At 40.8% G+C, this 109624-nt stretch overlaps 8 protein-coding genes across 14 annotated transcripts; 1 reads left to right on the forward strand and 7 right to left on the reverse strand.

Annotated features, from left to right (window-relative positions):
- Positions 1 to 5344: 5344 nt before the first annotated feature.
- Positions 5345 to 12154, reverse strand: myorg (myogenesis regulating glycosidase). 2 transcript variants are annotated; one of them, XM_086291798.1, is made up of 3 exons: positions 12058 to 12154; positions 9698 to 10075; positions 5345 to 9515 (listed from the first exon to the last, which is right to left on the reverse strand). In XM_086291798.1, exons 2-3 carry the CDS (start codon positions 9958 to 9960, stop codon positions 7724 to 7726), a joined length of 2055 nt encoding a protein of 684 aa, XP_086147924.1. In that variant the 5' UTR covers positions 9961 to 10075; positions 12058 to 12154; the 3' UTR covers positions 5345 to 7723. The 2 variants fall into 2 exon arrangements, with proteins under 2 accessions (XP_086147924.1, XP_086147925.1); XM_086291799.1 differs by having other exon boundaries at positions 9698 to 10099; positions 12058 to 12108.
- Positions 10128 to 15018, reverse strand: LOC147330191 (uncharacterized). Of its 3 annotated transcripts, none has more exons than XM_086291803.1 (5): positions 14047 to 15018; positions 13328 to 13635; positions 13203 to 13253; positions 12983 to 13093; positions 10128 to 12873 (listed from the first exon to the last, which is right to left on the reverse strand). In XM_086291803.1, exons 1-5 carry the CDS (start codon positions 14164 to 14166, stop codon positions 12783 to 12785), a joined length of 681 nt encoding a protein of 226 aa, XP_086147929.1. In that variant the 5' UTR covers positions 14167 to 15018; the 3' UTR covers positions 10128 to 12782. The 3 variants fall into 3 exon arrangements, with proteins under 3 accessions (XP_086147929.1, XP_086147927.1, XP_086147928.1); XM_086291801.1 differs by having other exon boundaries at positions 10130 to 12876; XM_086291802.1 differs by having other exon boundaries at positions 10131 to 12876; positions 13203 to 13250.
- A 156-nt stretch (positions 15019 to 15174) lies between these two features.
- LOC147330192 (BOS complex subunit ncln) lies at positions 15175 to 22594 on the reverse strand. 2 transcript variants are annotated; one of them, XR_015129075.1, is made up of 17 exons: positions 22455 to 22594; positions 20834 to 20996; positions 20016 to 20206; positions 19708 to 19852; positions 19476 to 19573; positions 19264 to 19341; positions 19052 to 19155; positions 18523 to 18611; positions 18270 to 18409; positions 17995 to 18173; positions 16696 to 16783; positions 16538 to 16576; positions 16044 to 16216; positions 15890 to 15943; positions 15716 to 15794; positions 15330 to 15530; positions 15175 to 15228 (listed from the first exon to the last, which is right to left on the reverse strand). XR_015129075.1 is itself a non-coding variant. In XM_086291800.1 (16 exons), exons 2-16 carry the CDS (start codon positions 20967 to 20969, stop codon positions 15474 to 15476), a joined length of 1650 nt encoding a protein of 549 aa, XP_086147926.1. In that variant the 5' UTR covers positions 20970 to 20996; positions 22455 to 22594; the 3' UTR covers positions 15175 to 15473. The 2 variants fall into 2 exon arrangements, 1 of the variants encoding a protein (XP_086147926.1); XM_086291800.1 differs by having other exon boundaries at positions 15175 to 15530.
- Positions 22595 to 22871: 277 nt separating this feature from the next.
- Positions 22872 to 34148, reverse strand: fam219aa (family with sequence similarity 219 member Aa). Of its 3 annotated transcripts, none has more exons than XM_086291805.1 (6): positions 33836 to 34148; positions 29627 to 29723; positions 28959 to 29052; positions 28193 to 28273; positions 26535 to 26610; positions 22872 to 26097 (listed from the first exon to the last, which is right to left on the reverse strand). In XM_086291805.1, exons 1-6 carry the CDS (start codon positions 33893 to 33895, stop codon positions 25939 to 25941), a joined length of 567 nt encoding a protein of 188 aa, XP_086147931.1. In that variant the 5' UTR covers positions 33896 to 34148; the 3' UTR covers positions 22872 to 25938. The 3 variants fall into 3 exon arrangements, with proteins under 3 accessions (XP_086147931.1, XP_086147933.1, XP_086147932.1); XM_086291807.1 differs by having other exon boundaries at positions 22872 to 26094; positions 26556 to 26610; positions 33836 to 34147; XM_086291806.1 differs by having other exon boundaries at positions 26556 to 26610; positions 33836 to 34143.
- Positions 34149 to 34454: 306 nt separating this feature from the next.
- On the forward strand, positions 34455 to 50919 carry dnai1.2 (dynein, axonemal, intermediate chain 1, paralog 2). The gene is made up of 20 exons (XM_086291804.1): positions 34455 to 34681; positions 34824 to 34883; positions 35007 to 35105; positions 35286 to 35366; positions 35642 to 35768; positions 36580 to 36635; positions 36744 to 36899; positions 37051 to 37110; positions 37231 to 37356; positions 37758 to 37842; positions 37967 to 38084; positions 38192 to 38235; positions 38400 to 38647; positions 38859 to 38948; positions 39109 to 39196; positions 39329 to 39408; positions 42428 to 42576; positions 44361 to 44460; positions 47502 to 47687; positions 50668 to 50919. The coding sequence occupies exons 1-20, from the start codon at positions 34643 to 34645 to the stop codon at positions 50767 to 50769; spliced, it is 2094 nt and encodes a 697-aa protein (XP_086147930.1). The 5' UTR covers positions 34455 to 34642; the 3' UTR covers positions 50770 to 50919.
- A 12643-nt stretch (positions 50920 to 63562) lies between these two features.
- LOC147330195 (transmembrane protein 233) lies at positions 63563 to 68430 on the reverse strand. The gene is made up of 3 exons (XM_086291808.1): positions 68026 to 68430; positions 67275 to 67409; positions 63563 to 64809 (listed from the first exon to the last, which is right to left on the reverse strand). Exons 1-3 carry the CDS (start codon positions 68203 to 68205, stop codon positions 64798 to 64800), a joined length of 327 nt encoding a protein of 108 aa, XP_086147934.1. The 5' UTR covers positions 68206 to 68430; the 3' UTR covers positions 63563 to 64797.
- Positions 68431 to 69867: 1437 nt separating this feature from the next.
- On the reverse strand, positions 69868 to 93778 carry LOC147330196 (RNA-binding protein Musashi homolog 1-like). The gene is made up of 14 exons (XM_086291810.1): positions 93597 to 93778; positions 93018 to 93058; positions 92151 to 92232; positions 91928 to 92012; positions 84269 to 84310; positions 83715 to 83807; positions 76913 to 76961; positions 76322 to 76404; positions 76041 to 76158; positions 74766 to 74846; positions 74106 to 74162; positions 72879 to 72941; positions 72502 to 72656; positions 69868 to 72369 (listed from the first exon to the last, which is right to left on the reverse strand). Exons 1-14 carry the CDS (start codon positions 93659 to 93661, stop codon positions 72328 to 72330), a joined length of 1056 nt encoding a protein of 351 aa, XP_086147936.1. The 5' UTR covers positions 93662 to 93778; the 3' UTR covers positions 69868 to 72327.
- An 8241-nt stretch (positions 93779 to 102019) lies between these two features.
- Positions 102020 to 108427, reverse strand: LOC147330197 (protein unc-119 homolog B-like). The gene is made up of 6 exons (XM_086291811.1): positions 108013 to 108427; positions 107078 to 107191; positions 106536 to 106635; positions 106143 to 106315; positions 103537 to 103666; positions 102020 to 102825 (listed from the first exon to the last, which is right to left on the reverse strand). Exons 1-5 carry the CDS (start codon positions 108245 to 108247, stop codon positions 103554 to 103556), a joined length of 735 nt encoding a protein of 244 aa, XP_086147937.1. The 5' UTR covers positions 108248 to 108427; the 3' UTR covers positions 102020 to 102825; positions 103537 to 103553.
- Between the last annotated feature and the right edge of the window lie 1197 nt (positions 108428 to 109624).

Here is a 109624-nt window from a genome sequence, read left to right on the forward strand (position 1 = left end):
GCCGCTAAAACTTCCACTGTTTGAACAGAAACTAAAACAGAAAAAGAAAATCAAAAGGTGCACATAGCAATAGCATAGCGCACTGTATATACCCTATTTCAGTGACAGAGAAAGATAAAATGAGAGAGAGGGAGATAGTCCTCTCCACACCATTAGGGATGCTGAATACTGAAGTCCTTCTTCAATTCTAATTTTCTAAGCTTTGAAGGAGCCGGTGGTTGGATGTGGGCTGCCTCTCAGAGCATGTCTTCGGTTCCACTGAGCACACAGTAGCTTAGGGATCAGCCTGTGTCTCTGACAGGAATGTGTGCCACTGAGTGTTGGCCTGTCCGCTGAACAGAGCTGCGAGCCTCAGATCAGTGGCATTGGCTGGCCTACGGGTTGTTCTTTATGGCTGTGTCGCTGAGTGGCTGGCTCTCTGCTGTGCACACGGCAGCCCTCCAGATGGATGCTGGGACAGCGGAGGCCACAGGGCTGAAAATCCCATCAAGCAGCAGTTCCAGCCCCTTGCACTGAGAAGATGAAGCGCACCGGCACACCAGGGGACACAGGCCAAACCCTTCTGCACCTCCATCACCCTCTCCCTCTCTCTCTCCCCCCCAACCCCAATCCCTTCATGTACCTCTTTCCTTCCTCCCTTCATCCCTCTGTTCCCCTTTTTTCTTCCTTTTACAGGAGAAGACTGCATGCCCAACCAGCCAGAATATGGAGTGTGGCCCTTGGGGTCTATGGCCCTTGCTTGTTAAATAAAGGAGCTGACTGGCTGATTGATAGACCCTCAGCAGTGCCTGCACCTCACATGTTTCCCAGTTCGCTGCCTCATATATGAATCCTTTGCTGGTCAGGCCTGCGTTAGCATTTGTTAAATGCACTATTTGATGGATGGCACCAATTTTCCTCCAAAACCTAGATGAGCCACCTAAGCACCTTTCCCACTCCCCTGGTTTCTTCTCAGGTGAAGCCCATGAGCGTGAGGGGACATAAGTGTGCTAAAACAGTATCAATCAAACAAACTTGTGCAAGGCTGCAGCGGCGACTCAGTGTTTCTTCAATAACGCATGTTCTGCCATGCTAGACAATTCATTCCACCTCTCACCCCCACCGAGGCACAGAGGAGGTGCCCTGTCGGCTGTCTTCACCTAACTCCTTAATTAGACAATTCTGTCACTATTTTCTTACAGATATTACACAATAATTTATTACAGTATACTAAAACATAGGAATATTCCATTAAGAGCTTAATGTATTTTTCAGAACACTGCTAAAATGCTATTTATCAGTACTGTGAAGCTAAAGGTGTTGTCAGTTGTTTGTTTTATATGATCAATGGTTATTCGTCTATCAGCTATTGATTCAGTGCGTAACACAAATCCCAAAGAAAGCAGAAAAAAAGGAAGTGCCATGAAGTATATTAACTTATTAAAGTTATTCAATACATAATTGGTCTTGCACACTGTGCTCTACTATCACATCAACCCTCAAGCTGACAAATCTTGCTATCAGCACTGACTATGTCCCTGTAATGCCAGAGGCATGCTCTGAAATCGACAAAGGCTGCAGAGGAGTGTCAGCCTGATGCAGTGCATCGAACAGACAGGTGAAAAAGATAAACAGATGCGAGACCAGTCTCTGGGGTGTTGGGTTCATTTGTTACCTAGCGAGGACAGACATATTCCTGTCAGACAAGCCGTGGCAACACCAGATGCGAGGTCATTCTAGTTACAGAGAGAAAATCTTGGGTTAAGGACAAAGATTCTCACTTCACACAAGAGATGGCCATGAGGTTTTATTTCCCCTGTGGTCATCTACGATAAATGCTCATTCCACATTTAGCTCCAAGGAGCCAGAACGCTTTTTTAATAAAAGTGAGGCTTATTTGTCACTGTCACCTCCACAGTTCGGTTACTATGGGTGATCTGACAATAATTCAGACAAAGTACGTTCACTTAAAATTATTTTTGTGAATGAGTGACCTTATTTAGAAATGTATAAAACATACGATTCATTAATTACTTTTTTTTTGTAGTGGTTAATTAACAGTAAGTCGAATAATAATATTTCAACAATATATGCAAACATTTCTGGGGGAAAAGACAATTTTCCAACTTAATTGTATTTCATGTAATGTCCTTTTTGCCAGATTTTCTCAACAACTGGATGTAATAAGCCAAGGAATGTCTAACATTTTATAAGTATTAGGTTTTTCTGTGAGAGAGATGTTTTTGATTTAATATACAGAGCGCAATCTATAATGAATAGTATGCGCTTTGCTGCGTAGGACAGAGAGCAGACACACTGAAGTCTTATAGAGGATATGGGAAGGTACTTGAGACACACTGGCTCCTAACCAGAACAACTGGCGTCTCTCCTCTGCAGATGGACACACAGGTGGGCTCACAGGTGGAGAAGGAAGAGGGGGAGGGCTCTGCCAGTTTTGTGTCCTTCTCGTTGTATGTGTGCGCGCACGTCTGCTCATGTGTGCAAACGCTTGTGTGTGTGTGTGTGTGTGTGTGTGTGTGTGTGTGTGTGTGTGTGTGTGTGTGTGTGTGTGTGTGTGTATAGGTGCAACATCTGGACCATGGTCCACTGACATGTCAGCAAAACGTATCATCAGTGAAGCTACACTGCACCCTTCTGGACAACCGCAGCAGCACATGGCCTAAACAGTCTTCACGTCTAGGTTCGTTTTTACTGTCGGAAGAAACTTGATTAAAAGCTCTTAAGAGAGCTTGTTTTATTTAAATCTTTTTCCTTTTGTTTTTAACACATTAAAATACAGTGAACAACAACATTTAAGTATCTTTAAAAATATATAAACACACAGCTTTTGGAAACCTTAAAAGGTATGTTTCCATACACTGAACTAAGTCTTAAGATAATTCATTAAACTGGTATTTCTTCTGCATACAAGCATCTCCACTTCTAATCCTTTTCCAACCTTTCTCCCAGAAATCTCTCAGATGGTCCTAAAGCTCCTAAAGATCTTACATAAATTATTGTTCAGTCTATGAAAAGATAGGCACAGCCAAACAATATGATTGTAGAAAGAACACTGACAAATAATATTGATCCGGGGAGCGCACAGACAGCTAATCAATGAATGTATGTCCTCCCTGCACAGGCTGCAAGTCCAGATCAATTTTGAAGACAGATGAGACATTGGCAAATAAAGCGAAGTAGTTCTGAAGCATATCCCGCTGTTGTGAAATGGAATAAATTCCCAAAACATATGAAAGATCGACTCTAGCTATGAGGAATGGAGATGCCAGACTGTTTGAACTCAGAAAGAGCAGTCGTGTTTTATGCCGTAATTGTAATAAATATTGTGGCTTCTATCTCACAGTGTAGTAAGTTTATCTTTCTTATTCTTGGTGTCTAGTCATACACTTTTATATCACTTGCTCTCTGGCCTCACATCATGAACCACCTGATGATTTATTGATCTGAACACAGCCTCCAAATAACCCGCAGAATGGTTTCATCACCTTGTCATTATTGCCCCATGATGAGCAGGTTTCAAAAAGTTGGAAAAGTCCCTCAAGGGTGTCTCTTTCAATATTGAACTGATCAGCACATTAGTTTTCATGTATTGCAGACTTAAAAGAGGTTATAGGTTGTTACTGGCTTGCTGATTGCATGGTCAGCTTACTGACCTAAATTTCACATTATTTTTCTTCCATGCTTGTATCCTTAAGATTTTATTTATTGTGTGTGTAAAAAGTCAGACGGGCATTGTTGGGGGATTAAAAACAACTGTCAGGTATATCTAACAATTTAATATTGATTTTTTTTTTTTCATGCAAAAGGTCTTCAAGCACAAAATATGACAAGCCTGGATTCTTTAAAGCATTAATGTGCAAGTTTGCACCACCTTTCTTCAACACAGCCTGAACTCTTTCAGCTAAACTTTCTGGTAAGCAGTCTTCAGAAATAGTTCTCCATACTTCTCGAAGGACATTCAAAGCTCTTCTTTGGATGTCGGCTGCCTTTTGTTCTGTTTTATGTCAAAATTATTCCACACTGCGTCAAAATGTTGATGTTTGGGCTCTAGGGAGGACAATTTATCTATCCAGGTATGCTTTTACTGTACTGTCAGTGTGTTTGGGATCATTGTCAAGTTTTTAGCTGCTGCCAATTAGATACCTTCCAGATGGTGTTGCATGGTGGATCAAAATCTGGCAGTGCTTTTCTGCATCAGTTTTGCCAAGATCCTGAGACCACTGGATGAACTGCAGTCCAAAACCATGACAGAGCAGTTGTTCTGTTGTTGCTCTGCAGACACTAACTGCTGTACATCTTCTGACCTACTCCATACATTCTGACAATTTGAACTGAAAATTTCATATTGTGATCCATCAGACTCGCTGCCCCTGGTTTTCATCCCAGTTTTTGTGTAATTTACCATGCCTCGGCCTTTTCTCTGTGTTCCACTTGCTTAAGGATGGGTTCTTGACAACCCCCTTTAAACTGAGACCATTTCTGATGAGCCTTCAGAAAAAAGTAGATGGATCAATTGAAAGGCCAGATGCATCTCATGTCGTGTGTAAGGTCTGGATTCTTTTCCTATTTCTTAAGAACATGATTTTTAGACACTCTGCTGTAATTTTTTAGGCCAGTTGCTTCTTTTTTTCTTGTTGCAAAAAATGTATTTTATGCCTGTCAGCCTGTGTTATCTTTGGCATTTTTCATACATTCAACAAATTCTGTTTTTCTGCAACAAGCTGTAGCAACAAAGTGCCTAAAGATACAATTTAGAAAAAGGTTTTGTTTTTCGGTTCGTGCCAAGTTGTCTGTGTAGTGAACACTGGTGCATCCCTTGAGTTATGTGTTTTTTTGTGCTTGAATGATTATAAGTCAGAATTATAAGAATCAAGTGGCTTAACAAACAAAAATATATTCCAGTGAAAAACAGTCACAAGGACTGGACTGAAACCAAGTCTGACTCCTTGGAAGCAAAATATAAATAAATAAGGGATGGCTCAAGACTTTTACACAGTGCTGTACATTCATACAAACTGGCATTGGATATGCTGCCCTTTCACATTGGGGAAGAAGAAACCTTCAGTCAAAGATTCAGCTTTCAGTCTTGTTATGTGGCAAGATGGTCTTAGACAGAAATAGCCTTAGAGATTGGCTTGGCCCAGATGCTAAGTGAGAACAGCTATAAATAGGTAGAACAGCTGTGATGTCAAAAGGCAAAAACAAAATTCAGTGGATGTCAACATAGAAGCTACATTTCAAATGGCAAAAGTTCAGCATGAACCCATAATAGGTCAAAAACAGAAACCATGAGAATATTTAAATTAATCCACAGGAAGTCAAAAAGGGACATCATTAAAGTTGATTTATCCATTTATTCAATTTTAAAAGGATTTTGAATTTATGTCAAAATTTAAAACAAATGACAATGAAACAGACAAAACCAATAACACGGTTGGGTTCTTGGATAGCCTTTGATATGCCAGTCAGAGGAATATGTTACTTAACGTATTCTAGTTTGACGAGAAGATCAATATCTGTTGCACCTCTTGATAATAGCATACATGATATTACATACTGTACTTTGATCTATAACGGTGTTGGGGGGGAAAAATAAATAAATGGACATTTGTAGCTACATAGTGAAAAAAATGATAGAAAAGCCTGAGGAGCAAAGACATCGTGTTCTGCAACATTAACGTTACACTTCAACCCATTTACACATCACAAATATTACCTCACAATCAATACATTCCCATTTCCAGAAAAGTTCAGATGTTGTGTAATATTTATATAACTGCAAGATACATTTATATAAAATTGCGCCTTGTGAGTTGTATACATCTTTTTTTAAATTAACAGTTGAGCAATAGTTTTAAGCAACTTCTTTTATCAACCCCGTTTCTTGAACTCAGAAGACCAAATGGTGATGCAAATTAAAAGCAAAATGTTTTGTCTTTGTTTTCCCCTGACACATAATTTCAGCTGCTCAAAACCTTGGTCTCCAGTATAGGCAGGCCAGTTTAGCACCAGGACTCTCCATGATCTTACTGAAATAGCCAAGGTCTTCCCTTAAAATAATATTAATAAAATAAAAATAAAAGCCATACATTGCCCAGAAAACTGTGTGCAGTGTTCAGCATTGAGTAAAATGTCATTTAAACTGTGCCCTGCTAATAGGCAAATGAGTACAATTTTGACTGGCAAGAACACAGGACAGGTTTCACTTGTCTTCATTCATTTTAAATGAAAAAAAGTAGTGATGTGTGTGGATCTTGCTTAATATTTTTTTTCTTCCTTGAATAGCAGAGATAATGTGCATTAACTGATACAATAACAATGTTTTTGGTCCAGTTAGTTTAAAGAAGTGTCATTCTACCACCTCCAATTAAATATGGGCCTGAAGTAATTAGCAAATAGTAATATTCTCTTCTTTTATTCTCCTTACTCTGTATTGACATTTCTTTTAAAATAGGGCTGTGATAAATGCATTTTTAAAAAAAAAATCGAATAATCACTTTGCAAATAGTTATTAATAACAGGCACATCACTGCCGTTTAATTAATCAAACAAACCAAGATTACAAATAAAATCATTGTAGCATTACAAGTGATTATTAAATTACACTAAATTTACAACACCTATCATTTTCATTTTTTTAAATTATACCAAAAAAATGCTACAGAACTGCTTATTATTTTGGACGTGGCAAACACTGCATAAGACATGAAAGTATTACTGCCTTTTTAGCTGCATACAAGCTTAGCCAAGATCATTAAAAGAACTGCGAGATACTTCAGACGGCCTGAGAAAACCATTACCTGAGTCAGAAAGGACAACATTCAAAGCTTAATAAAAAGGAGTCTCGTTCTTGTCTAAGAGTACTTACATGACTCGGTGTTGCATTAGTGAGAGCTGTGCACTTTGTAATGATTAAACCTCAAGCACTGATTCTAATGAATGAAGCATTAAAGATAACTTCCTGAGAAGTATCCAATAACGACACCCCTTCAGTCGTCCTCCCACCACAGTCTGTTTGGCTTAAGCTGAAATTCAAAGTGCTGCGAGGCTCAAATAACGACTTTATAGCATTCACTGGCAATTAAGCTTAACTTCTTTCACAGTTAGTAAATCCCCTTTTTAACAAATGTCTCAAGTATGTGGCTTAAAGCAGCACAGATAGTTTTAAAAATCTTACAGACACACAAAAATATGCTTAACTAATGAGTTTTAAAACATACCTTCGTTACTGTAAAATAATAAGTGGTTTGGCACATTAGTCTTGCTAGATCTGGTAAGACAAGTAGCTTATGGTGGCCATTGTTGGCTAATATTGCAAGCATACAAACATAAAAGATCGGTGTCTATCACATTTTACCATTTACAAGATTAATTCTGCCAGACACCAGAAGTTATACGATTTCAGTTTAAATCACACTAAGCTATGATTCATTATACCATAAAATACTAAAGACAATGTTGTAATTATTAGTTTAAATCAAATTGGGGAGAAAAAAAAATCAGTGATGATGAGATTTTAAATGTTTTTGAGTGACAATGTTCACATTTGTAAAGTAATGTGCTGTTAAATTTTTAATTTCTATAAAATAAAAAAAAACATTTTTTCCCCCACAAATCTGTCCATATAACATCCATCCACCCATCCATCAATAAAAGGACTTGTGAAGCTTGTCCCACAAGCAAATCGGAGCGTAAAATAATCAAGACTGTTATTTACCTCCTGCTACACCCAAAGAAAATAGGCAATTTCATCCAGGTCTACAGGATAGTCTGTGAGGTGCAATGGTTCCTTGATATCAAATCTCTCCCCCTTGTAGCTTCTCCAATGGCCAGCTGGGAGGTAGATGTCTCTCTCTTGCTTTCCAGGCTCTAAAACTGGGGCTACCATGAGGTCATCCCCAATCAGGAACTGGGAGTCAATTTTATAGGCTGTCTCATCACCTGTGGCAATCCACCACACTGGTCGTATGATTGGGTCCCCAGTGCTCAGCACCTCGCTGGCCAGCTCCAGGACCCTTGGTGCCACAAGACTTTCATGGAGGGCGGTGTATTTCCGAGCAATTTCAACTACATCATCGCCATACTCCCACGGTGGAATAGAAAACTGCATAGAGGGCATGAAGGCTGACAGCTCCAACCAGCGGATATAAAGTTCTCGGTCAGGTAATCCACGATTTCCATATGTGCGGTTCACATGCGCATTCCCTCCAATCATATCTGGTAAAATGAACTGGTAGCCCAGAATGCTGATGGTAAGCACTGCAGGAATAACAGATTTGAGACCCAACTCATACCCCCAAACTGAGTCTCTGTCAATTGGTCTGAAAAAGCAGGATATGTTCTGGGACTGGTAACCACTGCGCGCCTCAGCTCTGTCATTGTACAGGCTTGCCATTTCTGTGTAACGTCTTGTGAAAATACTCGGGTCCCGAATGGATTCCAAAGTCTTAAATTTCCATGGTAAGTAGTTAGCCTCTCCTGCCTCAAATTTAAAAGAGGACACCCCATACCTGGATCGCAGTGAACGTAACTGGGAGGCAAACCAATCACGGGTTTCAGGGTTTGTGAAATCCAAGATGCCACCAATGCCATTCCACCAACGCACTAAGGCTGACAGTTGGCCTGTAGGTTCTCGGACAAACAATCCCCTCTCCACACAGGTATGGAAGTTTTCTGAATCATGATTAACAAAAGGGTGAATCCAGAGAGACACCATAAAATCATCTGACTTCAGCTTATGAAACATAGCAGAGGCATTGGGGAACTTAACTGGGTCAAACTCAAAGTCCCCATAGTGGCGGGAATAGCCATCATCCAGTTCCATTTGGCTACAATTGAAGTTATACTTGCGAATGTTCGCAGCATATGTCAAAAGCTTTTCTTGGTCAATGTCAGTTTTATGTAATGCCCATGTTGACCAACTGGGATGGCGAAACATAACTTCGGCAGGCACTTTGTTTGGCTTGTTGAAGTATCTGCGGACCATGTACTTGTGTATGGATGTTACATCCGATCCCACACAAACTCTGTAGCTAAGTTCCGCACATGGCATCTCCCCTGGGTTTGGCTTAAAGGAACTATCATTATACCGTGCTTGGAAGTACATGGTCTTCTCTGTGTCATTCCAACCCAAATGGAAGGGCACAGAGTTATTGATCTTGATGGCAGTGGCATTAGATGAAATCCAGTAACTCTCTAAAATTCCACCAAACTCATCACGATTCGAGTAGATGTCACTAGTAACAAATGGTTTTGGAGCCTGTTGGCCAGAAATAGAAATAGGCCAGTGTTGAACTGCTGACACTGCGCCTCCATACCAGTGTGCAAACTTGTATGTCATTGCATGCTCTACGGGAATATCAGGAACCACTTCCTCCCAGCGCACACGGTAGCATTGGACAGTATCCTTGGGCCGTACTGTCTCAATGAAAAAAATCAGTTTTCTGTCTGTGGTGCGGACGCAGCTCAGAATCTCACCTTCTTTAGAGCAGGAGTCTAAATCAAGGGTCCCTGACCTGTCAAGATTCAAAAATAACTATAAGCATTATCTCTTTACACAAATCTCACATTTCTGTTAAATGACAAAAAGTTCAGCACATATTTAAAATAATGGATTTGTATATCTAAAGGTCTCATTTTTTCTGTATATGGAAACTTAAATAGCAAAAAAATAAATAAAATAAATTGAAATACCAACCTGAAATCCATTCTGAAAACGATAGACCCTCCCTGGTTTCGGATGATGTAGCCATCTTTATTCAGATCCAGCAGCTCAGTCTTAAGCAGTTCCGCTTTGCGTAAAGAGGCTATGTAGTAACACCACGCAGTCACAGCTGCAATCACCAGCACTAGCCCGATTACTCCAGCTCCAACTAAGGGTCGAGTGTCCTTGCTGAGTTTCTGCTTGGGGATAACATCTGTAATTGTGCCCCCCGCTCCACCTGGCACCACTTGGTACATGTTTGTGCTGTTCAATGTGCAAATCCCAAAGTAGCTTTTCCACAGATCATCAATATGTTTTACAGGAAACCTCTTCTGTTTGACACTTGGAAGCTTGTCACATCTGTTTTTCTTCCTGCCATGACAACGATATACCAGTCTTTTAAAAAAAATAAAAAATTGGTGACGATGCAATATTTGTAGATTTCATATTAACACAGTATTTTGAGGAAATCAAACTTCAATTACTATTTTGATTCTTTATAAGAAAAATGTGCAGGTGTTTTAGTGCATTCATGTTTCTTTCAGTAGCAAACAGTCAGAATATACCAATGAAACTATCAAAGGACCTCCAGGAAAACAACCCCAGCCCCATCGGTGCTCTCAGTCCTTCTTGTTTCCCTGTCAGTTCAAAGCCTCCACTACATTTCCTGGGTTGTCTTACATGCTCTGCATTGCTGAACAAAGTGATTTCACAGCACTTAAAGGTATTAGGCTGTCAGAATGTAAACTTTAAAGATGTGTTTGAGATTTAACCAAACAAATCTACTGCCAATTACCCATAAAAAAAATAAGTAGATGTTCCCAGCAGTAATTCTAACCTATGAGATCAAAATTGAAAGAATACTCATTTGTATGTAAGGAGGCGCAGAAGCAGAAAAGGGGATTTGGGCCTTAAACCTCTGCCAATGTCAGGAAGGAAAGTAAAGAATACTAAACATTGTGTTCTATCAAGCCCAACAAACCAAAACTCCAAGTAACCCACACATCATTCGGTGCAAGTTTGACAGCAGAGTAAACAAGTCTAACAAAAAGAAAACAGACAGAGATCCATTTGTAGTGCACCTCCCAGCGAAGGGAAGGCAGAAACTCTTATGGGTAAACTAATTAATGGCTGATGTTAGTTATTGTGGCTTTAACTAATCAGAGGAGATCTGATAAGAATGCACAGCCGATCTAGCGGAGTTCAGTCCTCTCCAACTCAGCTACATGCTCACTAGTCCTAACTACACTTGATGCTCATGCTCTGCCCTGGCAGCAGGGGTCGATAATAAACAAATGCTGGCTATTAATTAGCAATCTAATTGACTGATTCTGTGTTCAACCAGCCCTGGTATAGATTTCCCCCAACAGCAGTAGTGATAACATAAGCCTATCATTAATTAACAGAGAACTAACTGCTGGTAGCTCTGAGATTCAATCAAGCTGCTGGACCCAGTTAGGAAATTTACCAAGAAAGTCAGAAGATCATTTACCATTTCTAGGAGTTATTTCTTCTTTATTGTAATGGAAAACTACAAGGGTGGGTTTAAGAAGTTAACCTATGACAGTTTGTGATTTGATATTGATCATATCAGGCTGAAACCAACACTTTGGTCAACATTAATAGGTTTTTTCCACCAAGAAGTACCTAATTGTTTCATCCACACAATCCTGGAAAACTGTGCAAGAGGCCACAGTGACATCTTTCCATTTCTTACAAATATGCACGTGTGTGTAGACCAAATGATTTTTGCTTAGTTTTATGGAGCTAAAATTTAAAAAATAAAAATAAAAATGTGGCCAATCCTTTCTGCTCCAGTTTCAACGGCTTCTCACAAACAAACTCAAAGTTTTCAAGTACAGCATGTTCTTCTTCTAAAAGCTTTACACTGCATTTTTTTTGTTTAAGGTATTATCAAGAGGGCTCATATGCACCATTTCAGCTGATTCACTATCTACCATCACATGGAGGAAAAACAAACAGTGAAGTGCTGATCAAATCAGAGCAGCCGTGTGAGAAAGAAACCCTCCATCAGTCTAAATCTAAGCTCGTGCGTGTGTGCAAAATTGACTGTTGTGTGCTGTGGAGTTTTTGCTTATATATCTGTCTCTTATTAACTGCATAAATCGTGCACTACAGACAACAACAGCGCATTTCTAAGCATGTCTGTGTCTGTCGATGTATAGAGACCAGTCGTTGGTTTTGCGCCTTAGTAGGTGGTACGAGAAAGAAGAAAAATAACACGTAATCCATGTGCACTATAATTTTCGCTCACACTTGTTGCCCTTTTCTCTTCGGTTTGTTAGATTTTAAATTACATTTATAGTTTATTTTTGTGGGTTTTTTTTGCCTACCGATCAGCAGCAGTCCCCCCGTCGACTCAAAGTACAACTTGTTTGCTTCTGTTCACACAAACAGCCCGTGAAAGGAATCAAAGCGTGCTGCTGGGTCTCCGCCCTGCACACGTCCATAAACGCCTGGGAAATGTAGTTCAGCAGAAAAGCAGCGCTCTGTGTTTTCTCATTCTGCTGCGCATGTGACAGTGTTGCATGCAAATTACGCAATACTTCACAAAGAACCCGATGAACCTAAAAGTCACCAAAAAAGTGCAGTGTATACAGAAGTGAGGAGTTGATCCTTAGCAAAGTGAGGGTAATGCTTCCTTTATTTGCATCGATAGTGACACTCTTTCACTGCATTTGCTCTGGTAGTTGAAGACGGCATCATACTGTATCATTGTACTGATTCCCTTTTAATTGACACACGTTTTCCTCAGAAGATTAAAATTACAAAAACTCACGTACAGCACCTTAGGGCCTCAGAGCCTCATTTGATCTTCAAAATCATCCCATGAGAAGATCTTTGGTACCGATTGAGCACTTAACTGCAAAAGTTTCCTTGCATTACACAATGAGATAACAGCTGTGCTTGTACACTCTACATGATTCACTCTTACACCTTGTCTCACTGGGTTAATTAACAGAGAATTAAGGAAAAGTTAACAATTGCTGGAGAGTAGCCTCAGGCTCTCCGTGGACCTCTTCGGGTCACCATCTTGGAAACCAGAGCTCTAATAATCCTAATAAAGGCTTTCAGACACAAACTCTGGGTGTATGATGTAGTGTCCAGCTTGGTAGGGCTTCACTACATGGAAGCAGCTGTAGCAACCACTGCTGAGGAACCAAAAGAGAGGAAAAGGACTATCAGCAGCTATTATTAAATGCACCAAAACAAAAATGGGGATATATTTCAATATATCACATTCGACTAAATAATCACCTGTTATCCCGGCTGCTGTTAGAACAGCACCTCTGGTATTTTGTCTGTACAAAGCTGCAAGGAGCTGCAGGAGTTTGGGCTCTTGTTTGAAGCGGAGCAGCTGTATTTTGCCTGTTCGAAAGATGAAAAAAAAAGTTTTTTAATAGAATTACTAGGTTATAAATCAATAATGTTCATCAGCCCTGAGACCATAAGAACAGGCCAAAGGTTATTTGCCTACCTGAGCTGCTGTGTTGAATGTGGATGAACATGCTTTTGATAACCAAGTCTGCTGCAAAGAGAATCACTCTAAATCACTGAGTATTTATCTCTGGTCTGTTGATGGAATATACAGAATATATTTACCTTTGTGGGCTCTTCAAAGCAGTGCTGAGGTGGATGTCAGTGCTCGGGGAAGGCTCGGTCAGTTGTAGTTTCTGCAGTTTATCAGCAGAGGGCATGGCTTGTACTGTTGATGGGTTGACAGGGGGCATGTGTTGTGTTTTGTCGGTTGTATTTAGATAGCTGTCAGAACAAGTTGCAGCAGGACCGTGAAATGAAAAATGTCTGACAGGGGGGAAAAGAGGGCGGCTGAAGTCCACAGGGGGCAAGGGATGAAGAAGTGCATGGGTTGACCTATTGTTTGACTGAAGGCTCCTGGGAAACAGAAAGTCCTTGGGAGGCAAAGAACAAATGGGACACATACATGTAAATTTTCTTAACTCTATTCATCCTTGCATGAATAAATAAGCACGGAGAAATTCCTGCATAATAGTAGGATACAGCTGTTATGATTCACAGAAAAATGTGCCCAACCAGTCAATTAGTAGGACACTTTTTTTTAATATAGCCAAACAAAATACAATGCATAGAGCAGTAGGTATAATTGCCTCAGATAATCCTGTCTGCCTGAAATGAGCTATATTTTTCATATTTTCTGAATCACCCAGGGTGATATAGTATAACTTCTAATTTTGGAGACAAATTTGAAAAAAAGAATAAAGAAATTCCAAAATTTCCAACAGTCACTCCGGCCTTTCATTCACACAGATCACGTAGGCAGTATTGAAAGCTGTGTGTCTTACCGCCCGGGGCTGAGGGTTGTTCCTACGGTGGGCAGAGGTCGGTCGAAGTTGAGCTCTTTTCACTGTGCCTGGAGATCTGAACTGTTCATTGTACACTGTGATGTATAGTTGGGGAACCATCTTCACTGACTGCCTTACTTACTTTTCCACAGCTTACATCCAGATCAGCCTGCCTGAATGGAGCATGCAGCATCACTCACCTCCCCCTGACACCTGCTAACTCCACCCCTTCCCCGAAAACAGTGTACCTCCTCTTTGTATTACCTTTGTCTGTGTGTTTGTTTGTTTGTTTGTTTGGAAATATTGTCTAATATTTATGGGGGTTTATTATTCCTGGAGTGTGAATACCACCTATTTCACTGTCATATTTATATATTATTTATTCTATATTTATATAACAACATGACATTTCTCTTGCATCAGTAGTTATAAATTCTGCATGAAACCCTGTCAACCTCCAAACTGATAAAACTTTTTGTTTAACCTGGAGCTATTCTGATTAATGTACTCTGTTGGAAGGAAAGCAGATTAAGGGCATCCTTGCTGAAGCAGAAAAACTCTTTGTGCTACCTGAGCACTCGGCCACTAATCCTCCTTAGCTGCAAGCCCCCTGCAGAGACACACATACCTGGGGTCACAGCCCATGACCTATTTCCCTCCCAGGGGCCTTTACAAATAAGCCAACACCAATCTCCAACACTTCTGGCCGTTCGGCTGCCTCGTAGTTAAAATAAACTCAGCGCTATCAGATCAGCAGAAAAGGAGTGAAACAGCAGAGAAATGGGGCTTCTAAAAATCTTCACCACCACCACAACCACCACCACCCAGTGTCACCTCTGTTCACTGTCAGCTTGCCACATAAGCATTAATAATTTACCAAGCGCTGTAGGGTGCCTTTGTGTCTCCAGCGCTCTCACTGACTTATCTGACAGGAACTGGCTGTTCATCTAGTGAAGCGGTTGGGGCCTCGCTTGACAGCCATGTTAAGCCCAGTCAAATCCACGCGAACAGATGCAGAGCAGAGGATATGGGGAATCATAGTAATGATCTGGCAGGAGTGTCCTTCACAGGAGCTCAAATCAGATCCAGGGCTGTGCGTTCCCAGCTTTGATACAGTTTTCATACAGCTTGAAACAACTTCTTTATTTCGTTTCATTTTGTTTCAAACGGCACACTCGGAGCCTGTTAATGTAAGTAATTTTCACAGTTAAGTGACTTCAAGTGTAATGAAAGGTACAAACATCTTTTTTTTAAAAAAACAAACAAACAAACAAAAAATTTACATTTCAAAGTAAATTCCCACTTTATATGAGATGCATGTGATCATGCAAAGAGGCTTCCGGCTGCACACCCGGCAAATGTCCAACATGTGCAGAGCTGACTTCAAAGCGCTTGTCATGGAGTCGGTGGTCGTAGTCGTAGTGGATTCAGTGGTGCTTAGTTTTAACTGCTGCTTTTAGTTTTGTGTAGAGAAAACCGAAATTCTGTTAAAAGAGAAAGAATAGGTTATTTTAAACTGGTAGTGCTTTTAGACTACGCAGAATGACGAATAAACAGTGCTGTAGCTGCACTGTCTACAGTTCCTTGTAAACAGTGTAGTTACATGGAAATATGGAATACAGTATGATTAGATAATATAATATGGACGTCAAAGAGTGCATTAACACACCTGGATTGCGTAGTAAACAATACCCAGGTAAGCAGCAATGCAGCCTCCCAGGAACAGATCAAAGGCTGCAGGCTTCACTCTGAATTAAAAAATGCACATTAGAGTTTTAATGGCTTATTAAATTTAACATATACACTAAAATTTAAAAACAGATATAATAATACCAATATCTACCTGTACATGACTATTGGTTGGCTCATTTGATCAAAGAAGGTAATATCAGGATCCCTGCAGGAAGAAATGTTGTTGATCATTATTATTGTTGTCGTGGTATGACCGATTGGATTGAAAAGATGTTCTTTCTACTCAGATAGCTGTATTTTTTTACCTCTTGTCCTGTCGGAAGGTGTGTCTGTGGACTTGCTGCAGATAGCGCTTGAATTCGTGCTCCAGTGAGTTGACCAGCAAGATATGACTGGGTTCCTTATCCAGCAGCTGAGTAGCCCGAGGGACTGATGTCAGGAAGGACATCAAACTGGAGATACGACTGTCCTGAATGTCCTGAATTACAGATTTGGATGTGGGTTTTGCAGAGGGGAAAAAAGAAATCACACAAAACTCAGCTTCTACTCTGCATGCATCAGTTCTTATGATTTAAAAAATAGACTCTGTTTAGACTTTTTCAGTTACATGTAGATATAAATCTTTAAGAAATGACATTAAAACATGTTTGAATAAATAACCTCAGTGATCCATCCCTAACCTTCAGATGATCATGAGGAATAAGCTGCTGAAAGACTCAAACACTGTGTCATGTCTCTAAACTAACACCAGAGGTCAGCACTTCTCTGTACATACCAATCAAAATAACTGGGAACTTACCAGCTGGCCCTTGAAAACTTGCACATCCTTTGGTGAACCCTTGTGAAAAATAAACACACAGTTATGACACATTAACATGGCTATTTTAAAGCAATGCTGACGTAATGAAAATTTTTTATTATATTTTCAGTATGCTGTGTTTTCATGCATTCAGTCACCTTGTCAGAGAGATTGTACATGTAGCGGGCCAGCGCTTCTGCTATGATGATGCCATTTCGCTTAAGTTTCCGGAAATCCACTTTTGACCTAGAGGTGATAGTCACATGAGTAAATATCTTTTAATGCCCTGTGAAAATACACTTGACTCAACAATCTGTTGGACAAAAACACAGTTTTGTATTTTTGCTTACGTACACCACCGCGGTGGATTTTAAATCAAACAATCAAGACGTGTTTGAAGTGCAGGCTTTCAACGTTGATTCAGAGGGTTTTACATGATAAAAATCTGCCTAGCTGAACTGTGAACAATGAGTTTTGCAGCATTTGGCTGAATCTAAGTAGAGAGTATAGCCCTGTACACTTCCAAATTCATCCTGCTGCTTACATAAGCAGTCACATCATCAATAAACAATAGTGACCCAGTCCCAACGTCTCCCACACGTGCCTATGCTATAACATTGACTCCACAATGTTTAACAGATGCTTCAGATTACGAGCTGTTTCTATCCATCTCTGCACTTCTCTCTTCCCATAATTCTGGGACAAGTTCGACTTTCATTCATCTGTCAAAAGACTTTTTTCCCACACAACTGGGTAGGCTCAGATGTTTCAGATGTTTTCTGACAAAGAGTAATCTGGCCTCCCTTTTCTTTATTATAACCAATGATTTTCACCCTCTGTACTTCCATCCCAAAGGCTTCTTTAGATTGTAGATTGATCCATGATCTATCTCCTCAAAAGGGTTCTTGACTTGGTTAGATATTGTGAAGTTGTCTTAACCATGGAAATAATTCTGTGATCATGTACTTTAGCTGCCTTTTTAGGTCTAACCAAACCACAGACCCACGCCTTTTTAAGAATATACTTGCGTTCTCTCTATGATAGTTAGTTCTGAATTTTTCAGCCTAATGATGGCTCCCCTCACCTCCACTGATATCGCTCTGAGTCTTATATTAAAAATTACAGTGAAACACTATAAAACAAATTGAACGCTTTGAGTCAAACTGAGATATTATATCTGCTTCATTAGTCATGAAATGCAAGGGAACAGTCCTCAGCTGGCTATGAGACTGCTTGTCAGTGTATTGTCTAATTAATTTTGAGCCTCTGAAACTGAAGGACTGGATATATAAATAAATGTCTGTCGGTGTAAACCTTTTGTAAAAGCTGAAAAGCTGACTTTATTCACACATTAATTCTTTTACTTAAAATACACTATTGTGGTGTACAGGGACAAACAACCTGGGCCTCAATGCTCTCAAATACTACTAATAATAATATCCATAAACAAAACTTGCATGGTGTCTAGCATAGAGCCACGAAGTTCAGATTTAGGATCTTCCAGATGAGACAGAGTGAAGCCCAGGATCCTGCGTAGGCTGTAGCGCTCATGCTCCCAGGCTACAGTAGACTCCACAAGATTGATCTTTTTATGAACCAACCCCACCTTCACCCAGGGAAATCTGGAGGAAACCACCTGGAGGGCAATTAAATAAGATATTTGCACAAATGACTAAGACTGATGAGATCTGGTTGCTTTTCTTGCACGTGTAGAAACAGCTCCGCTGGTTACCTCCTCCAGTTGTTGGATGAAAGACTGCATTGGCGTGTCGGGTTTAGGAGGGCGGGAGACGTGCATGTACAGCTCATCGCCGTTGGCCAGTGTATCCAAGCACAGGACAAATGCCACATTGTCATGGAGAAGGCTGGACTCTGGATGGAAAATATTTAGCTTTAAAAACCTGACATTTTGTGTTTTAATTCACATTAGCACATACAGCACACAGCCCACTCATGTTCAGTGAGTGGCAAAGCTGAAAACTCACCAGCGTGGTCCAAATTCTCTTCAATCCACCTCTTTGTTCCAAGGAAATTGTATTTTCCTCCTCCGGTCAAGGAGAACATTAAATTAAATCTAAAACACACACATACACACACAAAAAAAACAAAATTATTCAACAGCTTAACTTATTAACTATAACTGACCTGCACTGGCTGTTAGTTTTCCTCAAGGGTATTTCCGATCACTATCAGTCACTCAAAGCAACATCATTAGAGCCATGCAATTACAAAAGCTTTCACAGTCCAGCTGAGGTTACAATGAAAGCTAAGTTTGAAGATAGGTGTGGTCCCTGAGTAGTGAGTAACGAGGCCCTAATTTTCCTTTCCTGTTTTACTTTTCAGTGTATACTTCCTCCATACAGAATACAGTATCTTTATCCAGCAGCATATTATCTTGTTCAAAGACAGGCACAGCGGGAAAATTCATTGGAATTGCTGCGTGTTCATCTGCTTTGTAGAGACATTTATTAACTTTGCCTTTGCTTTGTAATCTTACAATGAATTGGAACTTACTGTGGTCTGGTTCTGGGACTACTGTAGAGTTTTTGGAAGAGACGGGCCAACTCAATTAGGATTGTGACACCACCGGCATTTGAGTCTGCTCCATAAGACAACCACTGTAAAATGCACACAAGCACATATCCATTTATGGTTCGAGCACAGTCTGATACTCTATCTGCTAAAATTTACACCTAATTTTAGAGGTGTTTTACGATTTGACTCACAGGGGCAAGCCCATAAGAGTCATAGTGGGCTGCGATGACTATAGTGGGTGCATCCTCTACTGCTCCTAGAAGAACTCCCTGAAACAAACATCCCCAGGCATATATCACAGAACCAAAGTGCATTTGCAAGCAGATTGAAAATTATTTAACTGATATTGGATGATCGAATCAATTTTATTCCTTATTGGGGAATTATTGGGTCCCAAACGCACCTCCAGTGTGATTATAGCATTGTCAGTGGTGGCCTTAATTGGGGCATTGTTGATCACTAAAATCTGAAAAGCTGTAGCCGTGACCATACTGCGGAGGACTGTCAACAAAAGAAGAAATGCACCAGAACCGTTAGTAATACCATACCATAACTTTCTTTTTAGTTTTCCCCGGGCATTAGTCCAAACAACCACCATTAAGCATTTGCATGTATCTCGTTGTTGTATCACTTACCTCTGACAAAAATGGATGATGTCCGGGTGGCTGCAGCCTGTTTCACCTCCTCATACATGCAGAGCAGCTGTTCATCCTCAGGTGCCACATACACTGGCATGAGGGTCTCCTTAAGCAAGGTCTCGCTTTCACTCACCATAAATGACTGAGAGACAAAATGCTTTACTTCAACCAAAGGGCAGAGAAACAATTGTAATCTTGATTAAGAGATTCTTAATATCTTCCTTATAATCCTGTTTTCTTCTGATTTCCTTAGTAATTGAGTGATGTGTCAATAACAGAATGAATGCTTTTAAGTATTATAATACCTCTACTGCATTGTGAGGGATACTGGAGATATTTTGGGGCAGCAGGATCAGGATGGCAGCTGCATTTTGTCGTTGGGCCTCGGAGTATTTTTCTGTAGTGAAGTCTTCCACCTTCATTATCACACAGCGGCGGGTTAACGACGGCTCTTCTGCTGAGCGTGCCTCCGCAACAACAATGGCTCCACGACAGCCTCGGCGGACGAGACAAGAGAAGGCAAATGATACATAAATACCAACTTGGGCAACATAGAAACTCTACTTTAAACGCAGCTTCCTCTTCCTGTTTTTTTACACAGAAAAAAAGCCTTTAGCAAACCAATCTGTTTCCAGTGGCAGTGACCACAAGCTCTCAGTGGTCAAGAAATATTAGTTCCCTCAGTCAGCTGTAATTTTTAGGTTAAAAAAAATCCTGTTGGAAGACCTTGCCTCGGCTTTCCAGCTAATCTGCACATTTTAAAAAAAATACACTGAAAATGGTTTCCTTAGAATTTGAAACATAATTTATGCTCAGAATAGGTTCTATATAATTATCCAGTTTTTCCTATATTCCTATAAAATGCTCTAAAATTGGTTACCAGATTTGTAGTGGTTTCATGAGCACCCAGGTTAAACTATAATTTGAGTTTAGCACAGACAAACTCTCTTCCTGGAACATACTGATTTCAAAATATCCTTTCAGCACCAAAGCTTGAATATGCATCATGTGGCACATTTAAGGTCAAACAAAAAACAAGCAAGACTTTAAATTTAGAAGCAATTTTATGCTACAGATTTGTCATTTTTCTTTTTTTATAATATATAGGTGTGTCTGAACTTACCATACTTATGCTGTCCCAGGTTGTACTGTTGCATCCTATAGGCAGTGAACTCATAGGACGACACGGCAGGGAGAGCGGAGCCATGCAGAGACTGCACGCAAAGCAGCAGTGCAATGGCAGCTGTGCTCTGCAACATGATGTGGCATCCAGTTGTGATCTCAGGCTAGGGAGGATGGTTAATGTTAGACTTCATAAGAGACCAGACTTCCTTCAGTGCTGTACAAAAGTCTGGAGCCACCCTTCATTTATTGCTTCCACGAAGCCAGGCGTTCTTGGAATTTTTATTTAAAGTGGTCTTTAGCAATAATTCTTCATGCTTTCTGAAGATCGTTAGACAGGGGCTTGTTTTTACTTATACTGAAACCAGTCCTTGTACCTGATTATTTTAAGAGCTAAGCCACTTAACACTAACATACAAATTGAACAAGTGGAGGAAAAGTGGAAGGCCTAAAAACTATCTAGAGCAGATGAACGCTATTTGGAAGTCATGTTCTTAAGAGATAAGATAATAATAATAATAATAATGGATTGGATTTATATAGCGCTTTTCAAGGCACCCAAAGCGCTTTACAATTCCATTATTCATTCACTCTCACATTCACACACACAAGATCCACTAAATCCACCTGACACAGAACTCAAGAGACGCATCAGTTGGCCTTCAGTTGGCCTACTGTTCACTGAATCCTCAACAGTGGAAGGATGGGTGTCAAGAAGCAATTTAGAATCCAGGGATGGGGAGAAAAGGCTGAGGTGTGCCAAATTATACAAGAACTGTGAGCAAAATCAGTGGCAATTGTAAATTTTTGGTTCAAATCATCATTAATATGTACAGATTTCTACCTGTAAGAGGTACAACAAGCCTACAGCTTAAATGGTGGAGGCTCTGTCATGCTTTCGGGCTCTTGTCAAAACTGATGGAATTATCAGTGCCGAAAAGTGTCATCAGATTTTGATCCACCATGCAATACCATTTGAAAAGCATTATGAGAATGATCTCAAACATACTCCCAATGCAGTAAAAGCATACCTGGAAAGAAAAACACAAAATGGCTCACTATTAATCATGGATTGGTTTCCCCAGAGCTTTGACCTCAATATTAACAACATCCAAAAAGAGCTTTGATTGCACTTCTAGGCCTGGAGAACTATTCCTGAAGATAACTCAAAGAAGAAGCCTGAAGAAGAGAATTCAGGCTGTATTGAAGAATAAAGGTGGTCATACCAAATATTAACTTTCAAGCTGGTTAGAATTGTATAAACTGTTTTTGCCTTTTAAACCGTATTTCCATTTATGTTTCCACATGTTAGATATAAAGAAATGAGGGGTGACTCAAGACATTTGCACATTATATCTATTATAATATTTTGTGTTTAAATAAAGTCTTTGATAGGGCCAGCAGTGTAAGGCAGAACAGATAAGGGGACAGTAATCACCCTATTCACCACAGGTTTTACAAATACCATACAAGTTTCTAGATGGATGAAAATGAGGTATTCATCATCACCTACTAACCAGTATATGAATCTTAACCAGGAATTCCTTCGATAAGGAGCCCTTCTCTGTTCACAGTGACATTTCCGAACACAAAGTCAGTCACTAACAGAAAATGTTCCTTACCTGTCTTCCTGAAGTCTTTTCTCATGAGGCTTTCTTTCTTCCTTCCTCAACTTCGGTGTTACTCCTTCCACATGGACACATGCTACCGTTAACTCCTGGGATTCAAGGCATCTAGGTAAGCCACCATTCACCATCTGCTCCAGAGGGATCAACTCAAAGCTAATCACAAATGCCCAACCCCCTGCACTCACTACTCCATCAATCTATTGTTCCCTCCCTCCCCACCTTGCCCACCTTGGACGTAATGTCATATACTTCAGTAGGCAATCACCCATTACCAGCAGAGTCTCTGCAGGGAAGGCAAGGAAACTCTTCCAGCCAGTAGCTGTTTGTTTCATCTCCTGCAGGGAAAACTACCAGTCTAAAGAAGTTAAAGAATATAACTGGATATTACAGAGTCACACGGCACCATCAAAGTTGAGATATCTAATATTTATTTTTATTTTTTTTTGATATGTTGTACTATACACAGAACTTTAACACTATTAAAATCTAAATGGAACCTGTTCACAATCATCATAACAACAAATAAAAAGCTTCAGTCTGTGTATGAATTATTTCCCACATGTGAAAGTAAACAAAAAACACACAACTGCAAATAAATAGCATCAATTACAAGAAATTACCCTAAACTCAAGTCAGTGAAGAAGTCAGCTACACCTTAATTTATACATCAGCCACAAGTATTGCAATCGGTAGAAGATAATTGTGATGACTTGTGTGAAAATCCATTAGGATGATGTTAATGGTGGAAAAAAAAATACAGCTCCACAGTCACACGCAATCACTTCCTCATCATATATGCTAACTGTGCATCCACCTACTAGCTACACTGGTGACATTTTAAATTACCTACTGTGCTGTTGATGGACTTTTCTACTTTTTGCACATGATTTTATTGTCTAAACACATGGCACCTTTTTGCAAAATGTAAACTATTTTTAGTGTGCACTTTTCTAAATCAAATGCTGCAGGAACACCGAGGTTCTATCAGGGATAAAAGGGAAATAAGCAATATTTTCTGAATTGTTAATTCAGATAAATAGTTTTTTAGTTATCTCTATCCAATCAACTTTTAGTTGTTTTATGCTATAAATACGGTACTACTTCCTTATATATAGTACAGTGCAAAGGTTCATCTCTTGATGACCACCACTACAAACTTAAACGTAAACAACAAAAAGCAAAAGCAAGATCACAAAGCAAGAGTCCTTTAGGAGGTAAACATTACACACTGTATCTCCAATCGCATCAATCTTTTAGATCTTGATTGTTACTGGTGCTTTTTGTAGTCTTTCATTATCATAACAGAAAAACATAAAAGAAATCAACACATTATCAGCTTTGACAGAACCCCCAGAAACACAGCCGCACATCTAACAAGAGACTCAAAATGAGGCTCTGCACCGTAGATGCGCAGTATTTGTAACTCCTTGAATATTCGTCAGTACTTCTTGTTACTATACACTGCAATTGAATGTAAAGTGCACACAGACTGACATGTACGTTATCAGCTACGTTTCATTCAAGCTGTAGAGCTCATCGATTTTGAAATTATTTTAAAGAGATGGTGTCTCTGAATGCTTCATGATCATGAACAGTGGTACACTTCTAAAAGCTCATTACTTGAATTTTTCTGAAGCAGCTGGCGCGACCTTACATGATCATTTCTTTTGGAGTCGATTCACGTTCAAGTGACTTTTACCATCAACCAAAAAATAAATGTTGTCCGCAGAGTTCTGCCAATCTCAGAGTAATAAAATCATTAAAAAGAAAGAAGGAAAACAAAGAATGCTCTTTCAGTACATTTAAACAACAAATAATAATAATGGATTGCATTTATATAGCACTTTTCAGGACCCTCAAAGCGCTGTACAATTCTACTATTCATTCACTCTCACATTCACTCGCTGGTGGAGGCAGCTACAGTTGTAGCCACAGCTGCCCTGGGGCAGACTGACAGAGGCGAGGCTGCCATATCGCGCCATCGGTCCCTCTGGCCATCACCAGCAGGCGGTAGGTAAAGTGTCTTCCCCAAGGACACAACGACCGAGACTGTCCGAGCCGGGGCTCGAACCGGCAACCTTCCGGTTACATGACGAACTGCCAACTCTTTGAGCCACGATCGCCCCACAAATAAACAGTTTCTATAGAACCTGAAAATAGTGAATGGCATAAAGCACTGTCAACATATGCTACACGTACAGATCCTGTCCCCACATCAATGAGTTCTATTGTTACTCAAGTAATATGCACTCGTTTCATACTTTACAAAAAAAACGTAAAAATGAAAAGGGATGGCATGTTAATGTTCCTATCTAAAAAAAGAAGAAGAATGACGGGAAAATATAAGATTAAAAAAAGAAAATCAGCATCCAAGCATTATGAGATCACTTCAACATGCTTCAGAACCCTGTATGTGTGACCAACACTACATCCCTACCAATGTATTTCCCATTTCCCACCCCTTTTCTTTCTACTACTTTCCTAAGTTTATGTGAACCGTCACCTAGGGAGGCTAATGCAGACAAACACACTTTAAGTACACATTTACTCGCTGAGCTGACACTATATGGTTTCACTAGATTTACTGATATTACAGTATGTGAACCTAAATGAGATTAACTATGTTTCTGAAAGCACATTAATGTCTCCTCAGCACAAGGATGTGCTAAGGGCTCAATAAAAACGGATAAATTATCTGCACAGGCTGGTCATCTGGGCACAGTGTTAACAGGCAACATGCATTTTTCTGCTAAATATAAAACAACGGCCCAGTACAATCTTTGTGTTAAAGATAAACATGTAAAAGAAAAAATAAATAAAAAGAAAGGAATCTGGATTACTACTTTATTATAGCATTAGTGTTTTATCGGCAGCTGGATGATTTAGCACGGTGTTCCTGGGCTTAATCGCACACATCATGTTTGACACATATATACACAGGAAGACAAAGCAGACTGGCTGAAAGAAAAGAAAAAGAAAAACAATGGCCACTACAAAGCTTCCGATCTCTTCTTGTCCTTTGTGTACATCAGTAGAAGAAGTCATCTGCTTGGATGGGCAGATGACGCGGTAATAACAACCTGTCACCATCACACGTATTTGGTTGAGCTCCTGTCATTTTACAGTTTTTTTTCTTCACCAGCGTTGCACCATCGCGGTCTGTTTAAGCCAGAAAATCCACAAGCATGAGATGGAAGTTCAAACAAAGTCGTGTGTTTCTCTTAGAGGTAATGTTTCTGCCATCAGTCGAGTCCCTTTTGAACCAACAATGCAGAAGTAAGATGCACAGATCCTACCATAGGAGGAACATGCACAGATACTGTACATATTCAATTTTCGCATTTATAAACCCTTGGTTGTTGTTTTTTTCCCTTTGTGCCTTTGCCAGCCTTTAATTTTTCTTCCTCTGTTGCCACTCTGGTCAGTTGTTGGCCTCAGTACAGGTGGCATGGAGGAGACTGTGTAGGTGGGGTTAGTGCTACTGGATTTGACAGGCTGTGGAGGGAGCAGCCTGGCAGCACATACAAGTGGGGTTGACTGCTTTAGGAGGGATCAGATCCAGATCCTCATCATCAGGAATCTCATCAAGTCGGTAACCGTCCTTCAGGAGCTGGATGTTCAAGTCCTGGTTGATCTGCTGTGAAACCCGAAGAAACAAGTATCAGGCATCAACTTTCTATGCTGATTCTAGAAATATATAGCATAGATCAATAGAGAGAAAATAAATCTTTGTAGTCTAAATTAATAAAAAGACACACAAAGCAGAAATATAGCAGAGTACAGAGAACTTACTAATGTAATGGCTTGAGTCAAGAACCCCAAAAATATAAATAATTTATATATTTATTCTACTCTAAGTGGAAGAAATGAAAAGGAACAAATCTATCCGGATGACAATTATGGAGAAGTCATTACAGGTGAGTGTGAGTGAAAGATCGAAGACGCCAGTGTACACTTGAATGGACGCACATACGCACAGACATCTGGTGTGACAAAGGAAGTGTGTGATCACATGGCGGTTTTCGTGATTTCACCACACGATGCTGTGAAACAATATAATATGTGTATAAATACCTGGTCCCTCAGACATCTCACCTCGGCTGAGGAATATCCTGATGAGGAGTATCTGGACATGTCAAAGTCATCGTCACTGCAAGACACGACATCAGTGGTTAGACATTAAAAATGGGGTGGGGGGGCGTCGATGAAACAGTAAGTTGTAGTGATAATGAAATAGTGGGAATTGAAGCCGGTCGCAGCAGTTGCAGTAACAAAACAAAACTCAGTCTACTGATTCATGACTGCCCGTATCACATTTACAGCCTCTATTGGGGTTATTTATTCTCCAGATAAAGATATTTAAATTTTAAGACTTGCAAACCTCCACAGTTCCACTAGAAACTCAGAAGCTATTATCCAGCATAATGCATGCAGTTTACACTACCTGAGCAGCACTTCTCTTTGAAAAGGGATTATATTAATTAAAGGTGTTATATTCATCTTTCAAAGAAAATCTGAATGTAACCTTTGAAGGGAAACACAAAGTGGTGAAATTTCCAAACTACTGGACCTCACAAAAACATTTTTTCCTACCGTAGTTTCATGTTAAACACTCTTAGTTAAGACAAAGCTGTCGTAAATCGCTTATTACAGCCTGATGAATGTCACTCATGCACGATGAGATATGCGCTCATGAGATCTGATCATTAGCATAACCAACGCCTCCATAACTACTCTATATTTAGCAGAGTCAGTGGAGGCTTTAGAGGACCAGAAACTATTAAAAATGTGTGTTTGATCAGGGCTGTAGTGAGAAAAAGGAACTAAAAGTGTTAATTAGAATGTGATACAACATCTTTGGTAAGTGGTCCGTGACTAACATGAAATTTATCAAATGACGGAGATAAGAAATAACAGAATATTATAGCCTGCATTAGGTTGTGTTAAAGTGTTGAGTGATGCTGGACAAACAACAGCAGAACGACTGTGAGGCATTTGGCTGAGAGACTTTTAGGAAAAATGACTGTATCATGTATGTGGCAATGAAAAAATATGTAATTAAAAATAGTAAATTAAATTTTCTTTCATTTCTGTATCATATTTAAGCTCAAAATGTATTCAGACAAAGGTTTTGTCTATTTTTGTCCTGTTGCCTTCGTAGAGAAAGATGATATAGAGATATAGAGAGAGTAAAACGGGGAGACATTGAGTGAAGGACGTGTACATGAATCTAAAATGTGAACAATGAACAAATGGGCATCCCGCGAGGCTATGAGTCAGAGAAAGCTTGTCAGACAGAGTATATGATGCAATACATGATGTAAGCTTTGTTGGCTATCAGAGAGCTCGTTTTACAAGAGCGGGTTTGCCACATGTAGCAACACAAGGGGGTGCGAAGGGTGGGACTCATCTGTGTCAAATACTGTCCTGCTGGCACAGGGTGGATGTGAGCGCTCTCTTTGAGCTGCTTTTGCCTGTCCAAATCCTCACCCCGCTATCCTCTAATCCGGAGCCCTGGGAGAGGCTTTGCCCCTTTTTAGGATACCGGCTGTTAGGGACTCTCTCAAGTTACTCTTTGGATTAATATGCCGACGTGACAGAGAAAGGCCTACAAAAAATACAAGTTCTACAAGGCAGTTGTATTTTTAGCTCATCTGCACTCTTCCTAAAAATCTGTCTGTAAAAAAAAATGATTTTAATTAAGTCGACGTGACAACATGTACGGTACCTACCTGTCTGTGTCCAGCGCTACCAGAGGCTTCTCATCTGGGCTCTGGTCTAAGGAGGAGTAGCCTTTGTTTGGCACCACCAGCCTTCAAAAGAGAATGGAGAAGAGCACACTTCTATATTAGAAGTAAACTTAAAAAAGCAATCAGCACATGTCCTTCACATTTGTGAAGAAATCTAACACAACATTACCTGCAATACCTGCAAATGTAAAAGTCATAGAATCAAATAACAGCATTTGATATTTGTGATATGTATGCCATCCATCCACCATCCATTCCATTCATTTCCCCCTAAAAAGAGGCTAATCTGTAGCTTTCCAACTGCAGGCAGTGCCAGATTATCTTTCTGCCTGAGAGAATGTGGGTTAAGATCAGTGGGTAGCCTTTCTTATAGTTCCACTAATCCACCAGGGAGTGGGATTAAACAGATGCGACAGTAATACTGCGGGTTGCACTTGTTTCACTCACAATGTTTTAACACTTGTATCAGCCTTCCCACTCACAAACCACCAAATTTGCCTTTGCTAAAAAGCCCAATTGCATTCTGCTATAGCATTAAGGAGTCTGATGGCATCCAAAGCAGCCCTGCAGCAAATAAAGCCTTTTCAGAGGACGCACAGTCCTCATGTTTTGCATTTCAGGAGCTTTGAGCTTCAGACCTGAATGGGGAACTGAAGATAGAAAAAAATGCTAATGAGCGCAAAGTGTAACATTTGTGGCTGAGCGGGTCAGAATAACAGAGAAACAAACAGGCAGTGGAAGCCGCTACCTTGTCCTGGCATTCTTCTTGGGTTGTTGATTGACAGGACTTCCCACGGTGCCATTCTTCACCGATCCCTTCCTGGCAAGGTCCCTCTGTTTCTCTGGGCAACCACAGGATGCGAGGTCATCAGTAAATGCACCAATTAAGCTAAAAACACTGGCATTGTTCCTTGACTGTTTTTTTTTTTTTTTTTAAATCGAGTTTCCTGTTTTCATGTCAAAATTGCTTTATCCAAATGCAGCCTATATAATACAGTATGCCACAGTGTAGCGAACCAAGGCTACTGTGCGGTGCAAGGTCATTTTAATATGGCATCTATTAGGACTGTCCCATATCAGCCAAGTTTTGATTGGTTGTTTAGCCACAAAAAAAGAAAAAACATCAAGGTCAACAAGAAGAAGTGGCAACACACACAGCATCCGTTAGACAGCTGGTCTCTGAAGTTATTAGACAGTAAGAAAGACTGAAAATAATAAGGAAAATAATTTCATTGACATCCAGTATAGATAAGAAATATCACATGGTGCTTGATGTTTACGGCCTCATGTTGACTTTGGATGACACAGCAAAGCAAACCTGCATACTGTGGTATCCCACAGCAAAGGTAATTGATTTCTAAATGATAAACATGAAGACATGTCATGCATTGATTTGCGGTGTGTTGACTACAATACCTATTTGGACCTGCAGCGGCGAGGGCTTGTAGTTCATGGCCACACTTTCTCCCTTAGTGTCAGGCTCTGCCTCTGAGGTGGAAGATGCTGCGGGGTCCTAGAGAAAAAGAAAGATGTGTTAGGTTGTGTTTCTTTATTTATGACTGGCATTTAACTCTTTACTGTAGAGGTATGTGAGACTGAACAAAGTCCAGTCAACTCACTCAGACGAGAGTGATTGTCTGATTTATTACTAACCAACAAAGCTGGCAAATCAGCCTGCTTTAGAACCTACTCGGGTAAAGCACCCTGGAAAGTTTCCTGCAGCCTTCTATCGCTGCTTGGATTGCAGCATCAATAGGCTTGAGTGTTCGGCCTATGTTAGCAGCTCTCTCTTTCATGTGTGAGCAAGTGGTGATTGCATGGGGAGTTGGCTGTGGGAGAACAGAGGGGGTTGCTGTTGAAGCCACGCTTTCGCCAGATTGAGAGAGGGGAGGTAGGCCGCACTTGGCCTCCTCTCCTCACAGAGCTGCACATTATGTTGATCCCACAGGCCTCCCCTTGTTGCGCTGTGTGGGACTCAGTGGGCCACATGAACGAAGGCTACCAGGCATTTGGCTTTCGATAACTTTGAATACTCTCCAGAGAAACGGGTGCTATATTTAAAAAAGGCTTTAAGCAAATAAATATCTGGAGCTGAAATTTGACACTTTAAGTTAAAAAATTCATACCAGTGGTGTATCTGAAATAGCGTATGCTCCCTGTCTGAATATGCTATGACAATTTAAAATGAATAAGTAGTGGTGGATGGCTAAAACACTTACAGTACTATACCAGTTCAGGTCAATTCTAAAAGACAAATAGAGCTGATCTGTAATCATTTAGCAGAGACAGTAAATAGATTACTGTTCCTCTCGGAGAGGACATGATGCTGCGTTTTGCAATTGTAAAGAATGCAAACCAGAACCGCACCAAAATGTAATGGGTTAATATTTTTAGAATTGCTGAATAATAAAAGAGATGCTTTGCAGTTACATATCAGTCTGTTTATGGGTGAAAAAAGTTGAGTAAGCAGACAGTGCTGGCAATTATGTAACATTAGATAAGATAAACCTATTGTGCCTCATTTAAGGAGCACAGTATTCATCTACAAATTATATACAGCCAACAGTTTTGCATTTACAGTAAACACGTCTGCATTTTATTTATATATTATGCACTCTGTGCCAGTTGGACATGTAGAGCTCCAAGGACAGTAGAGCAAAGTCGATGATCTTCTGTGCTGTGTTGACGACTCTCTGGATTGCTGTCTTTTCCTGAGCAGTGCAGCTGGCAAACCTCACTGGGATGTAGCATGCCAGTGCACTTTCAATAGAGCATCTACAGAAAGACAAACAGCAGCTCTGTCCTCTGACAAGTTACAATTATGACCTCAAGAAAAAGATAAGCTGAAAGATAAAAAGCTATTTTCAACAAGTGACCCATAGCAGGTAGCTCTGCATGTTTGATTGAGGAGTTTTTACACTGGATGCCCTTCCTGACACAACTCCAAAGGGGATTTGTGTCTCCTCCCAGGATCAAACCAGGGATCTTTCACATATTAGACAAATGTGAAACAAGTGCAGCCCAATGTGCTATGGAGCCACCCGCAATGTATGTTAGATCCAAATTCCAAACAACTGTAAAACAGAGTAGTTTGTGTGTGCATTTTCAGCAGCGCAACCATTAAAACAAAAAACAAAAAATCATGAAAACTGCAATAGTGGATACGATACACACATTAAAGGAGGTTGTGAAATCACAGCACACAGATGAGGTATTCCCACCATAACAAGCACAAATATCTTCTGTTCTGTGACAGGCCCGTCCCTTAGAACCTCAGGCTTACCCACCGGATTTTTACTTTGCTTCTTCGTGCTTTCCTTCCACTACAGAAAGATGCTGTGATGTTGTACGGTCACACCGCCTGTCAAATAAATCCTTTTGAAATTTTTCAGCAGAGCCTGCCAGTGAATAATGAATAGGATTCGGTATTAAGCTGTTTGTGACAGAAATTCCTGCCACTTCTTAAAAAATAGGACAGCACAATTACAGACGGCAAGTAGCAGGTACCCACGATAAGCAAGTTAAAACAGGCCCTGGAATATGACAACCCAGAACACCTTGTATTAGGTAGAAAGTTGGCCCAAAGAATTGAATTTAACATTTCCAAACCCAAATGATAATCAAGCCATTGTGGAGGATATTAGGTGGCAATGAGATGCAATGAGATGAGATTAAATTGAACTAGACCTTATAAAACATGCATTAAGAGCATAGATATTCCCCAAAGACCCTGTATTGACTGCTGACAACTACTGATGAAAGATCAAAGGATGATCTATGACACTTGGGGCATTATATTTATTTATATGTATGACAATAAAACATGGGCCATCGGCCTGACCTTCATCGTGCATTCGCATACACATTCATTCACTCTGTCGTCCTGCTTGCAACCTCTTTTCTACCTGTGATGATGAAGTGCCACAAGGTTGCTGACACGGCATAAGCACCAAGCGATTGCTAGGATTATGCATCACGGCCATCCACTAGCCAATAGCAGCTAAGACTGATACATCAGGTGGCCTTTAAAACAACTGAATGCTTTCCTTATGCAAGGCAGTGATGACTATATTGCTGTCTCAGTGCGTTGCAGGGAAATCTTCCATAAATAGATGTAGCCTACAGTAATCACTGTCAGATGTTCTTGTGCTGAAGAGCATAAAAGGGAAGTTCTCAGGGAAGTTGCTTTTTTTTCCCACTGAAAGAAAAAATATCATATAGAAAAGGAATTAAACGGCTCAAACTTGAGTATTAATCTGATTTATTTGTGTGAAACAGAGTCCTGACAAAGAGGCAGGTGCCATGAGCATTCAAGCATCCCATTCACAATGAAGTTATTAGCATTAAAATGCACGGCCATATGTGGCTCAGTGGCTGAGATCGTGAGCTGAACTATAAAATAATATTTTTAAACCCACATCGCCTTTTACAGTTGAAAGATGAAAAGGAATACACAATGTGATTTCAAGACTTTTAGGGCACGTGCTGACCAACGCCACTGTATGCACAGCCTAAGCAGGGCCATCTCTGATTCAGCTTCACAAGGAAACCTCTCTGGATCAAACACGAGTGCAGACGGATCTGATCTTAACACAGCAAGGTGATCGCTGCTGCACACAGCAAACGAGACTTTGTGAGGGAAGCCTGTTCTTGTGTGATTTCCTCAGGGGTAGTAAGGCTGGAAAAGCACGGGTATAATGTGAACAGTATGACTTGGAGCACTGCTTTTGCCTAACCCCCTGAGGCAAACGCTTAAAAAGAAAAAAAAAAAGAAAAAAGGGCAGCTGTTTGAGGCTGCTTTGTTTCACATGTGAAGAAGAAGGCTTCTGTGTTAGTAATATCTGGCAGTGATGTACTGTTGATATAAAAGCACTTAAAAATGAACGCAAAACTGAACGCAGGGAATGAGGCCAGTTGTTCAATTTGTCAATAGTGACCACGACTTATTTCAAATCTAGAGAGAGAGAAACATTATAAGCAGAAGGAAACGGTAATGACGTAAGTTGCTGGTGCTGAAGTAAATCCATTTCAATTTTTTCTGACAGGTCTCGAAACTTGTCAGTGGGTAAAATATGCAGGGACTATCCTCTTACTTTGGGCCTGCTCGAGCCAACTATTACCACACTTCAGTCCGCAGTATGGGTATTCACGCCATTTGGACTCACCCATCCCGACCCAAATAAGACGTCACCAAATGACGAAATGTGAAAACAGTGAGCTGTGTCAGCTATTGATGTAAACAAGCGCATACTGACGTGAATTTGAAAGAATCACGATTTCTGCAAAGTGCGCAGTTTAATTGCTTTGAGAAAAAAAAGTAACGGCTTGTTCATCTATCAGTTATTACATGTAATGCTAATATATTTATCGTACAGAGAAACCAACAGACGCGCTCCTTTCCTTTCCATCTATAGATGGTCGATTTACACCCATCCCACAGAGCCAGCTTGTCCCAGAGCTCCAAATTTTTATCGGCTAGCTCAGAGGCAGATTACATGACACGGCTATCACTATAAAACCACACAGGCGACACTAAAACTTGCCCTTTTGCCTACATTATAAACTGATTTGCATGAGATTTGTATTTTGTTTTTTGGGTGGGGGGATTTGTCTTTCGTCTCTTACCAGAGGCTGTGTCTCTCCGTTAACTGGAGGCACTTGGAACCTGTCGATTTCTTCCATCATTTTGCCAAAGCGTCGCAGAAAACGATGCAGGGGTTTAAGCTGTACGTCGAATGTACTCGAACTATGCCAGGTTTATGGTGGTCGGCAGTCGGCATCCTTCGTTAATCAGCATGATAGCTGCTCGTTTTCTTCCATCCTGACAGAGGTGACTCGACAGCAAAACAGCAGTACCGCCCCACTTCCGGGTCTATAAATTATTCAGGCAAAAAACGTCCAATCAGAGATGAGATCCCCACTGGAACTGCGCCGTGAACCAAATTCGTTTTTTCAGTTAGAATTGCAAAGGCAAGCATACGTGCGTTTTTGTGTTTTTTGTTTTGTTTTGGGGGGATTTTGGAGGGGGAAGGGTGTTTGTTTGATTTTTTTTTTAATTTAATATAAAAGTACACTTGTTTCTTTTCCATAATAAACTCTCCTTATTTAGTATAATTATGTCAAAAGCATTCAGACCACTTTTTTTTTCCTTTAGCTGATAAAATTAGAATAATACTGCTAAAATAGTTCACTAATAAAAATGTTCAAGTGTTGTCTGAGGGACTGAACACATCCAGCAGTCTCCGGCTCTGCGCCAACCAAAACTGGTTGTCTTGACAACCTATATACAGCAGCAGGCTACGAGCAGACAGCCCCTTGTTCTTTCTTTCTTTTCTATTCTTTTTTTTTTAGCTTTTAACTAGTTTAATTTTGTTTTGTTTTTCCCTTTTTTCTTTCGAACTTTCTAAACTAGCTTTAAAAATCAAATTGAAAATGCCGGTGCCTAACAACAACGCAGCGTTTGCAAGGAAGGTAAACGTCAGCTCAGTTTAGCTGGCCTGAATTAGCTAACTAGAATATTCATGGTGTAGCTTCACGGATAAGTAAAGCAATTGTTAAGGACCTACTGTAATATAACCCACCGTATAGCTGATTGTTGGTTATTTTCGCACAGGGGTCAAACGTTCAGAAGGTACCTGGAGCAAAGTCAACGAAAGCTGCCACTAAGAAAAAGGTGGGTGTGTTTATTGGATAGGTTTTGGCGTTTGGGTGACGGAAAGAGAAGAGTGATGAATATACTATATCATAACATAATGTGATTTTTATTCATAAATGTCTTCTCTATGCAACATTACAGGATGAGGAAGAGGCTGTGGAGACGGGGACTGGATGGGAGGAGTGGTCTCAGGGGAAAGCCCTTGTGAGGCCTCCAGATCAGATGGAGCTTACTGAGGCTGTAAGAGAAGGATGGAAATACTAATTTCTCAGGTTTAAGACAACCATGTGGGCTGAACTGAAGAAATTTGCGCAGACTTTGATGCTGTTCTTTATCATTCAGTGCCTATATTAAAATTGTTAGCTATAATTAAATTCATTGTCCTTGTGTTAAGGATCTCTCTATGTTGATAATGAATAGGAGCTGAAGGAGGACATCACAAGGATTCTGACTGCAAACAACCCACACGCCCCTCAAAATATTGTCCGCTACAGCGTCAAGGTAAAGAAGCTAGATCCAGATGGAAAAATCAAAATCACTGTTTATAGATGCAATGAAAGTATACAAAATACAGATTAAGATGTGGACTGTAGACTGATGATTGCTTCACTGTGAGCCTCTTACGTTTAGCATAAGAATAACTTGTTTGCCGCAAGTGTTATTTGTTTCATCTCAAATAATTTGATACAATCTATGCAGGTAGTCCCCATGCATTCGCTTCTCCTCTCTCTTTTAATTTATAACCAGACTAAACAAGCACATTTCGTTTCTCTCAGGAGCGTTCCTACAAGCCTATCAATGTTGTGGATCAGATGGCGGTTCACTGTGTTTTAGAGGGCAGCCTTGTGCATCAAGACTCTGAAGAGGCTCGTAAACTTAGAGCCAAGGAAGGCTTAGCTCAAGGTATTTACTGAAACATCCTACAACAGAGGATAATATGTATAGATTTTGCTCTACTTTATATATATGATGTATAAGATAAGTCAAAAAGTCTTTAACCACCCTGTATTTCTTTATATTTTGCAAGGGGGAAAAGACATTAATTGAACATTTATTGAAAAGGAAATGGAAATACATTATATACATATAGTAAATATAGCAGTAGTAGTAGTAGCTGTAGTAAAAACAATACTGTATTTAGTACAGTATAGTAATGGACTTCCTCCATACATAGTGTTGACGATGTCACCAAAAACTTTAAAACTGGGATTCATTACTCTATAAAACCTGTTTCCACTGATTTTTAATGCAGTTCTTGTATAAGTTGCTCCCCAGTTCCCTTGTGTTGTTAAAATGGCTTCTTGACACTTTCCACTTGTCCAGTTTTCTCTGATTTTTTTAAGGACACACTGCACACTATGCTGAGATATGGCAAGTTTTTAGCTCATACCTATTTTGGAAAATATTGCTTAAAACCACTTTAAAAACTTATGAGAAAGTCTGGCTCATTGAAAAACAAAATATAAAGAAATGACGGTTGCTTTCACTCTGTAGTCAAAAAAAGAAACAAACCCAAAAACTAATGATTTATTCTCAGAATTTGTTTTTGTTGCCTGTAGTGTTATATTTTCCCCTCTGTTGTAGTTGACACTTGATGCCTCAAGGTGTCGCTTTTGCCTTGCAACATAAAATGTGAGAAATACCCTGTTTCGCAAAAAGTGAGATCCCAATAGTGAGATATCAGAGATATAATAGATTTTTTTTATGTGTCTAGAGATTGCAACAGTTGATGCCACAGCAGAGTCTGAAGAGGAGAAAGCAGAAGCCTCGGTGAAAATTTTTTATAAAATAAATCTTTTCCTAAACTTAACTCTTTAAAGCGTAAATTAGTCAAAGTTTGACTTGCGCTACAAATATCTGTTTGTTGGTTTTCCACAGGTTAATCCTATAGTGGATGGAGGGGATGTGGAGGAAGCTGCCGATGAGGACAGACCAGACAGTGCTGTCTCCAGAATCAACAAGAAAGAGCCAAAAGTGACTAACCAGTTTAACTTCAGTAATCGAGCCTCTCAGACTCTCAATAATCCAATGAGGGTAGGTAGGAGAGGCAAAGCCAGTATTTTGTGCAATGGTTGAAGTATTTGCTTTTAATAATAAAGTGCATTAAAAACAGTTTCAATGAGTAGATAGAGAGATTAACATAAACTCAAAAGTTTCAGTGAAGTCATTCTTAATTTCCTTGCAGGATAGAATCTGCCAGACTGAACCTCCTCCACGAAGCAGCTTCTCTGCTACTGCTAATCAGGTACTGGATTCCCTGATGTGATCAAAGGATATGTTTAGGCCACATTTGTTTTCTCTCTGTTGAGCATCAGCGAATATTTGTTCCCCTATCATTTGATGCTAATAACTCTGTTATTGGCAGTGGGAGATCTATGATGCATACGTGCAGGAGCTGCAGAAACAAGAGAAAAACAAAGAGAAGCAGAAAGGCATGCACTCACAAAAAGATAATGGCAAAAGCAAAAAGGTGATGCTGATGGAGACTCAGGTAAGTTGACGACTGAAAAACTTTACAGCCTAAACTCAACATGCATCTAATATTTGTATTTTAGCACATTTACATTTAATATGGTTTACACATTCATTTAACAATCAAAAAATCTGGGAGGTGACACAAGGTCCTTAGGGATTTTTTCAGGAAGGGCATCCGCTGCCACGGTAACCCTTTGGGAATAAAGGAGCAGACAAAAGTTGCTTTATCTTGCTGCCATACAAACCATGTATATAACACCATATTAATGCATTACTAAGGGTTTTCACTGAGCTACTCATAAAACAAAATCACTAAATGACACCATAATTTTTATGTTCTCATAATAGTCATGTTTATTGTTTATTGCATGCTTTTGCAATGTTTTCATCCAGTGTAATGTCACATTTCTGTTATAGAGTGAAGATGTCACCAAATGGACCATGGCATCAAAGATCCTTGAACGAACGATCAGTCAGAATACATTTGATGACATAGCACAAGGTTTGTTTTGTTATTGTACATAACAGATAAAGAACAATGAACTACAGCCTGATTTCATAATCAAGCAAGGACATTCTCATCTCTTTTCTTCTCCTCTAATTTCTCTCCTTCTATACCGTTTCAGATTTTAAATACTTTGAGGATGCCTCTGATGAGTTTAGGGAGCAGGAGGGAACCCTTCTCCCCTTGTGGAAGTTTCAATATGACAAAGCCAAGACACTGTCTGTCACTGCCCTCTGCTGGTAGGTTGACTCACTGGCTCTAGAACGTTACCTCAGAGAGATGACTGGATTTCAATGATTGTTTGTTTCCTCTGCTGGCATGATACTGAGTCACCTGTCCTTAACAGGAATAATAAATATCAGGACCTTTTTGCTGTGGGATTGGGATCATGTAAGTTCAAAGGCAGAGAGCTGTTAGTAAGCACCTCATCTGTCACCGTCTTAGACAACTTAAATTTATCTAAATTGTGTTTTCTTTCTTTTTTAAACAAATGCTGTAAATTAATAATCTATCTTTTTTTGCAAACCACTCACTTGTGTCCCTCTCTTGGCCAGACAACTTCAGTAGACAGGGATGTGGCATGCTTCTCTTCTACTCGCTGAAAAACCCTGCCTTCCCAGAGTACATCTACCCCACCAGTTCTGGTGTCATGTGCCTCGACATTCATGCACAGCATTCCCACCTGGTGGCAGTGGGCTTCTACGATGGCTGTGTGGCTGTCTACAGCTTGAAGGAGGAGGGACAGGAGCCTGTTTACAAGAGTACAGCCAAGACTGGCAAGCACACAGATCCTGTCTGGCAGGTGCGAGTGGATGGCATGACAGTGGTGGCTAGGGTGACAGAAATTCAGGATGTGTGCACTGTTCAGTCTAATTTCTGTCACATCTTTGCTTAGTTTGTGTCCACTTATGCATTTTGCCATTTTGAGAGCTGAAAATAGCACTAAGAACAGCCTACTTTCACTCATGTCATTCATGCTACTGCAACCCAATACAGTGTACTTTTTTTTCTAGGTCCGCTGGCAGAGTGATGATATGGACAACAACCACAATTTCTATTCTGTGTCGTCTGATGGCCGAGTTGTGTCCTGGACACTCGTCAAGGTTAGCCGAGGAGATATACATTTTGTTGCCGTATTATATCTGTAGCTTGCACTCAAATTAGGTTCAAATTTCTCATGTGCACTGCACAAAAGCAGTTTGCTTTGGCTTTTGTATTTGTTTAAATCTAAGGAAGAATCACTGTGTGTTTACATGATTGCAGAATGAGCTGGTTTTCACAGACATCATCAGACTGACACTGAATGGTGCAGTTTCTGAGGGCACAGAAGGTGCACAGGCTCCCAGCATTGGTAAAGCTTCACTCAAATATAGTTGTTACTGTATTGATGGTAAAAGAATGCAACATTCTTTCAGTCTGGTATATCAGGGTGGTGTCTGTAATAACGTGTCTAAATAAGGTCCTTAACGTTCTTTTTTCACAGCGTCTGGTACATCATTCGACTTCCACAAACAGATTGACTACATGTTCCTAGTTGGAACAGAGGAGGGAAAAATACACAAGGTATGTATCAAGGATTTCATGCAGGTTTTGTAGCCACATGGCTAAATCCAAGAAAAAGGCCAGATTTTGTTCACTGGTAAATGTGACCTGCTTAAAACATTGTTTAGAGAGCTGTGTGCGTGCCAACCTTGTCAGTGCTCCAAGATAATGATTGTTGAATGAAAATGACACTTCCTTCCAGATTCTCACCAGAATCACACCAGAGAAGGACTTTGGTCACAGTTACTGGAGAGGTGTTGATGGGCGCACAAGCTAGTAAACAACGGTCTGGAAAAAGGTTGCGATGAAAACTAGAAAAGGGCAATTCTCCATTTTACAACCCACATAACATGTTTCAGTAAAACTACTTCAAGATAATAAGAGGTAAAAATCAAATTTCCATCTAACCGCCATATTAATAATAATCAGTGTATTATGTTTTGTAACGAATAAAAATAAATATATTCTTATTAACATTAATCTTTTATGGCAGTCCCTTGGTTTTTATGTTAAAAGGGTTACATATTAACTACAAAGCATCACCTTTTTGCATGGTTATTGTTTAGAAACACCATGCTTTGGAAATTGCGTATTGTTACATTGACCATAAAAGTAACACCTATTACTATAAAATTGTTCAGTTCTTACCACAAAGCAGATTCAGACACAGATATTAACCTAAAACTGACAAAATAGCTTTAGAATTATTCAGCTCATTTAACTATTTTAAAGAGCCATAGCAGTGGTTTTCATTAGGTATGAATCAGTAAACGTACACATTATAGCTGTGTGCGTCTATAATGCATACATTATAATTCATATGAAAATCAGATTATAAACCTTATTGCTAAACAAAGTTTATATGCATAGATGAAGGCATTCTAAGGTATTGTAATACGTGCTACACCCTGCTATCATTCTGATCAAAGGTTGCGGTAATTTAGTTTATCTTGCTGTTGTCTGTCTGTACAACTCTTAAGGATAATCATGGCTTTACACCATCTGCCCCTATCTGTTCTGAAGGATGGTTTCTCATTTTGTTCTTGGTACACTTGGTGCTCAGGAGTAAACAACTAGACATTTGAACATGCAATTTGTTTTGTGACGATTTGGGAACTTCATAGACTTAATTTTAAGCAGTTAATGTCTCTCCTTAAGAAGAGGCTCTCTGTCCTCTTCAGACAGTTTAAGTAGTTTTGGGCTAACTGCCTCTTTCCTCTGTCCTCTATGCTGTTCCCCTGCATGGTTTGGTTGCTATAGGACATTTGCCCCCCGAATGTGAGGTGAGCTCCACTGGCAGGGGTATAAACCACTGCAGGTGGTCAGTCATCCAGGTGAAAAATATAGTGTTAAATAAATTAAATGAATGATTCTTGTTGATTTTTGTAGGGAAAATAAATACAAGTTTTCTGATGCAATCTTTCTCATTATAATTTTATTCAGTTTAACTTTGGTTTCAAAGGTTTCTACCCATTGCCCGTAAAAGGCTGATGGAGTATTGTCATCACCCCACCAGGCGGGCAGGTGGCGTGGACACCTAAGTTTGTGAATGTGATAACTTGAGAACAAGGTGACATAATGTCGGAGCTTCAAACTGATATCATAGGTGCATCTACTAAAAATTATGAGTTTGAGAGGTCAGAGGTCACCTTTTTTGAAAATCTTGTGAATGCGATAATTTCAAAACCCTTAACCCTGAAGGTGGGAGATGAACATTTTTTGGCTTGGAACCACAGTTTTAGGACATCAGTAAAATGTTTTCTCAGTTTGAAACTGTTTTTTCAGTTTTCCTGGACCCTGATATTCATTTATTAGCACAGAACTGTTTAAACACTTTAGATATTAATGCAAAGAGCAAAAGTTGATGAAAATTAACATAGTGGGAAGTATCTCACATTGCCATAAAGAGAATGCAGTGTGATCATGTATGAGGATAATTTGTCATTTCTCTGTAATTACTCACACAGGCTTGTTCCCATGTTGTTCAGAAGACAGCATTGTAAAATCAAATTATTTATGATAATAAATTATTAACATTTGATCCTGAGTTTGATCCTGATCCATAAGTAAAACCAGCCATTAATTTAATGTACTAGCTGGCTGTGTTGTACTTTGACTTGATTGAATTTTTTTTACAAATTATAACACGAACAATAAGTACATACATAATTATATCCTCTACATTTTGGTCTGTACACCATGTTTCTCACCTTCCTCTCTTTGCAGACTTGCCAAAAAAAAAACATGGCCTGTATGATAAAATATGTTCTGTCTCCTCAAGCTTCAAAGGTGCAGAGCCCCAGAAGAGGACAGATTACAAATCTTTCACTTAGCTGCAGGTCAACAAACAATCTACCAGCGCTCAGAAATTCAACAGTTTTACCAACACCCTATAAAGCTGGTTTTATCCCAGATTGTCTAACCTGTCCTGTCTATAAATCTGCTGCTATTCGGCTCTTTTTAAATTCTGTTCTGTCAATGCCAAACATTGAAAATCTAAAAGGTAATTCAAAGTTGAGCTAAAGTAATTATTACTCTAGATTAAAACAAGCTATTGTACTTGAAAGACTTTTTATATTAGCTGTCAGTGAAAAACTCTACCCAGATATGTAAAATATTCTCAAAGAAATATTCAATTTTAGGTTTTTCATAATTTCATTTTAGAAATGTAGCTCAAGTCATGGACATGTTGAAATATCTCGACAAACTTGACAAACATGGAGGTACAGACTCTTCACATGTTAAGTACATTGGAGACACCAATCAGGTATATGAATCCTTAAAACTACCACTTTTGAGTAAGGAAATGTTTACATTTTAACAAAATCAAAATATTGAAATTATTGGCTTTAATTAGATACCTTTATAGTAATGCAGTAAGTTGTTTTGTAGTTGTCTTCTGACTATTCAACAATCCTTCAGCACAGTCTTGTTATTCAAACTTTGGTATCTGAAGTTGGTGATGTCAGACAATGAAAATACTACATTTTATTTATACCGTATATGTGGCCCAAATTAAGACTTTGCCTTCTTTTCTCAGTGCTCTAAGACTTACTCAAGCCAGTTTCTGGAGACCTACGATGCCCACAGCATGGCGGTGGATACCGTAAAGTGGAACTACTTCCATCCAAAGGTTTTCGTCTCTTGTAGTTCAGACTGGACTGTCAAAATCTGGGACCATACCATCAAGTAAGACTCAAACAAAGTAATACTGTGAAAGATACTTGCACCAGCTGTAAATATGACATCATTTGCACTGTAGACACTTTACACACTGTGTCTGATCTACTGGGCTTTACGGACAATAATTTGAAAAATATCAAGTGATGCCTTGTTGATGCCAGAAGAACGAACAGTAACTCAAACAATCACTCACCCGTCACAACCAAGTTATTTGCAGTTGATGCAGATGGGCTAGCAGCAGAAGAACACACCTCGTGACACTTCTGTCGCCTAACAGCAGGAAACTGAAGACGACATGATAATAATCTCATTCATCCTCATTCTTCTTCTAGCTGAAGGAAAATATATGAGACATTCTTTTGTTTAACAGGAAACATATGTTGCAGTTAGTTATAGAGTAGCAGTACAAGTAAAATCTTTATGTCATCATCCTTAGCAACTCTACTAATTCGCTTAAAAATATCTATCTGTGTCTATTCAGTGAAGAAGGAAAAGGTAATTATCAGTCCTACAAGCTTTTTGTATTGCATATTAGTCTTTATTACCTCCTTATAGCCATCATGGCCCAGCATCATTTCCTGACTTTATTTGACTAATCCAAAGTGCCTCCCACGACTTGCCAACACAGGCTGCTTGAATGAATAATGATAGTAATCATCAGCCCATTATTAGAGATAGGGCTTTCAAGTATGATTTGCAATAAAGTACCCTAAAGATACAAGGGACATTGTTTTCTGGAGAAAAAAGATATGGCTAAAACAACTTTTCGTAAACTCTACCACATAGGTGGGAGGTGTGGGAGCCCTGCTTTTGCTGAGGCTCATCTATCCTGTGAAACTGTCAGAGATGTCATTAGCTATTCCCAAATGAACTGAGGTCCTTGTCGCTATATAAATGTGATGCATCAAGTCTATTAATCACATAAAAAGTCTGCAAAATATGCACTTTTGTAATTAACAACTTGGATGAAAACCTTGAATCCTGGTAGCTCTGCCTCTTCATTTACAGGAGTGTGCAGTACTATTCAGCTGTAAACAAACATCTCATAAATGACTCTGTGTCAGATTTATTAACAATTTGCACCTTATTTTATACATATTCTACACCTAGCCATGTGCATGTTGTGCATCGAAGACTCACAACAGATTTAGACTCATTGTGTCTGTCACCTAGGTAAAGTAATCAGTTACAACGGCTTCTACAAACAATGGCGAGAGAGCATCCTTTTTAGTTCCACCAGCCACGCATATTACTTCCTGCCGTAGTAAATCAAACAACAGTTACCCACATGCTGCATGTGCAAATTGTTTTAACGTGTTAGCAAAGTTACAACCTATAAAAGTGTTACTTACTTTTTGCTCACTTTCACAGACACATGCACACGCTCTCTTTCTTCTCAATATTTAAACAAGACCTGCAGGTACCCAGTTCCAACTCTTAGAAATATCTCATTTCATGATCTTTTTTCCGGTAGTGTTCCACAAGTTAATAATGAGGAGAAATGGTGTGAAGCAACCTTCTGTTTGATGTCCATACATTTTCTCTGACTGGCCCTGATTAGGCATCGGTGTCTGGAAACAGGTGGATCATAGAAATAAAGTTCTGCTTTATGTTACGAAACCAATTTGTTCTTTATGGCAACAGGTCATACCTTTACACTGAGAGTCTTTCTCTCTGTAGACTCTAACAAGTAAGTGTTCTTGTTTAAATTTTATAGACATGTTGTGTCTCATGCGGTATACTGAAAATCATATTTCCCTCTCTGATATAATGTTTCGATGTTTTTCCAGCACTCCAATGTTCGTCTTTGACCTACAAGCAGCGGTTGGGGATGTTGCCTGGTCTCCATACTCGTCCACTGTATTTGCTGCTGTAACAACAGATGGAACAGTAAGAGTCTCTCTACATTATTTCCTAAATTTTGCAACCCGCAGCATGAGCCTAATAGATTTTGCATGTTTTGGCCCAAGAAATACTCGTCTAAACTACAGTGTGTGGATTATCCTCAGCTTTATCAAGAATGCTTAATTGATAGGACTAGAAAAATGTAGATATCACAACTGTGTCAAGCTAATTGATTAACAGTGTGGTTACATATGAAATATAATATATTCATAGTTTAGAGTTGCAGAGAATGAGAACACAACCAGTAACCAAAAGCTTGTCTGAAAACTGTGATTGCAGCCACCACACGTGCTGCTTACCTGAAGTCCCTTTTTAGACTTGCACTTCTTTCCTTTAATTCAATGGCATTTGAACCTGTCAGCTGTCATCAGGTAGATGTGAAGGTTACATATGTTCGAAACAGATTGACAAAGCCAATAACGTTAGTTATCCCATGTCTTAAGCTTGACACTTTCCAAACTGAACATGTGAGATAACAAACAGCAGCACCAGCTACCACCTGCCACCCACTTTATTATTATCCTCATAATATAGTTATAGACTCAGTTGGCTAAGCCCTCGGCCTAGCCTCAGGCAATCAAGTTTGTTCAAACACAGCTTCATGTAGCAAAAGCGCTTCCTGCTCTCCCAGTAGTTATTGATTTCAGCCAAAAGTAATTTCACTGGATGCTGTGCTGCTTATCTCCACATATTTTCTTAGTATGGCTGCAAGCTGTCCCCATCTGTTTGTCTTCACAGCCTGCGCCACATTATAAAAGTCCAGAGTGTTGTGTCTGACACATTTCCTGTCCAGCGTGCCAGTGTGAAGTCGAGTGAGAGTGACAGGGAGGAAATGAGAGATGAGCAATTTGAGAGACACCTTATGTGGCAGTGTGTGCATGTGTGTCTCGTCCTCTCCAGTGCCAGGATTCGGTCACAATATGCCCTGTAGTATGCCCACTATCATAATTATGCAAATGATTTTACATCCAAGCCCAAGTCTTGATCAGACATTTACGTGAGAAACCATCCATTTTCACACCAAATTCACAATTTGTAATCTTAGTTATACATCTATGAACGAAGATATCTAGAACGTTTGTGATTCTTGGTTATTTTAGCCTTTAAAACTGGATCAAAGGCTATTTTTAACCATTTAAAAAACTCATTTTAAGTTCATGAGTTGGCATATATTTCACATAATATTTGTTCTTTAGAAACCAGAAGTGCCAAGATTGTAATTTACCATTTTTTCCCAGTGTGCTGAGCTCAAAATTGAATGGATCTGGTTAGACTGGTTTTAGGGATGCTTTGGCATAAACAGCTCTACATATTTGATGATTACTGAGTATGCAGGCACTAATAGTTCAAACTTTAAAGAATGACAAAATGACAGCAGAATCACATTCACTGTTGGGTTCTCAGCGCGTGATGTTAATCGGCATAATCTTCCCTAGGATACCAGTCTCCTTGCAGTACATTTGCAATTTTCTGTGACAAGTGTCTGATTAGCCTTGAGTGACTCAGCATGAGTTGTGTCCTCCCTGACGTGTATATACTGTTGATGACAACCTGACCTGCTGCTGTTGTCTCCACACTATAAAATGTCAGGCACTGTGTGTGTGTGTGTGTGTGTGTGTGTGTGTGTGTGTGTGTGTGTGTGTGTGTGTGTGTGTGTGTGTGTGTGTGTGTGTGTGTGTGTGTGCGTGTGTGTGTGCGTGCGTGTGTGTGTGAGAGAGAGAGAGAGAGAGAGAGAGCATGTATGCGTACTTGCTTGTGTGCATGGGTTCATAAGGATAATGACTTGCCTGGCGGGCTGAGGTGTAAGAATGACACAGACTTGTGTGGTGCAAACAAATATCTCTTCGCTCTATCTGTCCCTGCCTCTCCATCTGAGCCGACTGTCAGGGAAATAAAGTGTCAGCATGAAATAATAAAAAGTCCAGACTCATCTGCACATTATTAGCCTTCAAGTCCATATTTGCTTCCCGTGCATTTGCTGTTAACCTTTTGCACACAGACTGCTGCATCTTTTTATTTAGCATAACTTTTGTGGAACTTTTGGATTGCCATCAAAAATGTTGGATTGGATTGCCAAATGTTAAGGTCAAGTGAAAAAAAAAATTGATGTAATTGTCAATGCAACTTAAGTGAAGTTTGCTCTGAGGCATTTTAGTCCTTTGCACATTTGATTTCATTACCACCGAGTCTGCAATGAAATGATTACAGTGGTTAAACTATTAAACTATTAAAAATCCTTATTACATAAAGCTTTGTTCTCTCCAGTATAGGTTTGGCACTTTAGAAGTATAAATTCATCACAGTAAAATGTCTCTCTGCTTCAAGTTCTTGCATGAATTACAGATGTAGTCTGTGCCCTGCAATCAGGCATGACTAATGTTACATTAGTGCTTAAATGTGAACAGCAAAAACACCGTAGTTAATGGCTGCAGTGACAAGAGGTTGCAGAAAGTCACCATGCCCTGGTGGAGTATGATGATTGGTTACAAATTATGACTATGACACTTTGTGTGTAACTGATGCACACAGACAGTGTGAATCCAAGTGATCCACGCACAGTCATCTTTCTGATAAAAGGAGTGGGCTGCGCTTTGCAGTGGAATCGTCTAAAATGCACTCAAACAGAAAGAAATCTGTGATCTGGTTTCTTCTGGATAACAATGGCTGTAAACTCATTGGTATGTTGGACCTGCCAACACAGTGCACAAAACACACATGCTCATGTGGACAGCAATGCACACTCACTGAATTACTAGGAACACCCTTCCTTTCACCAGATGGTCAGTCTTGCCTCCCTGCAGAGAACTGTGCACCACCACAAAGAAGAAACACATGCAGGCCTTACTTACTTGAAATATCTGAATACTTCCTATTGTTGTTCTCAGTTTATGAGATGTGGGTTTGTTGCACATACAAACATTGTTGTTTTGGTCTACCACTGAAATGTAAGTCAATTAATCAGAGGGTCACAACTATTAAAAGATTGATAAATCTGTACCACTGGTATGATCGCTCCTCTTTTTCAGGTTCATGTTTTTGACCTGAGCGTCAACAAATACGAGGCGATCTGCCAGCAGCTGGTGGTGGACAAAAAGAAGACCAAGCTGACCCACGTCGAGTTTAATCCCATCCATCCTGTCATCATAGTGGGTGATGACCGAGGCTATGTCACCAGCTTCAAACTCTCTCCCAACCTCCGCAAGAAGCCGAAGGTTAGAGTCTTAACAAGCTTACCGCACCATTCGCGACTTCCACTTGTTCCACATCAATTAAAGCAAATCAAATGATTCATTCAGTCTAGTGTCCTGACCCCGAGCTAATTTTACTAAATAGCAAGTCTCTCCCACCCCCACCCTCCATTAGCATTACTAATTGCCTTTGTTGCTTTTTTCCCTTTATATTTATCCCAGTTAACAATTAGCCTCATTGTGTAGTGTTCTTAGTAAATGAATGAGTGTATGAAAAGCTACAATATAAAAGAAAGCTTACAGCATTTTTTTTCTGTGCTCTGAGTTTGGGATTTTAAAATGGTGAGGGCATAGAGAAATAAATCAAAAATTTACTTTGGTCAACTCACAATTTATAAGTCCCTGAAGACGCTGTTGCCACTTATGCTAATGGTTAATGGGCTGTGGAGTAATCACATCACTCTGTCTGAACATAAAAGAAACCGGGTGGCACGCTGAGTCACAACACTTTAATCAGGACACATTTAAAGTCAGCCCTACAGCCTCTCTATTCTTCCTGTGCATTGTTCACAATGGTGCATGTAAAATAGAATAAATTCTAATGACCAGTGTAATATGCATGCTGCATTATACATGGTATTGCCAAAACACAAACAGGTCCCTTTCACCTGCCCGCATAAACACGGTTTATAAAAGTACAGCATAATAAGGCATGTACACACATACACACACTCACAACACTGCCTCATTAGCGACCTAGGACCGTAGCCCTAAAGCATACAATTGGGGAATAATTGCTCAGTTCAGCACCAGTGACAGGGCTCAGAGCAATTTGGAAGCTACTGAAGCAAATAAGTATAAGACAGTAACACCCACAGTTAATATTATCAATAATATATCTTGTAAAATTCATATCTTAGCCTACCAAAACTATAAATATACCCAAAAGTGGTCTAGCCAAACTAGCCAATGTGTTGTACTTACCAATTGTAAGGGTTTCTATAAAGTAGATCATAGTCTTGGCGCTAGTACTATAAAAGAGTCCAACCCTTCTGTTATCTTTTAGTGCTCTTCTCTTCTCCCCAGTTTCAAAGTCATTGTTTGGACATTCCAGAATGAACTGCAGCTTTTAGTGTCCAAAATAGAAAATATGCAATGCACATCTCAGCAATAAACAGTCACTAACTAGACAGCATTACATACAATTGTTGTACTGTCCAGTAGATTCTGCCGTGTTACTCAGTGAGTCCATTAACATCAAATGACCCTGTGTATGTTCAGTACAACACACTGTTTAGCTGTTTTCAACATGAATGTGTTCATCTCATCTCAGCCTCCTACTTTCATGCCCACAAATCAGTGATGGGTCGATCATAAAAGTCGCATTATGAAGTATTTTATGACTTATCGTTATTGCCTCTTAAATAAAACTTCCATATTAAAATTTAGTTTTCTACATAATTTGTGTAGCATTGCCAAAAAATGAGAAGACATCAAATTGAAGGCCTTACAGTAAATGGAGAAAATTAGTACACATTCATATTATACACAGACAAGTCTGCCGTTTTATGTTTTTGGAAAATAACCAGATAAATAAGTATTTGGAAAAATAAATCCGGATATATTCAATTTGAGACAAAACCTTTATGACTGAGATCAGTTTTGAAGCTTTATTCACTTTGAGTTTAGCCTTTCACTCTGCTCTGTGAAAACTCATCACTGCCCAGATATATTATCTTGAGATATGATGGTCTTTCTTCAGAGGAACACCTTTGACTATTTCAAATGTCAAAATAGCCACACCGAAATATACAGCAAATATATTTTTTCCAGGGTTAAATTGAGGCGTTAGCTGCTCAGCTGTCATTTTTCACTATGTTCAGTTATGACTAGTTCTAGAAATATTCACTGCATCCCACCTACATACAGATACGTTAAATAGTACAGCACATACATTTTTTTGCTTTTAATATTAACAGTGTTTGAGTTGGTAAACAAATTGTCAAACGTCTTACTGTTTTCTTTTAGTAAGATGAAAAGTTCACACGAGATGCTTCGCTTCAGAATTGATTACATAGTTATTTCCATAGGTTTTTGAAAAATGACACTTTTTAAATATAATTTTTATATAAATTTAATACAAAGTCCTCCATTTTCATCATTTCATACTCTTTTTTTATTTAAAATACCACAGCACTTTAGAAGGCTTGAACTTCATCGCAACACAGAGGTTTGCAACAGGGTGTAGTCAATACCTGCAGGGGATGGCCTAATCAACAAATGTCCTTTTTTATTGAATATAATGATTTGGATGAAGTAATATCTAATGTGGATTGGTAGTTACAGTGTAACAGATGGATACACGTATATCATTGGTTAATACATACTGTTGCATCTGCTCATTAATGTGCCCACATGCCATTCTATTTTTACCTGTGGCTTTTTGAGGTTTATTCTGTTGGGCCTCTTAAATCAAAGCCGTATTAAGTATGAGTAAAGCCTGTAACAATTGTAGAGGAGCTTTGATAAGTTCTAATAAATATCCTCTCACAGAAGTGAAATTAACTCCTGCAGCAAAATAGAACTAAAGCTGTGCCATATTATATCGCTCTTAAGAGGCTGTGCTTTACTACACCCAGGAGGATTTAATGTCATCTCACCATAACTTTGGAAGATGGCTTTGAATTTGCCCTTTAGGCAGTAGCTCTGTGTCTCCATAGCAGATTTCACTATATTCAATAGACTAACATAAAATCTCTGCTACTTTTGACCCTGCATCCATTTCAATTTTTGTCTGCTTTTATTATCTTGCCCTCCTTTTTAACTCCCTGCTGGGTTTGTGGTTTCCCACAGTGCTTGGTAAGTATAAGGTCAAGTAATTTCTCATCTGTATGCGTGTGTGTGTGTGTGTGTGTGTGTGTGTGTGTGTGTGTGTGTGTGTGTGTGTGTGTGTGTGTGTGTGTGTGTGTGTGTGTGTGTGTGTGTGTGTGTATAATGTCTATAGGCCAAGAAAGGTCATGAGCTGCCTAAGGGACCAGAAGTGGAGGTAGCGAAAATGGAGAAGCTCCTCAGCCTGCTAAGAGAACCAGACCAAAACTCAGATTAAGGTGGTCACCTTGGTTTCTAAGCCAAACACAAATAGAGTGTTTCATTGCCGTTCATGAAAAACACTTATTTTGTTCACTCTATTCAGTAAACATCACATGACAACAAACCGATATGTATATGTTTATTAAAATGTGTTCTTCCAGCTTAAGTTAAGATGTCCATCATTTATTCATAATCACATCATATTTGTTGTTGAAATTGCTGTTCTTGGTGCACATTAACCAGGCATTATGATTTGTCTGACCTCCTCTGCAGGCATGTATAAAGCTCATTTCATATGTATGGTACAAGTTAATTAAGCTAAATAGCAAGGGGGAAAGTCACAGCATTGGACAGGGAGATAAATTACCCTACTAGACTGGGCACTTGTGGACCACATCCAAACAACTGGCACACATAGTCCTGGGCACCGTTCCAGGGATGGTAGCCTTTTAATGTTCCATCTACTGAATGGTTTCTGCCTTTATTTTTTGTTTTCATTCCTCTCATTCTTAATGATCTGCAGTAAAGCGCCGCCCAGTGCTCTAATGCTCACCTGGAATAACATTTTGCTCTTTGTCTCCCAAGCTCTTTTTCTTTCTGTCTTTCTGCCATAGAGAGTTCCTTTATCCTTTGGGTCTAGATGTGATCACATCCAGCAATTTCTCCCTTATGAGTAATTCATTACATTACAATTTCTCCAAGTGTGGTTGGAGAACGCTGGCTGATCATCTCATGTTTGCAGATGTGTAATAAATGAGAGTGCCCGTGTTGTAGTAATGAGAATGTGGCTGCAGTTATACAGTTATGTTGTTATAGGAAGCATAAAGGGTGGAAGCACTTCTACTACAAAGGTCATAAATTCACTGAATCTTCGCTAGCATGTCCAGAAAATGATTTCACCCTTAGGGCACTGACTTTTAAGCATCATTATTACGTGATATTCAGCAAGTTTCTGGAATATGTGGTAATTAATTGTTGATCAGTTAATCAGTGATTCATTCAACCTCAATATATTTATGTATTTATATAATATCTAATATATGTTTAAAGATATGAACTTCTTTGTTTTCTGACTTTCTCTAAACTTAATCCATTTACTCATATTGTGTTTCATATGAAAAAGAAAATGATGAAAAGGAGTATATTAGCAGTAGGTATATTTTCACGCATGGAGTAGGAATATATTTTGAGAACCTTTTCTTTCTTACTCCTTTTTGATGTACGTGTGATCTCAGCTGTAATAGTGGAGAAGTGGTTGAGTCTTAATAATTTGCAATGGGATGTTGGTAAAACTGAAGATCTTTACGTGATCAGCGTGTGATTCTGTCCAAAGCGAGCTGCCTGTCACACATGGCTGCAGGCAGATGTCACTATGAGGGCTGCTATTTCAACTAAGCATCGCTAGTTCTTATACAACACCCATAGCAAAAGCACTGTGCCTCACAGTCCACTGATATTTATGAGTGACAGTGACACACACAGACTCCACACGGGCTCAAGTCCCTGTTCTGAGTAACATACTGTTTCTCTTTTTTTTCAGGCCAACATATGAAATAAGAGGATATATATTTAGAAACCTCCAACAAGTACTAGTCATTCTTCATGTACTGAACCCCCCTTTCTCTCAGTCTGTACGTAACCTGCAGACATCCTTGTGACCATGTGTTCCTCTCGAGGCTTTTTGTGTGTGCGTTAAACACAGATTCGCACCGGCACTCCCCCGTGTGTTTTGTCAAACCAGTTACCAGATTTGACAAGTGATCGCTGTTTAAAAATAGTTCTCTCACTCCACAACAACTCATCCTTTCTGATTTTAGAGCGACAGCTGATTTCTTTATTTTTTTTTTTATTTTTTTTTTTTTTGACACTAGGAGAGGACAAGCTTCGTTATTGCTTGCAGTCAGGCTCAGTGCTCCTTCACTTCCCTCTCCTGTGGAGGAATACGCTGAGGTCATAGCTTGTTGCTACATTTGACTCATTCTTCATCAGTCAGGAGGTTAACAGGTACTTGTGCTCGTTCATCTGCTGGGTTTCTGCTTCACTTGGAGCCAGCACAGGCTGCCTTTCTGGGCTAGAAGGAACCCTGCAGGCTCGGTAGAGGATTAGACAGAGGAGGAGAAGGAGGATGGCAACAAAGGTGTTGCAGGCGATGGCCACCAGTGCAGCTGTGGACAGTCCTGTGCTTCCTTCTGATTCCATATTTAAGACTGGACAGCAGTTCCCAGTGACGTTTAACCTAAATTTGAGCTTTTAAGTTGGCTCCTTGATGTCCTTAGTTCATTAGTAAGACCAAGCAGCAGCATATTTATTTAGAAAGCATGAATCTATAGGAGGTGATGTCCACAGAAGAACTTAACATATATCTCCATCATATAGTTAATTATGGTAATTATTGTGGGATAAAATTAATATGTAATATGAACATCAAAGTGGAGTGTTCCCTTCCACAAAGCGCACACTGTATTGTGCAGAATTTTTAGAGAAGACAAGCACAGGAAAGTTTGCTTGCATGTGTCACTTAAGATATGAATGTTTGCTCCTCAAGGTTCTGTTTTTCCTGATAGCTTCTTTAGGGTGACACACCAGTGCTCCGACATACAGAGGAGGCTCGCAGCACTTTCTCCCAGTGATGATTTCACAATAGTCTGTATTGTCAAAACACTGCTTATGATTCCAGTAAACGCCTGCAACTGTCTGTAAGAGAGAAACAAATAGAACAATTAGGAATAATTGAACACCTGTGGAGCATGAAATGGAAAGTGGAGCACAGTATGTCTCAGTTAACTCATCAATCTTTTCAATCAGTCTCCTTCTCCTTGCTGTTCATTGTTTTATATCAGTTTTATACTATATACTAATATATGTGTAACATTTGTACTATTTTTTAATGCCATCTCCGTCTAATTAATGTCTTTTATAATAGAAGTCAGCATTTGAGAGCACACACAGGCACAGAAGAACACAGGGATGAGGATCAAAACACTGGACACATAGGCAGGATGTATAAACAAAAGATTAATTTCAGTTTGACTTGCTGTAAACCCAAATAACCACGAACACGCTCAAAAACACACGAGGAACTGAACACAGGAACACGAGAACAGAGGAAGCAGATAGGAGGAAGCAGGCGTAAACACAGGCTGTGCAGGCAACCTGATAAACAACAGTGATAGGGACAGGATTAGAAACAAACAGGGAACTAATTGAATACAGGTTAAGCTAACATGGGAGGCACCAACAATTAAATAAAGAGGGAAAAAAACAAAGTCTGAAGACAAAACGATGACATCACTCCTCCTCCTCACAGTGTAATGAATTCAGGTCAGACTCAGTGTCCTTCCATTTTGTGGACCGTTATTGTGATAATGCATCAGCTCATTTCCTTAGATGTCTCATTTAAAATGACACAAAAACTTTGTAAAAAGATAATTAGCTCATATCTGTACCTCAGTTTTTTATTTCTTCACTAAACTTGAATTATTATTTTCAGTAAAATATAGTCCTAGAGAGTGTATTTTAAAATAAAACTCATATATCTCAAAGGCTGGATCTTGTGATCTGTGTCAGGATAGGTAATGTGGATTCGAAGATCAGGTTCATGACTTTTTACTTGATGATCAATGATCCTTTTGAGCCATTTGAGAAAGAAAACTTGAGGAAAGCCTTTGCAAGAATACTGACTCCAAAAAATGCTTCATGACTGAACTGATGGCAATTTTGATTTGACTTTGATTTAAAAAAAAAAAAAAAAAGCCATTCAAACTGTAATCCAGCATGCTAATTTTTTACTACTACACAATATGGTTTGTTTCTACTCTTTACACACTTATTAACCAAATTAATTATCATTTTTAGTAAACAGAAAAGCACACTGTATTGCCTGAACAGACAGAAATCCCCTACTTTGAGGAAGAAGTGAGAAAGAGTGTTCAGTAAGACTGTTGACTTAAAAAAAAAGATTAAAAAATCACCAGAGTAAATTTTACTGTATCATATAATAAGTCACCTTGTTTCCCCGAGAACAGGCAACTAAACTTAGAAGGTGGATTCCAGATATCTTCTTTATTGTGAGTATTAATATATTATATATAAAGTACTATTACCAAGGATTTTCTCAGTTAACCATGCAGAACAATGGTACTGTAGTGGTATATTGAACTTACTTTCAAAACAAATGCTGAACCTCAACACTAGCTCATAAATGCTACTGGTAAACACTAAATCATTACTGGCCAGAGGATTCTTGGGCAAGGTAGCTAGGTAAACCTCACCACTGTTTTCAATCATGCAAACACTAAAAACAACACATCTACAAGGTCTAAACTCAAAATTACTGAAATAGCATTAAATCGGTCATGATGGTTAGCCACCCCTGGTATGAATGGAACATCTGTTTGGAGCTATATGAAAGCCTTCCCTTCCAGCTGAGTGGCTACGCAGGCAGCGAAAGGGAGCATATGCCCCATTTGTACACAATTATGCACACCATATCTACTGTGTTAAGCTTAAATTTTATACAGCCGCCGCTAGGTTGATGCAAATTGATCGCAGGCCACTGTAGCTTCACATGCACCAGCTCTGCTTGCACACGAGAATTCGATTTCATCTGGCTCCACAACCACAGCTAATAGAGTTAGCGCTGCTTTTGAAGCAATAATATCAGTTTGTGATTGTTACTAATCCAAATCAACCAATGGACTGTGCATTCCTACTAATCGCATCCTGTTTCCCTGCATAACTCACATGCTACAAGCTCGCTGCACACTGTGCACTTTGATTCACCAAAATAAAGTTGTGGTAACCTACTCTCTCCCCCTCTCTCTCTCTCTTTCTCACACATACATGCATACATGGTTGCTGTGCTCATCTTTCTTGACAACTGAATATCTTTAATAAAGGTGGACCAGTTGCTAATGTAGATGCACATTAACCAGACAGAAATTCACTCCCATTATTTTCCCATTTGGAGGATTAGCATGTCAATATGTTTACACTGCAAAAGCACTTACCAGTGAACAGTGAACTCATGTTGCGCGTGAATAGTGTTGTCCCGAAGATCGCTTTTTGAATCTTGTTACTTTCTAAAAACATGAAAATTCATTTTATTTGTGAATATTTTATTGTAAATGAAACACGTCACTTCATTTTACTCATTGCTATCATCATTGCCATTTAAAAGCACAGAGGCATCTAGAGTTTAAGGCACTACAATCGTTGCTCATCACTGATCTTGGGATTTGAGGCCTGTCCTGATCTTTGCTCTGCATTCTCAAGTTAGTGCTGAATAGCATGAGTACAGCCACTTCCCGTGAGGAAAAAAACGCCTCTTCAAACCCAGTGAATCACATGGATATAACCCTCTATGTGTTATTCACGTGACTCAGTTGAATCTAGCATGATTTCTATCAGTCAGTCTTAAATCTGCTTGTCTCACCTAACTATTGAGAAGCCCTTCTAATTCCAATATCTGCATGGAAGTGACAGCGCTGTCACACCTAGACTCGCTATCACCTCTTATCAGTCTCATGTTAATCAGAGTCCCCTGCGTCAGTTGATTTCATACCCCCACATGTGCAGTTGGAGACCTGGCTGCCTGCAGAGTGTGACAGGTGGATCTGATAAAGTCACAGAACATTTGATCTGGATTTGGTGCAGCCTTCAATCCTCAGGTGGAAAGGAAGCTCCATTTTTTTCACTCTTTAGTGATTAAGGAGGATACCTCAGTCACAACTGGTGATCTCCCCCTGATCTCATAACTCGCTGCGTACTTAAATAGCACCAGCTGGCCCCAGTCCTATGGAAAACATAATTCTAATAACAATCTTAACTTCAAAACACTAAGAATGTTAAGACTTTCCCATTTGTTTTTATCACGCTATGTGTTGCTATGGAGCAAAGTCTTACATTCACAGTAGTTGCACACTTACCCGACACACTGAGGCATCAGTTTTTCTACTGTTCTTTGAATAAATATCCCAGCGTATAAGTCAGCCATCTTCCATTATTCACATGGATAACAGTTCCTTCTCCAGCTGTCTGCCATACTCTGCTCTCCCCTCTGTCTCCCCCGTTTCTTTTCCTTCTCCACCTGCTCCGCTGCACTACAGACAACTGAAGACGAGGCAGGACTGCGCACTGTCTGCCAGAGAGCTCTCCAACAGCAGAGATTCAGAGGGGCGAGAGGGAGAGAGAGAGCGAGAGCGCGAGAGGAGGGGCCGTGCAAGTGGATGTCAGCGGTGATATCAAGCGTAGGGAGAGGGGAATGGTTTGGATGTAATTACACAGGCCTCCTGCTGCAGACAGGAGGAGGGGGTGTGAAGGTTGTTACGGGGAACAAGCAAAGCTGCCTGTCAGACAAAACAATGACTTCTGCCTTGCATCGCAGTTCACAGTATGGCCAAACAAATAATTTCAGCTGTCAAAAGCAGGAAACTGGGAATCAAACAAGGAGAAGCTAAATTAAGACTCAATCATAGACATGGTTTGTGGAACTCCGAGCACAATGCTCATAACTAATCTTCTAATTGAGGGCCCGGTGGCGCCTGTGTCTGGCAGCCTCGCCTCTGTCAGTGTGCCCCAGGGCAGCTGTGGCTACAATGTAGCTTGCTATCGCCAGTGTGTGAATGTGTGTGTGAATGGGTGAATGACTGAATGTAGTGTAAAGCGCTTTGGGGTCCTATGGACTAGAAAAGCGCTATACAAATGCAGGCCATTTACCAAAGTGTCCAGCAGCACCTTGTCCACTTTGATCCTACAAGTGTCCCTGACCCCGTGGAGTGTAATAGTGATCCATTTATGTTTTTTTAATATGATTTACTCCAAGTGGAAAAAAAATAAACTTTTAAGTCAGAACATATGTTCTCTTCTTTTGCAGCTTATCTCAATACTACAATCAAAGTGTCAACATATCACTGCGGTTGAAAGTTCCTGTAAGTAACAGTATCATATGAGCTGCATTAACACAGAGATGTAGTCAAGACTACTAAATATCTGAATAAGCAGAGTGAGACAATCAGTAATGCAGCATTTGTGGCGCACACAGCATACCCTCATGTAACAAGACACCAAACGAGGAGATCGTGTTCTGTTGCAAAAACAGGTTTCTGCTGCAGATTCGGTCAAATTGTTCTGTCTCGTGATCTTTTATTGTTCAGGTTACTCCAAGTTTGACACGTTTGAGGTCAGTGTGGTGTATTAAGAAGTATTTATAGCAATGTATGATGGGTTTACTTGATTAAACTTGTCTGATTACAGCCAATTCTGGTCGATAGAATCGTAATGTTACAGTTTGCTGTGGATGACTAAGCGCACGTTAACGTTAACACATTTCAGTCAGACTAATATAAAAGAATCCGTCCTCTGTTTTCATGGCTCACTGTCAGAAGCTAGAGACACTAGAGCATTTAGCTTGAGGCCCCTCTGCAGGACAAAAGAATAATGACAGGGCAAACAAATGTGATTACTGCTGGCTTTAGGGTGCTGCTTTGGACCTGTGTTGCAAAAGGAATTGTGGAGTCATTGTCAGATTTTACCATGCTTACAAAAGCATCTGCATTGTGCAGTAACTGATTTCGTATCTATTTTCTGTTTGCTTTTCTGTATACTGTTGGTGATTCACCTGATTAGGACCCAGTATGTTGAAAATGTTATGGCTTTTCAGTCTACAAGGTGTTGTTTTCAGTGTGTGGACAATACGCACTTGTCCTATTATTGGCTTCTCTTTCAAACAACATGCCGCATATTGTCAGATTAAATATTTGTGCTTTGTAATTTACAGATCTAATTTTAGTCTTGCTGTTGCGCTTTTAAACATCACGACATGTAGTTCGTAAGGCTTTCAATTTCTGCTGACTGTTGTCCAGATAGCAGTGCGCTGTGCTGCACAATCTTGAGAACTGTTTAGGAGAGATAAGGTTGTATAACGTTCTCTGTGTCTTTCACGCTGACCTGCAGTGTGGCTTTTCCACCTCTGTTTAATGCGCATTTGTATTTCATGGTTCAGTGGGGTTACCGTTCTATTTTAAGTTTTCATTTAATTTAACGAAATACCCAAAAAAGCACAGTTATCCTTAAATAAGGTGTTCATGAAGTCAATGTTTCAGTCGTATGCCGCTTCCTGAATGTACTGAAAGTTTGACTTTGTCTGTGGTGTGTCTCATTTTTTTCAGCAGTCAAGCAGTGTAAGATTTAAGTATTTTAAAATGTACTTCTATCACTTTGGTGTGCCACTTTTTATGTGTAATGTATGCAATACATCGTCGTGTTTGTCTCTGAATAGAAGTTACAGTCTTTATGGTTGCCTTTGCATGATAATTTTTGTAATTTCCTGGAGCACAGATACTTGGGGGCCGCTGTAGCAGCGCACCGAGCCAAAACACGCCCACACGTAGAGTTGATTAACATAACTTATCAGAATGGAACTGTAAGGCTGCAGGACGTGCAGTTCACACAAACAATCTGTTTTCAAACTGGCTGCACTTTTTAATTCAGTGAAGTCGTGCTAGTCTAAGCCTGCATTTGCCTTTGTGTAGAGTGTGATGACGTAGCAGAGATACAGGACAGCCAAGCACACCCAGTCAACTGTGCTGGCACAGTTTGTTCCCAGGTAGCGCTGTGATTAATACATACATTTATGTCATCACATGCAGCGATTCCACTTATATTTAACTGTGGTGATTGTAGTGTTGTGTGTGCTTTGGCCTTTTTAACATTGCAGGGTTTCCCTTAGAGCCCGTTTTACTAAATTCCACCTAGTTAGGTTCAAATATGCCCCTTCACAACTTTAACCCTGAATGTTAAAAAAATTATGCTTACCCAGTAGTACTGTACAATAGTACATTATAAATCTTTGCTTTGAGTAGCAATTTGACTTCTCACACTCACACTTGGTTGTGATTCTGTTTTACGATGGAGACATATAACACTGGCTGCTTCATCAATATCACATTTACAGTAGTGATGGTGATTTTGAAAATAAAAACTTAAACTAGAAATGTTGCCAATGAGGTGCAATGTTGTGCTTTTCTACTTTATAATGGTGTTTAGTTCTCAAGATTAATCGTGACCTTGCCTGTATAGCTGCATGCAATTCATACGTCCAGCTGTGAAAGTAATATATATAAATGAATGAATTTGTTCTCGTTAGATTGCTGTGGGTGATCATACAGACATGAGGATGACAGACTAATTGGAGGGAGTTTGTGTCTAAAAATGGGCTATGTGCACAATATCCTTATAACAGGTGAACAATGGCTGCATGTTGATTTACTTGAACAAGCCTGTGGTGAGCGGATCAAATGTAAACACTGGTTCAGTCAAAGGATACAGTTCAAGGAAATCTGAACTTTTGTACAGGGGAGTTAATGTGCTAAAAACTACAAAGTTGTTTCATCTTAACTGCTTGCCCAGGTAATAAACACAGTTTAAATCTATTACTTGACCATTAGGTTGTACGGTTGCCATAAAAAGTTTTCCGTGTGGTAGAATTTAGCATCTAACTGCACGTACGTCACACATGGTAAATGTCAACAGCCATTGTTTGTGTTCTGTGTGATCACAGTTTTCATGCACAGGACAAATTGCAGCACGTCAGAAAAAAAGTTTTTGGTTTGTGCTTAAAGTATTTTTTTTTTTTTAATTAGTCTCAGTTGGAAAAAAAATTGCAGGCCCATAAAAAATGAACAAAAAAATGACAATAGTATAAAAAAATGTTGACCCAAACATTTTTTTCAGCACCATTTCATAAGCCTGAGCGCATTACATTATTAAATTCTTACATAACAGGGTAATCATCTCTCTCAACAACCATCCACCTAAACTACCATTAGCATCTGTAATGATCAGGACTTGGGAGTGCTTCACGAGGCCAAAGTCATTGTCGGCATAAGCAGCATCATTGTTGACGTTTGCAGACTTCTACAAATACAGGCTGACATTTTCTCAAACGACTGCAAATGTATTTTATCAAATGTGCTGACCTTCAGCGTCAACAAATTCAATTTCATTGTTAGTCAGTTAGCATTAAATGTAACGACGATGGCGTTCAAGGTAGCACTCTTCAGATATTATGGATTGTATTCAGGGTAAAGATGAGGTCAGGCCCCCAACTTTACTCTTGTGTTTGATGCTCACACACTGTCCCCGACAACATTTCCAGAAGGTAAAACTATAGCTATAAAAACCCACTGGACCTTAAATAGAGCACAGCTAACAGGCAGTCTAAGCTGTCTGGTCAAACCAGTGGAGGGTTTCACAGTGAAAGCATCACAGCAAAAATAGAGCTGCGAGAGAAATGGATATTAAAGTTCATGATCCAAATGTATCTGAAATAGGCTACTGTGTCTATTTGTTATCTATCTAGCTTATGCCATTTACCCCAAAGCATGTGACCTAATGGAATTTTTTTTTAAATTGAGGCAAAAGTCTTTAATTCTGAGAAACAATATACATTTTGAAAATTAACAACAGTACCCATTTTTTCACCCATCCATCAGTCCCATTCTTTGGAACACAATAGAAATAATTAATTATAATCATAATTAATCAGATTTGACAGTCATTCACCGTCACTAAAAGGAAGAACTGATTTGGTTTTGGTTGTCAAGGGTCAACAAAACACTTTCTTGGTAATAACACAAGAATTAATTAATATCACAAATGTCCGATAGGATAAACATGGTGACATTTCATATTGAAAAGGCCATCAGTTCCATCATAATGTTTGTAAAAACTCTGTAACCCAGAAAACAGATGGAAATCTCCCATTTTACCTATCCTATAGATGCATGTGGTAAGCAGTAATATTTAGGTCAGCTGTGGTGTTTAAACAATGGTAATTGGCATTCAGGTGCCCCAGAAAGTAACCCCCACACAATTACATGACAGTACCAGCCTGAACTGTTGATACAAGCCATGATGGATCCATTGTCTCATGTTGTTTTACCCTAATTGTGAGCCTGCCATCCACATATTGTGGCAGAAATTGAGACTCATCAAGCTAGGAAACATTTTTCCAGTCTTCTGTTATTCAGTTCTGGTGAGCCTGTGTGAACTGTAGCTTCAGTTTCCTGTTCTTAGCTGACAGGAGTGGCACACAGTGTGCTCTTCTGCTGCTGTAGCTGATCTGCTTCGAGGTTCAACATGTTGTACATTCAGAGACGCTCTTCTGATTCTTTACTTTTGTGCTGATCCCAGCAGATCAGCACTTTCTGAAATAGTCAGACGATATTAAATTCCAGTCATCATTAAACTATATGTGACTAAGCGGACATGAATTCAACCTGACTGGCTGGCAGATGCATGGTAGAAATTCTAGTCTTAGTATGAAAAAAGAAGAAAGGACCTTTTCGTTTTTGAATATCAGGTATCTAAATGCATATCGCTCTTTCTCTGCTTGCACAGCATCGTTCCCACAGTGATCCTATTTCATTTATTCCAACTAGATCAAACTGCTGCCGGATAGGAGGAATGTGTCATGCGATATGTACACATGAAGGGTCTATGCAGTGCTAATGGAAGCGACTTGTTTGAGTGGCCTATTTATGCGCACCTCGCATGAGTCATGGAGTGCTCTCCAAATTTACCGGCTGTAATGCGGCCAACAACACAACAGTACAGCTTCATGATGAATTATTGATGTGAATGCAAGCTGAAAAATAATATGATTCACTATTCTTGTGCAGAAGAATAAAAGCAGCGCGCTCACAAAGATGGAAGTCATAATCTCTTTTTGAGGCAACATGAAACATATAAATGGAAACTATTTTAATTAATTGTGCATGTGTGAAATTTTCTTCGGCACATATTATGGTCGTCATTTTCCTGTCACAAAGTCTGTCTTGATCCCTTGATAATCTTACAAAGTGCTTTTCAAGTCGCCTTATCCCCGCGCTCATTTTATCTTTTTTTTTTCCATCCCGTCCTTTCGCGTTTTGCTTTGGTGTGACATCAAAGAGGTTGCACTACAATCACGCTGCATTTCTCTTTCAAGTAAAGGGAGATAATAGAACAAGATTACTGCCAAAAGTGATTTGTTAAGTGCATTAGAATAACTGCTGAAACTTGGCAGCGGGCCTGTTACATCAGAGGGACTGCTATGAATTGCACCTGCAAGTAGGAGATAGGTTTGAAAGAAGAAGAAGAAAAAACACTGCATAACTGCAAACCAAATTGCAAACTGCAGATTTTAGTTTCTCTATATGTGGAGCATGTATGTGTAATACGTCTCTCCCTGGGGACCAGGGAAAGCATCATTACCCTGCAGATAGCTGTGCAATATATGAAAACAGTCTGAAAGGCTTGTTTTTCAGTAGCAACAAGAAAACAGTTATGAGTCATGAGTTGAGACTGAAATGGACGTACAGGATCATGACTCTCCCGCTTAAACCCGTCTGAATCATCCCTTTATTCCCTCCCACCTTTAGGCCACTTTATGTTGCTTCATGAAAGGATGAGTTTTGTTTGACCATGTGAGAGGCTGAGCAATCTGCCACACAGAGGGCAGATCTGCTATATTTAGCTGCGACATATCAAACTACAGGGAAAAGTCCCGGCATGGAAGGTCGTAGTTCAAGGCTCAAGTTGTGAACTTGAGGCTGTGCAGGTCTGTATAAATACTTTGAATTGTGTGTATTCAGGGTAAATTATTGAAAAGCGATAGGTCGTAGGGTCTAACAGGGTGCAGACATAGAGATCTCAAATGCATGTAACATGATGCTTGGTTTGAGTTTACTTTTATGTGATTGTAATGCCAAATTTTACTCAGTCGTGACAGACCACACAGGAAGGAACGCAACTGCAGCAATAGCTCTTCAGTCAACAAGACAGAATAACTAAAGTGGCAAGAAATGTCTGGAACTGATTTTAATACACATATATTTTTAAAAATGCATTTAGGCAGCAGGCTCGTGCGAACACAGCTGAAGAAAAAGAGTAAACACCAAATGCCAAATATTCTAACATCCAGTCCAAATATGGGGCAAGTCCCCCCAAAATATTACAAGATACTTTATTTCCCATTGTGTAGTATCTTCAGGAGTTCTCTCATCAGACCCTTGCTGTCTGGTAAATGCAAGCAACTTTTAAACCTCACAGCCTAAGTTTGTAACACATCTTTAAGTCTCATGCAAAAAAAAAAAATACAATAAAAAAACAGCAATTGTAGATAATCATAAACACGAGGCACAAAGTCAGGGATATAACTTGTAATATAATTTTTCCAGCATTGGTTTACATTTATATTAACTGCTGTGTTTATAATCAATCATCACACTAGGCAAATAAAGCTACAGAAGCAGAACTTGTGACTGGATTTGATTTCACAATTGTGTGTTTTAACATTTCTGTCATCAGAGGAAAAATTAATTTATTCTTCTTATGAATTATTTATTCTTCCAAAAGTCTCTGTGTGAACCATGGTGGCCGCCGATACGCTGCACTGCGATACACATATTTCACATGCTCTTTGTAACTGCTACAGGAATGAAAATAACATTTGTTTGTTTACACAATCATTTTCATAATAATTCCAGGTTTGATGCACAGCAGGGGATTATCTATAAATACAGTGAAGCTAATTAAGACACTCTGTGTTCTTAAAAAGGTCAATTGGGCTTCTACCTCGGAGAGATACATTTGTAAGTTATACTCTACACGCCTAAATTATTTTCATATTTCATTGTTATCAGTTGTTGTCTTTTCAGATTCTTTATCCACCATTGTGGTTTAACATAACTGGTTTTATTATCATTAAAGAAGGCATTACGTTCAGGATCTTTATCACTCGAGCTATGAGCAACAGTAAACAGTGGATTGTTTACACCTTTGTGGAAAGCTGCCTTTTGCAATCAAATCTGGAAAGACATTAGTCACTGAAGTCTACATGCCCACCAGATTTTACATTCACTGATTTTTTGTAAGGAACAACATAGACAGTAAAGTAAGCACTGTACAGGCTAAAGTAAACATGAGGTGAGTCTGAATCCTTTCGTTGGCACCTGAGCTCGTAATGAGTCTTCAACTCTCTGCTCTCTCTGCATCCACTGCACTAAAAATCCATCTGCAACACAAAGTACATTAAATGAATGACTAATTTTTCTATATTATATGTAGTGGTGAATAGTCAGTAGTGGCAAGTCTCCCATGTACAATTAAATCTATATATTATATTTATTCGATATGCATTACATGTTGTACACTGCTCCAAAAATTAAAGGTACACTCTGTAATCAGAGTATTGATCTGGTCAGTTAAGTAACAGAAGCTTTTGTTAATTAGTTTCAGCTGCTTTGATGTTAATTAAATTAACAGCAGGTACACAACAGGGACAACAGTCAAAACAGGATTTTTTTTATTACTAAACAAATATGTTGGACTGCTTTCTTCCATTTGCACAACATCTCTAAAATTAGAAATATCCCGTCTCAGAGTGACGCTGAAAAACTTCATGCATTTATTACTTCCAGGCTGGACTACTGTAATTTTTTATTATCAAGATGTCCTAAAAACTCCCTGAAAGCCTTCAGCTAATCCAAAATGCTGCAGTAAAAGTACTGACAGGGACTAGAAAGAGAGAGCAGATTTCTCCTGTTTTGGCTTCCCTTCATTGGCTTCCTGTTAAATCCAGAATTCAAAATCCTGCTCCTCACATACAAGGTCGTAAATATTTAGGCCCCATCTTGTCTTAATGACCTTGTAGTACCATATCACCCTATTAGAGCACTTCGCTCTCGCTCTGCAGGCCTACTTGTTGTTCCTAGAGTATTTAAAAGTAGAATGGGAGGGAGAGCCTTCAGTTTTCAGGTCCCTCTTCTGTGGAACCAGCTTCCAGTTTGGATTCGGGAGACAGACACTATCTCTACTTTTAAGATTAGGCTTAAAACTTTCCTTTTTTATAAAGCATATAGTTAGGGCTGCACCAGGTGACCCTGAATCCTCCCTTAGTTATGCTGCCATAGGTGTAGGCTGCTGGGGGATTCCCATGATGCACTGAGTATTTCTTCTTCAGTCACCTTTCTCACTCACTATGTGTTTATACACCTCTCTGCATTGAATCATACTTGTTATTAATTTCTGTCTTTCTTCCACAGCATGTCTTTTGTGCCCTCTTTCTCCCCTCACCTCAACCAGTCGGAGCAGATGGCCCCGCCCCTCCCTGAGCCTGGTTCTGCTAGAGGTTTCTTCCTGTTAAAAGGGAGTTTTTCCTTCCCACTGTGGCCAAAGCGCTTGCTCATAGGCGATCGTATAATTGTTGGGTTTTTCTCTGTATGTACTATTGTAGGGTCCACCTTACAATATAATGCACCTTTAGGCGCCTTCAGCATAGCCTCAAAAGCTTGGAGGAGAATCCAGGAGAGCTGGACCGGGCTGTAGAAGGTCCTTAGCCCGTCAGCAGGAGTAACTGCTCGATTGTGCAAGAAGAAACAGAATGAGGACTACAGAATGACCTCCAGCAGCCCACTGGTGTGAATATCTCTGACCAAACAATCAGAAACAGTTGTCATGAGGGTGGCTTGAGGGCCTGACGTCCTCTAGTGGGCCCTGTGCTCACTGCCCAATATCATGAAGCACACCTGGCATTTAGCCTAAAATACTGGAATTGCCAGGTTCACCACTGGCGCCGTGTGCTTTTCACAGATTAGAGCAGGTTTACCCTGAGCACATGTGACAGACATGAAAGGGTCTGGAGAAGCCTTGAAAAATGTTATGCTGCCTGTAACAATTTTCAGCATAAGTAGTTTGGTGGTGGGTCAGTGATGGAGGCATATCCATCAAGGGACACGCAGACTTCTACAGACTATGCAACGGCATCCTGACTGCCATTAGGTATCAGGATGAAATGCTTGGACACATTTCAGACCTTATATTGGTGCAGTGTTTTGGGTTCCTCCTGGTGTATGATAATGCCCAGGCTCATATGGTGAGAGTATGCAGGCAGTTCCCTGGAAGGAATTGATACCACTAACTGGCCACCACACTTGCCTGATCTAAATCCAACAGATCACCTCTGGGACATTATGTTTCAGACAATCCAGTGCCACCAGATTGCATCTCAGACTGTCCACAGTTTCAGTGATGTCCTAATCCAGATCTTCCAATCTCATTAGAAGCATGCCCTGATGTTATCAGGCACGCATACAAGCACATGGGGGGCTACACGAGCTACTCAGTACCATCAAATGATGTGGCGTCCTTTTATTCCTAACACATTAGATCTAAGTGTTCCTTTAAATTTTTTTGAGCAGTGTATATTATATATATTTAATGTGACCTTTTACGCTGTAATATTAAGGTTCCAATAAAAGATTAGGCTTGTATTTGTCACCCTCATTCAAGTCAAGTCAAAAATCATTGACTTGACTTTCACTAATATGCATGACAATAATAATAGTACTAACATAACTCATGAAATTAGCTATGTGTAGGGTCATGTCTCAAGTTATAGTTGCAATATTCCAATATAAAGTTTTTAGAAATTCACTTGAGAAGTTTTTATGAGTGGCAACAGTGCTGAGGCTGTCTTACTGTGGTAAAATGAACAGTGCAGGAGATGGCGATGATGAGAAGCCCGATGATGACTGAGGCAATAGCCACATAGAGCGCGTTCCTGCCCAGCCGCCTGGAGCCTTCGTAGTCTCCGCTGTAGTAACTGTTTCTAGACTGGAAGAGAGAAATCACTGTAAAGAGTAAAAACTCACCGGCAAATCTGCTAAAAACACAAAATGTGGTACGCAGAGCTCTCTGAAAAGTCTATGAAAAAAGTTTAATCAGTGGTTTTGTTTTTTGTTTTTTTTTATTTGCCAAGTGAAAGTTTATTTCCATCAACAGGCAGCATGAAAATGTAATTTTCCAAAGCGGAAGATGAAGTAAGTTTGTTTGATGGGCAGAGCAGGTGTCTGTGTGACTGGGTTACATCTTAGGGTCCAGCACATCAGAACACTGTGTAAGCGTTACATTTAAAGCAGCCTGGACAAGAACATGTTTCATTTCTCTCTGACTCATTATTTCCTTAATATTAGAGCACAGAGCATGCATAGTCTAACACAGAGGCGTGGGCAATTCATTCTCCCAAGGGGCCACGTGACACACTGGAACTGTTGTGGAAGACCAGAGCAATAAGCTGAACTCTGCTCAGTATTTATCTCTTTATAAACTGCTACTGGTAAGAGTAGATGCTACTATCAGTCGTTAGCTGTGGGCTCTTGGGAAAATTAATTGCCCGCCCATGGTCTGACATGATATTAAAACCCCATCAAGTTTTATTGTTTAGACTTACCATGATAGAGAAGACCAAAGCCACAATGTTGACGGGGTATGCAGGACAAAAGCATGTAAAAATGGTCAAACAAAGGTAGCTTTGAAGAGGAGGTGGTAGTTCCTCTACATAACCACTGTCGAAAAATTCGCTCCCACTTAAGGAGCTCTTTAACTGTGGATTTAGCACTCCAAGTGCCATCGAATCTGACAGCAAGAGGTGAAAAACCGAAATTTAAAAATGTTACAGAGAAAACAGAAGCTAAAAGAGTGTTCTAAATACAGCAGGAGGGCGTTTAAGTCTAACTTTTAACTTTGGAAAAAAATAATGAAACCAACAGCTTAAAACTCAGCTTGAAAAGTCTGGTCTTGTATACCGGGTCTAATCCTTCCTCAAAGCTGGGAAAAAATGAAGTTTGTAGGGAGAGAAGGCGAAGCAGAGCTGGGAGAGGATCACTAACCCTGCTGGCCTCCATTCAGAACTCTGAACCTGATAGAAGTGTGAGGGATCAGACTGTTTACCACTGCTGGCAGCCCACACAAACATAGTCACTGCACTGCAAGATGGATTCATGTTCTTAGCACAGCACGACACATGCATGGAACTTCTGATGAAACAATGCACCCTGTTTTTTAGTTTGTCGGGTTAAAGACTGTGAAAATTATGAATATGGGAACAAGTCCTTCAGGCATATTCACTGTATTTGTTTACTCTGTCAACTCTATCCATGCAGTTTTGGTGAAAGTTCTGTTGTTAAATTTGCTACCGAAGGGAAGTCTATGAATACTTCAACCCACCAAAATTGGGAGGACTTTCATAGACTACAGGTAAAAGTGGATGCAGACTTCTTGCAAGACTTCTTGTTGTTTCGTTCAGTACAGGAGTCTTTGTGGTGGGTCAAAATGTAACTTTATTATTCTGCACTTGTAGTTCTATCAAGTGTGACAAGATACCCAACACCACTGGCTGAAATGTAGCCCCAAACCATGACAGAGCCTCCACCATGCTTGACAGATTTTCATGCCAGTTGTTTTTTCTCTGTTTTCCTTCCTTAAAAATGGCTTCTTGACAGCTTTCCTTCTACTGAGACTATTTCTGATGAGGCTTCAGCTAACAGTAGATCAAGATCTGTATCTCTTAGGTCCTATGTCAGGTCTTGGCTGAATTGTTTTTTAAAGACATGACTTTCAGGTATTATTCATTTGCTGTAGATAGTTCTTTAGGCCACTTCCTTTTTTGTCCTCCACCGCTTTCAACAAATTTTTTACAGACATGCAGCACACCTTGCTGAGATATGCCAAGTTTTCAGATAATAGCGGCTTGGGAATCACGGTGTTGGTGCTAAAATATGTCTATGTCTGTCAATCTATGTTACCTTTGGTATTTTTTATAGAGTCAACTAAAAAATGGGAACGAATTATGTGTTTTTGTGACAGGCTGCTAGTAACAATGTGCCTAAAGATAGGATTCTCTGTCACTCATCACTGGAGTTAGGTGGAGTTTATATGTTGGAATGACTCACAGTCCAGCGTTTAGTAGTTTAAATTAACACAGACCAAAATGTTTTTCGCACCAGGCTGCAAACATGTTTATCCCTACTGTAAGGTTGTGCATTTGATTAAGGGAGCGAATCCAGCCTCAAATGGCCATTCTGTGAACTGCAACTTTTGGCACTCGTGTTTTGGCTTCATTTTTCAGCCTCAGCAGTTGAAGTTTGGCAGTTACATACGCCGACTATTTGTGCCAGTATACCAATTTAAGAGGTGGCATTTGCTCTTAAGATTTCAAACACGCAGGTCAGTTCACATGACTTCAGTGCGCATGTGAACAAATGTTGGGTTAAAAAAAAAAAGGAGTCACAAACACTTTAGAATAATTTATTAGGATTTTCAAATTGAAACTGTCAGGAAAAAAAACAAAGAAAAAAAAAGAAGAAAAAAAAAGAAAAGCATTGCTGTAAAGCTTGGCGGGGGACAGCCCAAATCTTAAACTTTAACCGAGCTCATGTAGAGCTACAAACTCCATTCAAAGCATTGGCCCTTTTCCTTACAACAGCACAACAAAAGACATCATTAAAATCAATATACAAGGGGAACAAGATCTCAAAACAGAAAAATATAGTTTCTTTTTTTTCTGAAAATAAGTCTTAATGCCGCAGAATTATCCACTTGTCGTCTGCTATTACCAATAATAGTACTATTTTCATTTGTAAGGTAAAAAATAACTTATTGCTTTATTGTAAGTTAAAAAGTTACAGTGTTGGTGTCCAGCAGTAGTTTGTTTTTTTTTTTCTTTTATCATGTCCCAGCCCGTCTGACAGAGGAACTACTGGCTGGATCAGGAAGTTTTCTGCTGTGCTGAACATCAAACAGGCTGCAGCAAGAAGGCTGAACAAACAGGCTACTTGTTTTTGCAAAGGTTGAATTTGTTCCAGCTTTTTGACTTTTCCTGCCAGCCAGCGCCGTCTTGTACTGAGGCCCCCGTATCAGAGCCGACTGGGAGCGAGACCCTGTTCCATTTCTGGTTCCCTGCCCAAAACCCTGTCTGTTCACCACCACACTGAGCAGCAACTATATATAAACAGTTATCTGTTGGTTCCAGAGGTGCACAAATTTATTAAAACGAAGTGTGGAATGGGAGAGAGTCAGGGGGGAGAAGAGCAGATGAACCCAAATGGAGCAGGGCAAACGTTCTGTTTTTTTTTTTTTCAGTACCAAAGGAAAAAAAGGCAATCAAAACGCTCCTTCGCTGACGAAAGTAGTTCCATATTACACCTTGATGTATGCGCACAAACACTCGCACGCACGCACGCACGCACACACGCAGACGCAATCACATGCACCTTCAATAGTGATAAGAGGAAAGAACATGATCGTGATTTTTCTACAACTGCTTCTCTGAGAATGTCCTTCATTTGTTTGTCACGGTGGAGAGCACCGCATAAAAGAATTTTCTTAAAAGAATTAAAATAAACAAAAACATTAAGAAGAGAAACGCGCAAAAAAATACATATATATAATATTTTCAAAAATCAGGAAGTGAAGTCAAGTCCCGAATCGCCAGAAACCCCTTATTTCTCCTGTTTTAAAGTTGTTAATCATCCAAAGTCCCATCGTGGTTTCATAAACTGTTTTCCACGAAGACGCAAGAGACAAATTCGCTTATTTTTTTCTCTCTCTTTTTTTTTTTTGAAAGACTTAAATCAAACAAACAAAAATATGACCTGGTAACAAACAAACAAAAATGTGTCAACTGAAAAAAAATATGTCAGACAAGCTCGTGGAAGTTTATTCGCCAACAGCTATCCTGGATAGCGTTGCGCTGAAGTGACGCTAGAGTGGACTGCCCCACAGTGTACACATAATGGCGTATGCATACCCATAAAAGTAGTGAGATGACCGCAGAGAGTAGTAAATGACATCCAGTCAAATTGCTGTTAACCCTTTTCCAAACCAACCAATGACATGCCAGCCGGTTCAGTGACCCCTCCCTCCCACACCCATCCCACACCCACCCTACCTCACCCAATGTCTATTTACAATATTTTACAGGAAGACATAAAAACATTGCTTTAAAACCAATTACAGAATAAAATACCTTACAGATTATTATGTCAATATTAATAACAATATTACAAAGGTTTTTTTTTGTTTGTTTTTAGAGACTACCAAAATATACATTTAACTTTTGTTGTTGTTGTTGGTTGGTGTTTTTTTTCCCTCCATGTTTCTGTGAGACTCGAGTTAAAAAAAGGACTGTGTTGGATTTGTTCTTCCTTTGTTAAAAACGGCTTTGAGACCCATCTCATCTCGCACAGCTTTCTTTTTTTTTGCCTTCTTTCTGCTTCTGTTAACATCAGCACGACAGCTGGGAAGGATTCACGATGGAAGTGAAGTTTAAAATGACGATAATAAAAACTCAAAATAGTTGTCTGTGTCTTTGTCAACGATGACAAATGTTTCCTCGGAGATTTTTTTTTTTTTTTTTTTTTTTTTTTTTGCAGTTTCTTTTTCTCAGCTTCAAAAGGAAAAAAATGGATAACTGAGGGGGGAGAGGGGGTGGGCTCTAGTTATTAGACTACATGATGAGGACAAAAGAGGAGAAAACAGGGAAGTTATGTTGAAGTGAGATTAGTACAGCAGAAACAAGAGTTCTGGATTTAAAAAGATATTCAGTCGGTGGGCGGAGCCATATGGAGCCAGGAGAGCCCGGTAAAGAGCCGGTGGCCGGCCAATCAGGTTGTGCCATCAGTGGGCAGTCAGCATTGTGATTGGCTCATCAGCAGAGGAGACGCCCTCCCATCCCTCGGTGACCTGAGACTTCTCAGTGGTAGCCATTAGTGAAGGCAGTAGCAATCAGAGGACCCTGAGGACACACACATACACACACATAGAGGCAAAGATGAATACACTTCTAGCAGCTTTGTCAACACACGTGTGCATTCATGCATGCATGTAAGTCTGAGTTGGTGGGTGAGGAAGGGAGCATGTGACCTACCCCTATACCATGGCTGAACCCTGTGCTGGGGGCGGGGCTAGCTGCACTGATGTAGCTGCTGACTCCTGAGTCCTGATTGGCTGCAGCGTACAGGTCAGCCATTGGTCCAGGGCTGCTGGTGCCCAGGAAGCCAGCTGTGCGTGAAGGGGTGGAGCCTGAGAGCCAGGAGAGACAAGTCAGTCTTAAACACTGGAGGGTTTTCTCTCTCACACACACACACACACACATAGAAACATGCACATGTCTAAAAATATTCCTTTATTTCTCCAACCAGGCCATCACGCACGCACTCATTGTGAGTAAGGCGAGCATGCAAATTTGTAAACATGCACACACTCCTGCTGTTCACACTCTTTCGCAGACAAACAGGGACATACCTCTAACTACCGCGGCGGCTGCTGCAGCTGCTGCCATTGGTCCGTATGCAGTCAGGGGAATGGCTGAGGATTACACAACAAACAAAACTGTCACACAACACGTATGTCATGATCTACAGCTCAGTGTGGCTGAACAGAGAGCTGACCCAGAGATCTGACATGTCATTTAAATACCACTGGTGTAAGGTTTAATGATCCAACATCCTATAGCATCTGGCTTGATGCATTAAATAAGATACAAAATGATGGCTAAAATCAAAGAGGATGGCGTTTCCAAGTAAAAATGTAAGTACAGCTCAGAGCCACTAGATGTCAGTGTAAAGGCGCAGCTGCTTGTAGATCGGCTGCATGCACAACACATCCAAAGGCTAAAAGTATTTACCGGCAGAGTTAGGAGCAACCTAAAAGCTTTTAGCCCAATATATCATCATATCTTGTCACCTCTGTCAGAAGTAGTCTTCAAAGAAAAATGGAACTCGTTAGATCGTTTAGTGTACATCCATAAATCGCTCCATCAATTTCCTTAACTGCTTATCCAGTTGAAGGTTGATGGGAGGCTGTAGCCCACCCAAGATGAGTTTAGGCAAGACGCATGGTAGACCCGGGGTAGGTCACTGGTCAGTGGGTTCGAAAAGAGAGACAGACAATCACACACTTTTACATTCACACCTATGGCCAATCACAGATTAACCTAACATGCATGTCTTTGGACTGTGGGAGGAGACAGCATGCAAACTCCGCACAGAATCCAGCCGGCCAGGAGGTCTGAGCCAGAAACCTTCTTACTATAACAGTGCTAACCAATACCTGGGGGTTCATATTTTATGGTGCTTAAGGGAAAAAGACATTTTAAGGCGACCTCCACAGTAGCTTCGCAAAAACAACCGATATGTTCACAGAAACTACTTAAAGTTTGATTCTTGAAAAGTCTTACAAGGTCGTTTGCATTATCTTTGAACCCTATTTCTACCTGCTGCTGGATTGCCTCACGTGTACATAGGCGGACTATTTCTTAAATCAAAAATTAAATCTAAATCTGATTTTAAAAGTAAAAGTAAACAGGTTTGTTTTTTGGGTTATGCTGCTTTTGTTTTTGAAGAAGTATCCCAGTGATTCAGGGTTACTGCATTTAGTAAAGATGGTCTTCGTGGTTTAACTTGGGTTTCTGCTGCTAAAGAGCTTCGGGTTTTCTTTTTAGGTTCTCAGAGGGGTTGCGGCAACACTCACCTGCCAGCTCAGGAGGGTGGGATGATGTCAGGAGGGGGGTCCTCTCTAAATGGAATTCTAGAAACAGAGAAGATCCAGAGAGAGAAAAATGTCTTTGTAAATAGTCGCCATCCACCAGCCATACTACAAAGGCACACACGCACACAGAGACAATGTCAACACAGATGCACGAGCACAGAAAGTAAAAACAAAAGAGAACAAAACAAAAAAAGAAAACCTACTGTAAGGACAGGCAGGAAGGTGGGAGCAAAGGAAAAGGAGGGGCGATACGGCCAATTGAATGGGGCTTACATAAGCAGATCAAATAAACAAAGAAGAATATAAGAGGAAGAAGGTCTAATATCACAAATGAAAGGCAAAAAACATCAGTAACTAACATTTGAAACAGAAGACAGTGTTTCAGAAAGTGCAGAGGGTTTAAGTTACAGACAAGAGCACTTTAAAATCACACTTGCTGCAGCTGAAATGAAGGCGGCATGACACGCGAATCTGAGCGCGCACATGAACCTCTAGCCACGTGGCCGTTGCTGTTCATACATGTTTCGCCTCGCACTGTTAAAAACTGTCAGCATGCCGCAGCCTGTAGCCTTTAGCCTTTACTCTGTCCCTGTCTGCAGGCCTAAAGAGAGTCAGTGAGCTGTGTGGCTTATGCAGACGTACCTGGGAACTGGTAGGTGTATCCGGGCGCGATACCAGAGTAACTGCGGCTGGTGTAGGTAGCAGTCTGAAAACCCGGGTAGCCTGTTGGAGAGAGAAAGAGAGAGAGGATTAATTGACTGTATAAAGGAGCATGATGGCGAACTCAGAAAATGAGTTTTAGGGGAGGCTGCTTGGTGTGTGAGCAGAAATCACGATGAGTACACACAGGCAGATCTAGCCATCTGATCTATCCAGGTTTATTTTTGGAACCACCTCAAGAGTGCAGTCATACATTCACCTGCTGCAGTGGCAGTTAGCTAAGCGATCTCCTATAAGCTAATTTCCTCTGCTCTTGTACAACAGAGTGCAGCTACGAAGGAGTTACAGTAAAGATGGCTATTATTAACTACTGAGTGATTTAAGGTCATTTATTTGATTTTGCTTTCCCTCATCCGGGGTTCATTTTAATCAACCTCGGAATATTTCGAAATTTAAGGCGAAGCTCCGGACACTTGGTGATCCAGGCATACACATTAGCTTAACGTCTGCGGGAAATGGGGTCATTAGAGATGAATTACACATGAGCCAGACCTAGTAGTATGAGTCACTGACATTTACAGGCCCTTACTGAGATTATGTATTACGATCTGAAATTTGCCAGTAGAGGGCATCAAACAACCACAAACTACAGCTGATGTAGCTCTCGGTTTTGATTTCTCAATGAGGATCTCTTCATACTGTATTTTTACTCCAGCGTGTGGAGCCCTTCAGTCTGTGACCTCTAAACATTCGATACATCACAGAGAATAACGTCATTGAAAGCAGGCGTTTAGCTTACGTAGCCTAAATATTTCTGAACGGAGGGTGCACCTACAATATGACATTTCTTAATTTTTAAAGCAGCTCCTTCAGTGTGAATGAGGAAACCTAAGAAATGCGTTCAAATTGCTGAGCTATTCCCAGCTAAATTAACGCACAGAAGACATTTTCAAGGCACTACTGAAATTTGAGTCAATATTGTGATTTGGTTCCTTTTCTGTTATTTCTGATCAGCAACACATACAGAAATATGTCTCGTTTCGGTGTTTTTCCACATTCTAGATGTCTGAGTTTATTCTACTGTTACTTTTTTTGAGTATTTTTAGAATAAGTACAATCTAAAACTAAGCTACACACACATACTTGCATAATCTGTTATTTCTGTCTTCGTAAAGAAAAATGGTGTCAGTCAGTGCTAGCACTTGATTAACAGTGATTTTTTCAGATACTGCATTTGCTGTTTGTTTAATACTTTACCTAACATGCCAATGCCCAGCATAAAAGCGTCCATCCCGTAGGGCATCACCCTGGAACGGCCTCTGGCTGAGCCTGTCGGCGTCATCACCTCCTTGGGCTGGGCTTTCTTGCACTCCACCTGAAGCAAAGAAAACAGGGAGTTAGTAAAAAAAAACTACTGAAATAAAGACACTCAACAGTTACGCCACATGATTCGGTCTGGCAGTTGGGACACTGGGAACAAATCCCTACACCACCGAGTAAACCACGCTCTAAATATTTTTTACAGCTCACATCCGTACCATTTTGTTGTTGATCTCATGGAAGTGGATCTCACACACTTTCTCAACCACATCTTCATTCTCAAAGGTAACAAAACCAAAACCTGGAAAAGAGCAAAAGAAAAAAACTCTTAAAGAAACCCTTGTAACATTTGAGCAACATTTGAAAGCATGTTGAATTTTCCACCTTTACACGGGCTCTGGATATGAGTGGCTATAATGAGATGGAAGAACGAGCACAGTTATCAGAAAACATGTGATCACTTTAATGTCTCCCTTTTGTAACGTGCAACCCAAAGAGCTGAGGCCAACCTCACAGGACTTGCTTGTCAATTAAGGTGTTAGCATCATGGAGGAGAGGGGGGATAGGGCGTGGCTAACTCCACCCTGCTCCTTTCTTTCTCCCCCCTTCCCCACTTGTCTTAACTTAGATCCTGACTTTGTATAAACAGAAGTAGGCGAGAGCGAGGAAAGACAACGTTAAGAAAAATTTGTTTGTTTGAATTTTTTTTTAGCTAGATCACCAGAGCTAATGACTCCATCGTGGTCCCACTTAAGCGTATCAACATAATGCGGGCGGGTGCACATTTGAGTATAACTCTGGGTACGCACCTCTATGTCTGTTGGTTGTTTTGTCAAACATGAGCATGGCATCATCGACCTGTGAGAACAAAGCACAGAATAGATGAGCTCGGACATCTTAACACGCGCGCGTGCGTGCACATCATTACACAGCATGGGGTGCCATTGTCCCTCTTTAGCATCGGAGTAAGAGGAGAAAACAGATGGAGAGGGTGGAGGGCAGAGACTTGGGCGGGGTGACAGGTGACAAAGGAGAGAAGAAAAAAAGAATGGAAGGGTGAGAGGGGAAGAGAGCGACGGGGAAAACAGGGGGAAAGAGGGCGCCGTGTAAAAAAATAAAATGAAATGCAATATATCAGCGGTAAAAAAGAGGCGCTGAATGTTTCCCATTCTTCGCTCTGCCTCCAGGACGGAGGCAGAGTTCTTACAAACTCTGTCCCGCTCTCGCCCTTCTTTTGCTTTCGTTTGTTCACCCTCGCTGTCTTTCTTTCCCTCTCTGCAAAGTTTACCATTCCCATGGAGACCATGCAAAGAATTTCAATTAGAAGAATTCACCCCCCCCCCCCACAAGCACATACACCCACTCCAGCTCATTTCAATGGCTGGAGAGAAAAGAAGAAGGGCTGATAAATAATGCTGTGATGAATAACAGCAATAAGAAGATTGAAAAAAGTTAAAAGTCTTGATGGCAGGTAGGAAGCCTGCCAGTGAGCATTCTGGATTATAGAGTGAAGTGAGCTGAGGTTTTTGTCAACACGCTCTCCTTTTATTCTACTTCTCCCTCCACTTTCCTTTTTGCACTCACTCCACTGCCCTATTCATATTCCACCTCCTCCCCCCCTTTTTTTTTTTATCCCATTCCCTCCCTCCCTGCTTCGTCCTTCACTGGCAGGAAAGTTAGCAGCTTCTGACGGCATAAGGAGACACACGGAGAAGCCAAGGCCTGGGATCAAGGTGGAAGTAAAAACTTTCACATTTTCAGTCTTTAGCAGCAAAACAACAGAGACACATGAGCGTGACTGCATGGACAGCTTCAACATTATATCGTGATTATTTCAAGAAAACAACAATATATTTAAAAAGAAGACTGAACGTCGTATCGACGCTCGCAGCCGGCAGCATTTGTAAGTGTAAGTAAATGAAGAGCATTTACCAACCTTCTTTTCCAATGAGCTGCTGTCACTGATGATACACTTCCTAATTACAAGTGTGAATCTATTGAAACAAGGTGCCAGCAGCAGCTGCAGGAGCGTTACAGTGCAATGGTAGTGAGTGACACAGCAGTATATACAGTGACACAGCAGAAATTCAAACGTGAGCACAAAACTAGCCCAGGTTGTGCTTTCCCTGGGACATTTAAGTAAAACTATAAAATAACTGCGTCGTGCTTTAGTTTAACAGTAACTACAGTAACTTAACCTTGCAACTTGTCAGCAGCCTGCACAGTATTGTCACACAATAAAGATGAAAGTGTTTTCTACCTGTTGTTTCTCAGGGTCGAGCTTTCTAATCAGCTGCTTAAAGCCCTGCTCTAACACCGTGTAACCGCATCAGTAATTTCCATCCGCCGTTCGCTCTTCCTGTCATATGGAGAGTGCTCTAGCATGCTCGGTTGAGTCATTTGTTTACTGTTGGGTCCCACATCACGGGCTGCTAGTATCTCCTGCTTCATAGCCTGCTTTGTACTCAAGGGTGTGTTTTTGCCATGTTTGTTATTTCCACCTTTAGTGGGTCAAATTTTCTCACATTTTTTCAAAGTACCGTGCTTTGCTTGGAGGGTGCTGCAGCAGCTGCTTTTCTAGCTACCGCTCTTGCTGTCAGACATGCCTGGGCCTGTCTCCTTGCTGCTTGCACTGGGGACAATATGGCGTTGCTGTAGCATGTATGATATCGCGATATGATGTTTTTATATCAGTAAAAATAACCATATTATCGGGACGATGATATAATATGCCAAAGCCCTACCACATGGCTATTTTCATTAGGCAGCGCGTGCTGAAACCCAAACCAATGTAACCTGAGTGCCTGAGGCCTCTGGGTAGGCAGGTCATTTGATTTCTAAAACGTATCTCAGATGAAAAACACACATGCACGCCTTCTCGTCTGATTGAGATCAAGCCTGTGCAAGTGTTTGCACCAACGAAAGTGAAAAATGATATATGCAAAGAGGATCAAGGTTGCGTCTACAGCCCTCCTCACTCTCATCCTTGTTAACATATAGCATGGGACACACACACGCAAACACACACAGAGCTCCCCCCTGTGCTCGTCTTGCTGTCCTTCATTCAGTTTTTATCCTGCAACCCCCTCCTCCTCCTCCCTTCCCCTCTCCTTTCCTCTCCCCCTCATGTCTTCCAGCCTTTCCGGTCATCCAGACTCAATGACACAGCAGAGAGCCAGGGAAGAGGACAGCAAGTAGACAGCTGCAGGCCAACATGTTATCATAAGAGTAGAGTTACACTCACAGCTAGTCCTCCTGTTAGCATTAGCAACATCTATTCTGGAAGAGATTAGCAAACCCTGCCAGCCAGAGGAGATTTTAAGTATTGGAAACAGAAAAATATTACAGATAATAAGCAGTATAGTAGTGCAAACATGGTTCTGCTAATTGTCCTCCATGAGAACAGAAAGATCTGCAGACTGTGGCCACACACCAGCCCCCCTCGCCTTTGCCAAAACCAATAAGGAGAAGATCTCACGATGTCCACTGCCCAGGGTGCTGTAAGACAATCTGATTGGATAGCTGTGAGTTCTGAGATTGACTTAGCAGCAGCTCTATCGCTAACTACTCAGCATGCATGCAGAGCCGAAGTAAACTTAAGGTCATATTCTCATAGTTCTGACATTCTCAGATGTACAGAGAACGAGGGTCAGCCGAGATCTCGAGCTGCTTCCCGAGAGCGGCATTAAAAATAACCGCTTTTTAGTGAAGCGTACCGCTATTGTACTGAAGAACAAGTGTTTGCTGACAAGTCCATTACACTTTTCTGCCAGATTATGAAAGGTGGCATTCACATTTTTTTCCCCGCCGTCTCCTCACATCTCCCTCCCTCGTTTCATTCTCGCTCGCTCTCTCCGGCCATCTCTCTCTAAACAGGCCAGCAGACAAAGTGTTCAGTCAAGCCTTCTAATCGCCAGCTCACATGGGTGAGTGGAGTCCCAACTTTTCCCGTCTGCCCTGTCCATGCTGCTTTTTTCATCCTATCCGCTCCTTCGTTTGCTTGCTAACCTACTCTCTGGGTTTACTCAAAAATGAAGATTTGAAATCATCGGGCTTTTCGTGTAGGATACAGAGAGGCAGGGTAAACAGGCATGAAAACAGAGATTTCCTTTGGATTAAACCTAATTGATTGTACGCCCAAAATGCCTGAAATGCTAATGCCTGAAATGTTAAACACACTTCTGTGTGTGGACAGATCTTATATTCAGCTTTGGCCAAAAAAAAAAAAAAAAAAAGAGCCACATGAGCTTGAGGGAAATTACAAGACCCTCATTTCAGACTTCTAATCGAAACATGGCTGCTGCAGTCTCATTGGCCTGGGAACATTTAGCAAGAGGCCCTCAGATTTTTTCAACTAGGAAATCACATGTAAACAAAAGCCTCTGACTCCTCAGGTTGGCCCAGAACACCTGACGCGTCAACAACCGAGCAGCCACCCTAGTCCAAGTAGTGAAGTTTATCTAGGTGTTCTTAGAGGCTTGCTAAAAAACAACAACAACTTCGGCACATATCAAAGACTTGCATAAGATGCAGAGTGCATTCTGTGTTTTCCTTGCAAGGCGGTACCACAGTATGAAAATAAACAGGACACTGAGTCCTGCTCCAACCAAACCTGCACCTTGTAACCAGGCTCAGATAATAAACAAGAAATACCTCCCGCTCAGCAGGAATGCACTGTGGGATCGCCGCTATCCACGATACAGCTTTGGTCTCACGTGTCCAAACAGTCCAAATATTCCCTCATCCTGCGGAGGGAGTGTTGTCTTAGATATGAGTGTCTGTAATCACCGGGGAGAAATGATTCGGCACACAGACTGCAAACAGCCATTTTAAGCGAGTGCACCGAGGAGAAACGTGTCACATGTCACAACAGCCACCTGAATCTGTGCCACGGGTCACACGCTCGCAAATCCAGGTCTTCCGTGAGCACGCGGGCCGGAATTAAACGGCGTTCTTTAAATTTGAACCAGTACCTGAAATACAGTAATACCTCAAGCATGAGTCAGAGGCCAACTGAGAGAAAACACAGGCAGACACGAGGCAGAAGGAGCTTCGTGCTGTTAATTTCTTCCAACCCATTAGGCCCACATCCTGAAGCAATGCTCATTTTCAGACTGTCCTGCTCACCAACGGCGGCAGAGGCGCACACTTAATGTTTGTGACAACTGGATCGCCGGCTGTGAGCCTCGCTCTCCGTCTGCATGGGCACAAATGCATGCAAGCTCGCATCCACGACGATGCCACTGTCACACTTTCACGAGCACGCCCGTCTTTCCATTCATGCAAATACACACTTCTCGCACATTTTTTTTAAAGGAAACGCACAAAAAAAGCACTGGATTATAGCGGGACAATGGGCGAAGGCAGGTCACCACGGCAACAAGCTGAGAGCGACTAGAGCAGGGTGTGTGTTTGTGTGTGTGAGATGGGAGGGTGTCTGAAGTACTGATTTTGGGTAAGGTGGGGGGGCTGTTACAGGAGCAGCTGTTGCATTTGATTAGTTAATACTGAAAAGGCTGATCTCCATTCGCGCACACAGTAGTTTGCTAAAAACTAACCCAACATGCCACGCTTTATGGATAATTTAACACACTTATTTCTCATCAGATTGGTCCTTTTTCCCCCCCTTTAATAATCACTTTTGCCCCTCACTACTATCTCAGCATTCCTCCTTCCCTCTGCCCTTCAACCTTTTTCTGAGTTCCCCTCCCACTCTCTCTCCACGGGGGGTTTCTTCTTCCCTTTCAGTCCCCTGCCATCTCCCTCTCCCTCTTCCCCTCCTGCTTTTTTTTTTTTAACCTCCCTCTACCCCCGGCCACTCATCTGTCTCCACAGCATGTGTTTGCCTTTCACCAAATTTCTTTCAAAAGAGCTAAGCAGGCCAAATGCAGAAGCCAGAAATGCTAATATGTGATCAGAAAAGAGCAAAAACAGCCAACAACAGAGATAAACTAACAAACTAAGTCATGCTAAAGCTGACGGAGCAGAACCACCGATGACCACACAGCATTTTCTTTGTTTCCCCTCTTTGATATTTGCACTCTTTAGAGAAACCCACTCTGAGGACTTCTGAAGAAGCTAGCTAAGGTTAAAAGGATGTATAACAGCGCAGCATTTGTTTCTTTCACTTTCACTGCGTGCCTTCGTTTCACTTTTTCTCCTAAAATAGGTCTGCTTTCTCTTTTTAAGGTGTCTCGACTTGAACCGAAAAACGGACATGCTTAAAACAAAAGCCATAAAAGTTTTTTTTTTCTCTGTGGAAAAAAAACGTTTAAAAGGAAAGTTAAAAAAAACTTTTAGCTGGACAGAGTCAGTAGATGAATATAATCTATCAAAGGCATGCAGTCCATTAGAGCAGCCAAGCCCAACCAGAGGTACCCCAGGGTGTGCTTATGCAGCTACCAGAAGGTACACGGACAGATTGCGGGCAAGCTGAAGTAATTTGATACAATTTTTATCAAGTAATTTGATCAAAGTACTGTAACACCTGAACACAACAATTCCCCACTTATAGTGTGAAAACTTGTTAGAAGCCAACAGTAAGCTTGAAAACCACTGAAAAATGATTCACTTCAAAAATAACTGATTGAAATGTTTCTGTACTTTATTAAATTGTGAACTAAAAGTAGATGAAACACCTTAACGCTCATAAATTGTAAAAAGTTTAAAGTGTTGGCTAATGGAATGGAATTGTTAGGCTAATCGAAAAGCTAATTCTTCCTTAAAACTAAGAGAGGAGCTGCAAGCAGCCAAATGCTGACAAAATATTAGCATCCACCTTAAGAAATCTGGGTTAAAAGTAGAGGATGTAAACACCACACACCCACACGATACAATACTATCACAATATCTCACTCATGATAAGATATTAAGCTTTTGTAGTAACATATATTGTGATTTATCACCCTTTTTTCAACTACAAATTATGTCCTCAAGACAGCCAATATCTGTTTTATCCAATAAGATAAAGTTATCTCACTTCAGTTATTAATGTCAAGCACACCAACACCGTCACTTAAACCTGCCACAAATGTTGCCATAAGTCATAATGTTGCAGTTATATACAATCTGTTTCTGATAAAACAGCAATAAACTGTGATAAATTTAAAAAAAAATCACATATCGTCTGCTGCCTGCACACACTTAACCATTACATTTGTGCTCAGCAGCCATCCTGTTCTGCAGAATACAAACAGCTGGCAGCCAGTTGAGTCGACGCAATCTGTCTGTATTTATAAATTAAATAGCAATTATCTGCAAATGTCTAAAAACCTCTCTGAGAGTGATTCCAGTCAGTCCCAGTCAGAGTGCAACTGCTTGCAAAAAGGTCGCCCCCTATTATCAGGTGAGATGATAATGATTTATTAAAAAATTGATATTTGTTGTCCCTTTATTGATACAATATAGCTTTGCAACATATCTATCTATCAACTGCCACTTAAAAACCACTAAAATGCTCATATATCTAATATGATGGGTATTATCTGTGAAGGGTAAGTCAAGGTCAGACCAAGGTTGAGCAGCAGCAGTCCAGCTGAAAGACAGCTTTTCAGAGTGAAGGCCTAAGCATGATGGTTGCAAGTATTTAGTAGGTTTGTGCATTTTTTTTACCTTTCCAAACTGGTCAAAATATTGCTTCACATCTTCGATGGTGGTATTGACTGACAGTCCTCCGACAAAGATCTTCTTTGTCCTGGTCACCAGCTAACAGCGCAGAAGGAAAAGAAGAAGAAGGTATCTTTTATCACTAATAACATTAGGTCTGTGCTAGCTGCCTGCGATAAAGACACTTTGTGTTGGTTGGCGTTTGTCTAATCTCAAAGGTTGCTTAAAGCTCTTCTTGGAATTCAGACTAATTGATGTCAATTTAAGGCCTCTGAGGCGTGTGCATGCGAGCAGCATGTGTGCAGGTGAATAATCGGCGCAAGCATCCATTTAGGTGTGAGCCCGAAAATGCATGTGTGTGCGTGTGTGCACGTATACAGGCGGCAGTGCAGGAGCCTGTGTACACAGGGTCACGGTGTCAGGCTGGACAAGTGGATTGTAGCTCCAATTAGATCATGTGCCTGAGTCTAATCCCAGCCAACCAGGGCTCCCTTATTAGGGGTGACACATGACATCATCTCCACTCCTCCTTGCTGTTAACTCCTTCAGGGTGCACTCACCTTGGGCTGAGCCCGGCGGGGAAACGCCACCTTTGGGTCGATCTGTAGGGAAAAGATGAGTCATGATGAGTTTTTGTTGTCGTTTTTTAAGTGATAAATCAATACATTTGATTTGTTTATAAAAAATATATATATAGATATCAATGCTGTACTCTTTCTGTTGTAACAGAAACAGGCAGCAAATGCATAAATAATCTACGACTGGTCATCAGGAAACATATAATCAACTACATTTGCCAAAAAGACATTTACAAGCTGCACACCTTCTACACGTTACTACATGTTCTGCTCCGTACTATTATGTTTGGGGTCAATTAGACCACAGAGATGTCTAATTCACACTCTGTTCCAATAACTGACTTATTAAGGATTTGGGAGCAGTAAGGCTACAAAGGAAGTACCATCATACTAATAACAGACACGGCATAAGCAAGTTTGGATCGCTGGCAACCATAAACACAAGTTATCCAGCCTCAAACGTGTCATTGAATGGTTGGGGGACTGGAAATGCACATAATATATATATAGGAAAGCGATATTAAAATATATCTGACATTTGATTTTTTTTTTTCCCAGCAATGATACCGAATCTCTACCTGCTCTGGTTTTGTTGCTCAAAAGTTCCTGTTCAAAAAACCGCTGCGCACGTCAATGAATTATCACCCTGTTAACTAACTAGAATTTGTTACAACACAGAGCCTCTAAGTCTGGACTACAGGTCCAGAAATAGATCGTATGCTAATCCGCGAATATGTATAGTAGACCCTTGTTTATGCAAGCCCCCGAAAATCCAAACACGGCAGCTAAACAAACACGCATAGTTAACAAAATACACAGTGAGACAGGAATATGTACTTTCTCTGAATTGTGTGTTGAGACACGACTAAATGCATCTTCGCCACAAACTACACAGAGCGGGGCAGTCTTGAATCCAAAATGAGCATCTAAGATTCTGAATATATCACACATAGATTTTTTTTTTTCTAAATCTCACAAATCCTGACAAGCTCCATTTTGGATTAGCTCGATTTGACTGTATCCATATTCCTCCCCACTGGAATGTCTCAGCATTGGTCAAGGTTACAGATAAAATTAGAAGTAAATGAGCTTTGAATGAGCTGGCCTTTAATAATGCTAAATATGCAAAGCTCGGCCTGGCATTTTAAATTTGTGCGGAATCTCGTGTTATTCTCACTCAAACCGACGAGTGAGATGATTTTTAGGTCACAGGACCTTGTAGTGTATTATGGTCTTAGAGTTTCATCTTTGTTCTAATAATTGGATGTGTGAAGCGAAACCCCTCGTGTCTCCCACAGCCGCTATCAGAGGTATTGAATTGATATTGGCAGTAAAAAGTGCCCTGTGAAATAGCTTAAAATAATTAGTTCTAATGTGAACAATACGCACGACACAAAGGAGGGTGTTCGTTCAATATTCAAACAATCCTTTCATCTCGCCCCTGTGATAATTCCCTGCTTCTGATGACAAATCTACTGACACATATATCCTTCGAGGACCTTTAAGTGCTTCACATTTGCCGCCGCTTCGAGAGCACAGCGCTGTGTAACTAAGATGCAGCTGCAGCGTCCTTGGAAGGGATTGCAGAGGGACTTTACACCTTAAAGTGGGACACAAAGATGAGAAGAGCCATGTCACCTCCAGCTGGTCAGCGCACAAAGACTAAGGTGACAAGGACGCACGAAGCCACCAGCGACTATCCGCTACAACCGAGCGCGCTCACAAACAATGACAACACAGCATTTCTGTGTCAGTGTGGACCAAATGTGACATTACAGTGTTACAGATGTGTGCGTTTGCCCGCTACATGATTCAGCTTTTTTTAGCCATTTTTATTTAAATGTGTCACAAATAATACTGACTTATAAACTGAACATCGGGTCACTGCCATGATCAAGCACGATGAACATGAGTAAGAGAATTCATTTTACTCACACCGCGCATTCACACCCAGCATGGCAGCATTTGACCTTGTTCAATAAAAATGTTTTTAAAATAATTAAACATCTTTTTTGTGGCGTCTATGTTTGAAATGTATTTAATGAGAGAAGATATGTATAAACTTAGAGTTAATATCAAAGCTTTTCTTCACATCATTCCAGCCCAAATACTGCAAACTCAGATGCATCAATTTCTACACACTAGTTTCACTGTTTACTAAAAACAATAGAGTTATAGTACAACTGTACTACTGGAAAGAAACTCATTTATATTACAGCGCAATATAATTATCACAATTAAACAACTCCAAGCGTCTGTAACATCCTAATGACATCACCGGTTGGCGTACGTGGGCAAAATGTCCGTTGTTCCTCTTGGCACTGAAGTGCTGAGAGGTCACTGCCTCGGGCTTTCTGTTCAGCCCACCTGCCTTGTACTGTTTTAACACGACAAGAGGGCAGGAGCTGCCTTGAGGCGATCATGTGGCAGAGCATGAGCTGAGAATGACAGCGGTCAGACATCTAACACGAGCCACATTGTCCATTGTTATCACCATTGTAAACACACGAAGAAAAAAAACATCAGTTTCTATAAGCTAGTTGTAAACAAGCACTAATGTCCAAGTCTTTTTTTTTATTCATCCAGCAGCATGTTGATTAGTTAAGTTTTCTCGGAAACCGCCTTTCTTTTAAGAAGTGTGAAATCAGTATGTTTGCATGACTCAATTCAATTCAACTGTATTTACATAGCACCAAATCACCATTACAGTCATCTCAAATTACTTTATGATGTAAAATAATAGAGAGAAATCGCCAAGAGGACCCTCGCACCTATGAGCAAGCACTTGTTGACAGTGGGAAGGAAAAACTCCCCTTTAACAGGAAGAAGCCTCCAGCAGAACCAGGCTCTAGAAGGGGCAATTATCTGACGCGACCAATTGGGGGTGAGGGGTTGAAGACGGGACACAAATTATGATTTTTTATGGGCTAATTAAATACCTAAGAAATCAAGATATGTGATCACACTGATGTAGCAGTCTTGCTAATAAATTTTAGGATCAGATTACCCATCATACTTCACATTTTTACAAATTAACAATATTGTTACAGCTAGTAAATTATCAGAAGCTCTTCAAAATACTGAAGGTTACCAGCTAGGCTACGTTAGGCCTAATGTAATATCTGTAGCAGTGCTACTACAGCTACTGTCATGCCATGCTGTTAAAAAAAATCGTTCCACTTCAGTGAAGTAACAGAATATATCTAACATGTAATTTCTACATCTGGCAGTACTCAGAGGGAGGCAATAATAAAAATGAAAACTAAAGCATCTATCAGAGTGGCGGATTAGCCTCAAGGAAGACAGATAGGCCACAAAGCAAAAAGTGAAATGACTTAGCCAGGTCACTGTTTGCAACACTCAGAAATAGCTCTTCGGTGGCTTGACATTTGAAAAGAAGCTCGGCCACGTAGCGTTCCCAATCATACTGGTGAAAGCGTAACTACTCAAGAAAAATGTGAAAACCTTTCTAGAAAGAAAAAAAAAGGTGCTTTTCCCAGACTTGACAGACAAGAGTTATAACTGAGTGTTCATGAACTGGTCTAACATCCTGCTTCATGACATCCAACCTCCGCTCATTCTAAGCAGCATAGTGACAGCAGAGCCTGCAGTATGATTTTAGTGGTTTTAGCTTTTAAGACTACTCTAATCTACGACCAATAGTCACCTCGCAGGGCGCGGCGTGTCCACCAGTGTTACAAACTGGAAAACAAAAATCAAAGCATAAATAAATTTTGAAAATTTTTTTTAAAAATGCCAAACCAGTAGATGTGTACGTGTAAAGGTGAGAGAGCACAGAGAGAAAGAGAAGGCATTCATTTGGAAAACAGAGTCAGCCCATGAGAAAGCGGGCCTGTCCAGTGTGGCGGTGCAGTGGGGCAGTCCCAGCAGGCAGCCCCTCTGATTTCATTAATTAACAGGACAAAGAGTACAAAACAGATGGGCCCGTAGAGGAACTGGGGCTCCCGTGCTACCCCCACAGGCACACATACATATACACTTACACACACACATTCACAAGCACCCAAACAATGCAGCGAGAGTGGAAACGCTAACACGAGGATACAAAGTGACATACGTGCAAAGTTCATAGGTGAAAACACAAGCATATACACACAGACATTCAAGCTCTGATACACTGGCCGAGTTTCCAAGACATTCTCGCAAGAAAAGGGCAACCACGTTGATAAAAAGACACCACGGGCTACCGTCATTATGACAAAATAATCAATATGAGCTTAACAAAAGCTATAAACACCCAAGGACACGAAAGGGGCTGACATGTCAATACATGCACACAGTGTAAGAGGGAGACTTGGTTTGGGCTCAGGCCAGCCGGGTCAATCTGCACAGCTGAAGAATGGCACAGTAATTAGTTAACGAAGCTCACTAATGAGGTCCTCCAACCTAACCCCGTCCCTACCGCTTGTAACCCTCTATGTGAGCGCCTAACCCGTGTGGCTGCTGTGCTCGGTTGTGTTTACTGTTGGGGTGGGGGTTTGTGTACATTTAACATGACAAGAGAGCTCTCTCGCTCCACCTTCAGAGCTGCTCCAAGCTTTATCCCGGATCTGATGTCGTGCACGGACCTCAGGAGCCCAATCCAGTTTGTTTCATTCAATCCGATTAGTTGCTTTACAGATCCATACTAATTACAGCACAGTGCCTTCCCTTCTCTCCTATTCTTCACCTTCTCCATCCCCCTTCTCCTTGTTTCGTGCACGTCAGCATTAACAGCTAATCTTCCAATCAGGAGCGAGCAGCCCATCCTGGCATTTAAACTCTCCACTAACCAGGTGTTAGACCACTAGCAACTGCAGACTATGGGGCCTGTGGCCCACAGTGGCTGCTGCTAACATATGTCATGGGCTACAGATGAAAGCGGCTATATTAGCACAATGCTGACGACTTCTTTAGCCTCGCAGACAAGTCGCGCTAAAAGCAGCAATTTCCACCTACTATATAAAACACCTTGAAAAGGACATTCCAGCTTACTTGCGCTAAAAACAAATCACATAAAATAAAAATAATCAGTGTGTTTCTTATCTGTCTGTGCCTTCTATTAAAAATGTTTTCAGTAACCTGTATTCAGCACTACACTGGGCTTTTTAGGGGGTCGTTTTGAGAGACAGAGTTCCCTGTGAAGAAATAGCAAATGCCAAATAATCACACTAATCACCAAAAACCATAATTCACCACAATTTTTTAAAAATCTGAAATCACCGCACAGAGGGAGCGAGAAGTGGTCTCTTTTCAGAGAATATCTGGCCTCGTCTTTTACTTCTTCCCGTAACCGGTTCCAGTGAAGCATTTTCTCCAAGAGAACAAATACCAGTTGTGCCCTTCTTCTCCGGCCAGGGAAATACAGCAGCGCACCAATGCCCCGAGGCCACACTCTGCCCCCGACAGGAAATCTAACCTCGAACCAAAACAACAACCTCGACAGACCCTCTCACTGAACACAACAGACAGCCTTATTGCATTATAACTGAACAATTACAACAGTTCACTTCATATTTTAACCTGTGACTTTCATTTTCCGAGGGCAGCTAGCACGATGTAACAGGACTGTAAATGTTTAATACCGCTTCTAACCAAGCAGCGTGGACCTTGCACCGGTTAGTTTGCACCTGACTTCTCACCCTGTGCATTTTCTCCTTTTCACATCGCCCGTCCCCGCTTCATGCCTTTCACATATTTTCTCGCAAACCAAAGCTCAGCATAACAAGGCATACACATCACAGCATCAAATATTCTTCCTCGTGCCTGTGAGGAATGCCTCTTTCACGTCTCAGGCTGATCAAACAATACTGTGGAGAGGGAGACTCCAGGTGTGATGCAAAAACGTTCTCTCAAATATGTTTTGTGTAGCGTTTCGAGAATTAAGCTACAAGCAAGGCAAGAAAAAAGAAAATACATCCCAATTTGGCAAATATGAGATTTGCAACAAATAAATTCTGGGCTCAAATTTCCAAAAATGGAACAACAAAATGGCAACCATACCCCCCATTTAAAACGCCTTGTTGGATAAATGGTACCATGGCACGCTTCCCCCCGCAGACTGCTGCCACAACAACCTGAGCAACCCAGCCTTGCATTTGAGTCATTAACATTATTATTGTTTAGCCTTATGCCGTATTTTGGTTTATAATAGGGCAACGCCTAACCCCACCAGTGGCCTGCCAAGCTGAGCTACCAGAGGCGTCCAAAACCAGCGTTCACATCCCACACACACACAAATACAGAGGGTCTGGCTCTCAAAGGCTCTGGCAGCACCTAGTTTTAAGAGGTAACATGACTCACTGAGTAATATTTTGCAGCTTCTTAGAACCTACTTCCAAGCAAGGTGAAAAAGGAATAATAAAAAAATATATATGGAGAGATTACCAGCAGCAGCGCTCATTTTGTAATAAATATCAGGACCTCCAGCGGTGGTGCTTGAAGGTCTGATTATTTCACGAAACTGCATCTTTAAACTTTCTAAATTATGAAGAGTCTCACTTAAAAAAACAAACATGATATCATAATCTTGCGTACTTATAAATGCCCGACAAAACTTGACACCATCTTTGTGCCACCCAATCAACCAAACCTTAAGTCAATGCAAAATAGCTGAGAAGTTGTTATGGAGACATAAATCCCACTGGGCTGTGCAGTTACAGCACCGTCTCCTGAGGCTGGCGTCACCCCCAGCAACAGGCCTGCTCCAACAAACTAACCAACTCTACCTTTCCTCTGCCCCTGGGCCCTGCTGACTTTCTGTGCCACCGATTTTCACTCTCAAATGATCCTATTGTGTGTGTGGTTAGGAAAGACAACAAGCTGACAAAGACACACCCAGTCCCCAATCCTACAACCAATCTGCATTACCCAGACAGAGGCATTCACACTTTAATAGATATTCAAATGTGGGCCTCGGATTCTCACCAAAACAAACCAAAGAGATTCGCACTCGTGCCCAAGTCACTGTCTCTCGCAAAAATATGGATTACCTGAACACAAGGGTGCTGCCTGTCCTCTGGTTTGGTGAGTGGTTTGTGAAATTTGCCCACATTTGTTTTTTCATGTTTAAGCAGTGTAGGAGGGGGAAATCACAGAGACACACACTCACAAATCTCGGAGTTACATCACTATTTAAATTCAGCTGCTCTGACCCCACAGTCTTCCTTCTCCCTGCCATCAGTTTTGGAATCCACTCCCACAATTCTTGCCACCCCCCAAAAACTCTGAGAGCTGCCACTAAAAAAAACTTATCACTTGCTATTTCCTATGAAAAAAAGAAGAAGGGGAAAAACTTGTGAACTCTCTACTGTGCATAAAAACCTGTGAGGGTTTTTGCAAAGGGGCTCCCACCCCATTCAGGTCCCCAGGTAACCATGGCAATGAAGACCAAGAAAGAACGCTTTCATGTTGGCGCCCTGAACCAGGATTTGGAGGGGGAAATGAGCAAAAGAGGAGAGGAGGAGGAGGGGTGTGGGCTCCAAAATGCACTCCTCAACTTTACAAGCCATAGGGTTGGAGGTAAAATGCACCGAGAGAGAGAAGGGGTGGGGGGTGGGGGGGAAGAAACAGGCTACACACTCCCAGAGTAAGAAAAGTTGCCCAAGTTGTACCATCCACTTCAAAAGTTTAAGAACTCACCGTTTTAGAATCCAGCTCGTGTCTGTTTTGTGCCAAAACCTTTTCCACACCGGCTTGTTCTGTGTATGTTACAAAGCCGAACCCTCTGTAAAACGCGGGGGGGAGAAAGCACACGCAAGTGACAAAATCAGAATGCAAACTCACGACAGCTCTCATGGAAAAGCATGGAAGAGCATGAGGCATCCGGTGATAGGACGGCGGAGCGCACACGCCTCCTTCTTACCTCGACCGCTTGGTAACGGGATCCCGCATCACCATGCACTCCTTCACCTCGCCGAATTTGCAGAAGTACTCCTTCAAGCCCTCTGCAAAGACACCGGGGAGACACTGTTAAAGGGGAAGGGAATGAGAGAAGGACTTCTCTCTAAACAGGGCCCTGGTGTGCTGTGCAGTGGCTGAAGCGAGACAATGGGGGTCGGGCGGACCACGTTGTGTTTGTGTGCGTGTGTCCTGCCGAGGTTTATACACCGGGCTCTCTTTGGCCATTCAGCACAACCAGCCCCATTAGGCCCTGCGGACCACAAACAAAGCTACACACTTGGTGACGCTCGCTGTTTTGACACAGCAGCAGCAGAAGCAGCAGCAGTGGAGATAATAACACGGGCCGTCGCAACAAGACTAAACTGTGCCCGTGCGTCAGCCTGCGCTCACGGCTCTTCGAATAAATGAATGAATTGAGCGGAGTGCTACCAATAAGGAAAACAACAACACTAGCGTGGCCCATGATGACGAGCCCAACTTCCAGCTTTAACGCTGATTAATCGATCACTTTAGTGTTTTTTTCCTTTTTTTCTACTCTGAATGCCCTCCTCGGGTTATTAAGAGTGTAACGAGTGCACAGGAAAGGAAGGCAGACAAGTCGTCGTGTGCGCACGATTAATCTCCTGCGTCTCCCGACTCTAAACCTAGAGCTTGATCCTTAATGAATAGGAGGCTTTGATTTGAACTGTTCACCGCGTTTCTCCTTAAAACTTCAAGAAGCCTCGCAGGTTATCGCCACAGCTATTATTAGAGCAAACGTTATATTTAAAAAGGAGTAAACAGGAGGCTTTCATCCAGACTTATTAAAGTAGCGTGCGGGACAGCTCACCTTGTGTTGTCTGCCAACTCAGACCCCCGATGAACATTTTGCTGAATGAGAGAAACAGAAGCTGTAAGTCACAGATTTTTTTCTCAAAGCGTCTTTTAAGCACAACACATGCACATTCGTGGAGTGAAGGGGGGGATCTGGAGGATCTGTGCGTAATATAGCATCAATAAAGTAAGAAGAAAGCATCGGCCATGTTGCGAAGTCACCAATCGGCCAGTCGGGCCGTTATAATCCCCTAGAGGAGGAGGAGGAGGAAAAAAAGGAGAGGATTTTCCAGATGATGGAAGAGAAGTTACAATGTGGCCTTCTGGTGGAAAAGCGAGAAAAATAAACAAACAAGAGGAGGGGAGGGAGAGAGAAATAACAGGCGGAAAGCAAGCGGTGCGTCTGCGTCTCCTCCGCTGAGTCTATCCATCCCACACATAGAGAGAGACACACACACACATAACACACACAGCGTGCTTGTCTTTTGTCTCGGCGCGGCTTCGCTCCCCGCACTGAACTCAACTTAAGTCCAAGGTGAACTCAAACCGGGCCGAGAGGCGAGCGAAACACGGGCGCACGGACTCGGGCTGTTACCAGGGGTCGTGGGGGGAGTTGTCCGTGCCGGAGGACAGGCTGCTCTGGCTCCCTTCCGTATCCATTCTGCTCTCCGCTGGTATATTCCCGCACTGTGAGGCGAGGAGAGGCAGTGAAGCTCCACTGCTGCTGCTGCTGCTGCTGCTCCAGACTCAGGGGCGGGCAAGCACGATGGGAGGAGGGGAGGAGGAGGAGGGGTCGGGGAGAGGGGAAGGGGGGAGGGGGCAGCAGAGGTGGGGGTGGGGTGGTTTAAAAAAGAAAAAAAGAGGAGGGGTGAGCGAGGAAGCGCACAGATGCATATACGCTCACAGACAGACTCCGCCTCTACCTCCTTTTCCCGTAGCCTACCCGGGGCCTCGGACCTCCCCTCCTGCGCGCATTGCCTGCCTTTTATTCATGCTGCCAGTGGCGCTCTCTGTGTAGTGTTTCCCCGCCGTTCTCGTCATTGGTTGAATCACAACAGCGTGGCCCATTAATACCCTCCTGGATGTCTTGAAATGTTCGGACGAGAGAACGATTCAATAAATAAACATTTCAAAGACAAGGATCTGATTTAGGACGCACAGAATTCATCACAGGTTTTGTGTGCTAAAACTGTTTTTTTATTGTTGTTGTTTTTTTTTAATTTGCTTGTTAGGTCTCTGTCACTCATTAGTAATCTCTTCATATCAGCTTAATATATGAGCAAGGTTTGGGCTGCTCTACAGGAAGACATAATGGAAAAAAAATGGCTTCCTGTGGTGCCAGGTTAGGCCTCAGGTGACATGAAGCATCTGTAACCAGGATACAGTTTGTGAAACAGCCATCGCTGACTGGAAGCTGCTCTTTTATTTTCATATTGCATATGTCAGCGAGGTCCTGCTTTCTATCTGTGTTATATATTGGTTCTCACACGTGATCTCACTGAGTCATAATTAAATGTGATCATATATGATCTGATTTAAACTTGGGCCTACGATGTCAGGATGTTATTTGATCTTATATATAATGTAATCAGTGCCATAGTGATGTATCATGTGATATTATACAATGTAATGCAATTTTATTAATGTGATGTAATGTATACTGATTGATAGGTGAAGTGGATAACCTTCATCATGTCATTTCAGGCTGCTGAACCAACAGCACACTCCAACCATACTAATTGGACAGGAATGGCTCAGGGAACACTTAAGGCAGAGGTGTCAAAAATAAGGCCTGGGGACCAGAATCAGCCCGACAAAGAGTCCAGTCTGGTCCACTGGATGACTTTACAAATTGTGAAGGAGGGCTTAAATTTTTGGGTTTTTAAATGTATTTTTAATAAGTTTTCCAGCTTTTTCTGATGAAGTCCTCCCATTCATATCACACCTTATCATATCACTTCCTTATTTTTCAATTGGATAAAACAATCCTTTGAAGCGGAAGCCAGAAGTGCCGTTATAAAACTACAGAAATTTCTATATTTTTTTTACAATATGTCCAAAATAAAATGATATTATCTGTTTCAGTTTTATAAACCTCTGAATTCAATCCCAAAATGCCACCACAGCAAACAAGGATGCCCTCCAAACATCCCAGCTCCAGACACCAGGGGATATTCCTCAGATCGATGACCGAACACTGCTTTTTTTATCAGCACGAGAAAAAATGAGACAATATTGGGCGAGTGGTTTTAATGTTGTGCGTCATCCGTGTGTGCATCTCTTTTATGCAATGTAATGTTGAATGTCTTGTCCTAGTTCATTTGTATTGTTGTCATTAACCTTGTCCTCACAATCATTAGTCTTTTAAACCATCATGAAGTCCCTCTTTTCGAATTACCCTCCATCCTCATTCACCCTTAGTCCACTTGTTCCCTTCAACCTAGCACCCACAGCCATCCCTCCCATCAAATCAAGCATTGCCTGTTTGCATTCTTCACCCTTCATCAATTCTTCATCCAGTTACCCAATCACAGTACTACCCTCATCTAAAGTTAACCCTACCTAACCACCTTCTCTCTGTCTTACTACATGACAGGCCACCCTAACCAGCTAAGTGGAAGATTAGCAGCTTTACTTCTAAGTCAGCCTTTCTCTTGGCCGCGGTCAGCCTGGTCAGCTGAGGCAGTTTCGTCACATACCTCAGCTGCTCCGGCCAAAGTGAAACAAGTGTAGCGCTCACAAAGGAGCGTGAAGTGCACTTGTTTTCACTCACCACATTAAAACTCAGACACTGGAAACTAAAAGTTAACAGCATGCTGCTGTCAAAGCTACGGACCCAGGTTGTTTTGTTGAGCTTTATTGGCCGAGATTAAAAATACTACAAACAATAATAATCCATAAATACTATTTTTTCTGTCAACTCCGATCACATCAGCAAGCAATCCCTTGTCTCTGTGTGTGTGCTGCAAGTTAGAGGACAGACTGAGCAATGATCAAACACAACCCTGCACCTGACTAAAAAGTGTTCAGTCATGAAGAGTTAACTTTTCCCACCACCGCATGATGATCTGTGCATGTGCTGGTTCTGAGATGGGCCGCGGGGGGTTTGTGTGTGTGTGGCAGTGGTTGTGGGTGGTGGGGGGGGGGGGGGGGGGGGGGGGTGTTGAGTCAGTGAGGAGAGGCAGGTCAGGGGGAGGGTGTGACTGGCCTGGCGGACCATAGCGAGGGAACAGTATGTAGGACAGGGCCTTGCACTAGCTAACCTATCCTGGCTGGAGCCGTGGTTGGGTGTACTGAATTTCTGCATGCATGATCAATGGCAGTGAATAAAAAAAAGAGAGAGAGAGGAGAAAGACAGCAGCGTGGGGGAGGGGAAGGAACAAGTTGGAGCAACATGAAAAGATATAGAGAGGTTAAAGGGAAAAAAGTTCTGGTTTTACCTGAACTGTTGTGATATTGAAGCGTGCTGTTTCTCTAAGTGATTATTATTTAAAGACAAGAAATACAATGAGAGAACTGTTGGGAAACAGATTTTTGTAGCCTGAGAAACTTTGACTAAGTTGTTTTATGGGCTTAAGCAACAGCTTTGGCAGATTTTAGTGTGTGTGAAAGCAAAATTTGCACAGTTATGTGTGTGAGTGTATGTGCCTGGGTAAGTGTATGAGAAAGGTTTTCAGTGCATTCATTCCACGTCTCATTTTGGCTTTTGCTCTATGCATCTTCATCCCTCTGTCTCCTTGTCACAGAAGTTTGTCCAATCCTTGGCCTTTGTTTCCTTGACTGCATCTGACCCAGAGTAAGATTCCATTGTTGGTGAGTGAACTTTGACCTCTCGGGGCCTGGGACCTGCTCTACGCCACCCTCCAGGCAGCTCCAAAGGGCGAGGCGAGAAGTGGCGTCGAGAGAATGGTGCTAGAGAGCCAGGTTCTGATCATCTGAAAAGCTAGTGGGGGAGCCTCGGTGGACAGTTTTTCAGAGCCAGGAGCCGTCATTTGAATGTGACGCAAAATGTAAACAAGTAGTTCCAGGAAGACATCATTGAGTTAAACGTAGTCAATGGATAATGAAAAGGGATGAAAATGGAGTGTTTGTACAAGCAATAAGAAAAAAAAAAGAAAGAAAAAAAGAAAATCCTTTAAGGCGGAAGCCAGGAGGCCATTTTAAAGCGCTCCATTTGCTGTGGGTGTTTTTTCCACCTGGCAGGTGGCGAGCTGAAGAAATCATTACATGAGAGAGAGGAGAAGGGAGGAAACGAGCACACCTGTGCTTGTGCCAGGAGCCCCACCTCTTCTCCAATCACAATCCCTGCATCCCCCAGGGGAAGGTGTGGCAAAGGAAGAGACAAAGGGAGGAGTGAAAGGCAGAGGAAGGAAGAGATTGCGGGGGAGATTTACATGCCTCTCTTAACAGTTGACTGAGGGTTGAGTTAACCTTTTATTAATCAAACGCACACAAAACAAACTGGACTGGGGGTTCTGGGGAGACTTCCAAAGGTGGCTGCGGGCTTCCTGTAAGCACCAACACACCACAAACTATTTACCTTGATGACTATTTCTGTCTGACAGCCACATGAGTGTAAGCAGCGGCGGAAATCTGCACTGTAATACCACACAGACAGTTGGGCAGACGAATGCAGGAACAGTACACTCACACACACAAGCTGCACAAAGGCTTCTGCCTACACATCAGCAGAGACCTAACACTTAAAGACAGATTGTCAATACTGCACTCGCCACCATGGAAATTGGTCGGGGAATCACAGTTTGTTAAAGGACTGTCTATCCATCACTGCTGCCCTGAGTGCTTTATTAACTTGCGGATAACTAATTATCTGCTATCTCTTGTCACATCTACAAAGCCTTGCTCAGCATCGCATTAAATCACCACATCCGCTAGGTCAAAAATTAGATCTTTATTTAAATGCAATGCATAATACCTTTTTAAAAAATGCATTAAAGTAGGTTCTCACCTACAGGGAAACAACAGCGAGTGTTTATGAAGGTAGCTGTGATGATGAAGGTGTTTATTTATATTTACAGTACACGCTCCATCCTACATGTTTTCACCCTGACCTTTTTCAGGGGTTGAGATGATGTCACAGAGTAATTGCTGGAAATGACATAATGACACAGATGGAGTCACGACCATCTCTGAGAACATCGTTGTGCTGACCTAAACTAAGAGGACCGTGTGGTGACTCATCTCTTTTCTTTATAACATGGTGTTTAACACATGATGGATTTCGCACCAGGGCCTTGGAGAGCAACAACGGATGGAAAGATGGAAAAAAATCAAAACAAGAAAGGGAGAGTGAACATGAGAAATACAAATAAGATGGGTTAGAGGTAGTGTGTGTGTGTGTGTGTGTGTGTGTGTGTGTGTGTGTGTGTGTGTGTGTGTGTGTAGATTTGGAAGAGAGAGAGATGGATGGATGTAGCTGGATGTTGTTGTTGGGGGTGATGGGAGAGAACCAAGAAAGACTGTTTTGTATTGATGGCAAGAAATCCATGCTCTCTCCAAAGTACCTTACAGTCACAGTCACACACACACACACACACACACACACACACACACACACACACACACACACACACACACTTACGAACAAGTGGAGTTATAGTGTGTCCCTGTATCTCTTTTAATCCTTTTTCCACTCCCCCCCTCCATTTCTTTTCACAGGACCTATCAACACCATTCCTAGCTGCTATTTATAGAAGACCACTGTCCCCCCCGTCCCCCTGCTTGCGTGTGTAGATCCGTATGTGTGAGTGAGTGTGTTTCAGGGGAACCTCGATAAACCTGTGCTTTTCACTCCTAATCTCAATGTGGCGCGATTCACTGAACAGGATACATGGGGAAGCCAGTTACAGAGATATATGTGTGCACGCGGGGGAGGGTGCGTGAATACGCTTGATTTATCCCACCTGTCCACTTGTTTCCGGTGTGTGTGTGTGTGTGTGTGTGTGTGTGTGTGTGTGTGTGTGTGTGTGTGTGTGTGTGTGTGTGTGTGTGTGTCAATCCACAACTGGCTGCTGAAATGTGTTCCACGAAGGCCTGGGAACACCCAATCATCCCTGGAAAGTGTGCTTATTTATTGCTGTGGATGTGTCTGTACGCACACGTGTATGGTAATTTTTGAGTCCTACTGGATATATCGAGATTCTTTTTATATCAACACATAGTTTAGTACAGTACAGCTGCGTTACTGCTGTGCTGCAGTGTGCAGGGCCTACAGCCTGATGGTGGTTATTGATTTATGAGCTCACAGTTAAATTGCACCCTGCTTTGTGGTCTAATCAGCAACTGACACACTGAGTCTTCACACCATCAGTTTGTATGTATTTTAAAGTAATACTTTACTTCGTTTGAGGGGGAGAAGAAAGTGCAAGTTTCATAAATTCATTCATGACCTAGGATCTGTAGGTTTATTAAATGTTTTCATGAGTGACATAGTTTATCGTTATGTATAGGATCAAGTAGGAGAGTATACCTTTAAATGTCTCCAGATGTAGTAAAGTAGTCCAACAAAACAGAAATATAAAATATATTTTTTATAACTTTGTTAACTCAACTACCAAAACGAGGTATTCACCGCCTACTGAAGTTCATCAGTGTGGAAGAAAGGCTGTTTAAGTAACTTTGAACGGCATGGATGTCAGTGCCAGACGAGCTGGTCAGAGTATTTCAGAAACTGCTGATGCGCTGGGAATTTTCACACAGAATCGTTTCTAGGGTTGAAAATGCCTCGTTGATGCCAGAGGTCACAGGAGCATGTCCAGACTGATGCAAGCTAATAAAACAGTAACTCAAATACAACAGTTACAAACAAGGTATGCAGAAGAGCTTCTGAGCAGACAGCATTTGAACCTTGAAGTGGATAGGTTACAGTGGCAGAAGACCACACCGGGTGTCACTTTTGTCAGCTAAGAACAGGAAACTGAGACTGCAGTTGACACGGGCTCATCAAATTTAGATAACAGATATGAGGAAAATGTTGCCTGGTTTGATGAGTCTCAGTTTCTGCCTCAACATTTAGATGGCAGGGTCAGAATTTGGTATTAATGACATGGATGCATGGATCCATCTTGTCTTGCATCAGTGGTTCAGGCTTGTGGTGTAATAGGGGATATTTTCTTGGTACACTTGGGCATCTTAGTACCAACCATTGTTTAAACACCACAGCCTACCTGAGCATTGCTGATGACCTCGTCCATCCCTTGATGACCACAGTGTACCATCTTCCGATGGCAGCTTCCAGCAGGATAATGCACAACAAAGTCTAGCTCATCTCAAACTGGTTTCTTAAACGTTGCAGTGAGTTTGCTGTACTCAATCCAACAGAGCACCTCTGGGATGCGGTGGAACGGGAGATTCACGTCACGGATGTGCAGCAGACAAATCGGCAGCAGCTGGGTGACTACATGTCAATATGGACCAAAATCTCTGAGAAATGTTTGCAGCACCTCGTTGAATCTATGCCATAAAGAATTAAAACAGCTCTGAAAGCAAAAGGGCAACCAACCAAATACTAGCAATCTGTATCTAATAAAGTGGCCCTTTATGCAATTGTGGAGCTGCTAGAGATGAAAACAGATGAAAACACCAGACTCGCTATAATCAAATTATTTTCTCTTAGCAATAAAAAAAATTATCATCTTTCTCCTGATTATTTTCCATTTGCGAATTGTGTCCCCAGCTTTATTCTTTTTAATAATTTTCCTTCTTGCATAGTTTAGCTCGCATAGTCAGTCACCGTTAGCAAATGCTAGTAGCTAGCACTCTGTTAGTGGCTAAAGAGTGTTGTTGGAAAACAAAAAACAAAACAAAAAAAAACAGAAAATGAATGCTGCACCTAAACAGGTTTTTCCTCACACTTTAAAACCAACTCTCCTTGTGATGTCCATACTGTCTAAAACACTCTCATTACTGTAGCTAAATTTGATTTTTTTTTTTTTTTTTTTTTTTTAGCCACTTCCTAGCCAAAGTTGCAAAACAACGATTCAGGAAATCATTTTAGGGTGAGCTAAAATGGTTTTTATGTCACATCCCCAATCCCATGTGCTATTATAAGATATATTAAAGGTGTATTCAAGGATGGTGAAAATGTAGATTCTATGACAATGATTTAATGTGCCTGAACACCAGATCAAATAGGGTGATAATGAGCAAAGGATTTACTTTGAGAAACAATAGGAGAAAGCAGGTAGGACCTGAATGGGCAGTAAAAAAAAAAAAAAAAAAGATTTTAAAAAATGGTGGGTGCATGTATTGTTACATATGCAGTGTGTGCTTCTGTGTGCATGTGTGTGTGCAGCTGTGCAGTGCCAGAGCAAAGGGAGGAGAGAGCAGAGGGGGTCCATTATAGGTCTTTGTGTGGCTCAGATTGTCCTCTTCTCTGGGAAAGTGGAAACTCAACACTCCAGTCCAGAGGTCTGGTTACCAGGTGAGAGAGAGGGAAAGAAAAGAAAAAAGGAAAAAGGAAAAAAACACAGCGTGAGAGGGAGGCAATGAAAACTGCATAGGTGTGGAAAGAGAAAACACCATGAGACTTGCAGTCTAGGAACTGGAAACAGATGGAAACTGAGAGAGATGAACCCAGATACAAGACAAACAACGATCTGATTAAAATCACAAGAGTCCAAAATGGGATGATCAAAGTGGACTCATTTTTGAAATGTACTGCATGAAGTCCTGCCCTATTTTATGTAACTTTTGGTAAAATAGTGGTAGGAAGTTAACATGACGTAATCAGTTTCATGTCTCGTGTATAAATCAGTCATGCATGAATATAAGGAGTTCAGATCATGGCCTCATTTGAAGCCCTAACCAAACACAAGAAATGAATGCAAACTTGTCCCATCACAATGATTTTTTAAAAAAAAACAACAACAATAAAAAACAAAAACAAACTTAAAGCATAAAACAACTAAACTGGCACCGGTGGCACTAAATGTATTATGGTACAACTCCTCCTAGTGGCCATGTTTGGGATATTCTCATTTCAAACTTAACTTTTCCCATTCTGACAAATGAAACAAGCTTCACACATTTTCTACCTGAAAATGTACATTTATTTAATCATTTCACTTTTTACAAATTATGTATATTTATATATATGTATATACTTTACAAACACCACCTTAAACCCCGAACACCAAAGTTTACAAATTACCATGAGATAGTATGCTGTCCAGTTAGGATAAAGACAAACTCAAATATCAGATATAATCAAGCTTTTAAGACGTTTGTGATAAGGAATTGGAAGTACAGATAATCAAATCTAAATGTTCAAAAAGAAATCTTCATTTTTATTGACTGCTGTCACCAAGAAAAAGGGACGTAATTTGCTCATTTCCAGATTAAGAGTAGTGCTGTGTGATTCACATTTTCTAATAATCCACAATTACCTTACAGTGGGACGTCCTCTATCTAAAAAAAGCCATTTTAAGCTCCCTACCCCTGTTAAAACAATCTACATTTGATTGTTGTCTCTTGCAAAGACAAGGTTTGAATAGCAGGTGGGTGCTGCCGGTGTGCTCACAGTGAGAGATGACCATCTTAAGGATATCACAGCTCTGTGGCATCATACAGAGCCAAGAGCTTGTGGTGATAACTTGTACATATGCTGACCTTGTTATCTGAGACCTTGTTATAAATCAGCATCTGTTAGCGTAACGGTAAATGACAGAAAATAAGGACAAACATAACAGCTCCACTTTGAAATAAGGAAACCAGAACATATTTGGGACACTTCTGCTGCTCTTTGAAGATACCAGGGGGAAATTTCTACTTGACATGTCCTTTCTTAACGAGCCGTCACAGAACTGTAAAATAAAAAATAAATAAATAAATAAAAAACAGTGATAATGTCAGAAACCTTTGGTTGAATTCAGAGTCTTATACAGTACTACTATTGACGTGTCAGTTTGTGTGGGCGGAGAGGGAGATAGGGAGGGGGCTGCAGGAGTGACCATGTGCGTTTGACAGGAGTGTTTTTGTGGATGGCTCCTCTGTTTCTCCCCCGACATTGTCTGGAGTGGATTGTGGAGGCGGTAGCTCTGAGAACAGCTGCTTCTGACAAACCCTGTGTAAACACTATGTGTGTCACTCGGGGATTGAGTGTGCATGCGTGTGTATGCAAATGTGTGTGTGTGTGTGTTCACTCAATGGCTGTTAGGATACTTCTAAAACTGTAAAGAGAAGACTAATGTCCATCTGATCAATCTGAGCCACGTGTTATACACGGCTGCAAATTGCAAACTCTCTCGGATTTTAAAGATTTCTCTATTTTCAAAAGCCTATAAATGTAACCTCTGTCTCACACTAATGCAAAACACCTCCTGAAAGTGATTGCAACGAATGGTAATTCATCTTTACAAACACTGGAGGCAACTGAACCGTGTCTGCAGCAGCTCTCGGGCCAGGTATGAGCCGTATGTATGTTCAGCAACATGCACGTGTGCCTATGTATATATCAATAAAAGTGAGCAGATGGACGTGTATGAGCATGTTCGTGTGTTTGTGTGTGTGGTTACACGCAAGCAGGCAGACATCACTGTCCTCCGTTGTAAGCATAATCTGCCTTGTTGTGCATGACCAGTCTGTTCTCGACAAAGTAGAAGCTGTCTGACCGAGTCTCATAAGGACACTCCACCATCTGATGGACTGCAAAACAGATGATAAATGCATGTCAGTGAAAACGTTTTAAATATCCATGTAAGTAAAACTTAAAAATAAAAACAAAACAAAAAAAACCCTTCAGTAACTATTGCTCCTTGAGAAAAGACTCAGCAACATCACAAGGTATAGTGTATGCATACAGATACCCAAGTAAATATAACTGTTTATTAAAACAGTAATGCTGTGTGTATTATACACTGTCATGTATGCTAACGTACTGGAAAAGCAATAAAAATTACATCTTTCAAAGTTTTTTTTTGCTTTTTTTTTTTAAGTTCTTTGTGTTTTGCTTCATCTGATCCCTCTGTGATAGTCGAGTGTAGATTACCAGACAAAACTTTGGCAAGAAACCGACACAGACTGTCTGGATTTCGACTATGTTTAGCTAGCTCGTTACTGAAGCTTCATATTAGCTTTGGCTAAAGTTTGTTTTGTGTGTTGTTGCTTCAAGAAGGATTTCTTCCTGGCCAGAGTGAAGAGTAGCAACTATCACAGCAGCCAAAAACAGTTTCAAAGTACATATGGCATTTATGGTTAGTATTATAGTATTAAGGCAGGATTAAAAACCTAAACCATGGCCAAGTGTTGAAGAAAATGGCATAATGTCTCATACAGAGAATTTGTGTGATGTTCTGGATACAATTAGAGCCGCATTTCCAAAAACACAACACTCTGTAAAATTTATTTAAGAGTCTATCTAAAAAACATGCTGGGATGGGGGCAAACAAAAGCCTGGGAAAGGAAGTGGTACTAAAAAAAAAAATTTCTAACTGACCTGCTAAAGTGGCAGCAGGTCAGCAACAAGACTAGGCATAAAAAGAGAGGCAGAGGTTGGAAAGAAAAGCATCTGGACTTGTTTAACTTCCCTGAAGACCTTACACCTCTCATCCAAAAAGCTTCTTCAGTTCTAAGACCAAATGGTGGAGAGTCCCAGGTATTTAAGCCCTAATGGGAGCTGTCTTCAAGAAACCTAAAGACGTCCGGTCGCTTTTCCTTCCGAGCTCCTTAGATTACCATGGCCTGCATGACTACATGAGTGTCTCAAAAGTAAAGATTGTCAATTGTTCACCAATCTACAGAAAAACAGTGAACAATTGAACACTGAACAGTTTCAGAATAATTTTGCTCAATGTAAAGATGTGAAGACTTTAAATATATCATCATCTACAGTAGGTAATATCATCAAGATTCAGAGAATCTGGAGAAATCTCTGTGCGCAGTGGACAATGGCCTTCAAGCCTTCAGGCAGCACTGCATTAAAAACAGGCATGATTCTATCCTGGAAATCATGGACTCAGGAATACTTCTAGAAATCACTGTCTGTGAACACAGTTCACTGTGCTATCCACAAATTCAGGTTAAAGTGCTATCAAGTGAAGAAAAAGCTATAATGTGCACATGATTGAGAAATGCTGAAGAGGGAACATCTGAATTGTTATCAGTTCCAAACCCTGCATCTCTGACGGGATGGGGGTGCATTAATGCCTACTGAATTAGCAGCTTGCACATTTGGAAAAAGACACCTTCAAAGCTAAAAGGTATATACAGGTTTTAGTGCAACGTATCCCCCCGTCCAGACGACGTCTTTTTCAGTGAAACCCTTGGATATCTCAGCAAGACAATGCTAAACTGTGTACTGTGTCTATTTCAACAGCATGGCTTCATTGTCGAAGACTTCTCACCAACTGAAATTTTTAATTCATCATAAAATTAAAATCACAAAACGTTTCTAATTATAATTTAGTTATTTGGTACTGCTCAATAACTATATTCTTATATTAGATACGAATAGGATAACATTTAGGTCCAGCAGCTGGTTCCCAGAGATCATTTATGGACTGTTGTTAAAACCAGCAGTCCATAAATGATCGTGTAACACATTTTAGAGATGTGCTGCTGCCATTAAATTTAAAAGGATCTCATTTTTTTTCTTAAAATTATATTTTTTTGATTGTAAATATTTGATATGCTTTCTATGTTCTCCTGTGAATAAAATATTGGTATAGGAGATTTGCAAATCATTCAAGCATTCTGTTTTTATTTACATTTGACAGTGTGACAACTCTTTTGGAATTGGGGTTGTACCTATGTAAGAGCAGAAATAGGTCAGGCTTAATAAAACTGCAAAAACCTTTTGGCTAGCTGCTGATATGTGTATCAGTGATGACGTCGCCAGCAAAAGTCCTGCTAAAATGTAACCAAATGTTTACTGTTGTGCTTAGATGCATGACAAATAGGGATTTAAAAATCCATTGAAGCAAATGTCAAGAATAGGAAATGCTGATGTATTCCTTTGGTATGTGCATGGTACAAAATACCAAAAGTTAGTCTTCTTCTAGACAATCAACATTTGATAAAACGCTATCACTTTTCCACAGTTTGCTGTTAAAATCTCCACGTGGGAAGGTTTCGGCAATTGTATGCTCTTGTTATGGTTATAAGTTTTAAAAAGGTGACTCACCCAGGCTCTCAGACAGCTGAGGGAACTCATAGATATGCTCACAGGTATTACGGCTGTTCGGGATGCAGAAGCCAAAGTCAAAATCAAAGCTCTTCAGCAGGTGATCACGGAAGTAGTGCCTTTCGATCATGCGAAGGTTGCTTAGAGGCCGGTTCCCAACCGTGAATTCCACCCTGAGTGAATGAAGTAAGAAAGAAAGAGGGAAGAAAGGAGATCAGGGTGTTAACAACTGCAGGTTTTGCATTCTTATATAATTCGAAAATTAGAAGCTTATTACAGTCACATGGATAGTAGGCATGGGCGTGTAGCTGATAGAAGATAATGCTGTAATTGTTTTCACTGTTTGCGTACGCAGCAGGTGAGGTGTGCGTAGATTATGCGTGAGTCACTCACGTGGCTCCCACGGTCCGCAGCTGCAGGAATGCTGGGGTGAACTGGTAGCGTACAAACCGGCCTGTGCTAGCGTCTGACTCTCTGTTCTCCTCATCATCATCTGATACCAACAAGATTAGGCAGAGACGTTTTCTATGATCCATACTGAAGACTATTTTTAATCAAAATAACAGGTGACAGATGTTTCCAAACCCAGCTTATTTAAAACCATTTAGGAACCCTTGTCAGGAGGGTCAAGCCCTTTGGAGGCAGCTACTTATGACTGTCATCTGCACCTGCATTACAGAAGCTACTTTTGATTGCTTCCTTATTCACAAGGGGTGACCTCCACAGAACCTTTCCTGATTTGTGTTTCCCCTCAGTTCCAGGTGTCTCTTCCTGGGCTTGAACCAGGGATTTCCCTCTTTTTTTCTTTTTTTTTTTGTTGCTTCTTAGGCAAATAAACAATAACAGCAACAGTAACAAAAAACACTACTATGGAGCTAATCTGCATCTACATTACCACATAAATAAAACACAAGCAGTGAGCTAATACACACTACCTGTATGTGGGGGTTTGGCAATCTCAAACAGGACCGTGTCTGTCTCCAGGTCTCTGATCTTGAAGCGGACAAATTCGATGTTGTAAATATTGTCCTCGGGTTTACAGAGGTACCCTGTAAATAATGAGAGAGACCAAAGGAGTTATTCCCTCCGGAATCATTCCCGAGCTATCGCTCTTAAAATATAAAAGCAGGCTGCTTTTGTATTTTTGCAAAATGTGTTACAGACAATGCTCAGACTCTGATTACACAGCTTTGCGTCCACATTTGCACATGCAACTTTGAATATATACACATACACTGTTTATTTTATGGCATACAACCATAAAATGAGTCGAACTGTGGAGCTTTTGCCTCAGTGCAGGTCTATCAGGGATCAAAATGCACAGCCACACTCTGTGTTCTTATATTAAAGGGTAGATCAATATAAGCATTGATCGTGCTTTTACAATTTAGTTGTCATAAACAAAGACATTATCACACAAAGCTTGTTATTTGGCTTCCACGATTTTAATTCTCTTTCTTAGATCATGTGCTCTCGACAGCTATACATGTAGGCCATAGCACATATCATAATCTACTCAGCTGTATTTTTTTAATTTAACGAAGACCTTACCTAAGACCACCCAGATCAGCCCCACTGTGTACACAGCAGTGCTTTGTTTTGTTTGTCGGACATTTGTTAGGAGTTTAAAGTCCTAATATGATCTTTGGCACTAGCCAACTGTGACAATAGAAAACGTCTGCTATTTATTACAATTCAAGTGCCCATTAAGATGCTTAAAAATAGAAAGACTGGCTACTGCCGTGACAGTTGTTTGTGTTGTCAGGTATGTATTTCTCCTCTCCATCTCGAACAGCATGTTATTAGGGTATCGCTTGCTCTAGATTTATGTCAAAATTTAATCTGCTGTTTCAAAGACAGAGGCTCAAACCTCGAGTAGCTACTCGCAGTCCCAGCACGTCCTCCGGGGTCATGTGTCCAGTCCGTGCCCGGAGGTCTTCCTCCGTGACGGCCCTGCCGTCCACCTGCTGGCTCCTTCGGGACTTGAGCCTCTTCAGAACTCCTCCGCCTGGCTTGCGGTCCCGCGGAGGAGCCGCAGTGCCGTGCCCGCCGCTGGTGACATTTTCAGCAACAGGCAGGTCGCCGCGGGATTTGGCTCCGCTCATCCTCCCCCTACTCCTCAGCTTCCCTCCTATTTAAACGAGTGCTTATCTAAAGGCTCGAAAAAGAAGAAGAAGATGGCGCCGGGGATGTCGAATGTCGAAAGAGCTGTGGGTGAACGGTCAAGCGCTTGTTTTTGTAAGCGCATGCTGTACAGTTGCCATGACAACCTGCTTGGCGAGCCTAGAGCCCGGTGAACTGTGGAACTTCCCCGAGACTTCCACAAGGGGGGGTGGATGATGCATTAGCTCTTAAAATAAAATAAAATAAAATAAAATAAAATAAAATAAAATAAAATAAAATAAAATAGATAATAATTTCCATCATGTAGAATGAATTCTTTGCTTATCAGTACTCTTAAACTGCAGCTTTGTATTAAAAACTGTTATAACATTGAAACGCTGTACGTATCTGTAATGTAAAAATCTGTAAAGTATAACCTATAGACTCACCTATAGTTGGATAAAAGCAGCTGAGTATGAGTATAAACTAACACAGGCTAAAATTAAAAAAAAAAAATCCTACTTTGAGATCTTTACACCACTGCTGATTAATAAGGAAGTACCTTTTATTGGTTGTGATTGGTTCTGTGATGATGAAATGTATTTTTACCGTTCTGTATTGATATGTTCCCGCATCCGAAAACGTCACTAACACACACATAAACACATCTAGCACTGAAATAATTATTAAAAAGCCTTCTTAGTTTTCAAAGAAGTCACTCTTCTCAGATTTGTACAAAGTTCACTTGTGAGTTGTTTCTTGTTCTCGGCGCATGCAACGCAAATTAATGTCGTAAAGACTCAGGTGTTATGCAAATTCAGGTTTACTGTGTGAGTGCTGATGCCTGCTGTTAAAAAACCCAAGGTACCCTCGCTGCCATGAAGCAGTATGAGCTGGACGGATCTTATTCCTTTTCTCTCTGGGCAAAGTGGCTTTTCATCTCAGTTAGAACCTGTTAATCCAGTCCACTGAAAAGGAAACTACCGTCAAGTTAGATAAACTCACAGAGAACCTCCGGACTAAATTTTCAAAACAACAAGGAGTTGGAAGGGGTTTTGCTGTCGTTCAATTAATGGTAAGTGAGTTAAGTCATTTATTTATTAAATTTTTCCAGGTATGTTCAAGCACTAGATACTGGTCCACCTTTTCAAACTGAGAATTTACCTTGCGCTAATGCAATAAACTAGCTGTTTTATTCCCGTTCCTTAAATCTCAGAGTCCTAAAACTTATCTTACCTGTTACAATTCTTAAGCCACACAGGAAGCTAACACTAGGTCAGAGTATTAAAAGGAAAAAATAGAGTACGAAAAATTATTCCACAGAAGCTTTAAGCAAAGAAATTTCCCATTTAACTCACGAGACGCTCCTTTTACAGGCT

This window comes from Aulonocara sp. 'chitande type north' Nkhata Bay, linkage group LG5 (genome assembly GCF_057382095.1).
Source record: "Aulonocara sp. 'chitande type north' Nkhata Bay isolate Kocher_YH1m ecotype deep benthic linkage group LG5, A_spYH_male_GT1.1, whole genome shotgun sequence".
NCBI classification, from domain to species: domain Eukaryota; kingdom Metazoa; phylum Chordata; class Actinopteri; order Cichliformes; family Cichlidae; genus Aulonocara; species Aulonocara sp. 'chitande type north' Nkhata Bay.

Bases quoted from the DNA above. Each gene is read 5' to 3' on its own strand.
- myorg (XM_086291798.1), bottom strand. From the start codon at position 9,960: ATGTACCAAGTGGTGCCAGGTGGAGCGGGGGGCACAATTACAGATGTT. The intron at 9,516-9,697 runs GTTGGTATTTCA...GAATCTTGACAG, and splicing joins GTTTTCAGAATGGATTTCAG to GTCAGGGACCCTTGATTTAG.
- LOC147330191 (XM_086291801.1), bottom strand. From the start codon at position 14,166: ATGGTTCCCCAACTATACATCACAGTGTACAATGAACAGTTCAGATCT. The intron at 13,254-13,327 runs GTAAATATATTC...TTCTCTTTGCAG, and splicing joins GCTTTGAAGAGCCCACAAAG to CAGACTTGGTTATCAAAAGC. The intron at 12,877-12,982 runs GTGATTATTTAG...TTGGTTCCTCAG, and splicing joins AACAGCAGCCGGGATAACAG to CAGTGGTTGCTACAGCTGCT.
- LOC147330192 (XM_086291800.1), bottom strand. From the start codon at position 20,969: ATGTTGCAGAGCACAGCTGCCATTGCACTGCTGCTTTGCGTGCAGTCT. The intron at 18,612-19,051 runs GTAAGTTCCAAT...TGTGTGTTTTAG, and splicing joins AGTCCCAGAACCAGACCACA to ATTTAATTTAATGTTCTCCT. The intron at 18,410-18,522 runs GTGAGTTTTCAG...TTTTCCATCCAG, and splicing joins AGAGAATTTGGACCACGCTG to AGTCCAGCCTTCTCCATGAC.
- fam219aa (XM_086291805.1), bottom strand. From the start codon at position 33,895: ATGATGGAAGAAATCGACAGGTTCCAAGTGCCTCCAGTTAACGGAGAG. The intron at 26,611-28,192 runs GTAGGTACCGTA...CGTGTCTTGCAG, and splicing joins GTAGCGCTGGACACAGACAG to TGACGATGACTTTGACATGT. The intron at 26,098-26,534 runs GTATTTATACAC...CGGGTTTCACAG, and splicing joins TGAGATGTCTGAGGGACCAG to CAGATCAACCAGGACTTGAA.
- dnai1.2 (XM_086291804.1), top strand. From the start codon at position 34,643: ATGCCGGTGCCTAACAACAACGCAGCGTTTGCAAGGAAG. The intron at 37,843-37,966 runs GTTTGTTTTGTT...ATACCGTTTCAG, and splicing joins ATTTGATGACATAGCACAAG to ATTTTAAATACTTTGAGGAT. The intron at 44,461-47,501 runs GTAAGAGTCTCT...CCTCTTTTTCAG, and splicing joins CTGTAACAACAGATGGAACA to GTTCATGTTTTTGACCTGAG.
- LOC147330195 (XM_086291808.1), bottom strand. From the start codon at position 68,205: ATGGCACTTGGAGTGCTAAATCCACAGTTAAAGAGCTCCTTAAGTGGG. The intron at 67,410-68,025 runs GTAAGTCTAAAC...TCTCTCTTCCAG, and splicing joins CTTTGGTCTTCTCTATCATG to TCTAGAAACAGTTACTACAG.
- LOC147330196 (XM_086291810.1), bottom strand. From the start codon at position 93,661: ATGGATACGGAAGGGAGCCAGAGCAGCCTGTCCTCCGGCACGGACAAC. The intron at 92,013-92,150 runs GTAAGAAGGAGG...CGCGTTTTACAG, and splicing joins CCCGTTACCAAGCGGTCGAG to AGGGTTCGGCTTTGTAACAT. The intron at 72,942-74,105 runs GTGAGTGTTGCC...TGTAATCCTCAG, and splicing joins CCACCCTCCTGAGCTGGCAG to CCATTCCCCTGACTGCATAC.
- LOC147330197 (XM_086291811.1), bottom strand. From the start codon at position 108,247: ATGAGCGGAGCCAAATCCCGCGGCGACCTGCCTGTTGCTGAAAATGTC. The intron at 106,636-107,077 runs GTAGTGTGTATT...TGTTGGTATCAG, and splicing joins TGCCAAACCCCCACATACAG to ATGATGATGAGGAGAACAGA. The intron at 103,667-106,142 runs GTGAGTCACCTT...TCTGTTTTGCAG, and splicing joins TCAGCTGTCTGAGAGCCTGG to TCCATCAGATGGTGGAGTGT.